Genomic DNA, 112,828 nt, shown 5'->3' with positions numbered 1-112,828 from the left:
AAACTCATATTTTACTGCAGAATTTGTTAGTGTTTTTAAATTTTTATTCAGCAGTGTAAATCCCTAAGTCTTTAGCATTTCCCAGACTCATTTGACCACAAAACATGTTTATCATTAGACTAGCTGGGAAATATAAGCCCAAAGGCATTTTATAAGGAGTCCAGCTAGACTTTTTTTTCTTTACCATTTGATATTTAAGTTCATGATTAGAGCTACTAGTAATTTTCTACCACTCCTAGGAGAAAATTTTAAATGTCACTTTTTGCCCTTGAAGAGAGGGTCTCAGGGTATGGAAACTTGTCGGTTTTCACTGCTTCTGAGGATTACTTGCCCTGGGAAAGGTCACCTTCCAACAAGAAGCTGCCAAACCTCTACTTACCAGCCATAAAATGGTCAACTCCGTTTGCATAATCACCCTTGAAGGGTGATTATGGCAAACCTATGTCTGAAAAAGAAAGGACCTGATTTTCCACATTCACTATTCTTTTTGCATTTTAGGAGTGATCTGAGCAACAACATTGTCAGGATAATAGAAAAAGACTTAGCGGCCCTAAGCAGCAGTGATGTTTAATGCTCTTATTCATATAAAGTTAAATATAGATACATATTTCAGCCTTACCTCATCTTCCAACTTGTTTTCTTTGTACTTTAGTTCCTAATAGCTATAAAGTTCCTGGTCAGAGGAAGAAGTTAGTCTTTACAGAAATGTAGCCCAGTGGAAATCCATGGACCTACCTTGCAAAGGAGAACGCTCTTCGAGTAGGCAAGCGTGTCCTAGACAAAACTGGTTGCAATGGATGAAGTTGGGCTTTTCATAAGGGAAAGTCAGTTTTTCAAGAAATAACAAGCAATGAGGGCTACAGAGGTGGACAGAAACTTGGGAGGCCAACATTCAGAGCTGTGGATTTCAAAGATGTTACAGGTTGTGGGTTCAGACCTTTCGCAAACCTTGGAGCAAGATCTTTTCATCTTCAAGGCTTCTGTTATCCATCTGTAGAACATTCTCTTCCATTTTGAGAGCTAGTTATTTTTGTTCGTGTGTGTGTGTATCTGTCTGTCCCCCAGTTCTGTTATGAACTTACCTCCCACTTCTTTTAGTCCATGACTCCTAATATACTGCTTATGCATAGTACATATTTGTTGTTGGGGACTGACTATGTGTGTCCTACTTAGGAGAAAGGCTACATCAATTCAAGATGGTCTCATAACTGTGAAAGCCAATGAGTCCTTGAAGTGTGATTGTGGGAAACCTATGTCTGAAAAAGAAAGGATCTGATTTTCCACAGTCACTAATCTTTTTGCATTTTAGGAGTGATCTGAGCAACAACATTGCCAGGATAATAGAAAAAGACTTAACGGCCCTAAGCAGCGGTGATGTTTAATTCTCCTATTCATATAAGGTTAAATACAGGTTCATATTTGACCCTCACCTCATTTTTCAACTTGTTTTCTTTGTACTGTAATTCCTAATAGTTATAAAGTTTTGCCCTGTGCTAATGTACTTTTGTCTTTCCAGAAACAGTGATACTTGTAATAAAGGGATGTTTTTTATTTGAATGGAGAAATACAATTATATAACCTGATAGATTTATTCTATAAAAGTGCTATTCTGCTTTTTGAAGTAGGACAGTGCTGTGGACTAAATGTTTGTGTGCCCCCAAAATTCGTATGTTGAAGCCTAATCCCCAATGTGATGGCATTTGGAGGTGGGGCCTTTGGAAGGTAATTAGGTCATGAGGGTGGAAACCACCTGAGTGGGATTAGTGCCCTTATAAAAAGAGACAGAAGAGATGATCTGTCTTCCTCTTGGCCACGTGAAGATACAATGAGAAGTCATCCATCTGCAAACTAGGAGGAAGGCCCTGTCCAGACACTGGATCCACTGGCACCTTGATCTTGGATGTCCCAGCCTCCAGAACTGTGGGAAATACATGTTTGTTACTGAAGCCACCTAGTCTATGGTATTTTTTTTTTTTTTTTTGGCATCACGAACTGACTAAGGTAAGCAGCATATCTGATTCTTGTTTGTAATGGAATTTGTTCTAATATCTTTACTTAAATATTTCACTAAAAACAAAGCACTTCGAAGCAGCTTTATGACACTTTTCTGTGGGGACACATTAGGGGACACACTAGACTTCTAAGTATGACATTTGTCAAGCTACCTGAATACAGGTCTGACTCTTGCTTTCTAGCTGGATGACCTTGGGCAATTTATTTAAATTTTCCAAACTCATTTCCTTTTTTTGTCAAACCAATATAAAATGTAAGTCTCCTTATTTGTTTCTCTTGTGGGAGTAAATGAGATAGTGCACTCAGGGCCTAGTTATAAGTGTTCAATAAACATTTGTCATTGTTATTGTTGGAGTAATAATGTATTGCTTGGTACTGTTGAAGGTGGCAATTTTGTCTGATCTCAGGTCCTCCAAGCCTACCCTTCTGTGCTCAGTCGCAATAAGTGTTTATTAATGAAATAAAAGAATAAGATAAATGTACTCACTAGGTTTTTCTTCTAATATTAGAAGCTTTCAGCCACCTAGTTGACTGAAGATTTTTTTTTCAATTTATAGACTTTATTTTATAACAGCAATTTTAGATTGACAGAAAAATTGAGCAGAAAGTAGACAGTTCTTATAGATTCTTTCTCCCCACCCCAATACCACCCCTTCCTTTAGTTTCCCCCTATTATTAACATCTTGCATTTGTTTCAATTGATGAGCCAATATTGACGCATTATTATTAACTGAAGCCCATGGTTTTCATTAGGGTTCACTGTTGGCATTTTATATACTGTGAGTTTTGACAAATGCATAATGTCATGTATCCACCATTACAGTATCATACACAACAGTTTCACTGCCCTAACAGTCCCCTGCACTTCCCCTATTCATCCCTTCCTCCCCTCAGCCCCTGGAACCATTCATCCTTTTAGTTTCTGTAATTTTGCTTTTTTCCTAGAAAGACATGCAGTTGGAATCACACAGTATGGAGCCTTTTCTGATTGGTTTCTTTCACTTACACAATATATATTTTATATGTGTAAGTTCCTCCATGTTTATTCAAACAAAGCTATGTTTTTACTTAGGAATAGGGACGTTTTTATGGGAATTATCCATTTGGCTAAAGTATCTCTTCTTAGTAAATGCTCACTTAAAGACTAGTTCCTTGTTGAAACCCCTATTCTTAGTCTAATTTATTAATTTAACTGAAAACAGGTACACTCAAAGGGGAATTTTGCATCTTAAGGAGAGGTTAAAAACAATGATTAAAGATGATTAGTAATTAAGTGCTAATTGGTAATGAACTGCTAATTAAAAGTAAAATTCAAGAGCATATGTATACCTTTTTCCCTTCATGATTAGTAAGTCCATCACTTCCTGGTAGGAGCCTCGATTATACCACAGGCTGTTAGGGACCTGTCAGATTCTCCTAAGGTAACACGAATTATTACTCATAGCAAACTGGCTGGAAATTATTATTTTTTTAATTACAATTATCTATAACTTAGTTGCTTCTGGATATTTCAATGTAGGTTCTTTCTATTTTCCATAAGTGTCAGCTGGCTGAGAAATAAAGAGGAAGAGTACAAAGAGGTGAATTTTACAGCTGGGCCGCCAGGGGTGACATCATATATTGGTAGGACTGTGATACCTGCCTGAGGCTCAAACCAGCAAGTTTTTTATTAAGGGTTTCGAAAGGGGAGAGGGTGTAAAACAGGGAGTATGCACAAAGATCACATGCTTCAAAGGGCAAAAAGCAAAACAAAGATCACATGCTTCCGAGGGAACAGGACAAAGGCAAAGCAGAACTACTGATAAGGGTCTATGTTCAGCTATGCACTTATTGTCTTGATAAACACCTTAAACAACAGAAAACAGGGTTAGAGAGCAGAGAACCAGTCTGATCACAAATTTACCAGGGCAGAGATTTTCCCCACCCTAATAAGCCTGAGGGTACTGCAGGAGACCAGGATGTGTCTCAGTCCTTATCTCAACAGCATAAGATAGACACTCCCAGAGCAGGCATTTATAGATCTCCCCTAAGGAATGCATTCCTTTCCCAGGGTATTAATATTAATATTCCTTGCTAGGAAAAGAATTTAGCAATATCTCTCCTACTTGCACATCCATGTATAGGCTCTCTGCAAGAAGAAAACTATGGCTCTTTTTGTCCAACCCCGCAGGCAGTCAGACCTTATGGTTGTCTTCCCTTGTTCCCTAAAAGTCGCTGTTATTCTGTTCTTTTTCAAGGTGCACTGATTTCATATTGTTCAAACACACATGTTTTACAATCAATCTGTACAGTTAACACAATTATCACAGTGGTCCTGAGACGACATACATCCTTAGCTTACGAAGATAGCAGGATTATGAGATTAAAGTAAAGACAGGCGTAAGAAATTATAAAAGTATTATTTGAGAACTGATAAATGTCCATGAAGTCTTCACAATTTATGTTCCTCTGCTGTGGCTCCAGCTGGTCCCTCCGTTCAGGGTCCCTGACTTCCTGCAACAAGGAGATGGGGACAGCACAGATACAGCTGTCTTCATGCCTTCCCAGGAGGCCAGCCCCAGATGAGCAGGCCTCTTCCAGACTTAATTTCCTTGATAATTTTGTGTTCATCTTGTTCCACTAGATACTCTAAGACACAGTTTCTTCTGCAGCCCTTCAGCCTTCCCTCTCAGCTTTTTAAAGTTTACACCCTTCAAGCACTTACAAACAGTGTGTCACTCCACTGGTCTTAATTTACAAAATGCACAAATATATTTACTTGGCTTTTGGAGTGCTTTTTAAAAAGCCACCTTCCTGGGCCCTTGAACTTTCCATAGATGGGGGAAAGAGACGGTTCTTCACCAAACTGCCTGAGGCTGGGTGGTCTGGATTTCTTTAAAAGAGCTGTTGTTTCCTTCCTGCTGTCATTTCTGCATCTAATCATGGGGGCAGCTCCTGATCAAAGAGCATTGTACTGGTGAGGCACCCATTGTCCCACATACAGGCCAACCCCTGTTACAGAGCGAGGTGAACCTGGTCAGAATGGGGTTGGGAGCACCAAGAAAGAGATGGCTCAATGCAGGGCCCTTGTGTCCATGCAAGTTTCATTCACATCCCCAAAGCAATGTCGAGCCCTTGAAGCCACATCAACTCTCCAATACTAAGCCCCTAGCTTCTTTGAGCAAAGTAGTAGACTAAGAACCAAGAAGAAGATGAAGAATAAACATTAACAATGGCTGAAAATTGGGGTTTTAGGTTTTTTATGAAATACAAAAATGCCAATCACATTTGTATCTGCTGAGGTTTTATCACAAATCTTCTAGGGGAACTGTGATGGTTAATATTGAGTGTCAACTTGATTGGATTGAAGGATGCAAAGTATTGTTCCTGAGTGTGTTTGCGAGGGTGTTGCCAAAGGAGGTAACATTTGAGTCAGTGGACTGGGAGAGGCTGACCCACCCTCAATCTGGTTGGACACCATCTAATCAGCTGCCAGTGTGGCTAGAATAAAAGCAGGCTGAAGTTGGAAGATAAGAACACTTGTTGAGTCTGCTGGCCTTCGCTTTTCCCCTGTGCTGGATGCCTTCTGCCCTTGAATATCAGACTCCAAGTTCTTCAGCTTTTGGACTCTTGGACTTACACTAGTGTTTTGCTAGGGGCTCTTAGATCTTCAGCCACAGATTGAAGGCTGCACTGTCGGCTTCCCTACTTTTGAGGTTTTGGGACTCAGACTGGCTTCCTTGCTGCTCAGCTTGCAGACGGCCTATTGTGGAACTTAACCTTGTGATCATGTGAGTCAATACTCCTTAATAAACTCCCCTTCATGTATACATCTATCCTATTAGTTCTGTGCCTCTAGAGAACCCTGACCAATACAGGAACTAAAAGGGGCTAAGCAGTTCTCAGAACTAACCACTGAGACTTTTCCTTTGGGAACTTCGGGGCACTACAGCTCCTTCTCTTTTGGTCAAAAAAAGTGCAATCATGGCTTCTCTTGTTTATGATCCTTCTAGAAGTTTTATGTGTTTTCTTTCTTTTTTTTTTTTTCTCTCATCCTCTCTCCTGGAACTCTGCTAGGAAGTAGAAGTGATTATCCACATTCCATAGAGGAAGAAGCGGAGCTCAGAATGGGTAAGTAACTTGGCTGATGTCTCCCAGTTGATATGTGGAGGGGTGTTGGGGTTCCCAAAGAGCCCCTCCTTTCCCTTTCTCTCCTCCTTTTCAGTCTGGGGAGGGGTGGGACAGCATCACATGGTTTTGAAGGGAGAACCCCATATGTATGCCATGCTACCAGCTTGCCTCTTCCCTCAGCACTGACTACAAGGTGTGACATGAGGAATACTCACTGTTTATGCTCATGTTGTTCAAGAGAAGACTAAACCAGCAGGCTCAGCCAGAGCATCCCTGGAAACTTACCTGAGCATTATCCATAGTAATTCTTCTGTTTGCTGCTGGGTTTCCTTCATCAATTTTAATCCTTACACCTCTTCTGTAAAAACCATGCTCAACATCCATTCTGTCCACCCTTAGTGCGGCCATTCCCAGGAGCAGTGGTTACAACCTACTAACAAATGTGCTTATGCAGATCCTCAAAATAGAGCCAAACCTCCCCACATCTTAGGGCCTGGGAAAGATTTGCACTTTCTCATTCTATAATGGATATTATAAGTTGATGTTGATGCCTCACATCAGTTTCCAAATTAATATTTGCTATATGGAGGCTTGCTAATTAATATGAATCTGCTGAAGTTTCAGACCAGCTATTTGAAATGGGAGGAAGGTAGAAAGCAACTTGCAAATTCTATGCATAATGAGGTGAGGAACAGGCTCACATAATGAAGTAAACAATTAGGCAACATTTGCATGATTCCTTTTTCTTCCAACACAAGACAAGACACAGGGAGCTGATTAGCATTCTGCCTTTGCTGTGAGTCTTGCTTCTTATTTCTCCACCATTTGGGAGGATTCTCAAAGCCAAGCACAGGTAACACTGTTTTGCCAAAATTTTCTTACATTATCCAAGGGACTGCCAGGCAGCAAAGGTTACCCTGCCAAAGTCAACCTGACACAGGTGACTTCTGTTTCTGTAACTTTTCCCTCAGCTGATACACTTGTATCCAGAGAAAGGCCCCAATTTAGTTCTGACCTCTGAATGCCAACCAGCCAGAGAGTACTGAAAACAGTTATTACTCAACCCCAACATTGTCTACTATGCCCTAGAGCCTGTGCTAGAGGTGAAGATAAAAATGAACAGGTGAATGTCCTGCTGCCTTTGGGGTATCCTCTGCCCACTGGAGGAAGATACATTAAAGACAACATTTACGGTGAGCACTCTGCAGGTACAGAGGAGGGAATCTACCTCTGGTGGGGGAAGGAGGAAGGGTTCGAGAAGAGCTCCCAGAGGAGGCAATGCCTGCCATGAGACTGGAAAGAGGATCAGGAGCTGGTCAACGAGCAGCAGAAGGGGGCTCATTCTAGACAGAGTGCTCTCAACATAAGCAAAGCTGTGAGGAAGTTCCCAGTGTTCCAGAAACTACAAGTGGTTTCCTAGAGTGTATGAAGTTGTGCACCCAGGAAAGCTCTCACAGGTAAAGCTAGACAAGTCAGCAAAGCTCTGCTCCTGAACCTGAGATGTGGTTCTTGGTGGACAGAGTCAATGAGGGCTTTTAACAGGGAAAATACATGGGAGGATGCATATTTTAGAAAACACACTCAAGCTTGTTGGGCTAGATGGACATGTTAAATAAAGATGATAATGAGCATATTGGGTGTCCACTGTGTGCCAGGTACAATGCTGGGATGGCAAGGACACAGACACCAGTCAGAAATCTTCAAACTGAGTTGGTCCACTGGGAGCAGCCCAAGGTGCCAAAGAAGCTGTCAAACAGCATGGTTAACAGACCCATGCCTTCCCAGATCCAGGTCCCAGCTCTGTGGGTTATTAGTTATGTGGCTACGTAGCTCAGGGAACTTCTCTGTGTCTCAGTTTCTTCATTTGTGAAATGAGGAAAACAGGACCTAGCTCATAGAGGTATTGCTGTGAGGATTAAATGCACAGATGTATGTGATGTCCTCACTTTGGCTTCTGAAAGAGTTAAGTGATTTCTAAGTGTAGTTCACATTATCTGAACAATGATAAGGACTGAGGACAGAGCAAGGACTTCAAGGCATGTTAAGAACAAGAGGTATCAGGGGAACCTGCCCCCAGTATTTCAACATAGGTTCTCTCTATTTTCCGTAAGTGTCAGTTGGCTGAGAAATAAAGAGAAAGAGTACAAAGAGAGGGATTTTACAGCTGGGCCGCCAGGGGTGACATCACATATCAGTAGGACCGTGATGCCCGCCTGAGTCTCAGAGAAGCAAGTTTTTATTAAGCGTTTCAAAAGGGGAGGGGGTGTAAGAACAGGGAGTAGGCACAAAGATCACATGCTTCAAAGGGCAAAAAGCAGAGCTACTAGTAAGTGTCTAACAAAGATCACAGGGCAAAGAGCAAAAGCAGAATCACTGATAAGGGTCTATGTTCAGCAGTGCATGTATTGCCTTGATAAACATCTTAAACAATAGAAAACAGGGTTCGAGAGCAGAGAACCAGTCTGACCACAAATTTACCAGGGTGGAATTTTTCCCCACCCTAATAAGCCTGAGGGTACTGCAGGAGACCAGGGCGTATCTCAGTCCTTATCTCAACTGCGTAAGACAGACATACTGCAGACTATACTACAGACATACTACAGACTATACTGAAGGAGACAGGATGGTGGAATCCAGTGCTTCCGGAAGAGTTAAGCACTTTGTAACTACAATTGTCATTATCTGACCTAAGGTAAGGGCTGGAGGCAGAGCCAGAGCTTCAAGAAGGAATTGGCTAACACAGAAGCAAGAACATGGATTCTTCTGAGAAGTAAAGAAAGATGTTTCCCGAAAGCACGCGCTTTGTAGGTGGCGATGTGTTGATGTGCTGGGTCTGATACAAAGTGATCCCAACTGAAAGTTCCTCTCATCTCCAGCCTAGGAAATCTTTAGGCCTTCACTCAGATCTTCACTCAGGCCTTCCCGGACCACTATCTCAAAAATTTTCAACCGCTTTCTCCTGCACACTTGAACTCTCCCTTTCTGCTTGTTCTCCTTGGCACTCACAATCTATCTCACTGAATTATCTGATTTCTTGTTATCTTCCACCCCAGGATGTAAGCCTCATTAAAGGCAGGGATTTTTGTCTGTTTTGTTCACTGTTGTAACTGGAGTTAAATGCTGCTTGTCACAAAGCAGACATTCAATAACTATTTGTTGAATGCCTGATGAATGAAATCCTCATGTAAGTACTATTGGAACAGAGAATAGGGTATGTCTATTGGTCAACTAGCATTCAGAAACTATCTGCTGGGCCTTATGGGCGATATTGAAAAAGAAAACAGAAATTCTATCATCAAATTTTTAATATTTGAAGAAACAAAACAAATGAGCCCATGTGGTAAGAAGATGACTGAACTCCACTCTCCTTCTAAAGCTGTGCTTTTTCTCCCTTGCAGTCTCATCTCCAGGAAGCTGTCCCTCTTCTGGATCTCTGGCGACTCCAGTTCACAGCACCCTTTCTCCTACTAGCCTGGGATCTAGTGCCTTTAGCAGCCCAATCATGCCACTCTCTCACACCAGCCTGGCACCTGGGTGTCTCCCGAAAGCCTCCTCAGAGCTGTCTTTGATGGGCAGCACCTGCTGCCTGTCAGTCCAACTGTGGTGGAGGTGGTTGGGGTCAAATCCCCATTGTCAAGGTGATAGGAAAGACCTCAGAGTGCTCTGTGGATGCAGAAGATAAAAATCAGCAAAACTGAATGAGATGTGTGCTGTTCTTAGAGGAAGCACTAGGTGGACTATTCCAGTACAATTCTGTTTATTCTTTTCTGTGCAAACCCAAATTTAGTGTACCCAATACACATGCATATGAATACATACCACATAGAAATGCACAGACATCACACACACCCACAACACTCAAGATACTGGGATGTGAGTGTATGCATGAACACACACTCACACTCACACACCATTGTAAGGCTTGTCCTCATCCTAAGAGTTTAAGGTAATAGCTTTTTAAAAAAAAAATTGAATAAATGAATGAATGAAATCATTATTTTACCTGTAATCATTTAACAGAGGATGGAGAATAAGAGCCACCCACTCTCAACCATCCCAGTTTTAAACATTTATTAATATTGGAGTTTATTTTTAAAAGAAATTCAAAAACTTAGGGTAAAATGTTCCCCCAAAACTTTTACTGTTGCCTGGGTTTATTAATTCAATAAATTTTTCGGAGTTGTTTTTCCTTTAAAGAGTGGAAACTTCTGAAGAAAATAGCCATGTTACCAATGTCGTCACACTGAAGCCACAGAGTCAAGTTAGTGGCAATGGCCCTGGACTGGGTGCCAATTGAACTGAGTTTCAATCTCGCCTTTTTTTACTATTTTTAAATGCAGCCGTATGCAAATTGCTTCTTCTCCCTGAGTCTCCATTTTCTCATTTATAATTTGGGGAGTGGGGTAGAGAGTCTTTACTTAAATATAGAGCATTACCCCTCCATACATCCATATTTATGTGCCCTCTTAACATCCTTCTAAGATATTTTTAAAAACAAAGGCTAAGCTCTTTAACTATAAGAACCCACTGTGGCTGCTGGACATCAATACATTTCCAGAGGGGAAGACATTGTGTCATTGGGTAGGTGGTGACTGATCAAACAAGGTGGAGGAAGCCACAGGGAGACAGTAACAAAGAAATAAATACAGCCATGCACCTTACTGAACCTTGGAGAGACTTGGGATTCTGGAACACCAGTTGTAATTAAGCATCGGAGCAAGCCACAGATTGATTCTGGACTGGCATGATTTTGCCTCACCCTCAGGGGACATTTGTCAATGTTTGGAGACATCTTTGAGTATCATGATTGGGAGGTGCTCCTGACGCCTGGGGATTAGAAGCCAGAGATGCTGCTAAACATCCTACCATGCACAGGACAGCCCCCTTGGCAAAGAGTTATACAGCTCAAGATGTCAAAAATCTCAAAGTTAAGAAACTCCACTCAACACCCAAGAGTTGATCTCCCACTCTGAAACCTTCTCCATATTTGAAGACTAACAGATATCCATCTACCTCACTGTTATGGGCTGAATTTTTCTCCTCAAAATTTATATGTTGAAGACCTAATCCCCAGTACCTCAGAATGTGACTGCATTTAGAGATGGGGCCATTAAAGAAGTAACTAAGTTAAAATGAGACTTTTAGAGTAAGCCCTTATCTGATCTGACTCGTGTCCTTATAAGAAGAGATTAGGACACACAGAGAGACATCAGCGATGCACATGCACAGAGAAAAGGTTGCATAAGGACACAGAGAGAAGGCAGCCGTCCGCAAACCATGGAGGAAGGCCTCAAAAGAAATCAACACTGCCAACACCTCGATCTTAGACTTCTAGCCTCCAGAACTGTGAGAAAATGAATTTCTGTTGTTTAAGCCATCCAGTCTGTAATACTTTATTATAACAGCCCAAGAAAACTAATACACCAACTATGCAAGTAATGAGAGGGTTCTTCTCCAAAGAAATGGGATGAACACAGAGAAGAGACCTCCAATCTGGTAATTATGGGTCCCCAGAATTATTGCCCACTCCCCTACATCACATTAAAGGGAACTGCCAGCCTACAATCACTGTTCCCCACCCTCCCACCCCCGCCTCACACACACACACAACACACAGCTCAAGATCAGCTTATTGTCTGGCTCCTAAATGTGACGTAACGCCCAAAGATCTCTGAGGAACATCTACAACACAAAAGAGAGAAACCAAGATTAACAAGCAGCATATGCAACACTGGAAAGAACAGAAATAATTTGGAAACACAATTTAACCTTTAAAAACTCTTTAATAAATATTCTTAGAAAGAGTAGTAAAAAAAATTATTGCATCAACAAAGTACAACTAGCTAACAAGGAGAAACTACTGAAAAATAAATATATGAGCCTGAAATTCAATGTTAGGTAAAATATAATAAAACCAATGTTGTAGAACAAAGGCAAGAAGATGTAAGAAAATGAGAAAGGTAAGATGTGTCGAGGATCAGTCCAAGAGGCCCCACATCTGATCAACAGGAGTGACAAAAAGAGAAAAACAGAAAGAAATCAAAGAATTATCGCAAAGGATCATCCCGGAGTCAAAGGACATGAGTATCCAAATTAAGAAGCCAATCAAGTACCCAAGTGCTCAAGTTGACAACTCACATATGTGCATACACATGCAGACATGCACACACACATCTAGACCCATCACTATAAAACTTCTATACATCCATAATAGAAGATACTGAGGAGGTTTAGCAGGAAAGATAGAAATTTAAAAGATACCTGTGAAAACCAAGAACTTCAACCAGCATCAGACCTCTCATCATCAGCCACACTAAGTCAGAGAAGATATATTCTGCACATGAAGTTGCCAGATGCCCCCAGGAGTTCTGGGATTCATGCCTTGGATGGTTGGCTTGAAGTCCTTGGCCAAGCCCTGATTCCAAGAGGGATTCCTGACAAGTGGATTGCTTCTGCTGCCCAGTGCTATATTTATTTCACAGAATCCTGTGAGATTGGGTGGCCAAAATGGCAGCAATATGATGATTTTAAGTGACCCTCAAATACATCACACCCAGGACAAGTTCAGTGCTCTGAGTACTGATGATGGTCCGTCACTGAACCTTGGCCTGAACTATATGTGTGAGCCCCTAGGTCAGCTCTCATCTGGATTTGCTCTGTAGTTTCCCTTCTGATCTTCAGCACCCAAGTGCAGCTGGGGTGGCAACAGACATCCTTTACTCCATTTGACTTTACCACTGATACCCAGGGTGGTCATCCCACTGCCCCATTCATCTGACAGGCAGTCTTTTGACAATGGCTACATCTTTCTCTGCCTGGTGCTTTCAAGATCTTTGCTCTGCAACAGCAAGGGGCTTTTCCAATTGATGTCCTCTCCTGCCTCCACAGATGTGGGGATGTCAAGCACTCCTGGGTCAGCTGAAGCCATTCCTGATGAGAGACGTTCCTTGTGCCAGTGAGGCTGCTCTTCTCATTCATTTAGTCCTCTCCACTGGTGGCAGTGAGTGGAAGGCAGGAGTGCAGTTAACATTAAAAGAGTCACTGTCTAGGAATGTAGTAATTACAGCATAGAGTTTAAGAGAAGATAGAGTTGGAAGACATGCTCTATGTTTAGATTATAAAGAGTAAATTCAACATAATCAGAAAACAAATTATTGTTCACATTTTCTTGCATACTCTGGATAAGACTTGCATTTTTGGTCATCAACAATGAAGCACAGCAACAACTTTTGAGAAAGTCATTGAAAGCCAGTATTCATGGTGCAGCATCATCTATAACAATATAACCAGACTTCAATAAATTGTATAGCAAAAGTAGTACAGATCTGTATTGTTCATTGTAAACAAGTTTCCAAGAACTTGGCATTGTGAGTAATGGCAGTATTGCTACTTTTTTTCATGACTGGAGATATGGAATTAGCCAAGAACACAGAGATAGTGCCTGGACATTATGAAGAAAGAATTTTCACATGCACTGATTAAGTAATGAATATGTAAGTACCTTATCTCTATCCATTATTCTGAATGATTTTCAATAGAACACTATATCCCACATGGGCCCATGAATTTTATAATATTTTCTTAGTCAAATTATTTATTTAGAAAAAGGTCCCACAAAAAAATATTTATCTGAGGCCCCACACATCTAGAAGCAACCCTGTTGTCAGGGAACTACTTGAGGGTGTGCCTCAGCCCAGCAAGTAAATCAAGAAAACAGAAGTCTTGGGATCCAGGAAACAGGAGATTCAACCCAGAAAAGCAAAAAAGCAAATCTCAAGATAAAAAATATAAACCCCAGTCTAGAAGTCAACCAGTGTTGATCAGAAGGAAAGAACAGAGTTTCTGGGGGGGACAGTAGAGAGTCCCTGGGGAATGGAGAGTTCCTGATCTTGACAGTTTCAAAGTCAAGCTCTTAGACCACACATGTACCCTAAAACTTAAAGTATAATAATAATAAAATAAAAAAAGAATAGCTAATATAATTTTAACATTTTGACATAAGTAAATGATAAGGCAAAATTGCTATGAAGAAAAATAAAGGCAATTGGAAACTCTTGGAAAAACAAAATATTGTATAAAACAGGAAACTAATCAATGTATTCCACTTGATTCTACAGTAAACCACATTTACTTAGCTAAACGCTGTTAATGGATTTTAAGCTTTTATACACAACCTATAAACAAGGCATGAGGCACAATTGTGCTCATAAATAAAATGTAAATGTCATCAACTTTTAACAACAGAGAGATAAAAATTCAAATGATAAAAACATGGGAAGTAGTGCAGAGGGGTGAAGGAAAAGTTGGATGGCCTCATCTTTCAAAGTTGTGAAAATCAAGGATTCATCAAAATGTGGAATCAAGGATTACAGCCCAATGACAAATGTAGAAATAAAATTGTATACACTTTACAGTTACAAAGTTATCCCATGGAGAAACTAAATGTAGTGATAAGACTATATTGGGAGGATGGGTAGAGAAATGGTGAGTGTAATAAACTAAATATTCATATATTAGAGCAGTACATACTAGATAACGTATAACATTGAATTCATTGAATTTATCAGGATATTAGCTTCTAGGGAATGGGATTTGAGACACAGTGGGGTAGGAAATTGTTACTTTTCATTATAAATATTTGATTTTAAAAGTATATACAGACATTTCTTTCATAAAATTAAATTCTAAATATAATTTTTTAAAAGGTGGCTATACAAGATTATTTCTAAGATTTCTTTTATATCTAAAATTCATAAAGTGCTCCCAAAGTTTAGTCTACTCAGGAGGAACCCTGGAACTTTTCCCTTCAGAAAGTCTGGTATATATTCAAGCTGACTGTCTGATCAGGAGCCAGTTCATGCCACTAGGAACCTCACAAACATTTTGATAAATGTCAAATTTTCACTCCTGACCTTATTTTATCTTCTCAACAGCCCTCTGAAGCAATTATTATGATCATCTGCATTTCAAAGATGGGATTAAATGAGACTAAATTAATTGTCCTGAATGACATAAGTTTTAAATTGTTAGAATGAGATTAAATTCATTGCCTCACCACACTAAGTCATTTTCTCTCCCACCACATTACGCTTTTTGTTGAGCAGAAAGATAAAGTAAGAAAAATTATCTGCCTAGGAGCCAATCCTTCAGTAAGATGTCTATATAAATGCACTGCCCTGAGGTTATAGGGTAGCTCCTTTTGGGAATCTGATGGAGCAGGCTGGCAAACTATAGCCTCCTTCTCCACTTGGGGTCATGAATATCAGCCATCTGACAACACACTTCACCAAGGCTGTGAGGCTCATAAGGACCTGGAAAGACTCATCCTAAGTGATTGGTACCAACACAGTGTGCAGCATCCAAAGGGCACTGGATGAGACCATTTAGACCCCAACTGAGCACTGTTCCTTATCTTTGACTCACTCTGATTCTTAACATCTTTTGCAAGTCTCAAGTCATGATGAGACACTTCTGCATTTCTCTCTCATGGTGCAGTGAGAATGCTTTCGGCACAGGCAGCCATTCAGAGTGGGAACTCCAGGAACACTCTGAGATGCCACTCACACCTGCCAAAGAGAACTCCCAATACCTGTTTTCCCAGAATATGTTGTCCACTCAAGTTACCTGCATCAAACTCATGCTTGGTACTGTTGGGCTGCAGAGTTTCTGAAGAAGTTGTTTACTGGAAATATTATCACACAGTCCTTTACCTGCAGAAACTCCATGAAACACTGGACAGAGCTTACATAAATTTCCACTGAAAATATTACTTACTCCGAGTGGATCTGCCACATGGGTAATTGCAGCCTCGTAGCAACCTTGTGAAGTCAGTCTGGTCTTCCTGGCTCCCACATGGTCCCTCTGACTTCCTTTTCCCTCCTGGGATGCTGGCTGCTCAGAGATGGACTTCATGGTTCTCCCCCAGGTGGGCCAGAACAACATTGCCTCCTCAGATATCTTCCTTCTTTCCCTTTGTCTCAGAGCTATGCTTAGGAGACAGGCCAGTGACTTGATAACTAACAACACCAGATGGTACGTATTATTGTATTGCCCCTCCCGATAACATGCTTGCATTTTGCAGGTGATCTCTGGTGCCTAAATTTAAAGGCTTGGCAGGTGGAGGAATGTGTGGGCCGTATGTGACATAGGCCTCTTAGAAGTCCTACGGTTAATTGCCCTGCTGTAGAAATATGCAACATTTTCCTTTAGGCACCTATATGTTTCTCAGTATTATATTTTGGTATTATTTTAGATTTATAGTCAAGTCTTATTGGTCATAGTATGATCCACTTTCTCAAAAATATACTGTTCAGTAAAATAAACTCAGAGTAATGATAGAAATCACCCCCTAACTCCAAAGAAATATATATACAAAGTTTCCTTGATATGTAGACTTCTATTTTTAATTCATGTTGTTTTTAATATTCAAAAGAGACATAAAGGAAATACTTTTAAAGGCTCAAAGTCATACTTAAGAAAACACATGAAATAAAAAGGTAGCAAAATAAGTATGAAGAAAAGAGCAACTTACATATAAATCATCTAGAATCAATTTTTATATTAGACTCATATATTCTAAATGAGAAAAAAACTACAATGCTTTAAATAAACACATAGGCTTTCTCCTTTCAGAAGGTAAAATATATAAACTTAGCCTAAATTTCTTGAATGGATATGCAATAAACTATTTATAACATCTTGCCTGTCCTACTTAACTTATGACTAATCCTAAACAATTGGAGAGTCAGATGGCTGAGTATTTAAAGAAGCAAACATCTCAAATAAACAAAGGGTCATTTCTACCTGAAATCCAGAACCCCACATCCCATATAGCTATGGGTCCGCTTAGCAATAGCTACAAATGGAAGCTGCAGAAGTAATTCTGCAGAATGCTGCAGCCTAGAAGTTAGGAAAGATGAGGGTCCCTTAAGATCTGGATAGTGCAGTCAGCCTGTGGGGGCAAGAAGGACTCCCCAGGTACCTGTAATAGCTTCAAAAGCAATTTTCAGATTTTTGTAAATTTCATGAAATTCTTCCCATGTGGACCCTCCTCTGGAAAATTGGAAAACAAAAACTTACACCCACTCACCACTGATTCTTTATGACGCTCACATCACTAAAATCTCTCAATCCCCCCAAGATAAAGCTTTTTCTAAAGCGAGGCTGGGTCTGCCCCCAAAGCCTATCATTTCACTAACATTTAAAAATATTTTCTCAACATTCTCAGGCAGTGTTCAAAATTGGCCTGATATATATAGAGCCTCCTTTGTGGAATAACAAGATTATTTTTATCATTTTCTGATTCTCAAAAATCTGACCTGTCACCAAAGAACTTCTAAAAATATCAGGATGATAATGATATCCTTCGTCATATCCTCCTGGCTTACGGCTACATTTGTAGAGCTGAGTTTTTATTTATTTTCTGAGGGTCCTCTCTGATCACAGCACTCATCATTTTATTGCTTCAAGAAGATGTGAGACAGAACAGCTATCTTGGGAAGGTGGTGGATTTTGTTTCCACCTTTAAAGACAAGGAGTTTTTGTGCAATATTCAGTTCAATTCACTCTCTGCCTATCTTTTAAATCTCATATTTTTGTTGGAAATGTATTGGAATAGATCCTAGAAAACAAATGCTGACTGAGGAGAAGCATTTTGTTTTTTTCCCACAGCCAATTCAATTCAGCAGCAGCATTACTGAGTGCCTACCATGTGCCAGGAATATAAAGATGAATAGAATATTCTTTGCCCTCAAATAGCTCATAGCCTACAGGATAGACAGTCCCATTAAGAAATAACAAAGTATCCTGTGAGAAGAACTATAGTCTTATTGCTGTTTATATAAACTTACAAGAATAGGAACACCAAAAAGGGAACTACAAATACTGTCTAGAGAAATCAGAAATGTAATGGGAAACCAAAGGTATTTTCAAGATAGCTGCCAACAATTTCTTCCTCAGCGATTGTGTCCCATTCTTGATATATCTGGGGTTGAAAAAAAAAAAGACCTTGTTTTAGAGAATTGTGAGCAGCATCTGCTCCCTGGGTAGAATTTAGAATGTATCCTTAGGGATATATTGGTTTTGGTAAGTCTTTTTCAGTCATGTGTAGATAGAAGTACCTACTCACCAGCCTTGCAGGAGCCCTGGACAGAAGGAAGCTTCCAACGGCAGATGGTTCACCTGGAGAAGGTTCACTACTCTAGCCGTGACAAATTCTCTCTTCACATTGGGCACGCTGTATCAATTATCTTGTCAACTGTTATATTGTCTATCTTGTCATCAATGGGTGTTTCCTTCTTTTGGCTGTAGATTTGTGGGGGATAAGATGAAGACTTCCATGCATTAAGAACCCTGGACCCTTGCTCCAGTGGCAGCAGGCTGGGGCCACAGGAGAGACGGAACCCATAGAGCACTGCCTTTTAAGGGACATGATGACAGAATTCAGGAATAGTGATACATGATATCTTGTTTTAGGTTATCCTTTCCTCCATAGCAAAATTTGTTAAATAGTATTACCTCTTCTTGTTGCGTTGGTAAGCACTGGAGAGTAAGGGGCAAGTGCTGTATTCTTGCTTTGGAGTAAAAAGGACAAAAAAAGGCTAGCAAATGATCACAAGTGATCATGAAGAAGCTGGGAGCAGCAGACTAGAGCAGGAAGGCACACAGGATAACCAGAATGGACTTAGGGAACATGTGGGCCCTCTCTGAGCATTCTCAGGGATATTTAGGGCAGGAGGCAGGATGACCCATTGGCCTCAATCAATTGGATGTTAAAAGAAAGAGGTGCTGTTCCCCAACTCCTCCCAACCCTGACACATGCCTTCACATTGCAAAGGCTAAAAGAACTTTGGAATAATCTCCATTTTTCAAGAAACAACAACAGTTCTGGGTTTTGAAGAATGAGTAGATGTTCACTGGGCGGAAGAGAGAAAACAAATGAGTAAAGACTTTTAGGGAAAAACAAGCATACGCTGGAATGGCTAAAGCAGAAATCTCAACCACAGTGTCATGACTCATGGATCTGTTTCCTATTCTAAGCCTGTCCGAGGTTCCACATCCAAATTGCCTTGCTTTTCTCTCTTGGCAGCATGTGCCTTATGCAGACATGCAGCTTTCTACTGTCCCTAATTGGCTAACCAGCCTTCCATTTTTTTTCCAACTTTCAAAATTTTGGTTTCTCTTTCATCATATCTCCCCTCTCTTGTTCTTATAGGTTCATGTATTTTAAATTATTTTACTGTGAGGTTTTGGACAAGAGTGGAGATAAATGCATGTGTTCAATCTGTGGTCTCCTTTCCCAGTTATATTTTATTTATCTATTCATTATTGTTCCACCTAATGGAGAATAACATGACACCAGGATCTTGCTTAGAAGTAGCACTCAAACCCTAAAAGGGCTTATAAAATCACAGACCCTCACTCAGGGTTAGAATGAGCTGTAAAAGTCAACCTGTCTAAGCTCCCATCAGATGCTTAATTCTGGAAACTCCTTTGCTTGCCTATTATAAATTTAACTTATTGAGTGAAAATGTTGAAAAGCTGTGCTATTATTTTGCTTATCATCATTCATCATATTTAGTAATTATCAAAATAGCTGCCACTTATGATGCACATTCCATACACACCACCCTGTGCTGAGGGTCATTTATGCCTCCCAACAATTCTATGAGGGAGGTGTTATTCCATTCTCCCCACTCCCTGTTTTGCAGAGAAGGAAACTGGGATTTAGCTCAGGTTTAACTCACTTCCCAGTCTCTTGTAGTTTGTCCATGGCAGGCAGAGCCTAGTTTTAGACCACTGTCGGGTTCCAAAGCTTATCCTCTCAGCTGTGATGGTTTCCAGATTTAGGACTATGTGACTCTGATAGAACTGTATTGTTCTGCAGGGTGGCTGGCGTGTGCTTTCTTCTTTTCTCCACTGACAGCTTTAGTCGCTGATGTTGTTGCCATTGCCTACATTTGAATCCTCAGGGTTATGACCCACTGTAGTCCCAGGCTGACTTCTGTCTGCTACCCAGATGACTGTTTTTTTTCAACTGATATAAAATTTAGGAAACAAAAAATAATTTTAAAATTCATTTTGCCCAAACAATGAAGGTAAATATGTTGTCAAAATGATGTACAATGCACTTTTAGGTAGTCTGTAAATGGCACTGCATTGATTGTCAATTACATCCATCATATCAAATCACCATTGTTAATACATTGAGTACAGTTGAATTAAAATGTTGACCAAACCAAAAATTTCAGGTTCGGTGGGTTTGGTTTTTTGTTTGTTTGTTTGGTAAAATAACGACATACTTTTTCCTGTCAATTTCAGTGGTTGAGGGTCTACTGTTAAAATAGGCAGATAAAGATAAACTACCCATAATCTCAAAGCAGATAAGACAGGACCAAGTCACAGCTCTGTACTTGCTGTGTCTTTTGAGCAATTCACCTAACTTCTCCAAGCCACTATTTCAAAATCTGTAAGAAAGAACCCTAACACGCAATAGTATTTTGAGTGCAACTGAGACAATATATGCATAAGTGGTCAGCACAGAGTTGGAGCTTAATAAAAGCACTTTTACCAGCTTTATCCAAGAGTCTCCAGCAAGTGTTGAAGAAATGCTTTTGGAATAGATTCAATAATGGGAGATAGACATTGAGAATACATGTAAGCAAATAGAAGAGCTTGAATGCCTGAAATCTCATATATTCATAAAGCATCTCCGAGATTCCCAGGGTTGGCCCCTCTAGTTCTGACAGCTAGTCTAGTTCTGACTAGTCATGGGACTGGACTCGGAAACTCAGAATTGCCAGCCCGTTTAACTGTGTCTTTATCCACAATGTTGTGTGTGGCATGCAGTGTTGCCTATGACCTATACCTCCATCGCTGCTAGATGCAAACCCTGCTCAGCAAAACTATGAGCATGCACAGTTCAGAATATACAAGAATTGTCTCCTGGAGTCACTATGGGGGTCTTCTGAGGATAACAAACACCATGGGAAAGGCAACTTATTAAGATAAATATTACAGTCTCTTAATGTCTAAAGTCAGCTAGACATACATTTAAATCCCAGCAGAAATTCTCTGAAAGATTTGCCTCCACCCTAGATCTTCCAACATTAGAAGAACTTCAGAGAGGAAGTAGGACATTTTGTCTCTCTTGGGTATTTGGGAATCAACGTGCAGAATTGGGGTAGCATTGGGGGTCCCATGAAGAATTGAATACCTAGGCTTATATCAGAGCAGCCCCTATCTATACATGCTCCCCAGTGCCCCCTATGGCCCAATATTCCAAGAATGGCTCGGGGCATGGCCAGCTCCCCCACAGTCATTTCAGATTGGAGCAGGCTCCTTAGAAGTCCTTGGTGTCCGAGTCTTAGTCCCACAGTGGATGCTGGATATGGTTCAACATCCTGGATTCATGGAAAGAGGAGGGCAGGTGGCAAAATATATTTAACTTATATTATTTCTTTCCTCATTCTCCCCTCAATTGTCCTTATCCTAGAGACATGTACCTCTCAGTCAAGAAGTCATTCTGACTCTCAAAGACTCCTACAGTAAGTGGGTTGCTATTATGGCACCATGAACAGGGTTCTTAGTGGGCTGAGAGCTGAGATGGAGCTCCAATCCCAGGTCTGTCACTGATGGAATACATCAGTCAAATTACTTCGTCTCTCTGGGCCTCAATTTGTTTGCTTGTTGTTTAATTTTTTTTAAGACTTCTTCAGTGAGAGCAGGGGTCTTGATTTTCTCTATATGGGATTGGATCGTCTCTCTTGGCCCTTCCAATTCCAATTATCTCTAATGTTTCTATAAATCTAACAGGAATGAGTTGAGCTAATAGAATCATATGGCTAATAGGGGACATTTCATAGTTAATACTACAATCAAATACTTCTGTTTTCTCTGCTGAGTATTTGATGGAACCATGAGTTATAGGCTGGGATTTCTGGATCCTGTCTCTGTCGTCCATGCAGAAAAAAATGTTGAGAGCTGTGGCCTTTAAGCTGTTGTAAAGACATATTTCTCATAATCTAGGTAGCTTTGACACTATGCACCACAGCCTGACAATTAAATTTCTCTTTCTCTCTCTCGCTAATTTCAACCAGTTGATATGCCACATTGAAAGTTAAACTGTTCTGATGCGAAGACATCTCTTTTCTTTAATCAGAACCCAAAAAGCTGTCAGTGCCAGTTTCCTCATTCCTCTGCTTGCCCAGACTGTGCCTCACAGTTTGTATCCAGTGAAAATGCTGCTCCCTGAGAACAGAGGAACAAACACAGCTGAGGAATGGAGTAGAGGTTTGCAGACGGCCCCAGGAGCTGAAATTAAATGTGCTGCTCGCCTCATCAAGACAGGGGAAGTGAGTGCTGTTGAAGCTTAAGAGAAGTGCTACTGATCAGTGATATGTGCATAGTGCCTAAAGAACATTATCCATGGCTGATTCAAAGAATCACTCAGCTCAAGTCTTGGCTTATAACTGCTTTTTCCCTGCATTAGGTGCTCTTTTGAATCAGTACAAGCAGTGCAGTCTTCTCCAAGGTAGCTGCTTCCACCTTAAAGTAACTAATGAACCCCATCCCTTTTCTGCCATTACGTGGGAAACACATAGTATACACTGGGCATCTTAATCTTCCACTTTAGCTTACCGCAGGGCACAAGAGGCTGTCTAGAAACTTACTCTGTACTACTCCAAAAAGCTTTAAGGTCCTTGAGCAAATGGACCTCAAGGAAATCTGCTGAGGGTGGTTTGTCACAAAAGACAAAGGACCCCCAAGTCAGATGGCCGTTAGTCCCAATAGAGGAAGTAAAACAAAGAGGGCACCAAAAGAAAAAAAAATGGTTTGCACAGAATTCCATGTGAATATCTTAGTAATGGTAATAGAAGTGAGCAATGGAAGGTGGAACAAAAATTCTGGAATTCTGGAAGGTCCTACCAGAGAGAGCTCTGGATCTGAAGGGAAGGGAGGTGACTGGAGATCCTGCAGAGCCCACTTTTTTGCAGGCATCATAATGTTCTCTTCATCCCCCTCTGCCCCAGCTGATGTAGCCAGTGGTTCTTCTGCTCTGCAGTCTGAGGTCCCTTCAAAGAGATGAGTGAGCAATATTCTGCCTTCAAAGGCTCCTTTATTCCTTTTTTTCTCTCTTTAAACAGGGATCAGAGTGGAATGACCTTTTTGGAGATTTAGATGATAGTACCCCACTATACTGTAAAAGAAAAAAGAAGAAAGCAAGAAAATAATTTGTTGCATTAAAACATATAACCAGGAAGGCCAAGAGAGTGGGTCATTTGAGGGTATGAGCACTGTAAGTCTCAACAAGAAGAATGCTTACTGCATGTCCTCTGAATACCTGAATACGGTCTTCTGTCACAGCCTGGTGGTTATTTTAATGCAAATACTTTATTTTTAATTTTTTACTGAAGAAGATATGCATAGGGAAAAGTGTGCATATAAGTACATAGCCTCACATAATGAGCACACTCAGGCAACTGGCACCCAGAAACAGAAAGATACGGGAAGCCCCTTCCCCTAACCTTCTCCAGGCACTCTGCCCCTGAAGAATAACTGTTATCTGGCCTTAAAATAGCATAGATTAATTTTGCTGTGTTTGTACCTGATATAGCTGAAATGATGAGTGTGATCTCTTGTGTCTGTATTATTTCCCTCATCATTGTTTGTGGGATTCATCCATATTGTTGTGTGTAGCTTATATCAGTCCCCTCACCACATGTACCACAGTGAATATGCCACAGTGTATCCATTCTGCAGCTGAATGGCATCTCCTTAGCTTCCAGCTGTGGGCTACTTCAAATAATGCTGCTACCGATGTCTTGATACATGTTTTTGGTACACATAAGTAGAAAGTCATAATTTTTAGTAACACTTGGTGTATTAGTTCATGCTCATGCTGCTAATAAAGATATACCTGAGACTGGGTAATTTATAAAGGAAAGAGGTTTAATTGACTCATAGTTGAGCATGGCTTGGGAGGCCTCAGGAAACTTAATCATGGCAGAAGAGTAAGCAAACACGTCCTTCTTCACATAGTGGCAGCAAGGAGAGGTGCTGAGCAAAAGGGGGACAAGACCCTTATAAAACCGTCAGATCTTGTGAGAACTCACTCACTATCACAAGAACAGCATGAGAGTAACCACCCCCGTGATTAAATTACCTCCCACCTGCTCCCTCCTACGACACATGGGGATTATGGGAACTATAATTCAAGATGAGATTTGGGTGGGGACACAGCCAAACCATATCACTTGGCCTGAAAGAGGATGCTTAAATATTTTTCTGTTTTCCAAGTCCCATTTTAGAAATCTCAGTAGGAAAGTGTGTGTTTAATGTATTTCAGAATCTATTAGAAAAAAATAGGAAAATAAGATGATTTGATACTCACATCATCTCTCCACAATATTTTGGCAGTTTGTTCTCCAAAATCAAGCAGCAACGACTAAGATTACATGGCAGCTTTGATTTTCATAGCTGTGGGACCGCCGCATTCTCACCTGACAGCCTCTTTCAGCCTCCCAGCAACAACTTGTAATCACTTCAGTCATGTTGTCTATTTTTAGCTCACATAAAATTCGTTCTCTTTTTTTCAAAAATACTTTTTCCAAGTCTAATTTTGTCCTCCTAAAAATTCTCTGGTGATTTGAAAATTAAAATATAAAGATACACTAGTTCAGGCTAGTATCCTGTTTTCAAAATGACACTGAAAAATGTTTTATGGGAATGAGGAAGAGAATAACCTTTCTATTTCCTCAGAAGAGATCCTGTATTCTGTATTTTAATATGGAAATCAAAATGAGCTATTTGAAAAACAAAAAAAGAAAAAGCTGTTCCCAGGCTGTGTGAGGGAAAGAGCTGGAGGTGAGGAGTGGGGTAAAACATGGCCCCCAAATTCTTTACCGCTCCTTACACCAAGAGGTGGAATCTGGGTGGTGTGTGACAGCTTGACCAACTGAGAAGCAAAGACAAGGCACTGTGTGGCTGCAAGCCTGGGTCTGAGAGGGCCATGCAGCTCCCTCTCGGAATCCAGTCACCATGCTGTGAGATGCCCGAGTCACGTGGAGAGGCTGCATGGAGAGGCTAGGTGTAGGCTTTCGTCAATTGTCCCCGCTGAGACTGGCCTTTGAGTCATCCCAGCTATTATGGGTTGAATTGTGTCCCCAAAGATGATATGGTGAAATCTAACCTTCAGTCCCTACCAGATTAGGTAATTTGGAAATAAAGTCATTGCAGATATAATTACTTAAGATGAGGTCACATTGCAGTAGGGTGGGCCCTTAATGTGTCCTTACATAAGAGACACATTAAGTGTAAGACAGAGACACATGGAGAAGACAGCCTTGTGAAAATGGAGGCAGAGACTGAATGATGCTGCCTCAAGCCAAGGGACACCCGTGGTTACCAGAAGCTGGAAGAGGCAAGGAAGGATCCTCCCACAGAGGCTTTGGTGGGGCATGGAACTGCTGATGTGTTGATTTTGAGCTGTGAGAGAACGCATTTCTGTTGATCCAAGCCATTCAGTTTATCACATGTTGTTATAGCAGCCTTGGAAAACAAATACCCCAGTCCAGATGCCAAATGTGAGAGTAATGCCAGCCCCAGCTGACCGAGTCTTCCCAGATGAGGACCCAGCACTGGCGAACACACAAGCCATCCTCACTTGGTCCTGTCTCAATTACTGCCCCACAGAATGAGTGAGCATGATGCAGTGTTATGCTTCTAAGTTTAAGGTGGTTTGACGTGCCCTGATAGGAAGTGGAGAAGAAGCCATCACAGTTTCAGACCCAGGTGCCTCGGTCTACACTACACAAGGGGCAGACTGGTCATCTCTGCTCTGAAAGTGTGCTGAGCCCCAGTGTCCTTTGACAAAGAAGAATAGCTCAGTTGATCATCCCGCAAGAAGCATGAGCATTGAACCAGGAATAAGACGCAATGTATATTGAGGATTTACTAAAAGCCAGGTAATCCTCTAAGGCAAGCTTGTCCAAACCACAGCCCATGGGCTGCATGTGGCCCAGGACAGCTTTGAATGTGGTGCAAGACAAATTCATAAACTTTCCTAAAACATTATGAGATTGTGTTTTTTTTAGCTCTTCAGCTATCGTTAGTGTTTGTGTATTTTATGTGTGGCTCAAGACAATTCTTTTACCTCCAATGTGGCCCAGGGAAGCCAAAAGATTGGACACCCCTGCTCTAAGGATTTCACATGGATTATCTCATTTTGTCTTCCCAACAGCCCAAAAAAGTAAGTCCTATTATGAAGGTCATTCTTATAAGTGAGGACACTGAGGCGCTAAGAGGTTTAAAAAACCTGCCCAGAGTCACAGAGTTAGTACATGGTAATACATAGGCTTCACACATAGGGAGATGGCACCAAGAATCGAGAAGCTTACCACAGTCATTGGAAAGAACGGATGTGATGGGGCTAGTTTCCAGAGGAGGACAGTGGCCTGAGTGTTTACCGACTTAATGGACATTTCTTGAGCTCTGCTGTGTCACTGAACCATGCTCTTATGGAAGGCACAATCTAATGGGGGATTCAGACATGTATGTAAACTCACAGATATCTTTTCTTTTTAGTTCAGGCCAAGGCTAAATTATTTCAAAAGAAACTGTTGTAATTAGGAAAATGAGAGAAAATAATGCAAACAAGAAAAAGGGAGCAGTGGGGTTCCCTTGCTGATAGAAGCAAAGAGAAAGTTGAGATCAAAGACAGTTATAGTTCTTAACTACAAACAGAAAGTTTGGGACAAGTCAAGCAGTGGAATAAGAAATTCAGCAGCGGCCTGGTTCTGTGAATCTCAGCAGTGCACTATAGACTCTCAGGGCCCAAGGTGTCCGCTTAGATCGGACCCAGCCCAGCTGGGACAAAAACACTCACAACCACATCTAGATGAGCTCACTTTTGGACTGCATTTTTCCCTCAATCAAAATACATCTTTTGGGGTCTCAAAGGAAAGGAAAAGGAGGAAACAGCAAAGATAATACCTCCAGTAGGAAAGGGCATTCTCTGGCTCTCCCAGTGCTCAGGACAGCCTGAGCTGTCTTCCCCAGAATGGTTACCGGCACTGATGGGAAAACACTTTCCAGGCTTAGGGCATGCCTGTCATGGTGGCCCTGGCTGTCATCCAGCCACTCTAAGGAGTTGCCCTCTTTTGCAAAATTGGCAGATATAGGTCAATGAAGCCCCTGACCTCAGATCACTCCCCTGGACTTTTGTCCCGCCAGCCTATCACAACTGCGTTCATCATTTCTTCAAGTGGAATGTCCCTTCAACAACTTAAAATAGTTTCAAAAACTGTTTCACAGAAAAGAGAAAAGGTCAAGGTTACAGGGAGCTGGCTCACCTTTTTTTTTTTTCTTTTTGACCACTGTCAGAAAATGATTTTGTGAGCTAAGATAAGGACTTTGATTTTTATTTCTGAAATATTTTATTACTGTTTTAAAAAGAGACTGTGAAAAGCACTTCAAGATGTTCAGTTAGGAAAGAAGTGACCTGGCCCCAGTCCATGGTTTCCTCACACCCTCCATCACCTCCAGTGCCTGCTACTCATCTGTAGGAACTGAGGAGACTGGAACCCCTAAAAGCCAAACAGCTTTCTGGCTTCTGTTCACAGGGCAGCAATCCATTACCTACTGATTTCAGAATAAGGGAAACGTATTTCCAGTAAAACATACAGTATCTTCCTTTGAGGATCTTTTTTTAACCCCCATTATCTTTATTGCAGCCAATGGACATAGAGATAGGGAGACAACCACAGCATAGGTGGAAAGAGTTCCAAATTCTCCTAGTTCCCACTGTGATGTGTTCTAAAGCTCTTAATGACGTTTGCCCTTTCAGCATAAAAGTCAATCATATGAAATGGAAGGATGGAAAGTCAATAGATGGTCCACTGGCAGGAAGACTGGCTTTGCTCTCATGTCACATGCAGACGAGGGACATTTCCCTCATCTAGTCACCTTTGCTGCCCGAAGCAGTGTACTTCGTGACTGGGGAAAACTATGGGCCAGATCTTGTTTGAAATTCAGGCTCTGCAGTTTACTAACTGTGTGATTTTGAGTGACTGCTTAATCTCTCTGGGCCCCTTTTCTTCATCTGTAAAGTGGGGGTAATAATGGCATCCACTTCTTAGGGTAGTTGTAACCAATAAATGAGTTAATACAGGAAAGGCCCTTTAATAACTACGCCTTAATGTTTTTGCTATTATTTTTATTCCTGTAAGAAAAGGAGCCGGAGTGGAATAAGATGAGTTTATATTGAGATCCTAAAAGACAGAAAGCTAGTCCCTGTTTCTCAATCCTCTGTCTAAAGTCACTTTAACCATCAGCTCCCATCTGTGCAGACAGCAAACTCAGCAACAAGAAAGAGCCCTTAATACTTCATCTCAAGTCACCAGAAACTCATAGGAAGGCACAGAAGACCAAGTTACAAACTACTCCTTTCATTCCTGCATAATTCTCCATACCTGTTGACAAGCTGCCCTGTGATGTATCATCTGTAGGGCCAATTAATCAAGGATTATTTGAAAAACATTTTGGAAAAAAAAAAATCAAGCAATGAATAAGGTTGAGCGGATTTGCCTTGCTGTCAAATTGCATAATGCCAAAAAGTAGAGTGAGAGGAAAGTGGGTAAGAAGAGCTAAACCATAAGGGTTCCCTTCTTTCCACTTTTGTACCAGGCCTGCCCTTATTTCATAATCAGTTTTCTTTCTGGCATGGTGGTTCACACCTGTAATGCCAGCACTTTTGGAGGCTGAGGCATGAGGATTGTTTGAGCCCAGGAGTTTGAGACCAGCCTGGGCAACATAGTGTGACCCCATCTTTACAAAACAATTTAAAATTAACTGGGCATGGTGGTGTGGGCCTATAGTCCCAGCTACTCAGAAGGCTGAGGTGGGAGGATCACCTGAGCCCAGGAGGTCAAGGCTGTAGTCAGCAGTGATCACGCCACTGCACACCAGCCTGGGTGACAGAGCAAGGCCCTGTCTCAAAAAAAAAAAAAAAGTGCTCTTTCCTGGTGATGTGTCTTAGACCCCCTCCATTACGTGTCTGTATTCCCTAAAGTCTATATCCTTCCTCCTAGCACAATGTCATACACATATCTGTCTTATTTTTCTTTTCTTTTTTTTTTTTTTTTGAGACAGAGTCTTGCTCTGTCGCCCAGGCTGGAGTGCAGTGGCGCTATCTCGGCTCACTGCAAGCTCTGCCTCCCAGGTTCACACCATTCTCCTGCCTCAGCCTCTCTGAGTAGCTGGGACTACAGGTGCCAGCCACCACGCCCAGCTAATTTTTTGTATTTTTAGTAGAGATGGGGTTTCACCATGTTAGCCAGGATGATCTCGATCTCCTGACCTCATGATCCGCCTGCCTCAGCCTCCCTAAGTACTGGGATTACAGGCTTGAGCCACCGAGCCCGGCCATATCTCTCTTATTTTTCCAAAAAAGAATGACTGGATGGATGGATAGATGAAAGAAACATATATACATGTGTGACAGGTAGATATACAGATGATTGAGAGAGAGAAAGAGAGAGAGATGTGCATTTCTTCCTATACTTAATCCATTTGAAAGATAAGTATCCAGTTTTTCACAAATATTCACAATCTCAGTTATGGAAATCTCTGGGTTTCACCCAAATCGGTTTTCTGTGCAGGCATAGGCTTCTTGTGTATTTCATTATAACACAAATTTTCTTTTCAATTTCCACTAAAATTTTATCTCTCATTTGATGAGCAATTTTCATACGAGCTGAGACACCAGCTGAAACTGTTTTACAAAGTGTTTTTCTTTATTTATTTCTTTCTTTGGAGAGTATATGGCGAATTGTTCATATTCATAGAATCGGGTCACTGCTGAATTTTACATTCTATTGTTTCATTTACCCCAGACTTCGGTTTTCTAGTTAAGAACTAGAACTGTCTTTGATCTCAACTTTCTGTTTACTTCTGTCAACAATACTTGGTCATCTTTCCTTTCAAATCTTTTTTTTTTTTTAACCGCAGAAAAATCAGTTTTCTTTTACTTCATGAATACCACCATGAGATGTGGAGGCCTGGGCAGTCAGCTAGATGAACTCACTAAGCATCTTGACCTCAGACCAGTCTGGAAATATGACACATCATGGCACTTGGTCCCTACTTGAGCCCCCATGACATAATGTTTCAACTTGCAAGTCACCTTCACACATATTTGTGTTACTTGTCTCAGCATAAATGAAATGCTTCAGTAACAACCAAATCTCTTATGTATAACCATCTAAAGAGAGGCATCAATATTTCAAAACATTTTCTATAAAGTAAGATAGTGAGCAGATTTGGGTGTTTTGTTCTCCAACATTTTTTTTCCAGTGTCTATTGGAGATAACACCATTCACTTTAAGCTTTAGAGATGAAGGAATATTTTTAATAAGGAGTGATGTCAAATAGTGTATGCTATAAAGTAGTATGTGTAACCCAAATACAGTATCCTTGCTTTTCAGTTTCTATTCAAGAGTTCAAAAACGAGCCTGTTGGATTTCTGAACTTGATTTTGAGGCTTGAGCATATAGAGTACTACTTGCTTTTCTGGAATTACTTGGCTTGAGTTACACCCTGTGAAATATTCCAGAGATTGCTGTCTATTCATTTTGAATCTATCTAAGATAAATCAGATAACACTAAAGATACTTCCTTTATTGCCCAGAAATAGATTGAGCTTAAATTTCAAGCCTGTTATTAAAACCGCAAATGCTTCCCCTAGGAAATCTCCTTCAAGATTGTCCTTGAAGAATGGAAGCTGCTCCTGGGCTGAGTATTCTTTTTTCTTCCTCGTTGGTCCTTGATCTTTCTGCTTTCATCTTGATCTCAGCCCAGCTTTTGCCTCATTAAAACCACCTCACTGTGGACTGATGAATGAAAAGGAAATCCATGCCATGTAAAAGAAACCCCTTCCTGACAACCCAGCACCATAAAAGACAAAATCTCTTCATTGATAACAGTGCTAAAGTTGGGGCAACACTTGAGTGGATTTTCAAAGCCCTCAGTTCCATGGGCATTCTCTCCTTAGAGCTCTGAGGTTGGCAATTCTTGCTGTGAAGTGATGGTAATTATCCGTCCAGACCTCTTGACTGTTGTGAGACAATCCTGGGACCTCCATTCAGGGCATTAGATGTAACTAAGCTTCTAATTATCACCTTATGCAGCTTTGAAATAAATTGAAATCTGAGGTTTCATTCAATTAAGAAAAGGCGCCCGGAGTCCACTTAGCGATGCAGTGCCGACTAGAGCTGCTCATGGCTCAGACCCAGCTGTACCTAAATGGCGATGTGGCTTCTCCACCATGCTCACACTTTACGGTGATTGCTTTGCCCAAATCAATTGGGCAGCAGTGTGTCCATTATTAAGAGACCTGTATAAGTCCACTCTTTTCACAAAACGGACACTCTCACATAATCATTGAGGGGTGTAAGCATCATTTGAATTTACTTTACAGCGGTTTTCCCAATGTCAGATGTCAGAATGCCCTAAGGTGCATATTAAAATATCCTACTCCAGACCCACCAAAGCAAATTTTCCGGGAGATTCTTATGCTCAGGAATGTATGGGAAACACCAGTTTCATAGCAATCTTTATCTTTAAAGTGTGTGCAAAAACACAATTCACTTTTATCCCAAACATTTATGAAGTGAATAATGTGTCCTTCCTGCAATATTCTCTCACAGATACAAAGAGAAATTAAATAATAAATTAATAACAAAATATGTCTGTCTTATGTACCAGGTGCTTTGTGTAGTCATCTCCAGATTTTCACAACAAATATATGAGGTAAATTGTAGTTTCCCATCTTATGGATAAGAAACTGAGGCTAAGAAAGAATAAGCCACTTGCTTAGTTGCATAGCTAGTTAATGGTGGAATCCCATTCATTCCAGCTCCTCATCCCATGTGCCAATCATTACTTTCCCTGGCTTCCCTTTCTCCTCAAGCAAGATAAGATGTGTGCTTGGAGCACAATACAAGACAAAATGTGTGTGGGCCCCGTGAGGCTGGAAACGCCGAGTTCTAACAGCGCTAAGCGAAGAACTATTGATGTAGTCTCCATCGAGTCAGAAAGACTTCGAGGAAGCAAGTAAGATGAGGTAAGTGGGAAGAAGGGAGTGTTATAGGGAGGAGGAAGGGCAATAGGGAAAAGAGGATATTGTTTTTTAAAAACAATAACAAAAAGCATTTATTAAGCACTGAAATGCCAGGCAGTTTCTCTGTGCTTTAAATGTGTTCTCACGTTTAGTTTAATGCTCACATCAGCCCAGTGAGAGCAGGGACTCGAAGCCCCCTTTCGACTTGTTTAAGTCCCTTGTCACAGAAAACAACTAAAGTTCTGTCCACTTTTTTCCTTCCCTCCCCTTGTCCCTTGTGAGGAAATTCACACTCCAGCAAGGAAATTCACACAGAGTGAACCTTCTGCAGACGGGCCAGCTGGTGCTGGGAGAGGGCCCAGTCCAAACGTTGGGAACCCCAGAGAAAGCTTTATTTCATGTTGCTAAGCAAATGCTGAAGTATGTGGAGCTTATGTAAACCACTTGAAGTGGACTAAATTGTTCATCATCATTAAATGTTCCGGGCTCTTCAGAAAGTTCCATGGCCATTAGTCATGTTCTTTGATCCATTAACTTGCTCTCCTCAGAATGTGAATCAGAGGTGAGGCCCCTTTGTGTGTGACAATGAAGGGCCCTGAGACAGGGGTGGGTGCAGGTGATGGGGGTGGTGGGTTAAGCATGGCCAGCGCTGCTCAGAGCGACAGGACCATTTCTCGGCTTTGTAACTGTCTTTAATGTTCTTTTTAAAAACTTTACACTAAGAATTGCACAGAACTGGGGACTGGATTTAAAATGATTGAATTTGGTCTCCCTCCAGTGCCCTATCCTTCCCTTCCCTGGCACCCAGCATCTTTATGCCCCAGGCACCAAAGCTGTCAGGGGAACCTGACCCAGGAGGCAGACTTGCCATGTGCCGCAGCTGGTATTCTTCCTCTCTCACTTCCTTACAATCTCTTATCAAAACTCAGCAGCATAGAGTCCCATTCCATCACTGCTAAAGGATAATGACGAGAAAGGAACAAACTATCCCTGTTCTAGGAGGCACATCACAGGTGCTCTTCCAAAATTACCTCTTCCAATATTCACCATAACTTTAGGAGTAAGAAATGTTTTAATTGATGAGGAAAATAAGGAGGGGTTGAGTGATGGAAGTTTATGTTGTTAGTAAGCGGCAGAGACAAGATATGAATCCAGGACCAAGTCAAAAGTCAATCATTTTCTACTGTATGTGAGTTAGTTTGGGTCCTTGGAGAAGCAGATGCAGAGTCAGGATTAAACATGTAAACGATTTACTGGGGAGCCCATGTTAAGGAAAGGGGAGGGAGCAGAAGCAGGCAAAGAGATCCTGCAGGTGGAAGTGCAGGTCTGGCCCCTGTGAAGGAGAGGGAGAAGGGCAGGGTTGGGCTGAGAGAGCCTTAGCCACAGCACAGTTCCTAGAAAGGTTAGGCCAGCTGATGGGGAGCCCTGAGCCAAAGTGGCCTGTTGGAAGAGTCCTACATCTCTAGGGAGATCTAGAGGTCTTTAAGAGCATTAGGACCGTGCCATGCTCAGCCCTGGTCTGGGAGCAGCCTGGGGGACATTGGCCTCACTGTGAACAGGTGGTAGATCCAGACAGGAGCTGCTGGGCTGTCAGTCAATGTTCTCTGCAGCAGGAGATCCGAGGTCCGAGTTGTGCCTCTTCATGGCCAGTGCAGTCGCAGTCACCCTATTACATGGCAAGATCTACTTTACACAGATTAGGGAAACAGCTCCTCCATGGATCCCATAGGTCACTCTTCCTGGGGAGAGATTTGGATGAGAGAGGTTAGGAATAGGAACTACACTGCTCCTTGTTAGTCCTGGGACCACATCCATCTCGTTCTCATCCTCTGCCTCCTCCGCTGTCCGTTCAAAGGTCCCTCATCCTCAGCTATCATCTAGGCAGGGCTCAGAGGATGGGGCTGTGGCATGTGTCCATTCACAGTCGAAATGGGGCACAGGAGTGTTAATAGGTATCCAAGTGGATGCCCTGGGTTCTAGGTTATGCAAATTCTTCCCTGTCCCCATTGTATAGAAGCACCCTATCTCCTCCTGCTGACAGGGGCAGTGACGCCCCCCCAGATGGTGAACCCTCTTCCCACCAGCTGGTCCTTGGACACAAGGAGTCCAAAGTGCCTTTGTGGCAATCTTAGCTTACAGTGCAATGGGACCCTTGTTGTGCCCTCTTGCAAGAGTACACCCCCCATGGGAACTCCCAATTGTGAGGAAAGGAATCACAAAATCCCTGTGTACCATTAGGAGTGATAAGTAGAGCCACTCCTGCTTTCACCTCTTGGTTCCAGACCCATGCATTCTTCCATAAGGAACACAGTGGCATATATAGGCCTCTGATTTAACGTATGCGTGGCTACAGCCTGGAGGATGTCACCCACCCTCTGAATGCTGCCTCCAAGCTGGCTTTTGAGCTATGCCTTTAGGAGGCCATTCCAGTCCTCCACAAGGCTGGCTGCTTCTGGATTTGATGTGTGATACATGGTCATGGGACCACTCCTGTGCCCACAGCTAGTTCCCTGGTCAGGTGTTATATTGTGTGCAAGCCCATCCCTGTGACTAGGATATTCTATAAGTCCAGTGATGGTGCTGGCTGAGGGGCTGACATGGAAAGGCAAACCATGTCCAGAACAGGTGTCTATTCCTGTGAAAATAAGTTGCCAACCCTTCAGGATAGAAGGGGCTCAATGTAGTTGGCTTGCCACAAGAGGCTATCTGTCCCCTCAAGGAATATTGTCATAACAGGGGCTCAGTGTATTGTCTGTGGCTGACAGGCTGCACACTCAGGCAGCAGTAACTCCCATGCTAATTGGGACTCCCTGCTTCTGGGCCCAAACTCAACTTCCATCTCCTTCCCTCCGTGCATTTGCCCTTTCTGCCAGTTATGGTGGCTGACGGCAAAGGCTGCTAACCGCATCTGGCTGAGCCACTTTGTCTACTTGATTATTCAAGTAACCAAGTAACCAGGTGAATGCTTTCTGGTGCATGCTAATATGTGACACAAATGTGTTCCCACATCAGTACATCCATTCCCATGCCTGTAGCCCAGACCTCCTTGTCTCCAGTCTCTCAGTTCTCCCCTTACCAGATGTCCAGGCCATTGGCCACTGCCCAAAAATCTACTTCTGTGATTTATATTATCATCCCCGACCTCAGAAGAGCACCATCAACAAGCCCTGTAGACTCAGATTTCCCAACAGCCATGGTGACCGCCGTGTCATCTGGGCCCTCCCCGGGAACATAATCCTCTGATTGGTCTCCTGGTCTTGCATAATACACCCACTCTAGCATGCCTACTTGCCTGCACTTTTTTATGCCTTCCTCTACTGTCTGCCAAGGAAACTCTTGCATTTTCACTTTTCTCAGCAAGGGCCATCACTCTTTCCAGGTTTCTATGAGCCAGTCTAACAATGAATTTGCCTCATCCCCCAGGGTCGTCACTAGTGTTCAATCCCGTGTCTCAACAAAGGGTGCCCAAGAAAATGAGTTTTGTTAATCTAATCATAGACTCCAGCCCCTTTGATCCAGCACCCTCAAAATCTATTTCCAGGAGTACTCCTCTGATAGCAGCTACATTCTAGCAAGTCCTGAAGCCTCTTCAGTGTATAATCTCTTTCCTCCTTCTCAAGCCCAGCAAGTCCTCAGCCAGATAATGCTGGGATTTAACCTGATGTTCACCTGGCAGCCAGGTGAGGACATGGGAGCAGCTCCTGTGGACCCGTGGAGGAGAGGTCTCTGCAGCCTCTCCCACAGAGGGGAAGCACTGGCTTGTTCTAAGAAAGGGTGGGTTGCCTTGGCAAACTCAGAGGATTTGGGGCAGTCTTCAGAGACCTCCACTTAGATGTCTCCCTTCCATGTTCCAGGGCCCCAGGTTTTCTCATCCAGGGCCCTGACCTTAGCATAACAGACCTGCTCTGCAATTCTAAGTAACTGTCTAACTGATAGACACTGCTCAGCTGTGTCCAGTGTCAACTGCAGGAGATGGGGGTCTCTTTGTTCACTGCCAAAGAGAACCTCTGGCTCTCACATTTAGCCTTTAACTGCCTGTCAAGGCCTCAGCTTCTCACTAGAAAGGCTCCCATCTCATCCCCTGCAGGGCATCAGTGCAAATGAGTAGTAACCAGCCAACCCCACTGTCCTTGCAGACATCTCCCCCTGCCCCTACAATTTTCAAACTCCTGACTCATTACTCCTGCAAGGTGGCTCCCATCACTGGGGAGTTTTCCAGGTTACCATGGGTAAAAAGTTTAGTATTTGGGTCTTCACTCTGTGCCAGAGATCACTCATTTTCTATCTATCACTCAGGATGGTGCCCTCTTTGCCTTCCAGGCTGTGAGTAAGCCCATCTCACAACCTCATTTTACCACCTGTCTTTTCACCCAACTCCTGACATCACTTGTGTTAGTTTGGGTCCTCCGGGGGTTAAGTATGCAAGAGGCTTGTTGGAGGAAATGCCTGTGAAGGATAAAGGGGAGGGAGCAGGAAGAGGCAGGCAGAGCCTTCAGGCCACAATGCAGGTTGAAAGCCTGCGAAGGAGACCCGGAGGGAGGGGACTGGATAGGAAGAGTCTGGGACTGCAGCACAGTTCCTAGAAAAGTTCAGCCAGCTGATGGGGAGCCCTTGAATCAGAGTCGTGTGTCGGAGGAGTCTCGCATCTCTCAGGAATGGACCTGTAGTAGTATCACCACCATGGTCAGTCACTAGCTGGGAGCAGTCCACAGGAAATGTGGCATAGGGGCAAACACAGTGGACGATCCAGAGTGTTAACTGCTGGGGGCATCAGCCAATGATGCTCCCTACAGCAGAACTCGGCAGCGCATTTTCATGAGCACCTCAATAACACACTAATGCCCAGACTAAGTCTGGCCATGATGTTAAAGATAGATAATGGCTTAAGATGTTAGTCACCCTAGATAACATTCACATTTTGATAGCTATATATAAAAAAATTACAACAATAGAGAATAGAGGGATTTTAAGATGTATAGCAGGACCAATGGGAAAAAAATAATTTGGTGCAACTCAATCTCCCTTTGCCCTCCTCAAATCAGATCACATAGGAAGCTACTCTGTATGGTGCCACTTTTGAAGAAATACATGCCCTTGATAACCTTATAAAATGGAAATGATACCATTTTAGAATTCAAAGGAAGATGGTTCAATTAGGGAGTTGGGAATGAAATGCTCAAAATAAAGTCATTTCTGCCTTCCTATCTTGGGCAGAGAGGTGAATAGCGTTACAGTTGAATGAAGCAATTTTTCCACCTGCATTTTTAATAGCCAGGGAAAGAGACTGGTGATGCCAGTCTGCAGAGACTCTTAAAATTGGAAGGGACCCAATAAATCATGTTCATTGTACATTAACCTCCTATTTAGCAGTAAAACCTGTGCAAGATTCTCACCCTCAATTCCTAAGAGGTTAATTGTCCTAGACTTGCATGCCTCCAGTAACAGGGACCTCACTGCTTCCTGAGATAGCCAATTTTGTGGTTAGACTGCTCTAGTTTTATAATGCTGTTTTCAAAAGTAATTGAATCAGCGCTCGTTGCCACACTTGGCCATGTATTATCAAATATTATCTCACTGACTCCCTAAAATTATCAGGGAGGGAAAATTTTTCTTTCTGTTTCATAAAAGGGGAGCCTGAGATTCAGAGTGACTAAGTGGTTTGCTCAATGTCACACAACTGGAATTCAATTCCAAGCCCAATTCTCTTCCTTCATCTCCCCGCAAACACCTTAGAGTGTGCTGGAATCTGTCTCTAATTTTCACTTCTACTGATTCTAGTTCACACTCAGAAATCTCACGGTACAAGCCTACTCTTATCATACACATGATGCTCCTTCCAGTGTCTGGGCCAGTCCTTGCATTATACTGTATGTCATTTTAGTTTCCAGGTTAAATGCCCAATTTCAACTGTTTCTCAAATGCATCATTCCCAGATATCCTCAGACAGTCTCACCCAGATGCATTTCAGGTTTCTAATATCCCTTTTAATGTGACACATCTTGAACTGAGCACATCCTCCAGGCATGTTATGACTTGTGCGACGTGGAAACAAGCTATCACCTCTCTTTCCCCACACACTGTACTTCTGTTGATGCAATGACATTGTGCTACTGACTCAAAAAACATATAAGCAATTAATGCCACTAAATCCTTTTTCACACAGGCAGCTATTAAATTGTATCTTCCTCATTCTGTACAGGTACAATGAGTTTTTTGAATCATATTCATTCTGCTTAACTTAAAAATGTTCCAAAAATATTGTTCCAGATTGTTAAAATTGATAGTCTTGTTTTTTATTTGTTTGTTGTTGTTGTTGCTGTTTTTGAGACAGAGTTTTGCTGTTGCTGCCCAGGCTGGAGTGCAATGGCGCAATCTCGGCTCACTGCAACCTCCGCCTCCTGGGTTCAAGTGATTCTCCTACCTCAGCCTCCCGAGTAGCTGGGGTTACAGGCATGTGCCACAATGCCCGGAAAATTTTGTATTTTTGGTAGAGATGGGGTTTCTCCATGTTGGTCAGGCTGGTCTCGAACTCTCGACCTCAGGTGATCCACCTGCCTCGGCCTCCCAAACTGCTGGGATTACAAGTGTGAGCCACTGCGCCTGACCAAAATTGTTAGTCCTGTTAACATGATTTCAATGCCATTTTCAATTTCAATTGAAGATGACCTGATTTCAGATGCTACCAAATCATGTCATCATCAATAAATTAGTATTTTTTGAGAGAGCCTGTCCCACTACCACATATTGCAGGGCCTATTAAAATGTGATATTTTTTAGGCCAGATGCAGTGACTCATGCGTGTAATCACAGCACTTTGGGAGGCTGAGGCAGGTGGATCCCTTGAGGTCAGGAGTTCAAGACCAGCCTGGCCAACATAGCGAAACCCCGTCTCTACTAAAAATGCAAAAATTAGCTGGGCGTGGTGGCATGTGCCAGTAATCTCAGCTACTTGGGAGGCTGAGGCATGGGAATCACTTGAGCCTGGGAGGCGGAGGTTACAGTGAGCCAAGATCACGCCCACTGCACTTAAGCCTGGGCGACGCAGTGAAACTCCATCTCAAACAAAATGTAGTATCTTAGTCTATTTTATGCTATTATATTAGAATAACACAGACTAGGTAATTTATAATGAACAGAAATTTATTTGGCTTCAGTTCTGGAGGCTAGGAAGTCCAAGATCAAGGCATGACATCTGGTAAGGGCCTTCTCGTCATGTCGTAACATGGCAAAAGGCATCAAATGGCAAGAGAGCACAAAAGAGGGCCAACCTTAATTTTATAACAAACCTACTCCCACAACAACATCAATCTATTCGTGAGGACAGAGCCCTCATGACCTAGTCACCCCTTAAAGGTCCTACCTCTTAATACTATCACAATTAGACATTAACTTTCAACACCTAAATTATGGAGGAGACACATTCAAACCACAGCATTCTACCGCCTCCCCCTTATGTGCTTCTCACATGCAAAATATACTCATTCCATCTTCATAACCCCCAAATCTTAACTTTTTCCAACATCAAAAGTCCAAAGTCCAGTGTCTCATCTGAATCAGATATGGATGAGACTCAAGGCATGATTAATTCCAAGGCAAATTTCTCTTTAGCTGTCAGTCTGTGAAATTAACAAGTTACACGCTTCCAAAATATAATAGTGGGACAGGCCTAGACACATGCACACGTATATTTATTGTGGCACTATCCACAATAGCAAAAACTTGGAACCAACCCAAATGTCCATCAATGATAGACCAGATAAAGCAAATGTGGCAAATACACACAATGGAATACTATGCAGCCATAAAAAAGGATGAGTTCATGTCCTTTGCAGGGGCATGGATGGAGCTGGAAACCATCATTCTCGGCAAACTATTACAAGAACAGAAAACCAAACACCACATGTTCTCACTCATAAGTTGCAGCTGAATAATGATAACATATGGACACAGGGAGGGGAACATCACACACTGAGGCCTGTTGGGAGGTGGGGGGCTAGGAGAGGGATAGCATTAGGAGAAATACCTAATGTAGGTGATGGGTTGATGGGTGCAGCAAACCACCATGGCACATGTATACCTATGTAACAAAACTGCACATGTACCCCAGAACTTAAAGTATAATAATAATAGTAATAATTTCTCTCTTCTCTCTTTTCACTGTAAGCAGCCAAAAGAAGCCTTGCAGTGCCTTGAACACTTTGCTGCTTAGATATTTCTTCTGCCAGATATAATAGCTCATCACTCTTAAATTCTGTCTTCCATAAAACTCTAGGGCATTGACACAATTGCACCAATTCTTTGCAACTGTATAGCAAAAATGGCCTTTAATCCAGTTGGTTTTTTTGTTTTGTTTTGAGACAGTCTTGCTCTGTCACCCAGGCTGGAGTGAAGTGGCACAATCTCAGCTCACTGTAGCCTCTGCTCCCAGATTCAAGTGATTCTTGTGCCTCAACATCTTGAGCAACTAAGACTACAGGTGTGGGCCACCATACCCAGCTAATTTTTTTGTATTTTTAGTAGAGACAGGGTTTCACCATATTGCCCAGGCTGGTCTTGAACTTCTGAGCTCAGGCAATCTGCCCCCCCGGCCTTGAAAATTGTTATCATTATAGGATCCTTTGGGGGTGGTTTTTCTGGTGAGAAATCCCTGTGGCCAGTGGTGCCTTTGCCTAAGTTTTGCTTGGGCCTACTGGGCTCATTCTGCCCACCTGACCTGGCAGGCTGAGCTTGGCTCATGCTACCAGTCTGGATCCCGTGCCTGTCAAACTCAAGCCAGGTGCGGAGCAGCAAGGGGTGTGTGAGCAAGCGAGTGTGGGGTCTGGCCACTGTGCACAGTCAGGTGTGCTGGCTGCTGCAGTGAGGCAGGCAGCACCAGGTGCTGGCACAGGCACTGGCTCTCTGTGAGGCTATGGCCAGACCAGGCATGCTACAAGCAGCTTCCATGGCTGTCACCAGGGAACATAGTGGCACCCAGAAGCTTGGAGACTCCAGGAACCACAGGGCCCCAAAGACTGAGTCACAGCCCTGGCTCAAGGAGCTCCCAGGTCTGGGCTCCCTAAAAGGCTACAGTTCATCTCTCCTTCTCTTCAGCTGCAACATGGTGAGCAAGGGGCATGTTTCAGCCCTGTTTCTGTTATAGCTCTTTCAGCCCTACCACTTGGCAGGTCCCAAGTTTGTGTCCTGTGTCCAGGAAGAATGAAGTACAAAGACAAGTAGAGAATGAGCAAAGTCAAGAGGAGCTTTATTGAGTGACAGAATAGCTCCAAGGAGGCACTGGGGTGGATAGCTCCTCTCCTCAGGTAGATCATCTTGTCATCTCTACAGCTCTCAGCAGAGAGGAGGCCCTGGAGTGGGGAGCTCCTTTCTGCAGCTGGTCATCCTGAGGTCTGCAGTGGGTAGCTCCTCTCTGCAGCCAGTCTTCCCAATGTCTGCAGCTCTCAGCAGAGACAAGACCCTAGAGTGGGTAGCTCCCCTCTGCAACTGGTCATCTGGACATCTGCTCAGCTCTGGCTGAGCCCGGGGCAATTATGGGCCTCAGAGGGTAGGAAGTGCATGCTGGTTGGTCCATAAGCAGGCCCAGAAAAGGCACCACAAGTTCTCATTCCAGTCAGTGGTGGGACTGGCAGCCTGGCCCCCAGCCTTCAGGCCCTCCCTGGGCTGAAGTGCCAAGCTGCCTTCAGCACCCCCATTGGCTTCCCTCCTATGCTCGTCAGTGCCCAAAGTACAGAGGGGGTCAAGACGGCAGGGGCTTAGTGCGTCAGCACTGCCGCAAGTGTGTGCACACCTGGCCAGGCTGTGACAGCATCTGGGTCTGGCCCTGACTTTGCTCTAAGATCAGAATGGGGGCCAACATCAGGGAGAAGCCATGCAGCAGGAGCAGGCACTTCCAAGCCTGCAAGGGCAGGAAGTGCCTTCCTGGACCCCCAAGAGTGCAGGGATGCCTGGGTCCACAGCCACAGTTTGGGCAACTGCACCCAGGGATTGGGGCTCTTACCTGCTCCATGCAGCGGGAGCCCAGGTCCATGGTGACAACTTGGGCAGCTGTGGCTGAACCCAGGGAGCTCCTGTCCCACCAACTTGAAAGGGATGGGGATCCCACTTGTCCCTGGCTTCTGCCAGCTCTGTGGAATGTGCAGCCCTGGCCATGCCTCTCCACTGCAGCTGGCAAAATGGCAGTAGCTGCTCCAGACTAGCTGCCATTGCCATCACTAGGATTACAGGTGTGAGTCAGTATGCCCAGCCTTTACTCCAATTTTTAATATCTTGTTCCTCATTTCCACCTAAGACCTCATCAGAATGGCCTTTACATCCCATATTTCTACCAATCTTGTGATTACAACCACTTAAGAAATTTCAAAGAAGTTTCAAACTTTTCCTGTAGCTCTTCTCTTCTAAACCTTCACCAGAATCACCCTTAGTGCTTTGTTTACAGCAATACAGCCTTTTTCTATTATTGCTTGATCCTCCTAATTCTTCTAGCCTCTACCCATTCCCCAGTTCCAAAGCCACTTCTATATTTTCAAGTATTTGTTACAGCAACAGCCCCACTTCACACTACCAATTTTCTGTCTTAGTCCTTTTTATGCTGCTATAACATAATACCACAGACTGAGTAATTTGTAATAAATAGAAATTTATTTGGCTCACGGTTCTGAAGGCTGGGAAGTCCAAGATCGAGGGACTGCATCTGCTGAGGGCCTTCTTGCTGCCTCATAATATGGTAGAAGGCATCAGATGGTGAGAGAGTGAAAAGGAGGGCCAAACTCACTTTCATAACAAACCCACTGTCATGATAATGGCTTTAATCCATTCATGAGAGCAGAGCCTTTGTGCCCTAATCACCTTTTAAAGGTCCCACCTCTCAACAGTGTTGCATTGAGGATTAAGTTTCCAACACATGAACTTGGGGGATACATTCAAACCATAGCACCTTGTTCCATCCCTCCCCTTCTACTATCCTACCTGTCATAATGCTTCACTCTCTCTCCCCACTCTGTGCAGCCACTGGACCAACAGCAGTTGGAGAGCTTCATAGAAATGCAGATTTCTGGGCCCCCTCTCAGTCCTATATAATCAGAATCTGCACTTGAACAAAATTAAATTGATTTTATTTGCTCATTAAATTTTAGATGCTCCAGTCTAACATACTTTCAGCAGGTGATATAATTCCCTGCCTCCAGTTTCTTCATCAGTCAAGTGAAGGAGAAGGAGAAGAAGCTCTCTAAGAGTCCTACAGTTCCTAAGTTCTCTAATGCTCTGCCTTCTCTCCTTCACAGTTGCCTTGGATTTTCCCCAGAGTTCTCCTGTAGTTCTACCATGAAGGCAGGGGAAAATTGATGGCAGATATAAAGATACATTTTATCCCTTTCAATATTAATAACCATAAATGAGACTTTTTAACTCAGGAGAGGCAAGGCACTGGTTTTGCAGCCGAGTCATTTGATCTCTGTCCTAATTGAGCACCTGACTTTTAGTCGAGTTCCAGAAATATGACACTTGCACTGAGATCTGTGCCACAAAAAGGCTCAGAGATGTGTTTTGTCTTGTCTACCTGGGATGAAAAAATGAAAAAGACACCTCCCCATGGGAGAAAAAAGCACAGACTTCTTTGGAATCAATTGATCTAAGTTCAAGTTCTAGCCCAGCCCTTTATTTTATGCATTTTTCAGTATGCTTATTTTAAACTGGGAGTAATAAAAGGCCCTGTGCCATGGGTTGCTGTGAGGCTTACATGAGATAATCTCTGCTATGGTTTGAATGTTTCTGTTTCTGTCCCCTTAGAATTAATGAGTTGGAAGCTTAATCTCCAGCGCAACAGTATTGGGCAGTGGAGCTTAATGGGAGATGTTTAGGTCATGAGGGCCCCATCCTTATGCATGGGTGAATGCCATTATAGAAAGGGCTGTGGGAATGGGTTCACTCTCTCCTGCCCTTCTGCCTTGTAAAGACACAACGTGCCTCCACTCCTGAGGAAACAGTGCTCAAGGTGCCATCTTGAAAGCAAAGAGACCAAGCCTTAACTTTCAGTGCCTTCATCTTGGATTTCCCAGCCTCCAGACTGTGAGAAAATAAATTTCTATTCTGTATGAGTTACCTAATCTGTGGTATCCTGTTAAAACAGCACAAAACAGACTATGACAAACTTTGTGATATGCTTAGCCCAGAATGAGCTCAATAAATTATCTGTGTTTTTGTTATTGTTACCCTTTCATTTCTAAAACAGGGAAGCATTTAATTATCCCAAAGGGTTGGTGTAAGTATTAAATAATATATACAGATACATTTTATAAATAGTTACAAATTACCCAATATTTCCTTTTTTTTTTTTTTTTTTTTTTTACTTTTATTGATCACCCATAAGGGCAAATAGTGAGCAAAGGTCTTAAGTGTCTACCCCCTAAAAACTTGAAGATAAAAATGAAGGTAAAAAGAAGATAAGCCAAAAGAAGGCATGGCTCCATCCAAACTTGATGACCCTACATAAATTTGAAGGGTCACCACCAATCAATATTTAGCTTTACCAATAATGTTTATTAATATTTATCAATCTCATTAATCAAAGTTCTCCAGAGAAACAGAACCAATAGGATGGGGGAGCTCAGTGAGAGAGAGAGGGAAGTATTTATTTTAAGAACTTGGCACACGCATATTGGGGGCAAGTTCCAAATCTGCAGCCAAGGCCAGCAGGCTGCAGACTCAGGGAGCTCAGGGAAGAGTTGATGTTGCAGCTCGAATACAAAGGCAAAATCCCCTCTTCTTTGGGGAGGTCTTCAACTAATTGAATGAGGCCCATCCACATTATGGAGAGTGATATGGTTTGGATCTGTGTCCCCCCCAAGTCTTACGTCGAATTGCAATTCCCCAGTGTGGGAGGTGTGGCCTGGTGGCAGGTGATTGGATCATGGGGGCAGAGTTATAATACCCCCTTAGTGCCACATGAGTAAGTTCTCATGAGATCTGGTTGTTAAAAGTGTGCGGCACCTCTCCCTCTCGTGCTTGTGGTCCTGTTCATAGCATGTAAGACACCTGTTCCCACTTTGCCTTCCACCACGAGTAAAAGCTCCGAGTCCTCCCCAGAAGCAAATGCTGCCATGCTTCTTGTAAAGCCTGTGGAACCACAGCCAATTAAATCTTTTTTCTTTATAAATTACCAGTTTCAGGTATTTCTTTATAGCAGTGTGAGAATAGACTAATGCAGAGGGTAATCAGCTTTACTCAAAATTCCACTGATTTAATGTTAATCTCTTCCAAAAAGTATATTCGTGGTAATATCCAGACTGGTGTTTAACCAAGTATCTGGATGCTGTGGCGTAGCCAAGCTGATACATAAAACTAACCCTCACACTATGCTATATATAAATAGGTGCGCCATACAATTTTTATTATATTATTGTCTTCTCAGCTCCATAGGCCTCTTATTCTTTCAGATAAACCAGTGGATTGCTTGGTTCTGTTTGTTCATGCAACTACAGTAAGGCACTGATAGGTCCCTTTTATTTATTTATTTATTTTTAATTTAATTTAAATTTTTTTTTTTTGAGATGGAGTTTTGCTCTTGTCACCCAGGCTGGAGTGCAATGGTGCAATCTCAGCTCACTCCCACTTCGCTTCCTGCCTCAGCCTCCCAAAGTAGCGGGGATTACAGGCACCCACCACCACGCCCAGCTAATTTTTTTGTATTTTTAGTAGAGACGGGGTTTCTCCATGTTGGCCAGGCTACTCTTGAACTCCTGACCTCAGGTGATCCACCTGCCTCGGCCTCCCAAAGTGCTGGGATTACAGTTGTGAGCCACCACGCCCAGCCTTATTTATTTTTTAACAAGGAAGAAGCCCTCCAAGTTATGAATAATAACATAACTAACATTGTTACATGAGTACAATATACCAGATACCATACTAGGCTCTTTGCACACATTTTCCATGCTAACAGCAACAACCCCGCAAGCTTGCAATTATCCCCACTTCACTGATAAGAAAACTAAGACTTCTAACAGTTGCAATGCCTCACCCAATATCATACAGCGAGTTGCAGCAGAACCAGGATTTGAATCGAGTTTTTTCTCCAGTCTTTGCTCATTCCACTATGCTATATTGCTGATAGCAATGACATCTTAGGGTGATAATTTTCTTTTTTTCTTTTTTCTTTCTTTTTGAGAGGGAGTCTTGCATTGTCGCCCAGGCTGGAGTGCAATGGTGCTATCTCTGCTCACTGGAACCTCTGCCTCCCAGGTTCAAGCGATTCTCCTGCCTCAGCCTCCCTAGTAGCTGGGATTACAGGCACCCACCACCATGCCTGGCTAATTTTTTGCATTTTTAGTGGAGACTGGGTTTCACTATGTTGGCTAGTCTGGTCTCAAACACTTGACCTTGTTATCCACCCACGTCGGCCTCCCAAAGTGCTGGGATTACAGGCGTGAGCCACCACGCCTGGCCAATAATTTTCTTTATGATAGAAAAATTTTAAAAGTTGGAACAAATGGCTCTGACAGCTTTTCTATTTTTTCTCCCCTGTCGCTCCTTATTCTGTTAGTATTTAATATCATTTTAGGTAACCGAGAGAACAGATAACTACCATTCCCTGTAGGTGATGATTTATTCTAACAATATATTTTCCTAATTTCAAACTAATTTTCCTTCTCCCATTAGCTATGGTAGATCTGTCAAGAGACTGTTATTGCATTAAATGATAGACGTGCCATGGCCAGTTGCAAAGGCACCTTCTCATGCTCAGGGGTCATTTAATGGAATCCATCTTCAAGAGGTCAGCTCAGCCCCTCAGTGCTCTGCTGTACCCAAAGACAGTCAATCTAAAACAAATGGGGTTAGTTGTCCTATGAAGACTTCATTAGGCACTTTAAAGTCTAGACAGAAAATGAGTTGTCAAGGAAACTGGTTAAACTCATAAAAAAAAGACGATCCAAGTATAGTGGACTGACAAAAAAAGGGGAATTTTTTTTTGAAGATGCTTGCTTTTAGTTACATAATGATCTTATAACCATTACTACTGCCCCCCAGTAATGTTTGTTGTGTAAATGCTGTTAACGCAGATGTCCCTGCAGCATGGAACCACAGACTACATGTGCTGTCCCTTTAGGAGAGATTCTCATAAACCTTTAAGTGACAAAATTCTTCTCTTACAATATTAAGGGGATTAAATAACACATACAAAGTGGCTTGAAACTGTAAACAACTATTCTAAAATAAAAAGTTTATTTAATTTTTTAAAAAAACTGGCTTGGAAGCCCTTGGGAATCCAATCTTAACCTGACGCAGATAAATAACCAAGCATAAAGAACATCTAGTAACTGTCTGTGCTGGATTCAGACAACGTCCTCTGATGCTCATACCCACACCTTGAAAGGCTCCCCCATCTCATGCATATCTCACTTCCTTAAACCAATCAAAGAAATCCTTGGGTTTACAGTGCAGGGCACAAAGCTGTACCACAAAGAAAAGGCACATCTGTTATAGCTTCTAGAGAGATGATTTGGCAATAATGAATTGTGAAGCTGAAAGAAACTTTTCTAAACCATCAGTAATAACAATAATACATTATGATCAACCATGAGGAAAAAAAAAACTAAATTGTCTTTCTATTCTTGCTATAGAAAATATTACAAAATTGTCATAGGAAGAGATAGTAAAGAATTTACAGCCAAAAATGTAAGGGAAAATACTATAGCAAGCGTCAGGTATTTAATTTTGTGATGTTTATTGCTTCTACCAGCTTTTTAAAACCTGTATTTTGCTGCGATTTGTTGGTATTTACAATTCTGTATCTTGTTTTGTATCTTTCACTTTATATTCTTTGTCTTTAATAAATATCAAAATTTTACCAGCTTTTGCCCTTTCAAAATTGAGTTCTGGCTAGGTGTAGTGGCTCACGCCTGTAATCCCAGCACTTTGGGAGGCCAAGGCAGGCGGATCACTTGAGGTCAGGAGTTCGAGACCAGCCTGGCCAACATGGCGAAACCACATCTCTACAGAAATACAAAAATTAGCCAGGCGTGGTGGCGGGCGCCCGTAATCCCAGCTACTCGGGAGGCTGTGGCAGGAGAATTGCTTGAACCCAAGAGGCGGAGGTTGCAGTGAGCAGTGATAGTACCACTGTACTCCAGCCTGGGTGACGGAGTGAGATTCCGTCTCAAAAAAAAAAAAACTTGAGTTCTACACTGATTGTAGATTCTCCCATAGGAGATAATGTGATGAAAGTGGTGATATTGGGAGGCAAACAGGAGATTCAGGTTTAAATCCTATCCAAGTTTCTATCTCATAGTGATTATTCCTTTTATTCCCACAAGAATATAAATTTATCTTAGTTTGAGAAGTACATAATAATCTTTATACAAGAAATGTCACAAAACAGGAGTGTCTGTCACACAGTAATTTCAATATAATAGTTACTAAATGTTAATTAGGAAAATGCTTATAATACATGCTGTGGCAGATTCTATTTCCTCCTTTTCTATAAATAATAATGAGAGCATATACTTTATTTGAGCTAATGTGACTGCATCATGAATTCTTAAGTGGAAGGCAATACAATATAAATATTAGCAAAATGAAAACTGAAAATATAGCACCCAAGTAATGATAATTAACAAGATGTGTTCACCTAAATAAACCTCTCATGCTATTAATTAAGCCCTCATAATTAAAAAAAGAAAGGAAAAGAAAGGAAGGGAGGGAAAAGAAAACTACCTTTCATCAGCTCATTAGAGACTGATTTTACGAGAGAGTAAAGAGAAAAATAAAGAGGCAATTTTTTAAGCATAATGCTTTGCATCTTTAAACCAGAAAATTTTTTAACAAATTAAAAATTTGGTTCCTTGAAGATGATGCAATCTAGGTGGAGATGAAAAACAAAAAACACACATTATCGTATTCACAAGGTGAAATGCCAAACTATAGGTAGCATTATTAATATGACACTATTGTGATTTATTAAATCTAAAGATTGTCATGATTTTATAAAATCATTTCTAGATAAAATAGCAATGTTTGTGGATTTATTAAGAAATACCTCACCAATAGAGTTTTAATAGCATCTGGCTAATAGATTCTATCACAACTTTTGCCAACTTTTCACTAAAATGTCTACATAAATACTTGGAAAACAAAAAATGCATAGCAAAATTACAATAATTGTCTTAGTCTGTTTTGTGCTGTTATAACAGAACACCTAATACTGGATAATTTATAATAAACAAAAATTTATTTGACTCTTGGTTCTGGAGGCTGGGAAATCCAAGATCAAGGGCCACATCTAGCAAGAGCCTTCTTGCTGCATCATCCCATGGTGGAAGGGCAAGAAAGCACATGTAAGAGAGCAAGAGATTGCTCAACTTCACTAATCATTAGGGAAATGAAAATTAAAACCACAATGCAATACTATCTCACACCTGTCAGAATGGCTATGATTAAAAAGTCAAAACGAGTTAATGGGTGCAGGAAATCAACATGGCACATGGACACATATGTAACAAACCTGCACATTGTGCACATGTACCCTAAAACCTAAAGTATAATAAAAAAAAAAAAAAGTCAAAATAACAGACACTGGTGAAGTTGTGGAGAAAAGGGAACATTTGTACACTGCTGGTGGGAATGTAAATTAGTTCAGCCACTGTGGAAAGTAGTCTGGAGATTTCTAAAAGAACTTAAAGTAGAACTACCATTTGACTCAGCAACCTCATTACTGGGTAAAAACCCAAAGGAATAGAAATCATTCCACTATAAAGATACATGCATGCATATGTTCATTACAGCACTATTCACAATAGCAACAACATGGAATCAACCTTGATGTCCATCAACAGTGGACTGGATAAGGAAAATGTGGTACATATACACCAGGGAATACTACACAGCCATAAAAAAGAACAAGATCCTGTCATTTGCAGCAACATGGATGGAGCTGTAGGCCAATATCTTTAGTGAATTAACACAGGAACAGAAGACCAAATACTGCATGTTCTCACTTATAAGTGGCAGTTAAACATTGAGTACACATGGACACAAGAAGGAAAGAACAGACCCTGGGGCCTACTTGAGGGAGAATGATGAGGATCAAAATACTACCTATCAGGTAGTATGCTGATTACGTGGGTAACAAAATTACCTGTAAACCAAACCCCTGAGACACACAATTTACCCATGTAACAAACCTACACACATACCCTTTGAACCTAAAACAAAAGGAAGAAAAAAAAGAGATGGAACTCACACAGCCCCAAGTGCTTTTAGAATCAGCATTAATCTATTCATAATGATGGAGCCCTCATGACCTAAACACCTCCTCTTAGGTCCCACCTCCCACACTGTTGCACTGGGGCCTAAGTTCCAACACATGCTTTTTGGGGAACACATTCAAATTATAGCAATACTAGTTGGAGAACAAAATCTATCTCTCTCAGAGGTTGGCAAACCATGCAGACTGAACAACATTTGAAAAACACAATTAACAGATTTATATATGAGATAAAAAGTCACTGTGTGCACCACAAAAAAGAATGCATATTTTTCTGAACTCCTATGTGTTATAAAATAAATCAACTAAGCATGAAATTAATGAGCCAGAAAGAGAACAACAAAATAAATATCAACAGAAGGAGAATGAAGGAAAAAAGAAGCATAACGTAGGAAAAAATTAATGGAATAGAACATACAGAAGAGTAGATAAGATCAAGAAAATCAAAAGCTAGTTCTTTCAGAAAACAAATGAAACAGATAAACCTTTGGCAGTTGCAATGACAAAAAAGAGAAAAGACATAAATTAAAATATAAAAATAAAAAACAGAATGTAATAGCAAATAGAGATATACAAGAAGATGTTAGAATTATAAGAAAATGCTATGTAAAATTTTATAGAAATAAATTCGAAAATTTAAATGAAATGAATAATTTTTAAGGAAAAGATAATTATTAAAATAAACTCAAGAAGGTCTTAGTCTGTTGTCTGCTATTATAACAGAAAATTGCATAGAAAAGTAACTGTGGCAAAAAATGAAAAAGCAGCCACAGATCTAATCCTAATATGAAGGCATTTAGGCTACTAAGTTTGGAGTGAGTTTTATAAATTGTTTGAGAAACAGATCGAATGTATGATATTCACATCCTTTCAGAGTATAAATAGGAAACTTCTCAACTTATTCTGCTAATCTATCTGTGTAGATAAAATTGATTTCATCTTGGATACGAATCTGCTAGGTTGACTTCTGATTAGCCCCAGTTGTTGTGGGAACTCAGGGACCCCGAACGGAGGGACCAGCTGGAGCTGCAGCAAAGGAACATAAATTGTGAAGATTTCATTCTAATATGGACATTTATCAGTTCCCAAATAATACTTTTATAATTTCTTAAGCCTGTCTTAATCTCTCAATCCTGTTATCTTCGTAAGCTGAGGATGTACGTTACCTCAGGACCACTGTGATAATTGTGTTAACTGTACAAATTGATTGTGAAACATGTGTATTTGAACAATATGAAATCAGTGCACCTTGAAAAAGAACAGATAAGGACTGAGATACGCCCTGGTCTCCTGCAGTACCCTCAGGCTTACTAGGGTGGGGAAAAACCTAGCCCTGGTAAATTTGTGGTCAGACTGGTTCTCTGCTCCCGAACCCTGTTTTCTGTTGTTGAAGATGTTTATCAAGACAATACGTGCACTGCTGAACATAGACCCTTATCAGTAGTTCTCCTTTTTGCCCTTTGAAGCATCTGATCTACTCCCTGTTCTTGCACCCCCTCCCCTTTTGAAACGCTTAATAAAAAACTTGCTGGTTTGAGGCTCAGGTGGGCATAATGGTCCTACCAATAGGTGATGTCACCCCCGGCGGCCCAGCTGTGAAATTCCTCTTTGTACTCATTCTCTTTATTTCTCAGCTGGCCAACACTTATGGAAAATAGAAAGAACCTACATTGAAATATTGGGGGTGGGTTCCCCTGATATTTTTGAAGCCTCTGAAGCTCATTTATCCATTGTGCCTGGAGCTGAGGCGTTAGATCAGGTGGCAGAAAGTCTTTCTGGACTAAACCCCACGACTTGGATTAAGTCTGTTGGGTGCTCCACTGTAGTACATTTTGGAATCATGTTTCTCTGTTTAATCGGCTTGTTTTTAGTGTTCCGGACCAGCCAAAGAATCCTGCGTCAAAACCGAGAGAATGAACGAGTCTTCATCACCATGGCACATTTACACAAAAAGAAAGGGAGAGATGTTGCGGGAAGTCAGAGACACCGAATCAAGGGACCGGCTGGAGCCGCGGCAGAGGAATATAAATTGTGAAGATTTCATTTTAATATGGACATTTATCAGTTCCTACATAATACTTTTATAATTTCTTAAGCCTGTCTTACTTTAATCTCTTAATCTTGTTATCTTTGTAAGCTGAGGATGTACGTCACCTCAGGACCACTGTGATAATTGTGTTAACTGTACAAATTGATTGTGAAACGTGTGTTTGAACAATATGAAATCAGTGCACCTTGAAAAAGAACAGATAAGGACTGAGATACACCCTGGTCTCCTGCAGTACCCTCAGGCTTACTAGGGTGGGGAAAAACCCAGCCCTAGTAAATTTGTGGTCAGGCAGGTTCTGTGCTCTCGAACCTTGTTTTCTGTTGTTGAAGATGTTTATCAAGACAATACGTGCACTGCTGAACATAGATCCTTATCAGTAGTTCTCCTTTTTGCCCTTTGAAGCATCTGATCTACTCCCTGTTCTTACAGTCCCTCCCCTTTTGAAACCCTTAATAAAAAAACTTGCTGGTTTGAAGCTCAGGTAGGCATCACCGTCCTACCGATATGTGATGCCACCCCCGGCAGCCCAGCTGTAAAATTCCTATCTTTTTACTCTTTCTTTTTATTTCTCAGCTGGCCAACACTTATGGAAAATAGAAAGAACCTACATTGAAATATTGGGGGTGGGTTCCCCTGATATTTTTGAAGCCTCTGAAGCTCATTTATCCATTGTGCCTGGAGCTGAGGCGTTAGATCAGGTGGCAGAAAGTCTTTCTGGACTAAACCCCACGACTTGGATTAAGTCTGTTGGGTGCTCCACTGTAGTACATTTTGGAATCATGTTTCTCTGTTTAATCGGCTTGTTTTCAGTGTGCCAGACCCGTCAAAGAATCCTGCGTCAAAACCGAGAGAATGAACAAGGCTTCATCGCCATGGCACATTTACACAAAAAGAAATGTAGAGATGTTGTGGGAAGTCAGGAACCCTCAACGGAGCGACCGGCTGGAGCCGCGGCAGAGGAACATAAATTATGAAGATTTCATTTTAATATGGACACTTATCCGTTCCCAAATAATACTTTTATAATTTCTTATACCTGTCTTACTTTAATCTCTCAATCCTGTTATCTTCGTAAGCTGAGGATGTACATCACCTCAGGACCACTGTGATAATTGCGTTAACTGTACAAATTGATTGTAAAACATGTGTGTTTGAACAATATGAAATCAGTGCACCTTGAAAAAGAACAGATAAGGACTGAGATACACCCTGGTCTCCTGCAGTACCCTCAGGCTTACTAGGGTGGAGAAAAACCTAGCCCTGGTAAATTTGTGGTCAGACTGGTTCTCTGCACTTGAACTCTGTTTTCTGTTGTTGAAGATGTTTATCAAGGCAATATGTGCACTGCTGAACATAGACCCTTATCCGTAGTTCTCCTTTTTGCCCTTTGAAGCATGTGATCTACACCCTGTTCTTACACCCCCTCCCCTTTTGAATCCTTTAATAAAAAAACTTGCTAGTTTGAGGCTCAGGTGGGCATCACAGTCCTACCCACATGTGATGCCACCCCCGGCGGCCCAGCTGTAAAATTCCTCTCTTTGTACTTTTTCTCTTTATTTCTCAGCCAGCCGACACTCATGGAAAATAGAAAGAACCTACGTTGAAATATTGGGGGCGGGTTCCCCAGATACCCATTCTCATGAATGCCTCCTGATTTCTTCTTTACTGTCCTTAGTGTAAGAACATGTCGACCTCAATGTTATCACACAAGTTACAGGCTATGATGCATACAGAATTCATGCCTGTTCTGGAAGGTCACCTTAAATAGTGTGGCTGGAGCATGTATGCCATTTCCCTATGGCATATAAATCCTGGGTCTTGGGGGAACAGTGTGGAGATCTACCTGTCTTATGGCTGCCCAAGACCATGCTTCTGTTTGTAAGTTCCCTCAATAAAGCACCCTTTACCAATAAACTGGATTTGTTTGCCCCCTTCAGTTTCTTGGTTCCTTTGGCATCTGGGTGTTGCTTTGCACATATGGCCCTTTCATAGAATCCTATCCTAACTCTAACACCATATTTGGGTAAAAATAGCAGAGACACACACACACACACACACACACACAAAACTATAGGTCATTCTCATTAATGAGAATAACTATAAACATTTCTATGTGAAATATTAGAAAATGGAGTCAGCACTATAGTTATTAAATATGCATTACGAAAAAACAGACTTTATTTCAGAATTATGAGGATTATTAGAATCTCGGTAGCTGTAATTCACAAGATTAACAGATCATGTGCAAAAAATTGTGATCATCTCCAATTACTCTAAAAAAATTTGATGAAATTTTAAACCTCTCTGAATAAAATAAAACACATTATGAACAGGAATAAAACTTTCCTAAGGTAAAATATATCTACCAGAAACATAGAACAAATATCTGTAAAGTTTTTGTTAAAATAACTCTTATTAAATTCAGAAAACAAGGGTGCAGGTAGCTAAGCAGTATTTACTGAAATTCTCATTGAATGCATGAAGATGACAAAAAGAAGTATGAGAGCAAATTGTCTTTATTTGTACAAAATAATATTGTATAATCCAACAGAATCAACTGAAAACCATTAGAATTAATAAAAGAGCAGTAAATTTGCAGAATATAAAAAGACCAAAAATATCCTTCTAAAATTGATTATTGCTTATATATAAATACATATAATATAAATATGAATATATAAATATATAAGCAATATATATAAGAAATAATGTATTTATATATTAGCAATAATCAATTTTATATATTGTATTATAAATAATAAATATATAAACAATAATCAATTTTAAAGGGATATTTTTATATATTAGCAATAATCTATTTTAAAAGGTCATGAAAAAAAGATACTATTCAAACTAATAACCTATAAAAATTGATGGAGCAACATAATAGAAGATTGGAAAAAATAAGAAAGAAAGCCATTTTTTAAAGTTGTCCATTATCCCCCAAATCATCTATAAATTTAATTAATCTCAACACAAATTCCAATAGAATGTATATACTATACATGTACATATAGAGAGACAGAGAGACAATAGGTTTTTGAAACAAAAGAACAAAAACTTTCCCTGTAAGATTTTAAAATATACTGTAAGGCTATTAGTATTAAAGTAATAAAGTATAATGAAAGGAAATAATAACCCCCATGGGTTTATAGTGGGAAAGAACTTCTGTAACAAAAGACAGATTCACAAGAGAAAAACAAGCAAAGGTTTATTAACATGTATATTTCATATATACATGAGAGACACACAGGGAATGAGTAGTTCTCAAAAAGGTGGCTTTTAATTTCAGCTGTAAACCAAACAGTATCTGAGACAGGTCTCAATCAGTTTAGACGTTTATTTTGCCACAGTTAAGAATCATGACCCATGACAGCCTCAGGAGGTCCTGAGAACATATGCCCAAGGCAGTTGGGTTACAGCTTGGTTTTATGTTTTAGGGAGGCATAGGACATCAATCAATATATGTGATGTATACATTGGTTTCATCTGGAAAGGTGAGACAACTCAAAGTGGGGTGGTGGGGCTTATGGGCCATAGGTGAATTTAAAGATTTTCTGATTGGCAATTGGTTGAAAGAGTTAAGCTCTGCCTAAAGAGTTGAAATCAGCTTAAGCTAAGGTAAGGGGTTGGGGGTTGTGGGAGGCAGGGCTTTTGTCATGTATATGAAACCTCCAGGTAGCCTGTAGCCCACTTCAAAGAGAATAGATGTGACTGTCTCTTATCAAAGGTACCAGACTCTCTGGCGAGACCTAATAAAGGAAAGAGATTCTCTACAAAATGTAAAATTACCCCAGCAAGAGATATCTTTGCAGGGCCATTTAAAACATATACATTTCTTTCAGGCCACTGCTATCTGTCATGTGATGCTATACTGGAGCCAGGTTGGAATTTGGTATCTTATGGCTACAAAGAGTCTGTTCTGTCAGTCTTAGGATCTCTATTTTAATGTTAATGCTGATCAGCTGTGTGCCTGGACTCCAAAGGGAGGAAAGGATCACGAGGCATGTCCAAACCCCCCTCCTGTCACGATCTGACCTAGATTTTCAGGGGTCATTGGGTCCTCTTGGCCCAGAGGACGGTCCACTCAGTCAGTTTTGAGGGGATTATAATTTCATTTTAGGTTTACATAGCTTATATAGCATCTTCAACAAAAACGAGTGAATTTCAAGAGAAGCAATATGAAAAAGAAGAAGGACTTTGAATCTCTAAGAGCAGCAACTTGTGGAAATGCAAATAAATGGCAGATAAAGGCTAGTTGGTAAAGCTCTGGTACAAGCTCTAGGTCAATAAGAATTCAAAGTTGTTTTTTGTGGATGATCTTTGCTCTCCCTGGTAGAAAGGTGGGCAGGATGGCTTCTGTCTTTGTAAATCTATATCCTGGACCTATGGGAGGCAAATAGGAGGCTGGCAGGGAGCTTTCTTGCATTTGCTTCTTCTGAATTGCCTTCAGCTCAACACTCCTTCATATTTTGAGGGGCTTATTCTGCTCTCCCTCAATAGGTTCATAAATAGACAAATCAAACAATAGAAAATAATCAAAAATCCAGAAATAGTACTGTGTGTCTCTTAAGGTCTCTCTGTGTTCCTCTCCTACCCCCTCCACCACACCCACAAATACATGTGTGTAAGCACATACCCTGGGATTTAGTTTATATTAGATGTGACATTTTATATCAGAGGCAGGGAAACACAATGGAATATTCAAAAACAGTTTGAGAATTATTCAGGATTCATTTGAGCAAAAACATCACATTTTTATTCCTACCTTACACCACAGAAAACTAAATTCTGGAGTAAGAGCTAATATTTAAAGCAAAACATTTTTTTAACAAGTTTGAAGAAAACATGGAATAAACTTTTACACTCTTGTAATGGGGCAGTGTCTAAACAGGGTACAAAACCAAAATAGCATCAAGGAAAAGATCAATTAATATAATGAAAAAAAACCCTGAGTTTAAGGATGTATGACAAAAGACTTTAATGAACTAAGTTAAAAATAAGAGTTTGGGAGAAAAAAAACCTGCAACCTACATAACAAACAAAGGATTGATACCCAAAATATGCAAAGAGCTTCTACTGCAATCTGCTGTTGCAAAATTATAACTGAGAAAATTATGACAGTGAGAGATATCTGACCTAACAAACTCTATCTTGCTTCTAACCTCCAAGCTGTCCTTGGTCATTCCTGGGCATAGGCCAAACTAACTTTGGGAGGAACTTAGTTTATAGTTTAACTTTGAAACAAAGACTGTAACAGCCCTTTCCCAAAACAAACCACCTTCCTCTCTGGGGACAAGACTGCCTTTGTAGGATGAACAAATTAGCCACAAGATTAGAAATTATGGATTAGGAATCATGCAGCTAGAGGCTGCAAGATTCTGACCCTCCCCAGATTGCTCCCGGACATAACATCATTATTGTAAAGCCTAAGATCAGTGCTTGAGATATTTTGCAGACCCTGCAGTTAATGGATCAGTTGGCACCACCCAATCAATAAACTGGCTCATCTTACGGTCTTGTGGATTTGAGGTCGTGTAGCCCCTACCCATGAACTGACTCAAATTATCCTCAAAAAACCTGAGCCTCAAGTTTTCAGGGAGACGGATATGAATAATAATAAAAGTCCGGTCTCCTGTACAGCCAACTTTGCATGAATTAAACTCTTTCTCTGTTGCAATTCCTCTGTCTTGATAAATTGGCTTAGTCTAAGCAGCAGGCAAGGAGAACCTGTTGGGTGGTTACAGTATAATTAACAAGAAAAAATAGCCCATAAAAATAAGAATAAGGGATATGAACCAGTATTTAAAGAGAAAATACAGTGTCCAATAACTGTATGAAAGATGCTCAACTTCACTAATAGTTATGGAGATGCAAATTAAGTAAGCTTTTTTTACCATAAGATTGACCCCAAAGTTTTAAATAATCACAATATTTTATACATTTTTGTGGGGGTGTAGTGGGGATGTAAATATAGGAGACCAGAATATGCCACCTCAAAATATGACTATAGGAGACCAGAATACGCCATTCCAAAATATGCCTTGTTGGCATAAGGATTATTTTGAGCTGATTATTTTGAGAAATTGCAGACACAGAAGAAGCTCGGAAAATAAGAGTAGAAGTTATGCTTTTGTATGGGAAATTTACATCTCTGAAGGAAATCTCCATTTGCAAGGGTGTCTCCCTCTCTGTACCAGGAAGAGAAGTATTATTCTAAATCAATAGAGACTCTTATCGATGGAGAAGGCACCTACTTAAATCTGCATAACAAGCCTTACTCTTGTCTATTGTCTTGCTTTTCCTGGTCATCTACCTATAACTGGCCTTCCCTAAACCCTCCTTTCTTTGTTTCAGCAGACATGGTATTTAAATATGAATTCAAAGCCAACTCTTTGAGATTTAAAAGAATCCTTTCTATGGGTATCTCCTATGTATATATGAGGTATACAGGTTAATATACTTCTGTTTGTTTCTCTCTTTTTAATCTGTCTTTGGCTACACAGGTCCATCCTAAGAACTATAAGAGTAGAGGAAAACATTTATTCCTCCCTACAGAAATATGGTACATTTAACCATACTAAATCTGGCTTTCCTAAGGTCATTCTCTCAGCTCTAGCCTTTAAATCTGAGAAAAGAAAATGGCATAATGTGAAATTTCCATTACTAAAGACCAGGTCCTTCTCCAGAGGAAGAAAAAATAATGTTTAAGATAGGAAATAATTTCGTTTGAAATCTTTAAGAGAACATGTTCTCAGTTCTTTAATACATAAAGACAAAAGTAAAAAGAATGTTATTTAAGATGAACAGATATTTTCATGCAAAGTTGCCTGAACAATTCATCCCGAACCCTGGATCATTACTACTTCGGCAGTGAATACTAGATGAAGGACAGAATATGTATAGAGAGTTCTTCTTTCACAAGCTATCCAGTCACTTAGAATCCAAATACAAATTTATATCCTAATTCTGGAGGCTGTTCTTCAGTGCATTTTATTTTAAAATAAACTTATGAATCACATAACATCCCATAACAGTGGAAAAATGAAGCAGTCTTGGGTAAATACCACCTCTATTTCAAGTAGACAGCATATTTGGGCCCTTTACCTTACCACCATCTATAAGAAATCTACACTATACAAAACTCTTTCTTCCATATCAACTCAGTGACTTGCAACATAGGCACCGATGTAAATGTAAGAGGAAAAGATACGAAAGGAAATACTCCCCAGGGACACACACACACACACACACACACACACACACACACGCAGGTGTCATCAGAAAGGGAAGGAACACGTTTCCAATGTGAACAGAAAAGTAAAAATAAGTCCATCTATTAAATGGTGCCTTCCATTTCTTCATATACTCATTCAATGGGCATTTGGCGGAAGGGCGCTAAGCACAGTTTTGAGAATACAAAGATGAGTAAGGCACAGCCCTTCAAATACATGGTCTAGTGGGAGAGGCAGACAAATAATTACAAGGCAATATTTTCACTGCTGTAAGCAGGGATATGTGAAGAAGTATGAGGGGGCATAGATACAGGAAACTGTAACTACATTTGAGAAATCAGAAAATAAATGCACAAACATTTGAGCTCAGTTTTAAAATTCCACATTATGTGATAGCATTAGTTAAAGCTCCAGAATTATGCAGTAGAATTTCTATTATGTCTGACATAGGAATATTAGTCATAAAAGCAATAGCTGAAAGCACCAACCTAAAGATATGAATAGAAAGTAAGAAAGGTCTTGTAAGGTAGACACATTTGAGGAAATGAGAAGAGCTAACAAGCTCAGAACAAAGCAAGAATATCCACTCTTGCCAATTCTGTTCAACATTACAATAAGAACAATGAAATAAAAAGGCAAAAATTGGAAAGGAAGAAATAAAACTATCTTTGTTCACAGATGACATAATTGTGTACGTAGAAAATCTTAAGGAAACTACCAAAAATACTAGATGCCAGCCAGGCACAGTGGCTCATGCCTGTAATCCCAACACTTTGGGAGGCTGAGGTGGGGGGATTGCTTGAACTTAGAAGTCTAAGACCAACCTAGACAACATAGCAGGACCCTGGCCCTACAAAAAAATTTAAAAATTAGCCCAGTGTGGTGGTGTGTGCCTGTAGTCCCAGCTATCAGGAGGCAGAGGTGGGAGGATTGCACAAGTGCAGGAACTCTAAGTTGCAGTGGCCATGAGCACGCCACTGCACTCCAGCCTGGGCAACAGAGTGAAACGCTGTCTCAAAAATATAGATATACATATATACTAGAGTAGGTGAATTTAGGTCAATGTACATAAATTAACTGTACTTTTATATAGCTACAACAAACAATGGAAAAATTAAGCAAAAAAATTTACAATAGCATCAAAAATTTAAAATAATTATGAATAAATTTGACAAAGGTTGTCTAAGACTTCATGCTGAAACTACAAAATATTGCTGAGAGATATTAAAGACTTCCCAAATCAATGAAAACATATACCATGTTCATGGATCAGAAGACTTGACATTGTTAAGATGTCAGTTCTCCCCGAATTGATCTATAGATTTACTGCAATCCCAATTAAAATCCAAAAATGCTTTTTTTGTAGAAATCAACAATTTGATTCTATGAGAATATGAATGACAGAAAATAATATAACATTGAAAAGGAAGAATGATGTTGGAGGATTTGCACTACTTGGTTTTAAGATTTCCTACAAAGCTACAATAATCAAAACACTGTGGTATTTATGTGGTATTGATTGCCTCTGGATTGACTGGAAAGACACTTAAGGGAAATTTCTGGGACAAAGTAAATGTTCTATATCTTAATCGATGTGGTGACTTCACAGGTGTATAGTTTGTCAGTATAAACATTTGAATACCCATAATGTACCAGTTTGTCTTAACCACTTAAGATGCATCAGTAAAAAACAACAAAAAAGGAAAAGACACAGATGCTGTCATGGAACATACATCTTAGCAGGAGTTAGGGAAGAAAGAGAGACATATAATAAAGAAAACATGTAATATAGAAATTATATGGTTTTTTAGAGGGTAACAGTACTGTGGAAAAAGAAAAAGTCCGGTAGGTTAAAGGGCTGGGAGAATGCAATTTTATACTATGTTGTCAGAAAAGGCCTCACTGGGAAGGTAACAGTAAAGCCAAGACTTGACAGAATAGAATGAGTTAGACATGCTATTACTCGTTAGGGGAAGGAGTGTTCCTAGGAACTGCAAAGAGGCCAGTGTACCTGCAGAAGAGCTTTCTTAGTGTAGCACCACTCAAACAGAACTGTTCTCTAAAGGTACGGCAAGCACCTCCCTGAGTGGTTCCACTTGAGCTTATCACAGTGAGATTTACACTCATCAAATCTCATTCCATGTGCTTTTGACTTACTATTTTGATGTTGCATGCATGAAGCGGGAGGTAAATTCCCTCACTGTTGAGGTCTGGTCAGCAACCTAGGATGGAAGGACATTGGTACATCCTCAATATGTCTGATTTTGTTTCTGAAAGGTAAAAACCAAAACCAAAACAAAACAAAAAACAAACAGTGCTCATTTCCCAGTGGCTCTTGGGTCCTGCATTGGAGGCAGAGAGAGAGCAATTGGGGATAAATAAGAATGCTCTAAATTCTTGAGAACTCTCCAGGGAGAAGTAGGCTGCTTCTGAAAGAAAACAGTAGGACAGGACCATAGCCGGGATCTACACAATTTTGAAAAGAGTTGACACTTACTGAGGTCCCAGAATATTAGTGCTTTGTGGTCAAGTGAAGTGGGAATTTATTTTGTTGTTCTTCAGGGTATTCTGGAAGACAGTCTATTTATCTTGTTTTGTCCAAAAGGGGCAGCAGTGTTATGACTACACATATCATTTGTCTACCCAGTTTGAACAGCTTCCCTTAGGACATAATTCAGATGGCAGAGTGGGTGATACTAGCCTTTATCCCCCTGACACAAGACAAAATATATAGATAGCTATCCACAACCAGAAGAGACCTGAAAGAGCTCAAAGGCCCATTAAAAATCTTTTATGTGTGAATATTCTTTTTGTTTTGTTTCACTGTGTTCCATCTACAGGAAGACAGAGGAGCAAAAACAAAAAGAATATTCACACAGAAAAGATCCCTGCTGAAACTGGCATACCTGAGAATTCAGGAGACTGCTAGGAACAAAGAAGAAAGGCTGAGGCTATCAGCCACATGGGGGGGAATTACTGTGGTCCCCAGTGACCTGCTCTACAGAGGACACTAGCATCATTTGCCACTGAGGTAACCAACAGCCATTTCCTCCAGGGAACCCCAGAGAGAAAGACACAGCTGCATACCCCTCCTGCCCTAAGAAGCAGCCACTGTTGAGCTGCTTTAGGAAAGTAGCTAAGGGAGGAGACCACCCCTCATACTGTCTTATGCCCAATTTCTGCCTCCAAAGAAAGAAAAAATAAAAACTAAAAGGCAGAAATGAAATCCACAAGCAGACAGCCCAGCGCCACACCCTGGGCCTGGTAGTTAAAGATCAACCCCTGACCTAATTGGTTATGTTATCTATAGATTACAGACATTGTATAGAAAAGCACTGTGAAAATCCGTATCCTGTTTTGTTCCGATCTAATTACTGGTGCATGCAGCCCCCAGTCACGTACCCCTTGCTTGCTCAATCGATCACAACCCTCTCACTTGCACCCCCTTAGAGCTGTGAGCCCTTAAAAGGGACAGGAATTGCTCACTTGGGGAGCTCGGCTCTTGAGACAGGAGTCTCGCTGATGCCCCCGGCCAAATAAACCCCTTCCTTCTTTAACTCGGTGTCTGAGGAGTTTTCTCTGTGGCTCGTCCTGCTACAGAGCCACCATCTCTCCCAACCCTGCACTTGTCCTGGCCCCCAAGCTGGGACTGACCTGCATGTGCCCACACTGCAGACTTGGTCTCTGTGGCGGCACTCCTCTCACCCACATCTCAGACACCACAGCCATCACCATGGTGAGCTAGTTCACACTCTGGACCCTGGAGCCAAGCTCTTACTGCATACACCCAAACTCTGGACTTCAGGCTCAGCCACCACAGAAAGGTAGGCTCCATGGAGCCACTGTAACTCCGTCTCAGCCTGTGCTCCTATTCTGGTTCCCTGGCTACTTCACAAGCATCCACACCTTACATGTTGTTGGCAATGTGGCAGCAGGAGTGCTTGAACTCTAAGGACAGTGCCATAGCTGCCCCACATCCCAGAGCTACAGTCTCTTCACACATACCCAGGCTTCAGGCGTCAGCCCTGTAACTACTCCATAGGCAACACACTTAAGACACTGGTGCCACTGCCACTTCAGGTGGGCCTGCAAACCAGACCCAGTGCCAACAGGAATCCCTTTAGCCAAAACTTCCACAGTGGAAAAAAAATAGATCAGGAGAACCTTAGTAATCATCATGATGATAGACCCCAACAATCTTCACCACCACCACAGACATCCACAACACTGAGTGTTGAGGATCTCTGCAATCATTGTCAACACTAACCTTAGCTGACAGAGCTGCACAATGACTACACAACTGCATCCTCACTGGTGCCAGAACCACTGCACCCCACTCAGCAAGCACCCTCACACCCTTCCCCCGGAAGAAAGTATTTTCATAGCAAAATTAGCCTTTAAAGTCTACAATAGGTTACTGCTCCACCAAACAGGCAGACATCAACATAAGGCAAGAAGAAACATGACAAGTCAAAAAGACATAGCAAAACCAAAAGAACACAATAATTTCCCAGTAGCAAGCCTCAGATAAATGGAGATATACAAACTGCATGACAAAGAATTAAAAAAAAAATTGTTTTAAGGAAGCTCAGTGAACTTCAAGAAAATACAGAGTAATAATTCAGTGAAAGCAGGAAAACAATAAATGACCAAAAATAGAAATTTGGCAAAAAGATTAACATTATTTTTAAAATTAAATAGAAATTCTGGAGCTGAAAAAATACAATGAATAACATAAAAAAATGAATGTGATAGTGTCAACAGCAGAATTGATCAAGCAGAAGAAACAATCTGTGAACTCAAAAATAAGTTATTTGAAAAGATACAATCAGAGCCAGGAAAAGAAAAAAATGAAAAGGAATGAAGAACGCATACAGGATTTAGGAGACAGCATCAAAGAGCGAATATTCAAGTTACAGGTGTTAAAAGGAGGAGAAGAGAGGAAAAATGTAGAAAGTATACTTAAAGAAATAATAGCAAAAAACTTTCCAAATCTGGGGGGAGATAGAAATAGCCAGGGATAAGGAGGTCAAAGGTCTCCAATCAGATTCAATAAGACTACACCAAGACATATTATAACCAAACTGTAAAAATCAAAGACAAAGGAGGAACTCTGAAAGCAGCAAAAGAAAAGAAGCAAATCACATATAAGGGAGTCCAAATAAGGCTAGCAGCAGAATTCTCAGCAGAAATGTTACAAGCCAGGAGAGAGTGGGATGATATATTCAAAGTGCTGAAGAAAAAAAAATTAAGAATAAGTAAACCAAGAATACTTTATCCACCAAATCTGTCTTTCAGAAATGAAGGAAAGGTAAAGATTGTCCCAGACAAGCAAAAGCTGAGGGAGTTCATTACCACCTGAACTATCTACAGGGAATTATTCAAAATAAAAAAAGATGCTAATTAGTAACATAAAAACACAGAAAAGTATGAAACTCACTTGTAAAAATATGTACACACTCAAATTCAGAATATGCTAATACTGTAATGATGGTATGTAAATCCCTTATATCCTTAGTATGACAGGTTAAAAGACAAAACTGTTAAAACTAGTAATAGCTACAATAATTTTGTTAAGGAATATACAATATAAAAAGATGTACATTGTGACAACAAAAACATAAAGTGTGGGTGACAAGAGTAAAAGTGTAGAGTTATTTTATGCAATCAAAGTTAAGTGTCATCAGCTTAAAATAGCTTGTTATAACTACAAGATGTTTTATGTTAGCCTTATAAGGCTAACCACAAAATAAAAACCTATAGTAAGTGCATAAAATGTAAAAAGTAAGGAATCAAACACACTAATAGAGAAAAATCCTCTAATAACAGAGGAGGAAGACAGGAAGAAAGAAACAAAAAGAGAGGGAAAAAAGAAACAAATGATCTACCAAACAACCAGAAAACAATGAACAAAATGGCAGTAGTAAGTCCTTACCTATGAATAATTATCTTGACTATAAATGGATTAAATTCCCCAATTAAATACAAGGATTAGATGAATGGATAAAGAAAAAAAAAGACAACTATTTGTTACCTGCAAGAGAACCACATCACCTTTAAAGACACATATAGATTGATAGTGACAGGATGGGAAAAGATATTCCATGGGAACACAAAACAAAAAGAGCAGGGGTACCTATGCTTGTATCAAATCAAATAGATGTAAGCCAGAATATGTAAAACAAGACAAAGGAGGTCATTATATAATGACAAAGGGATCGATTTATCAAGAGGATATAACAGTTATAAATATATATGCATCCAACATCAGAGCACCTAAATGCATAAAACATTATTAATAGATCTGAAGAGAGAGATACTGCAATACAATAATAGTAGGGGAATTCAGTACCCCACTTTCAGCAATGGACAGATAATCCAGATAGGAAATCAATGAGGAAACGTTGGACTTAAACTACATATTAGACTAAATGTACCTAATAGACATGTATAGAACATTCTGTCCAACAGCAGCAGAATACACATTCTTCTCAAGCACATCCAAGATAGTCTCCAGGATAGATCATATGTTAGACAGAGACCAGTCTCAATACATTTGAGAAGACTGAAATCACATCAAGCATCTCTACCAATCACGATGGCATAAAACTAGAAACCAATAATAGGAGAGATTTCAGAAAATTTACAAATATGTCAATATTATAACAACATTATCCTAAATAACATGATCCTTAGTAACATAAAAACATAGAAAAGGATGAAACTCACTTGTAAAAGTATGTACACACTCAAATTCAGAATGTGCTAATACTGTAATGATGATGTGTAAATCACTTATATCTTTAATATGATGGTTAAAGGACAAAACTGTTAAAAATAGTAATAGCTACCATAGATGAAAGAGGAAATTCAATGGAAATGTTAAAATATCTTGAGACAAATTGAAATGGAAACACAAAGAGCCAGGCACAGTGGTTCAGGCCTGTACTCCTGGCACTTTGGGAGGCTGAGGTGGGCTCATCACCTGAGGTCAGGAGTTCAAGATCAGCCTGACCAACATGGTAAATCCCCATCTCTACTAAAAACACAAAATTAGCTGGGCCTTGTGGTGCATGCCTGTTATCCCAGCTACTTAGGAGGCTGAGGCAGAAGAATCCCTTGAACCTGGGAAGCAGGGGTTGCAGTGAGCCGAGATCACGCCATTGCACTCCAGCCTAGGCAACAAGAGTGAAACTCCATCTCAAAAAAAATAAATAAATAAATAAAATAAAATGGAAATACAAAGGAATACAGCAAGAGCAGTTCTAAGAGGAAAGTTTGTATTAATAAAATGCCTACATCAAAAAGAAAGACCCAAAATAACCAACTAATGTTACACCTCAAAGAACTAGAAAGAGAAAAACAGACTAAGCCCAATGTTAGTAAAAGGAAGGACATAATAAAGATTAGAGCAGGCCAGCGTAGGGCTCACGCCTATAATCCCAACACTTTGGGATGCTGAGGCAGGATTGCTTGAGCCCAGAAGTATGAGACCAGCCTCGGCAGCATAAGGACACCCTGTCTCTACAAAATAAAAATAAATCAGCCAGGCTTGGTAGCATGCACTTATGGTCCCACTACTAGGGAGGCTGAAGTTGAAGGATCAGTTGAGCCCAGGAGTTCGAGGCTGCAGTGAGCCATGATCATACCACTGCACTCCAGTCTGGGTGACAGAGTGAGACCCTAGCTCAAAAAAAAAAAAAAAAAAAAAGATCAGAACAGAAATAAATGAAATAGAGAGTAGAAAAGCAATAGAAAAATAGAAAATATAAACATAATTAAGAGTTGGTTTTTTGAAATAATAAAATAGTAAATTCAGATAGATTAAGAAAAAGAGAGGAGACAAATAAAATCAGAAATGAAATAAGAGATATAACTGATGCCACAGAAATACAAAGGATCATAAGAAACTACTAAGAAAAATTATACACCAACAAATTGGAAAACCTAGAGAAATGAATAAATTCCTAGAAATAGAAAATCTGAACAGACCAATAACAAGTAAGGAAGTTGAATCAATAATTTAAAATCTCCCATTGAAGAAAAGCCCAGGACCATCAGCCTTCACTGTTGAATTCTACCAAACATTTAGAGAACTAATGCTAATTCTTCTCAAATTCTTCCAAAAAATTGAGGAGGAGGGACTACTTCCAAACTCATTTTTTGAGGCTGGTATTACCCTGATAACACCCAGACAAAGACTGTACAAGAAAATAAAATTACAGGCCAACATCCTACATGAACATAGATGCAAAAATCCTCAACAAAATACTAAAAACCCAAATTCAACATTGCATTAAAGAATCATTCACCATGCAAGCTTGTCCAACTCACCTTATTTTGTTGTTATTCTTCTGTTTTGTTTCATGTTAGGTTTTTAGCAGCCTGAAGCCATGGTTTTCATTTTCTGTCTCTAGTGATAAGCAAAAAAGAGAAATGAGAAAGGGGCTTTACCAGCCCTGCCAGAAGCAGAAGCTAAGAACCCATGACAGGGACACCTTTGGACATCCCTGTAAGGGATTTAATCCTGGGGTACAAGGATACTTCAATGGATGAAAATCAATAAAATGTAACACATCACATTAAAAAAAGAAGGACAAAAACCATGTGATCATTTCAATACATGTAGAAAAGGCATTCAAAAAATTCAACATTTTTTATGATAAAAACTCTCAAGAAATTATGTATAGAAAAAAATGTACCTCAATCCAATAAAAGCCATATAAGACAAACTCATAGCTAACATTATACTCAATGGTGAAAGATTGAAAGCTTTTCCTCTAAGATTAAGACAAGGGAGCTGGGCATGGTGGCATGTGCCAGTAATCCCAGCTACTCAGGATGCTGAAGCAGGAGGATTGCTTGAGCCCAGGAGTACAAGACCAGCCTGGGCAACATAGTGACATCCTGACTCTGAAAAAAAAAAAAAGAGCAAAACAAGGATGCCCATTCTCAACACTTCTATTCACATAGTACTGGAAGTTCCTAACCAGAGCAATTAGGCAGGAGAAAGAAATAAATGTCATCCAGATCAAAAAGGAAGAAGTTAAATTGTCTCTTTGCAGATAACATGATCTTATATACAGAAAAACCCTAAAAATCTCACCAAAAATTTGTTAAGACTAATAAATGAATTGAGTAAAGTTGAAGGATATAAAATCCACATTAAAAAATCAGTAGCATTTCTATACATCAATAATGAGCTAGCTGAAAAGGAAATCAAAACAATCACATTTATGATAACTACCAAAAAAAAATACTTCAGAATAAGTTTAACCAAGGAAGTAAAAAACCTGTACACTGAAAACTATAAAACATCGATGAAAGAAATTGAAGACACAAATTAATGAAAATATTGTTTTGTTCATCCATCAGAAGAATCAATATTGTTATAATGTCCATATTCCCCAAAACTACAGATTCAATGCAATCTCTATCAAAATTCCAATGACATTTTTCACAGAAATAGAAAAGATAGTCCTTAAATTCATATGGAACTACAAATGACCTAAATAACCAAAGCAATCTTGAGCAAAAAGAACAAAGCTGAGGGCATTATACTATCTGATTTCAAAATATACTATAAAGCTATAGTAATCAATACAGTATGGTACTGGCATAAAAACAGACACATAGACCAATGGAATAGAATAAAGAGCCCAAAAATAAATCCATGCATTTATCATCAACTGATTTTTGACCAACATGCCAAGAATATACAATGAGTAAAGAACAGTCTTTTCAATAAATGGTGCTATGAAAACTGGATATCCACATGCAGAAAAATGAAATTGGACCCATATCTCACCTCATACAAAAAGTAACTCAAAATAGATTACAGACAGAAACACAAGACCTGAAACTATCAAACTACTAGAAGAAAATGTGGGAAAAAGTTTCTTGACATTGTATGGGCAAAGATTTTTTGGCTATGACCCCAAAAGCACAGGCAACAAAAGCAAAAACTGACAAATAGATTACACCAAACTAAAAAGCTTCTGAACGGCAAAGGAAAACAATCAACAGAGTGAAGAGGCAACCAAGGAATGGGAAAATAAATTTGCAAACCATACAACTATATGAGCTAGCTGAAATATGAGCTAACTGAAAAAGAAATTAAGTAAGGGGTTAATATCCAAAATGTATAAAGAATTCATATACTCAATAGCAAAAAACAATCTGATTAAAAATGGGCAAAAGATCTGAAGAGACTTTTCTCAAAAGAAGACATACAGATGGCAAATAGGTATATAAAAAAATGCTCAACATCATCTTCAGGGAAATGCAAATTAAAACCACAAGGTATCACCTTACCCCTACTAGAAAAGGTATTATCAAAAAGATGTAAGGTATAAGTGTTAGCAAGGATGTGGAGAAAAGGAAATCCTTGTACACTGTTGGTGGGAATGTAAATTAGTACAACCATTATGAAAAATAGTATGGAGTTTCCTCAAAATATTAAAAATGGAACTACCATAGGACCCAGCAATATCACTACTGGGTATAGACCCCATGGATATGAAGTTGGTATGTTGAAGAGATATCCACACACTTATGTTCATTACAGCATTATTCACAATAGCTAAGATATGGAATCAAACCATGTGTCCAACAACAGATGAATGGATAGAGAAAATGTGGTATATATACACAATAGAATATTATTCAGCCTTAAAAAAGAAGGAAATCCTGTCATTTGAGACAACATGGTTAACCTATAAGACATTATGTTAAATGGAATAAGCCAGGCACAGAAAGACAAATACCACATGAGGTCACTTATATGTGGAATGTAAGAAAGTTAAATTCATAGAAGCAGAGTAAAATAGTGGTTACTCTAGGCTGGGGCCGGGAGGAGGCAGATAGGGAGATGTCGGCCAAAGGATACAAAATTTCAGCTGGATGGAAGGAATAAGCTCAAGAGAGCTATTGTACATTATAGTGACTACAGTTAATAATACATTGTATACTTGAAAACTGCTCAGAGCAGATTTTTAAATGTCCTCACCACACACACCAAAATGATACGTGAGGTAATGCATAAGTTAAATAGTTTGATTCAGCCATTCTAAAATGTATACATACATCAAAACATCACACTATACACCATAAATATACACAATGTTTATTTGTCAATTAAAAAAATTTTTTTAACAGTTTCCCTAAACAATGCCTTTCCTTTCTTTTTTTAAGCTTGGGCCTTCTTAAAGGCAGCCAAAGAGTAGTTGGAAAAAACTGAACTGACACTATGAAGTATCCCACAGATCCCTAAATAGTTCAACATCAATGCCAAAAGCAAAAAAAAAGTACAAATATTAGACACCAACTCCTATTCTCAGAGACACAGCCCTGCCTAAGAGAGACATGTCCAGAAATCACAGCAGTAGTGGAGCCTGTGTGTGGAGGTAGGAAGTGAGAAGAAGGAAATTTGGCTACTATTTTATAGTTCAGCCCTGTTATTCATAACACGCTTGAGTCTAGTTTTAGCCAATTCCTGTCAAACTCACCTGGCCTGCCATTGCAAATTTAGTATCAAGTCACTGATGGAGTTTAATGACTTGGTAAGAAATACAGATCCATCTATTTCATGGCAGCTGAGCTGCAGTTCTATTGCTTTAAGGAAACATTTGGTATTGACTTAACATGATACTTATTAAACCTAAAGCAAATGTGAATTAATCAACCTGAAAGTATTGTCTAATTTTCTTATTGGTATTAATGCTGATATCCCATAACAAATGCTTTGGAGTGAAAACACTTAACCTACATATATCACCCCAAGTTTCCTGTATTCAGTTTTAATTTAACTGTATTCAGTTTTAATTTGTGTGGCAAGTTTCACCTCACAAGGTTCTTCCTCCCGTTTAACTATTTCTAAGTGCACACAGAGGTCTACTTATGTATTAATTTCTGCTAGAATTACAGACATATCCACCTTCATTTCTCCTCCCCAAAGAACCGAAAAGGCCTCTTGAGTGGCTATAAATGTCTCATTATAAACACTTAATTTAAAACTGCGTTACAGTTAGAGTCAATCTGGCCTGCACTCTCAAGCCAAAAAGCAAAACCTTTCAAGCTATGCATTTTTACTATTAACTTTCCACTGTGACTTTAGAATCTCAATCAATTCTTCAAGAAATGCAAATGCTCTTTTTTCTTTGGCTCAGCAGTAGCCACTGGGAAATACATTTCTATAATTCCTTCCTGGCCATGCATGGGCTGTAACAATAATCAAAGCTACCAGGCCAGAGAAGATATTCCAGAACATACTCAACTTTTCCCAACTTACTGTCAGAGGCCATTGAACTTTCAGCCTTCTACTTGGCCCAGCCAGGAAGATAGTGAAAATGCCTGTAACCAAATCCAAATGCAGGCTGTCTACAGGATTAATATATATATACATTTTTTTGAGATGGAGTTTCACACTTGTTGCCCAGGCTGGAGTGCAATGACATAATCTCGGCTCATTGCAACCTCCACCTCCCAAGTTCAAGTGATTCTCCTGCCCCAGCCTCCCAAGTAGCTGGGATTACAGGCATGCACCACCATGCCCGACTAGTTTTGTATTTTCAGTAGAGATGGGGTTTCACCATGTTGGCAAGCTAGTCTCGAACTCCTGACTTCAGGTGATCTGCCCACCTCGGCCTCCCAAAGTGCTGGGATTACAGGCGTGAGCCACCGCACCTGGCCCAGGGTTAATCTTAATCTGTTTTTCCAATTATATTTCCACCAATGCTACTGAACCCTTGCCCTCCAATCCTCCCTCCGCTCTCTTGCTAGGGTGCTTTAGAGCCCTTCATGCGCTGACCCAGACAGCCCCTCCAGGCTCCCCATCTTCACTCCCCCCACATACCTATGCTCATAACCCCAGTAACACACCTGTGCTCTACTCATGGTATCACAAGCAGTTCCCAAACTCACCATGGTGTTGTTGCCTCCCCACCTTTTACACATGTTCCTTCTGCCAGCAATATCCTTGTGCCCCTGGCCATCTCCCACCCAGCCTTCCAAACTCAGTTCAAAAACCCTCCCCTCTGTGAATTCTTCACTGATCGCACTCTCCAGCCCTACCAAAGTCGAGCATTTTCTCCTCCGGTTCCTGTAGCACTGTGGGACCTTCTCTATCCTAACATGTATCATATCATATTTGATTATGTATTTACATGGCTGTCTCCCACAAGGCTGTGAGCCCATTAAAAGTGGGATTGGCTTTTATCCTTGTATCCCCAGCTGCTTGTACCATGCCTGGCATCTGGCAAATAATCAAGAAATCTTTATGGAATAAACAGAAGAAGGTGATATAAATGTAAAAGGAACAAATTTCTCAGCACTCCCATGCATGTAGAGGAGGCAGGTGAATTCTGCATTTATGGCAATGGATGACCTGTGCTTAGAGTGGACCTAAATCCCTGACCAAGAAAAGAAGTTTGGAAATGACACCATTATTTGCAGAGCCCCTCTCACCAGTTGTTATGTCTGTGCCTCCTGGGATGTGGGCAAGGATCATGGAAGAATTTACATATATATATGTAAATTAGCTGTGTGGTTTCCTGGTGGCTGGATCTCAGGATAAGGGGATAGAAAACTAAAAACACTAAAACAAATATGGAAAATAACAGAACCAAAAAAATGACTGAATGGGAAAAAAATGCCCTCGACCTTACCACAGTTCTTGATTCTCTGTGGTTATTGGATTGGCAGAGCTTAGATAAACTAAATCAGTGGAAAATCCCCATATCTTATTTCCATTTCCAGCCTCCTACCAAAAAGACTTTTTCCTAGCTAATAGCACTGACCTTCCCTGTCAACCTTCATGTAAAGATGCTAACGAGCAATAATAATGTGAAAGAGGATGCAACAAAAGGGAGTAAGAGAATCAAAAGAAACAGAGCTTTCCATAGCTGGGCCATTTCCTCCCATGAAAATGCCTCATTGTCTGATTTCTGCTCCTAAGCCACAGCGACCATGATGCTGGTCCAGACCAGTTGTTTCAAAGTGGGTTTTCTCAAGTCTGTGAGGTGATTCCCAGTAGCACTGGGGGTGACAAAGGCTCTCCACCCCTCACCTCCAACCAGAAAGTGCCAGCTTTTTTTTCCGTTTCAAAGTTGGGCTTATATGGAAGTTTCTGTGTGAAGGCAGAGTTCTATAGCTAAAACAAACAAAAACAAAAACACCAGTCCAGAAAATGAGGCCGTTTGCTCTGATAAGATTCCATCTGGGTTTTATATAGTTAAAAGGGCCTCAGACTGCAGTCCAGCAGGCTGGGAGGTAACCTGTAGCTCCCCCTCTGCATAGTATAAGAGAAGGAACCCCAAAACTAGACAAGAGACCAGGACCTGAACCCTAGGTGTGATTCACTCACTAGATGTGAACATTTCCCCTGCAAGAGTTCCAGGCTCCATGAGGGCAAGAAGCCTGTTTTGGACCTCACGGGACCCTCAGGGCCCAGCGCAGTACGTGGGAGATGTTACCTACTCGATAGCTAGTTTTGAGCTATTGAGAACTAGCTGAAATTCCTATGCTTGTTTCTGAAATTCTAGATTCTCAACTTACTATAGTAACCTTTCTAAGCTTTAGTGTCTTCACTGAGAAAGCAGCCACAATAATAATACTTATGCCAGAGAGTTGTTTTAAGGATTAAGATAATTCATGTAAAATGTATAAGCCCAATGCCTAACATAAAATTGTTTATTATTGTTGACAAAAAGAATAAAACTCTGTAAAATATTTGAAGAGATTTATTCTGAGCCAAATATGAATGACCAACGGCCCATGACATAACCCTAAGGAGATCCTGAGAACACGTGGCCAGGGCAGTCGGCATACAGCTTAGTTTTATACATTTTAGGGAGACATGAGACATCAATCAAATACACGTAAAAGGTACCTTTGTTTGGTCTGGAAAGGCAGGACAATGCAAGCTTCCAGGTCATAGGTAGATTCAAAGATTTTCTGTTATGTTGAGTTACGTTATTGTCTAAACAGTTAGGAATGACTGGGTTAAGATAAGGGGTTGTGGAGACCAAGGTTTTATCATGCAGGTGAAGCCTCCAGGTAGCAGGCTTTGGAGAGAATAGATTGTAAATCTTTCTTATGAGACTCTTAAATAGTCTGTTCTATCAGTAATTCTAAAAGGGAAGAGGGTATAATGAGACATGTCCGATCCCCGCTTCCCATCATGGCCTGAATTAGTTTTTCAGGTTAGCTTTGAAATGCCCTTGTCAAGAAGAGGTGTCCATTCAGATAATCTAGGGACTTAGAATTTTATTTTTGGTTTACATTCTTTTTACAATGAATATTACTATTAGTACCCCCTAAGCAGGATTGAAGTTCCTCCTTAAAGCACTTTCTTTTTAACCTCTTAAAAGTGAGGCAGATGGAGGCTGGGAATCCTAAGCAAATTCCTCAACTTCTCTGAACCTATAGTTCCTTACCTTAAACAGCATGGTACTGGCACAAAAACAGAAACTTAGACCAATGGAACAAAATAGAGTGCCCAAGAACAAATACACACACCTACAACCATCTGATCTTCAACAAAGCTGACAAAAACAAGCAATGAGAAAAGGAGTCCCTATGCAATAAATGATGCTGGGATAACTGGATAGCCATATGCAGAAGACTGAAACTGGATGCCTTCCTTACACTGTATACAAAAATAAACTCAAGATAGATTAAAGACTTAAATGTAAAACCCAAAACTATAAAAACCCTGGAGGACAACCAAGACAATACCATCCTAGATGTAGGAATGGGCAAAGATTTCTTTTTTTTTTTGAGACAGCGTCTGGCTCTGTCTCCCAGGCTGGAGTGCAGTGGCGCGATCTCGGCTCACTGCAAGCTCCGCCTCCTGAGTTCACGCCATTCTCCTGCCTCAGCCTCTCAAGTAGCTGGAACTACAGGTGCCCGCCACCATGCCCAGCTAATTTTTTGTATTTTTAGTAGAGACGGGGTTTCACTGTGTTAGCCGGGATGGTCTCGATCTCCTGACCTCATGATCCACCTGCCTCCACCTCCCAAAGTGCTGGGATTACAGGCGTGAGCCACCACGCCTGGCCAGGAATGGGCAAAGATTTCCCGACAATGACAGAAAAGCAACCGCAACAAAAGCAAAAATTGACAAATCGGATCTAATTAAACTTAAGAGCTTCTTCACAACAAAATAAACTATTAACAGAGTAAACAGACAAATTACAGAATGGGAGAAAATTTTTGCAAACTATGCATCTGACAAACGTTTAATATCCAGCATCTATAAGGAACTTAAACAAATTTACAGGAAAAAACCAAACAACCCCATCAAAAAGTGGACAAAGAACATGAACAGACACTTTTCAAATGAAGATATACATGCAGCCAACAAGCATACGATTAAAAGCTGAACATCACTGATCATTAGAGAAATGCACATCAAAACCACAATGGGATGCCATCTCACACCAGTCAGAATGGCTATTATTAAAAAGTCAAAAAATAACAGATGCTGGTGAGGTTGTGGAGAAAAGGGAACACTTATACATTGTTGGTGGGTGTGTAAATTAGTTCAGCCATTGTGGAAAGCAGTGTGGCAATTCCTCAAAGAGCTAAAGACAGAACTACAACTCAATCCAACAGTCCCATTACTGGGTATATATCCAAAGGAACATAAATCATTCTGCCATGAAGATACATGAACACAAATGTTCACTGTAGCACTAGTCACAAAAGCAAAGACGTGGAATCAACCTAAATGCCCATCAATGATAGACTGGATAAAGAGAATGTGGTACATATACACACATTTTATGGAATATTGTGCAGCCATAAAAAACAGCAAGATCATGTCTTTTGTGGGAACACGAAGGGAGCTGGAGGCTATGATCCTTAGCAAATTAATGGAGGAACAGAAAACCAAATACCACATGTTCTCACTTTTAAGGAGCTAAATGATGAGAACCCGTGAACACATAGAAGGGAATAACAGATGCTAAGGCCTACTTGAGGCTGAAGGCTGGGAGAAGGGAGAGGAACAGGAAAAGTAACATTGGGTACTAGGCTTAGTGCCTGGGTGATGAAATAATCTGTAAAACAAACCACTGCGATGTGAGTTTACCTACATAACGAACCTGCACGTGAACCCCCCAAACCTAAGATAAAAGTTAAAAACAAACAAGCAAAAAGGGCAATAATGCCGTCCTTTCAAGGTTGTTGTAGGAATAAACAAGTTAGCGTGGTGCAATGGTTAATTTTATGTGTCAACCTGACTGGGGTAGGGGACACCAAGATAGTTGGAGAAACTATTTCTTGGTGTGTCTACGAGGTGTTTCAAAAGAGATTAGCATTTGAATCAGTAGACTCAGTAAAGATGATCCCTCACCACAGTGGGTGGGCATCATCCAAACACCACAGTGGGTGGGCATCATCCAAACTGTTGAAGGCCTGAATAGAACAAAAAGGCAGAGGAAGGACACATTCTTTCTCTGCTTGAGCTGGGACATCCATCTTCTTCTGCCCTTAAGAAGCTCCTGCTTCTTAAGCCTTCAGACTCCAGGACTATACCAGCACCCTATCCTTACCCTCACCCCTCATTCTTAGGCCTTCAGACTCAAACCCAATTATACCACTGGCTTTCCTGGTTCTTCAACTTGCAGACAGCATATGGTGGGAATTCTCAGCTTCTATAATCACATGAGTCAATTCCCATAATAGATCTCCTCATCTATATCTAGATCTGTATCCATATTCATATCTTTATCTATATCTATATATCTATGTATATCCTATTGGTTCTGTTTCTCTGGGGAACTCTGAAAAATACACAGATATTCATATAGTTGGCTTTCAAGAACGATTAGCCAATTGTCAATCAACAAACTTATCTCAATGGTGACAATGCTGAAAGCTGCACTCTTGAAGTCTAGTCTGAGTCAACATAGATCATTCCATTCTCACCAGCTAAGCATGATTGGCCTCATTTTATGATGAAGAAGCTAAGGCTCAGAAAGGTTAAGAACCTTGCTTGACATCAGCAGCTACTAAGCAGAGTGGTGGGATCAACACTGAACTGCGCCTCACCCCAGGCACACACAGCCTCTTCCCTACTTCAGCCTTAGCACTCCTGGAAGCCCGGCCCCACCTACACCTGCCCAGCCCCATCTGTACTGTCCCCAGGAGGGATGTGTATGTGAACAAGAACCTTACCCAGCACCCTGAGGTTGGGACCCAGAGCACCTGTGCCCTTCATGAATCCCTCAGTGGTGAAGACTGACACTGACACGAATGCCACAGCAGGCAGGGGGAGGAACGCCCCTTAGGTTGCCTGTGAGAGAGGCGTATGTGTCATCCACCCATAAGCAAGCATGAAGATCATACCATCTGCATTTTAAATTGGCCTCATTTCTACACTCTTTTGTTTCCACTTTTACTTTTCCTCTTTCTCAACTTTTTCCAATCCATATTTTATGCATGTTTGTTAGATACTTTAAATCATATTAGGAATAAGTTAGGAGTGACATAAACAAGCTGGCAAACAAGCTCTGCAGAAGGTCCACTTGAATGCCCCAGGAAAACCAAAACAGACGAGGGTAGAAGCTGCCCTCCCTTCAGACAGATCCCAGTGCAGCCCTGCTAGTGCCGGGTGAGTCACCCAGGAGAGCCCCACATCCCACCTGCCTCACAGAGCCTGGAGAAACTGAACAAGCTGCCAGCTGTCCTGGATGTGGGGCCTCCAGGCAAACAGAAGACAAGGGAACCGAGGCTTGGCCACCTAACCATGTAAAACAGAACAATTCAAGTAGAAGACGGAATCCAGGAGGCAGGGCTGGGAGGAGCTAGGAAGAAGGTCCTGGGGGCTTGTCCACAAAGCCCTCCCCTGCCTGACAGCCACCGGCACCCTCCAGATGGCAGAGGGGTGGGAACACAGGAGGCTTGTACCTAGTGCCCTGTCCCAGGGAACAGGACTTAGGCATTGTTTTCAGAATAGGCGGAGGAAGCGTCTACCTCAAATCTTGCTAACTGTTCAAGGGCCAGTGTCATCAGTGCATGGCCAAATTTGAAATTTTGTCTGAAACCAACCTAAGCTTCAGGTTTGGGTGGGTGCTGGTGATATTTTAATTGCACAAGGTGGGAGGGGGTGTATTTTTAACATGTAAATTAAATCATATATCTCCCTTGCCTAAAAGTCTCCAACAGCTTGCTATGCCACTTAAAACAAAACCCCAAGACCCACAGCTTGGTCTTGCCATGCCTGCCTCTGGGAGCCACGCTGTCAGCCTCACCCCTTTCTCACTGCACTCAAGTGAGCGCCCTGCTTGTCTCTCATCCTGGGACACCCCCCACCATCTTGATCTTTTCCAGGATGGCTGCCAGGACTCAGCTGACCCAGAACCTCCTCCATGGGGTCACCCTGAAGGAGTTCAGGACACATCACTCCAAAATATGCTGCTTTAGTATATTGGTTACTTTAAGCTGAAGACATTTGAAAACCGGCAAATGCTGGGAGAGGCTTTCTCTGAACTCCTCTATCTGCCTAAAGACATATCCTCCTAAAGGAATTCCATTGTCTTCAATCCCCTCCCCAGGAGTTTTCATCAACCAGAGAAACTGGAGTCTTACCACCGGACAGGATGCTAGAAGTCCACACCACGCCCATACAAAACTGGCCCAAGCTGTCATTTCTCCCACCTACTCTTCCAAGGTCTCATCTGTCTTTCTTAAAAACTGTTTAATCTGCCCTAAGTGGCCTACCTCCCCTTCCCCTTCCCCTTCCCCTAGGGAAACAAGCTCTCACATTTTGCTGCTTTTTGGGATATTCAGTTTTTATCCTGGGATGCTCTTGTGCACGTAATATTTAAAATTAATAAATTTGTTGATTTTTTCTCCTGTTAATCTGCCTGTTGTTTGTTTGTTTCATAGGCCCAGCTACAGAACCCAGGAGAGGAGAGGGGAAGTCTTTGCTTCCCCTAACACCCTCCCCTAGCCCCGGGAGTCACTGTCCTGTCATCTCCCGGGTTATTTTTTCATGGCAGCCTCAGCATCCGAACTTACTCTGTCTTCACTGGGCTCTTCCCTCCAGAATATGAGCTCTGTGAGAGCGGGGCCTTGCCCCTTCACCTCTTCAAGCTGTCACAGTGTCCAGCCCAGAGTCCACTCGCACTTCGTAGGTCCTGCTCATGCCACCCTCTCCCCTTGGGGAAGCCTCATCCAGCAGAGGAACTCGCCCAGCACCACACTGCCCACAGGGGGCGCTTGACCTGAGCAACCCAGCCCCACAGCAGGCACTTGGTCTCCATAAAGTGCTGCCTCCGCAAATATTTGTCTCAGAAAGGCAAAAAAAGCAAGAAATCCGGAAGTGTCAGGGGTTTTTTGTTGTTGTTGTTTTTCGTTTGTTTGTTTTTGTTTTTGAGACAGGGTCTCACTCTCACTCAGGCTGGAGTGCAGTGGTGCGATCTCCGCTAACTGCAACCTCCACCTCCAAGGGTCAAGCAATTATCCTGCCTCAACCTCCCGAGTAGCTGGGACTACAGGCACCCACCACCACGCCTAGCTAATTTTTGTATTTTCAGTAAAGACAGGGTTTTGCCATGTAGGCCAGGCTGGTCTCAAACTCCTGACCGCAGGTGATCTGGACGCCTCGGCCTCCCAAAGTGCTGGAATTACAGGCGTGAGCTATTACACCCGGCCTGTCTCCTCTTATTTCTACAGCTGTCCACACTTCTAGCCACACAGACTCTATCCCCCACCTGCAGGGCTCCCAGCCTTCCCTGATTCAGCTGAGGAGCCTTGGCAAGGTGCCCACGGAGGATGCTGGGTCTCTGGGAGCTTGGACCATGTTCTTCCTGCTCATCTGCACGTCGACCAGCGTGCATCAAGCACATGGCACAGCATCTGGCCTGCAGCCAGCCCTCAGTAAAATTCTTGTTGAATGAATGAATAAGAGTGAGCCTGGAGGAAGATGGGTAAGCATGATCGAATGCCTCTGATCCCTGATAGGACAGTACATCATGGCACCACTCAGGACCACTTCAGCAGTCCCCAAACTTAAACATGCTCCCAAGTCTCCCCAGGGAGCTTCTTAAAAATGCAGATTCCTGGACCTCACCCTCCAGATTGTGGAGCTGAGACACAGCCAGGTTTGGGAATCATGGCATCCAATACTAGGAGCTGATAGATGATTGGACACTATATGCTTGGCCCAGTGCAGGCAGGAGGATCACTTGTGTCCAGGAGTTTGAGACCAGCCTGGGCAATATAGTGAGACCTCATAAGAGGAAGGAGAGAAAGAAAAGAAAGAAAGAAAGAAAGAGAGAAAGAGAGAGAGAAAAGAAGGAGGAGGAGGAGGAGAAAGAGAGAGAGAGAGAGGGAGAAAGAGAGAGAGAGAGAGGGAGAAAGAGAGAGAGAGAGAGGGAGAAAGAGAGAGAGAGAAAAAAATTATACACTTATTCTCCCCCTTAGTTGGTCAGTGGCTCTGAATTTCTGGATCATGATGAGGCTGTGCCACTTTCTGTGCTGTACAGAGCCACTGCCCTCTTGGGCACTTGGTGAATTGTGAATGTATATTAATAGTCATAAACCTTTTCCCTTTATCCTTCCAAGCTTCTTCTAAGGGAGAATCCAGTTCTTCCCTCTCACTGTGAATGGTGGGCTTACAGGTCTTGAAAAGAGCATAAAGGAATTAACCTGGTGATGACAGGAAAGTGAGTGCATCCTTCCTGAATGCAGCCAGCTGCTGGGAGAGAATCCAGGAGACCAGCTCAGGCTCAGAGGAAAGTGAGTGTGTTCTTCAATCAAACCATATTAAGTGCTACAAGAGTCACTTTAAAAGGAGGTGACAGAAAAACACCAACGGAAAACTGGTCCTAAGGTAATGTGGGCCTGAAATCGAGTCTTAAAAAAGAGCCAGTTTGGGAAAAGGTGAGGTATGAATGGAGAGAAATCAAATACTGAGCATGACCTCCCAGCAGAGAGTTGAAAACAATGCAGCAGGCTTTCCAGCAGGGAGGAGTTTATTAATAACACTAATAATATAATGAAATGTATAGTTGTGAGGCGCTTCTCCTTCAGAGAGGTCAAAGCATTTTCCTGTGTGGCCAAATCCCTCTGCAATCTGATTCAATGGTTTCTGTGGCTGGGACAGAAGGGAGGAAACTGAGGCATGGGGAGGCAGGGTGAAATTAAGCCACCTGCACCATTCACAGCAGATCAGACCCATGTGAGATCAGACATCCTTGAGCCCAGGCTGGGTCACGTGGTAGTCTGTGCAGAACATCGGTGCCTCCCTCCCTGAGCTCCTCCCCTTACAGCAGTCTCTGCTAGGCTGCCAAGGGGGTAAGTGGGCTGTGTTGATGTTCCTTTGCACTCGCATTGCTCTTAGGATAAAACCCACACTCCTTAGTATGGCATCAGGCCGAGGTCTTCATGATTAAGCAACACCCTCCTTTCCAGCCTTTGTTACAGCAGCAACTAGGAAACTAATACCTGACTCAGGGGTCATCCAGGGGTAGAGAAAGAGTGTCCTAGTCATTTCCTGCAGCAATAACAAAATACCTGAGATTGGGTAACTTATAAAGAACATAAAGTTTTTATTTCTCACAGTTCTGGAGGCTGGAAAGCCCAGGACCTGGGCACTGGCAGATTCCATGTGTGTCTGGGGAGGGCTGCTCTCTGCTTCCAAGTTGGTGTCTTTTTGCTGCATCCTCCAGAGGGGAGGAGCACTGTGTCCTCACATAGCAGATGAGACAGGAGGGATGAAGTTGCCCCTTCAAGCCCTTTTATAAGGCACTAATCCATTCATAAGGGCCAAGCCCCCATGGCCTACTCACCTCCTAAAGGCATCACTTTGCAACACTATTGCATTGGGAATTAAGTTTCAACAGGAATTTTGGAGAAGACACAAACATTTAAACCATAGCAGAAGGAAAGGGGCCCCCTCCCCCTCCAGCCCATTCAGCCTCAACCACTACGGTGGCCCCACCTGCCTGTTCCTGTTTCTCAGTTATGCCAACAAGTGCGCCAGGGTCCCCATCTCCACACCAGGGCTGGGAGTGTCCAGCCCTCTTTCTCTACCTGGATAGTCCCTGAGTCCTTGTATTCGTTTCCTAGTTCCTTCCTAACAACATACCTCAAATTGGGTGTATTAAGGCAACAGAAACGTATAGTCTCAGTTCTGGAGACCAGAAGTCTGAAATCAAGATGCTCACCAGGGCTATGCTCCCTTCGAAGGTGTGAGGGCATCTCTCCTAGACTCTGGTGGGTCCCTGGCGTGTGGCGGCATAACTCCAATCATCACCTGGCACTCCCCCTGTGTACGCGGCTGTTCCTGTGCCCAAACCTTCCCCCCCCCTTTTTTTTTTTTTGAGACAGAGTCTCGCCCTGTCTCCCAGGCTGGAGTGCAGTGGCGCGATCTCGGCTCACTGCAAGCTCCGCCTCCCGGGTTTCCGCCATTCTCCTGCCTCAACCTCCCAAGTTGCTGGGACTACAGGCGCCTGCCATCGCGCCCGGCTAATGTTTTTGTATTTTTTTAGTAAAGATGGGGTTTCACCGTGTTAGCCAAGATGGTCTCAATCTCCTGACCTCGTGATCCGGCCGCCTTGGCCTCCCAAAGTGCTGGAATTACAGGCGTGACCCACCGCGCCCGGCCCAAACTTTCCCTTTTTTATAAGGACACCAGTCATATTGGGTTGGAGCCCATTCTAATGACCTCATTTTTACTTGATTACCCCTGTAAAGGACCTAATTCCAAATAATGCCACATTCTGAGGTACTGGGGCTCAGGATTCCCACCTATCTTTCTTGCAGGGAACACTGTTCCACTCATAATGGTCCTAAAAGCCGTAATTTGAGCATATCCCTAGGCCGGGCTGGGCTGAGTGCACCTTTCTGGTGTCCAGCACCTCTCTGGTGTTCTGCCTGGTCCTCATCACACCACACTATGAAGCCCACTTCTCTGTGCTCCGCACTTGCCTGTGACTCTGAGAGAAGAAATGGAGGCTTCTCTCAGATCCTACTCAGCTGGGTACATTGTGGGCATCAAACATGTTCCAATGAATGAATGCAGATGGTGATGGATCTTGCCAACGGTGGTGCTGGCTCCATTACCCGCCATCACCACAGGAGTACAGGTGAACACATGGTCAGCAGGCTTGAGTGACCTCTGTCCGGACTCCGGCCTCAAGGACAACTAGGTGAGCTGGCAAATTTAGTCCCATGCCAGCCTGGTCCCGACAGCTGGAAACTTCAGCAAAGATGGGGGCCCACAGGATGGCATTTCAGGAGCTCCAAACCATTGTCCTGAATGTCATCTTTCAAGCTGTGGTCATGAATGGCTGCCAAGTTGAAGAGAATTTTTTTTTTCTAGTTGTTTTTCTCCCGGATCTTTCTCAGCACCCCGCAGACCCATTCTTCTAGATGAGAGCCCTTGAAGGGGAACAATAGCAGAAACTCAAAGCTGTTGCTAAAATGTGCAGCTTGCTTCTGTTCCAACATCCAGAGCAGTTGCAGGGCCACCACTCACCCATTACTTTCTCATATTCACTCTGCTGCAAGTCAAAGGCCCACTTGGGGCTGGCTCACGTCCCTGTTGTGGCTGGAGCAGTCAGGACATTGCTCAGTGCTGGGTTTCCGACTGTAGCATCTGGCCTGTTCAAAGCAAGTTTTGAAATTAAAACCACTATCTTTCTACCCAGCTGTGGTAAAAATGCTGACGATTAATTTGGAAGTGTAGGTCACAGCTGTTCTTCAACAACTGGCACATCTGTGTGGACGCTCTTATTTCTGTCTTAGTTCTTTCCTGCTGCTCTAACAACATATCTTAGACTGAGTAATGTATAAATCATAGAAATTTATTGCTCACAGATCTAGGCATTTGGCAGTTCAAGATCAAGGAGCTGGAAGGTTTGGTGTCTGGTGATGGCCCATTTCTAATGATAGTCCCTTCTAGCTGTGTCTTCTCATGGTGGAAGGAGCATGCAAGCTTTCTCAAGCGTCTCTTATACGGACTCTAATGCCATCTACTGGGGCTTTACCCTCATGACTTAATCACGTCCTAAAGGCCCTGGCTCTTAACACTATTACATTGGAGATTAGGCTTCAACATATGAATTTAGGGAGGACACAAACATTCAAACCATAGTAAACTCCAATTTAATGAGCTATAAGATAAAGCTGTTTTCTCCAAGCTGGGTTGCTCACTCAGCGGTAGAACATCAATGAGCGTTGTATTTGCATTTACCCCTTTGTTCCCAACAGTGCTCTGGTGGGTTTGCGCGGCATAACTCCAAGTTGTCTTATCTATGTCTTTTTGATGTGCTAAGATCCTTCCCAGGGAATGCAAAACATGAGCAGGGTGTGGCTGGAAGTGCCAACACAGGTGGGAAGGATCCAGCCACTTCCCTTCTCCAGGGGTTCCTTCGTGTTCTCAGGGATGTGAGTTCCCCATCCTTAGAGTACAGCCTTTGCTTTCCATCACTGGTTGTTACACTAATAATTAACAATAATAGCAATCATTTACTGAGCAACTTCACAGCACCCTCCAAACTAGGCCCCCTTGTCCACACTCTATTAGAGAAGAAGCCAAGGGGTTATTTGCCAAACACTGACATGGTCAGTAAGTGGTAGATTTAGGAGTCTGGCCCCGGGTGGTTCAATTCCAGGGCCTATTTTGTTGGCTGAGTCACCATCAACTCCTATGGGTCTTGAGAAATCAGAGTCAAAAAACAAACTTTGAATTGAATGAGATGTAGCCCTGTCCTCTGCACATCCAGCACAACGCACATGAGCTGATCTTACCGACATAACTGGACTGAATCTTCCTCAATTGTTTTCCCCATTCCTGTCCTCCAATCATTGACGCAGATGGTGGGATGAGGCAAGAAAGCCAACTGAGTGGAAGCACAGACTGAAGCAGCACCAAAGAGAAGAAAATAACCTCCTTGTACCCAAGTAAGCCTCCAGCAGATTGGGCCCTGTGGGGATCCTTGCACAGCCTCATTGTAACAGCTGTGCCCTGGGTTCTTGTCTCTGCACTATCTATAGACTGTGCACAAATGACACTGGTTCCTGCACGCCTCACAGGAAAAGTAACTCAGCTCCTACCAGGCGAGCAGAGACGAAAATATGTCATAGGCTTCTATAGAAGTCATTCCTGTGCCAAGGCCAAAGGACAGGCTGGATAGGAGACCAGACTTTGTAGGAACTCTATATATGGAGAGAGGAAGTGAGAAATGGCCTCAACTGACTCCAGAGACCAAACATGTGAATGTTCTTCATTTTAATTGACTTCTAATTCACACACATGGACCCAGGAATGTTTATAAAACCCCACTTCTGACGTGGACTTCAAGCCTCAGTGACCCTGCAGGAGGAGCTGGAGGTGCTAAGGGAGGGTGAACCCCCTCCACTGCCTAAAGCCTTCCAGTGGCTCCCATTGCCTTTGGGAGGAAGTCCAAGCTCTTTGACCAGTCATGAGGTCTGCACAGTGTGGCTTCTACACCAGCCCAGGTCACTGCCACACCTGTGCTCCTGGGCTTCTGTAGAGTCCCTAACACGTCTTTCTCCTCTCTCCAAAGTAGCCATTCCCTATACCAAGCACACTCCTTGCCTGCTGACACCTGCTTATCCTTTGCATTTCTCCTGCTGAGGTTGTCTGAGCTCCCCAGAAACCCAGGTCAGTACATTTTCTAGGTTCTCTCCTAGCCCCTCTGCTCCCCTATTGAAGCACTCATCAGGATGGTGGAAACTGCTTGTTATTCAACAGAAAGCTCCCTGGAGGCAGGGTCCAGATCACTGTACCGTTACTGTCCACAGAGTGGACAATAGCATGGAGAAAACATTAACTGAAAAATAGATGGAGTAAGTGAGCACAGGGGTAAAGCTTGATTTTTTCCTTCTGCTCCTGAGAGGCCTTTTCCACTCACTGTTTTCATGTTCACAGGGTCCATCCAAGAAGGGAATGCCAAGGATCCACCCAAGTTCTCTGGGTTTTGACTGTATCACATCAAAAAATATAATCTGGCCACTATAAAAAAGACAAAAGATAACAATTGTTAGTGAGGGTGTGGAGAAAAGGGTACACTGTTGGTGGGAATGCAGATTGGTAGAGCAATTATGGAAAACAGCATGGAGGTTTCTAAAGAAATTAAAAATAGAACTACCATATGGCCTAGCAATTCCTCTTCTGAGTATATACCCAATGGAGATGAAATACCTTGTAAAGATATCTGCACTACCATGCTCATTTTAACATTATTTTTAGTAGCCAAGACATGGAGTCAACCTAAATGTCTGTCGATGGATGACTGGATAAGGAAAATGTGGGCCTGGGGCCAGTGGCTCATGCCTGTAATTCCAGCACTTTGGAAGGCCAAGGCAGGAGGACTGCTTGAGCCCAGGAATTCAAGACCAGCCTGGGCAACATAGTGAGACCTCATCTCTACTAAAAATACCAAAAAATCGGCTGAATGTGATGGTGCATGCCAGTAATCCCAGCAACTCAGGAGAAGCTGCAGTGATTGCACCACTGCACTCCAGCTGGACAACAGAGCAAGACCATGTCTCAAAAAAGAAAAGAAAAAAAAGTGACATATATATACATATATGTGTGTGTATATATATGTGTGTGTATATACATATACACATATGTGTGTGTATATACATATACACATATGTGTGTGTATATATATGTGTGTGTGTATATACATATACACATATGTGTGTGTGTGTATATATGTGTATATATATATATATATATATATATGATGGAATATCATTCAGCCTTAAAACAAAAAGAGATCTTGTCATTTGCCACAACATAGATGGACCTGGAGGACATTATCCTAAGTAAAATAAGCCAAACACAGAAAGAAAAATACGATCTCACTTGAAAGAGCTCAAAAACACTGAGATAGAGAATTCAACAGTGGTTACCACAGTTGGTGGAGAAGAAATGGTGGAGATATAGGTCAAAGGATACAAAATAGCAGATGTGTAGGATGAACAAGTCTAGAGATCTAATGTACAGCATCCTCATGTTAATAAAATTGTAGTGCATTAGGGATGTTTGTTAAGTAAATAGATCTAAGCTACTCTTGTCACAAAAGAGTAACTATGTGAGATGACAGATCCCTTCATTTGCTTCACTATAGAAACCCATATGTCTATATGTATCCCACAACATCAAGTTGTAAACCTCAAATATACACAATAATGTTTACTTTCAAAACAAAACATTGTTAGCAAATTAAAAAAAAAAATAAAAGAAAATCCATAAATCTGGGCTCAGGCTCCATCCATCAGACACAAAAAGCCACACCTGCCATCATCCATCATGGGGCTAATCCTGCTGTCAGCACCAGGAAGTGAGGACAGGGATGCAGGCCCAGCAACTCAGGGACACAAGATTTGGCAGCTTGCCTTTGGATACTCAAATAGAGTGTCTAAGAAACAAAGAGGGCTGGGCGTGGTGGCTCACACCTGTAATCACAGCACTTTAGGAGTCCGAGGCTGGAGGATGAGTTGAGCCCGGGAGTTTGAGACCAGCCTGTGCAACATAGGGAGACCTCATCTTTACGAAAATAAAAATAAAATAGCTGGGGGTGGCGGTGTGCACCTGTAGTCCCAGCTACTCAGAGGCTAAGGGGAGAGGATCATTTGAGCCTGGGAGGTCGAAGCTGCAGTGAGCTATGATTGTGCCACTGCACTCCAAACTGGGCAACAGAGCAAGACCTTCTCTCAAGAAAAAAAAAGAAAAGAAAAGAAACAAAGCAGACTTCTGTATACAGTGGGTGGAGAGATCATAATAAAATGTTACTTTGTCATTTAGACATATATGAATTTTTCACCTGGATTAAAGATATACTAAATTTTCTTTATGAATAAAAACATGCTGCCAATTAACATTGACCTGCTGAAAAGAAGGAAAGCCAACTCTGATTCTTTTTAATGTTTGAGTAAGGTGGCAAATAGGTCTCTTTATTAGTATAGTTAACGTGATTAGGCCAGAGGCTATTTCAGCATTTTCCTGCCTTTGGAATTGTCTGATTAGGACTTTAGGGGAATAGCAGCAACGTGCCTGTGAGTCCTAACTGCAGCGTCTGCCCTCATAATAACTACATGGGAGGACTCACACCCTCAACATCCTCCAGAAGACAGCCCAGGGAACACAGCTTTTAGGCTGTCCACGCATTTCTAAACAATCTCTCTTCTCTGGAAAGCTAAGCGTCCCAGACATGTTCGCACTCTGTGACCACCCCTCCTGGTACTGGGCAACTAGATTGGGCTAGAGCTGGAAATTTGGAATCAGGTCTATGAGCATCCAGTCACAATCTGGGCTGGTCCTGTGAACACAGAAGATTAAACACACACACACACACACACACACACACACACACACACACACACACACACGAAGAAGAACAGGGGCTCTGAGGACAGCCAGCTTCTCCTGAGTGGACTGAGCAGCAGAGAAAGTCCACGTGGAGAAATGGAACAGGAGGCAGCTGTGAGGTAAGCAACGAGGAAGGAGAGGGAGGAGGACTTCCTGGGTTCCCCTACTGCTCCCTCCCTGCCAACGTTTTCCCCTCTTATCCCTGGAGCCCTGTCCATGGCAAACCAATCACTTCACACCCTCAAACTCCATAGAGTTCTGCCTCCCCATGACTGACATATCTTGAGGTGATTGACAGTGGCTCACAAAGCCACCGACCTTGGTACTGCACCATGTTTATCTCCCAGATCATAACTGCACGGAAACATTGCTTTCCCAGCACCCAGCCCAGGATTTAGTGCAGCAGATGTGCTCAATAAATATTTATTGAGTGAGTATCAAAATAACTTTCCTTGAAGGCTTCTCGAGTGGAGGTTGTTCATTCACTCCCCTCCCACACACCATGAAGACAGATGGACATTCTTCCTGCTTCTAGACATCACTCCTCCTCTTTTATTAAAAAAAAAAAAAAAGTATCAACAAAAAACTAACAACTACTCCTCTCTGAAGTTTTCTGACATCATGGTCATCCACCCATCTCAACTTTATTCCACAAATCAAGTTCTCTCCATCCCGCCAGGCACCTCACAGCCTGTGGTTTGATTCCATCCCCAACAATTCCTCCTCAAGGTTTCACAGAACCCATTTCAGAAAAACACTTGGGAATGGCCTGGTGAGAAACTATGTGCCGAGTCTCAGGGTTACTCCGCGACTGGGACTAAGTATGCCAAAGAGGAGAGGTGAGTCCATCGCGTGAGTGTGGCTCATGCAAGCAGCTAAAGTGGAAAATCAGCTTTAAAAAAGGCTCTTTCTTTTAATAATAAGTAGAGTTCTTAGTTCTCTATTAAAATTGAACTGGGTAAACATTACAGCTGTTAGCACTTCTCTATAACAAGTACTCATTTAGCACTGTGGATAATAACCTGGATTTTTTTTTTTTTTTTTGACAGAGTCTTGCTCTGTTGCCAGGTTGGAGTGTAGTGGCATGATCTTGGCTCACTGCAACCTCCCCCTCCTAGATTCAAGAGATTTCGTGCCTCAGCCACTGGAGTAGCCAAATACCCTGAATTTTTATATTCCATCAAGCACTGAGACAGAACAACAACATCTATTTATCTCCCTTTTCACACTACACAAAACAAAGATAAGGAAGATGCCTCTGGAATGATAGGTGTGTTGATACATTGATCTAGTCTCCTTTTATAAGGCTCTGATTAGTTCTGTGTGGCTCAATTAGTGCAATTACATCCAAGGGGAGAAGTCCTACACAGAAAACTAAAATTAAACACAGTACACCTACCTTTGCCTCTCTTTGAACCCCTTGCGTTTTTTGGCTTCTGCATAACTGAGAGCTGTGCATATGGAGAACTTAGCACAGAGAGCAATGTTGGCAATTGCTAACTAACATTGCTAAGGAGGACTTAGCAGTGTAAGTGCCAGAGAGCTTCTTCTTGTAGAATCAGAGAGCAGGTCAGCTGTGTGATCCCCTGCCTGCAGCAGAGGCTGTGAAGGAAGAAGCCTCACAAACCCAGCCTGGCAAGCAGGGTGCAACTGCCCCCTCTCCCAACAAGAGATACCTGGCTATCACCAAATCGCAACATCCCTGATGCCAACCAACTAGATAATTCAGACCTAGGTTATTTCTAGGAAGCTTGAGGTAAATTTATCAGACTGTTGCCAAAGTCTATGCTTTACTTATAGACAGGAACATATGGGCTGATTGAACCATTCCAGAAAGACAGTCTGGTCATTGGGAAATCTGACTGATGAGGGCTGGGAGGGAGAAGTGACATCGCTGACAGGAAAAAGGAGAAACTTAAAGGAGCAACAAGACTCTCCTTCTCATAGAGAAGAGCAATGGACCAGACAGAGGCATCCCAAGAGTGACTGGAAAGTTTCAGGAATGTCAGTGCCTTTAGAGTCATGGGTTTGTTTGTTTTTTTAATTTTTAATTGCAAATTATAATTGCAATATATTTATGGGGTACAAGGTGATGTTTTGATATACGTATACAATGTGGAATGACTAAATCAAGCTAATTAATATCTGCATCACATCACATCCTTATTTTTAATGGTGAGAACATTTGAAATTTAGTGTCTTAGCAATTTTGAAACATGTAATACATTATTATTAACTTTAGCACCATGCTGTGCAATAGATCTCAAAAACTTATTCCTCCTGTCTACCTAAAACTTTGTACTCTTTGACCATCTCCCCATGGATATAGATGCAAAAATCCTCAACAAAATACTAGCAAACCAAATTCAACAGCCATTAAAAGAATCATCTACCATGATCAAGTGGAATTTATTCTTAGGATGCAAGGATGGTGTTTTAAAGCCCTAGGCCTTGTTGAAGAGTACTTGAATTTGTTTCGATAGAAATCGTATCTTGTTAGTTTTAGATTAAAATAATCCGCACAGTGATATTCATCTTATCCTGTTTATAACAGTGAAAAGCTGGCATTCTATGTATGAGAGAACATAATTAAATAAAATGAGGTTAACTCCACTCAATGGAATATTATGATGTAATCAAGCCAAGGATTCGAAAAAGAACATTATACAGTGGAAAATGCTTCAGATGCAATGCTAAGTCAAAATGTGAAGGGAATCAAAGTGTGCATAATGTTTATTATGATTTCACGTTTTTTAAATAAAATTTACGCCAAAAAATACATGGCCTGGCACAGTTCACCAAAGTACAAATGGTGGATACATTTAGGTGGTAGGATTATAGACTTTTTTCTTCCTCCTGCATACCAGTATGTTTCAAGTTTAATGAGCATGCACAGTTTTTAATGGATATATTTTATAAAAAATAATTACTTGAAAATATAAGTAAACTATCTCAATGGTCACACTATAAAAATCACAGGGAATCAAAATATGAAGGTAAGGAAACCACTCTATGAAACTAAACTATTCGCCTGTTGGAAGGTGAAGGAAAGCTGAAAAGACTTAAAAGTTAGCAGGGCAATTGCTCTCTGGAAGAAAAGAAAAACATGAGACTGATGCTTCAGACAGTACCCCTCTTATGCTTTACCACAAGGAAAAGAAGGAGCAAACAATGCTTTTCTTCTGAGAACTAGAATCAGGTGAGAAGGCTGTCCTTCACCTGGTGCATTTTTTATTTTGATTCTCCTGGACTTACAAGGGTTTTCATACCCTTCCTGTTCTCAAACTCCCAGGAACTAGAGTCGGAACCCAGGTACCACATATATCCTGAAACAACTGCAATTTCAAAAGAGGTTTGCAGTCCATTGGGAGAGTGTGTTCCTGCAGATGTGAGCTCTCTGTGAGCAAGGATCAACTTTGTCTTATTCACTATCGCAAACCTGATGCCTAGCACGGTGCTTGATTCCAAAGGATGTCTCAAAGCACGTTTGTTGAATGAATGTTTTTTTCAATATTTTCTCAGAATCAGGGTTTGCCTAAGCAGAGACTGGAGTTCAAGGTTAGTCGAAAATTGTATTTTATCCTATTTAGGTGGTTTTTTTTTTTTTTTTTTTTTTGAGAAGGAGTCTCGCTCTTTCGCCTAGGCCGGAGTGCAGTGGCGCTACCTCGGCTCACTACAAGCTCCGCCTCCCAGGTTCACGCCATTCTCCTGCCTCAGCCTCCTAAGTAGCTGGGATTACAGGCGCCCGCCACCGTGCCCGGCTAATGTTTTTTGTATTTTTAGTAGAGACGGGGTCTCACCGTGTTAGCCAAGATGGTCTCGATCTCCTGACCTTGTGATCCGCCCGCCTCGGCCTCCCAAAGTGCTGGGATTACAGGCGTAAGCCACCGCGCCCGGCCGGTTTTTTTTTTTAATATGCTATGGCAACACGTTATTTAGACAAATAATTTTACTATTTTAATTAGTTTAAAAATGGCTCCAATTAACGTGTGGTATTACCTTTAACATAGTTATTCACCCGTAGGAGAAAGAAGTTGAAGCCAGTCAGCACTATCCACTTAGTGCAATTTATCTGGATTATAGACAGGCTGCAAAGAAGGACATCAACAGCCTCTGGGAGACCACACTTGTAAACCCCAGCCTACCTCGTGATAACAATCGTTCCATTAACCCTAACCATTTCTGGGAATGATGCCTGTGGGACTGCCGTTTGGCACCAGAGCTGAGAGGAAAACAGGAGCCGCCATGTTTAAACCTCAGAGCCGATAGGTGGACCAGGAGAACTGGTGCCAGACAGCGTCTCCCATGATGCCCTGCTCTGAGACTTCCCACAGGCACCACTGGAAGCCCAATTGAGTCAAAATTGCTTTTGTGCAGAATTGCTTTTCCTGTCACCAGTTTACAACATGTCACTGGTTCTTGTGGTGCACAGACAAATTCAAAGATTTCACTGGCTTTTTCCTGTCCTATCAGCTATCCAGCTGTCTGCCATCTCCACAGTGAAGGGCTCTGCAGCTCCTCCAAATGAATATAATAGTAAAAATGCTTTAAGTAAATGAGGTCCTGGCAGGGTTCAAGGGCTTCCTCATTCAGTATCAGACCTTCACGTTAACCTTCACAGGGTCAGAATTGAGAAATGAAATTAGAAACACCTTTAAGGAAATGGATTGTTGAGTTTAGCAAGAAGAGCCACGTTAACAAAGTCTTTCAGGTGTGGGAAGGGCTTCTACACTGTGAAGAGCTAATTCTCATCTCCTCTAAACCAAGAACAAGAAAAGCCTCGTTCAAGAGCAGGGCATCGTGGGAGACACTGGCTGGCACCAGTTCTCCTGGTCCAGCCACCAGCCCTGACTGAAACAAGAAGAGTTTCAGTTGAAACTTGAGGGATTTCATGGAGGTTTCACTTACCTTTGGTTCTGTGACATTCTTTCCCTAGGATTCTCATCTTTCTGAGAAGTTTTTAAACAATTCAGTCTGAATGCAGAAGACGGAGCAGATGGCCTTTAAGGACCTTCATCTTTAAGATGATGGACAATTTAAGAGCTTCAAGAGGAAACTGTACCTTGTCCTTTGACAGTCATTTCAATTCTAACAAACATTTTTAAAACACCAGGCACATATTCTCATACAGATGATGGCCTGGCAGCATTCTCATCCATTTCAACCTACTGATTGATTTCTTCTCTTCCTTATTGAGTACTGTCCACTTCTCCTCCAACTGGGGCTCTGGCCCTTCCATCCTCTTCAGGTCCCTGTGCACTCACACTATTTCCTCTGCAGTAAAGGAAGGTCTATTCCCCTTAAATTATACAGTGCCCTTAAAAAGGGAGATTATTAACCACTATGTCTTGATCAACTTCCAACATGGGAAATTATTTTGCCTCCCTACAATTTCCCCTGTCATTCTAATTAGAAATTCTATTTAATATCCCACTCAAAATAAAACCTGTTGCAGAGGGGGCTGCCTCAGAGGGACCTGCCTTTTCCAGCACAGGGGAGGCAACATTTCCGAGATGCATGACTAATACTCCTCGGGCAGAGGCTGAGTACATTGGGTTCCTTTGGGAGCAAAGGTACCTCCAAAAGATCAAATTAGTTTTCATTTTATGCCTGAGGGAGGCAATCCCACAAGACAGATTTTTTTTCCCTCCAGCATTTTGCAGCATATTCTCAGATTAAGAATCAAGACAAGAACTGCTTGGTAATATTGTGTGGATGACGCATTACATGGGGCTGATTCTGTGAGATCATGTCATCCTGTTCTGTTAGAGCAACTCGATGTGCCTTCCCTGTGCACCCCAGCTCTGTGAGTCACCGCGTGATATATGTCCAGGAAATGCAAAACGGTGCTGAAGACTAAAACAGTGCTAAAAACTCAGGATTAAAAAATTGAGGCTTCCGGCCTGGGAATGGAGAGTGAAAAAAGTAAACTCTGAGGTGCGGAGCAGGTCTTCATTTCTGTTTTTCTTTTCCTTTGCCTCTATCCTTGTTTTTGGTGTTATTTAAGTATAGGATCCTCAAGGGATCATAGTTTATAAGTAGGCACTGTAGATAGTAACTGTTTTTGAAGTTTTATTTGCCTCAAAAATGAAGTTTATTTTCACCCCACATCCTAAGAAGATTTTGTTATCAAAAAATGACTAAATATCTATGTGTAGAATATACAGGATGAATGCTAAGTACCATTGGCTAAATAAGCTCCACTCATGCCTGGAGAGTCCTATAATACAAAACAGTCTCCATATATACAAATTTACAGCATATTCGAATGACAATAGAATGAACAAACTATCAAAAATAATCTAACAAAGACCAAATATAAATTTAGTCCTATGCAAATACCTTCAATAGAAAAAAAATTATGTGCTGAACCACAAACAGTGAGAATCCAAAGTTTAAAATCTTAGGCCGAGCCAGGAGGATCACTTGAGCTCAGGAGTTTGAGACCAGCCTAGGCGACATCATGAGACCTTGTCTCTATTTAAAAAAAAAAAAAAGAGTTTAAAGTCTTTTCTTCTTCTGCCTCTATCTTCTAAATTTCAGTAAATAAAAGAATTGGTGAACCTAAGTTTGGTGAGGCAAACTTGCAGAAAAAGATAGAAACAGCAGAGATTAATCAAGCCAAGATGTTAACAAGGATAGAATCTCTTTCTGTCACAGTTGACCTTTCCAACCTAGTGCATAATACTTCTCACTCCAGGATCTTAAGGCACTAGGACAGCCACACAAATTAACAGGAGTCCAGACCCCCAGGGTTGAAAAGCAATCAGACAGAGTACATGATAAATACCACCCATTCCTCAAAACCACCATCCTTCTCCTGTTCAAAATATACTTTAATGAGCAGGGCAGCATCTTTCTGGGCTTTGAGTGCTACAGGCCTGATTTCGACCAAAGTGTGGTTAAATCCAAAGAGGTTTGCCCCATTAAGCTGCCACTGTGTTCCATATAGGGTGAATCACTCAGGGTAGTCACTTCAACAGGCAAAATACACTGGAACCATTATTGGGTTTGGAAGTCAGCAGACCAGGCAGAACCTGAAGGATCCTCTGTACCCAAACACTCACACCCCAGAGGAACTTCCATTCTCTCTGCCCCACACTCCATTTATTTGACAACATGGAGCAATGAGGGTCACTCAGGTACCCTGTACTGGGCTGGGGCTGAGGACCCAGTGGGGCTGCCAAAGAAATGTCATATTATGGATGCACATGTGCCTTTACAATGAATTTTCTTTGGCCTGGCAGCTGAAGCATGGTATGCACAGGTGGCAGATGGTGGGTGGTAGCTGGGAAACTAAGAACCAACTTTGATTTTTCCCAATTTTCAGGGCCAGCCATGGGAAACATCACTAGTGGTCCCAAATGAGTTCAAAGTGAGTGCCCTAGAGGAAATAGTAACTATTACAACTATAAAATATGCTCTCAACATTTGGGAGTTATAATGATGTTCATCCAAGAGCTTAGACATCATGGCAATGGCATGGCCTAAAATCAACGTACAAGACTAAATGATATGTGAACAAGTATGAGACAAGATGACTCCCAGGCCTGCAGGTTTAATTATAGCTTGATTGAAAGTAATTATTGTCTTAAAAAGCCATGTCGATCACAAAGATTGGTCAGTCATGGAAGGTATTGATATTTATAAAAGATAATTTCATCATTGCATAGATAGACATCACAGATACCTGGAAATGGAACACCGTAAACCCATGTTTTCTAAATTACCCTTGGCTAGAAAAGGCAACTGAAACCAGAGGCAACGATTCTTTCTTAGCTAATTTTTTCTTAATTTTGAGATAACTATAGATTCACATGAAGCAATAAGAAACAATAGAGAATAATCCCATGTACCCTCTACCCAGTGTGCCCCAATAGTAACACCATGCAAAACCTTGGTGCAATATCATAACCAGAATATTGACACTGACAGAGTCAAGATAACATCTTCACTACAAGGATCTCTGATGTTGCCCTCTTACAATCACATCCACTTCCTTCTCCCTTGACCTCTCCCTTAGCCCCTCCCACCTCTGCCTCATTTACCCCTGGCAACCACCAATCAGCTCTCCAGTTCTATAATTCTGTCATTTCAAAAATGTTATATAAATAGAATCACACAGTATGTAATCCTTTGGATTTTTTTTCCACTCACAATAATTCACTGGACATTTATCCAAGTTGCTGCCTATACCAATAATTTGTTCCTTTTTACTGTGTAATAGTATGGATATACCACAGTTTGTTTAACTGCTCACCCATTGAAAGACATTTTTTATTATTTCCAATTTGGGGATATTATGAGTAAAGCTGCTATGCACAAACATTAAGAAGTTTTCATTTCTCTGGGGTAAATGCCCAAGTGTACAATTGCTGGATCATAAGGTAATTGCATGTTTAAGAAACTGCCAAACTTTTCCATAGGTTCTGTACCAGCTTATATTTTCACCAGCAATATAATCCAGTTCTTTTCATCTTCTCCAGCATCTGATACTGTCACTGTTTTTTATTTTAGCCATTGTGATAGGTGTGTAGCAATATCTCATCATGGCTTTAATTTGCATTTCCCTAATTCCTAATGATGTTGAACACATTTTTCATGTGTTTATTTTCCATCTATATATCACTTCCAGGGAAATGTCTTTTTGTGTCTTTTGACCACTTTCTAGTAAGATTATTTGTTCCTTTATTATGCTATTGAGTTTTGACAGTTGTTTATTTATTCTAATACTAGTGTTTTGTTGGATATATGGCTTGCAGATATATTCTCTCAGTCTGTTGCTTTTCTGTTATTGGCCTAACAGGGTCTTTCACAGAGCAAAAGTTTTACATTTTAATCAAGTCCAGTATATCAGTTTTCATTTTATGAACCATGTTTTGGTGTCCAGCCTAAGAACACTTTGCCTACCCCTAGATCCTGAAAATCTTATCCTATGTTTTTTCTGTAAGTTTTATAGTTTTGCATTTTACATTTACGTTCACAATCCATTTTGAGTTAAATTTTGTGTAAGCTATGAGGTTTAGATGGGGTTAATTTTACTGCATCTGGATGTCAAACTGTTCCAGGACCTTTTGTCATAAAGTTTATTCTCCCTGCATTGAATTGCTGTGGTCCCTTTGTCAAAATCCATTGGGCATATTTGAATGGGTCCTTTTCTGGGTCTTCTATTCTGTTCCATTGACCTATGGGTCTACTCCTCCCCTTCTGTTCCTCCATGAATACCAAGCAATCTTGATTACTGTTGTTACATAATTAGTCTTGAAATTGGATAGCGATTTCTTTCACCTTATTCTTCTTTTTCAAAATTGTTTCAGCTATTCTAGTTCCTTTGCCAGAATAATCTTGTCTATATATTTTATTAAAAAATCTTGTAAGGATTTTGATAGGAACTGCATTAAACATGCACAGCAAATTGGAGAGGATTGACATACTTTCCATCCTGAATTTTCTAATTCATGAACATGATATGTCCATTTATTTTGAGCTTTGATTTTTTTGTCAGTTTTTTGTTTGTAGTTTTTGGAATAAAGTCCTGTTTGTATTTTCTTATATTTATGCTATTTTTTATTTGAGCAGTTGTAAATGTCATTTTTCTTTTAATTTCAGCACATTTTTAGTTGTAAATGTCATTTTTCTTTTAATTTCAGCACACTTTTAGTGTTCATTACTAATACATAGAAACATAATTAACTTTTCTATGTTGATCTTGTATCCTGTGACCTTGCTGAATTCAATTAATAGTTCTGTTCTATGAGTTGAGGTCTTCTTCTCCTTCTCTTTCTCCTTCTCCTTCTTCTTCTTCTCCTTCTTCTTCTTCTTCTTCTTCTTCTCCTCCTCCTCCTCCTGCTGCTGCTTCTTATGTAGGTTCATTGGGATTTTCTACATAAACATTCATGTCGTCTGCAAATAGGGACAGACATATTTCCTCATTTCCAATATGTGTGTCTATTATTTCCTTTTCATGCTTTGTTGCACCAGCTAGAACTTCCAACACTATGCTAAATAAGTGGTAAGAGCAAACATTTTTGCGTTGTTCCCATTTTTAAAGAGAGGCATGTAGTCTTTCACCATTAAGCATGATATTAACATTAGGATTTTGGTCAATTCACTTTATCAAGTTGAAGTTCTTTATTCTTATTTTTCTGAGAGATTTTTTGAACAAAAACTGGGTGCTGAACTTTTTGGAAAAAACTTTTTGCATTGATTGATTTGATTATGTGATTTTTCTTCTTTAGCCTGATACTATGGTGGATTACATTGTTTGACTTTCAAATGGCATGCATTCCTGAAATAGACCTTATTTGGTCATAGAGTATGTTAATTCTTTTTATAGCATTCCAAATTCTGTTTGCCAATACTTTGTTAAGATTTTTGTGTCTATATTCACAAGGGATGTTGTATTCATCTGCAGTTTTCTTTTTCTTTTTTGTACTGTCTTTGTCTGGTTTTGGTATCAAAGCAATACTGGTTTTTCATAAAATGTTAGAAGTGTTCCCTTCTCTTCTATTTTCTTGAAAAGATGTGTAGAATGGTGTTAGTTCTTCTTTAAACACTTGTTAATAGTCTCTGATGAAAATTTCTAAGTCTGGAGGTTTACTTAGGACTTTTTTAATGAATTTGAATTCCTGGATAATTACAGGGATGCTCAAATTGTCCATTTAATTTGGGTGAGTTATGGTAGTTTATGTTTTTCAAGGAATCGATCCATTTAATCTAAATTGTCAAATCATGCAGAGTTGCTCACAATATTCCCTTATTATCTATTTGATCCCTGCAGGGTCTTTAGTGATATCCCGTTTCATTCCTTATGTTGGTAATTTGCATATTATCTGTTTTCTTCTTCATCACACTAGAAATTTGTCAATTTTGTTGATCTTTTCAAAGAGCTTTCTTTTTGTTCCATTGGTTTTCTCTATTTTTATTTTTAATTTCATCGATTTTTGCTCTTTCTTATTTATTCTATTTGTTTTGGATTTATTTTGCTCTTCATTTTCTAGATCCTTGAGGTGATAGCTTAGATTATTGATTTCAGACTTTTTCTCTTTTCTAATGAAAGCATTTAGTGCTATAAATTTCAATCTCGACACTAATTTAGCTGTGTCCCACAAATTTTGATATATTATACATTAATTTTCATGCAGTTCAATTTTTTTACTTCAATATAATATTTGACCCATGAATTATTTAGAAGTGTGTTATTTAGTTTCCAAGTGTTTAGAGATTTTGCTGTTGTCTTTCTTTTGGTGATTTCTGGTTTAATTTTATTGTGGTCAGAGAACACATACTATAGGAGTTCTATTCTTTTAAATTTGTAAGTTTGTTTTATAACCTAGCATATGGTCTATCTTGGTATATGTTTCAGATGCATTTTAAAAAAATGTGTGTACTCCTGTTGTTAGGTGGAGCTTTCTATAAATATAAACTAGATTTTGTTGGCCAGTGATACTGTTGAGTTCTTCTGTGTCCTTGCTAATTTTCTGTCTAGTTGTTCTATCAATGTTAATAGAGAAATATTGAAATCTTCAACTATACCTATGAATTTGTCTGTTTCTCTTTACAGTTCTATCAGTTTTCACTTCACATATTTTGCAGTTCTGTTGCTTGGTGTGTACACCTTCAGGATTACTATCTTTTCTTGGTAGATTGACCTTTTGTTATTATATAATGTTCCTTCTCTGTAATTTTCTTTGCTCTGAAATCTACTTTATATGCTATTAGTATAGCCACTCCTGACTTATTTTAGTTAATATTTGCATGATATATCTTTTTCCATCTTTTCACTTTCAACCTTTCTATATTATATCTGAGGTGTATTTCTTATAGGCAGCATATAGTTGTGTTGTTTCTTAATATACTCTGCCAATCTCTGTCTTTTAGTTGGTATATTTAAATGATTTACATTTAATGCAATTATTGATACATTATGGTTTATGTCCTTTTATTTTTTGTTTTCTGTTTGTTCTCTCAGTTTTTCATTTCTCTTTCTTTTTCCTATTTTCCTATGGGTTACTTGAACATTTTTTAGAATTCCATTCAGCTTTATCTATATATATTATCTATAAATATATATTTAAATGTATCTTTTTGTATAGTTTTTTTAATGGTTGATTAGGTTTTACATTATATATTCATAATATATACCTCTACTGACACCATGGGGTTCAGAGATGTGGTCTCATTACCACTGAGTGGTGATGAAAGTTCTGACTCTCTTCTAGGTTTCTTCTGACACCTGCCCAGGTGAGGTTCTCCTTGTTACAATCTGTGAGGATGAGAGTCTTTGTCATAGATTTTCTGTGGTGTTTAACTGGAATAGAGTAGTTTCCTAAAAGTTTTTTGTCTTGCTAAGCTGCCCTGTACCTGGTCCTTTGGCTAAAGAAAGCAGTTTTGTGTGTTAGGGCGTGTGTGTGTGTGTGTGTGCGCACGCACGCATGCACGCACGTGCACGTGGTGTTTCCAGATTGCCAGCTTATTACACTTTAAGTCTGAGACTTAGACCAAAAAAAAAATCCAAAGAACCTACCACTATGTTGTTCCTTGGGTTCTGAGGTCTCTAGCTGCTCTTCCTTTTTCCACCTTTCAGAATCTTCTTACGTTAATTTTATAAACACTGTCTAGGGTTTTTTAGTTGTACTTAGCAGAAAGAATAGGGAAAAGTATGTCTACTCCATCTTCCCAGAAGAAGAAATGCTTCCTCTTTAGCTACTTCATGAAGAACATTTAAAGAAATAGAAAGACAATTGGCACAGGTGTTTTAAAAAGACAAAGCACCACCTAGTCATTACATTGTCAAGTAAATAGTATACTAATTATCATAAAATTCAAGTTTAATCTGTATTTATTCTGATATGTAGCATCAGAAAATTGGGTTTCTTTTTAAGGCAAAGACGAGCTTTCTTGTTGAATAGTTTGTTTTAATATTTAAAAACTTGAATTCTAATCTTGACATCATAAATATTGTTATATGAAAGTATATTTGTACCAACTTGCTAGTAAATGCTTATATTTGTGGCAAGTTACAGATAAAACAAGTCTCTGATTAAATTTTGCCACAAATATAAGCATTTATTAGCAGCTAGCACAAAGCAACTGTTTTTTAGCTGGAAGAAGTCCTAGGCTCTGTCTTCTTAAGTGTTTCGACTATACCTTGCATTTTTTAAAATATCAAGAAAAACATTAATTCCAGAAGCAAAATTCGGTTAACTTCTCAGTCAGTATCAAGTGACCAGAATCTTCTAAATTGTGGGAATTTAAGAGCATATCATATTCAAATCTCAAGCACCAACCCCATATGTAAAGGGAGATGGGCTTCCTAGCTTCTTACCCTCTTGTGTGCAGAGTGGGAAAGCATCTTTAAAATATTTTGGTCAGTCCATATATCTTACACACCAATAATTTTAAGGAAAAATAAACAATTTCTAAAAGCCATTGTAAAAATAGCAAACCATTAATTATTACCCCATTTACAATGTTAACAAAATGTCTGGTCCCAGAAGTCAGTTCAAGAGATCTGTTGTACATTATGATGACTATAGTTAACAACATGAATATTGTTTACATGGCAATTTCTAAAAGTAGATTTCAAGTGTTCTGACTACATAAAGTGTTATGTAAGGTAATGTATATGTTAATTAGCATAGTTTAGCCATTCTACAATATCTACATATATCAAAATATCATGTTATACATCGTAAACATACACAATTTTTCTTTTCAATGAAAAAAATTAAAAATAATAACAAACTAAAATAAAAATGTCTGTAGAGTATGTTGTCTGGTTAAATATAAACTAACCATCCCTGGAAACACACATTTTACTTGGGACAAATGACTGCCCAAATTTAAGTGGAGTCCAAACAATTCGAATGCATGTACATATATCACATGTGTATGTCGAAGTATTTAAAATATAATTATCGACCCCCTAGTTCAACATTGTTTTAAATAACTTATTATTCTTGTTTTCAACAACCCACTTGGAAGAAGCAACACATTCACATGAGGAATGATCCATATGACTCCTCCACACCAAAAATTGTGAAGCACATTACTCTTATATTTGTATGCTATTGAAAATCTTTCTGCCCTTTCTCTCTCTCTCTCTCTCTCTCTCTCTCTCTCCCCCCCCCAACCCCATGATTTTGTTTTGTTTTGAGACACAGTCTCACTCTGTTGCCCAGGTGGCACAATCATAGCTCAAGGTAATTTCAAATTCCTGGGCTCAAGTGATGAGCCTGCCTCAGTAGCTGGGACTACAAGTAGCTAGGACTACTGGTGCATGCCACCACACATGGCTAATTTTTGTATATTTTGTAGTGAGGGGGTTTCACCATGTTGCCCAGGCTGGTCTCAAACTCCTGGCCTCCAGCAATCCTCCTGTCTCAGTCTCCCAAAGCACTGGGATTACAGGCGTGAGCCACTGCACCCTGCACCCAGCCCCTTTTCTCATTTTTTCATGAAAACATCCACTAATGTCACTCTAAGCATCATAGACTGCAGAGTCAATCTCAGAGGTGGGAAAGGACAGGAGGAAGGTAGTAGTGGACAAAGCATTTTACCTTTTCCAGCAACGCAGTAGCTGGTGGCCACCTTGTGTTATAGAGTCACCTCTTATAAGCCCCTGGTTCTCTGTAAGCTTCTGAAAGTCAGTGCTTTTCTGAAGCTTATATTAGGGTGGAATACATACAGCATTCTTTAGAACACATTCAGACTTAAAAAAATTATATTCTAGTAGAATAGGGAAAGGGGTTGTTAAAGCCCGCCCATAGCCTACCACTACCCAGGGCCCTCCCATGTGCTATAGGCTAAACAGTTGTATTTCCCCCAAATTCATAAATTGAAACCTAATCACACAATGTGACATTATTTGGAGGTGGGGCTTTCAGGGAGTGAGTAGGCCGTGAGGGTAGAACCCTCATCAATGGGATTAGTGCCCTTATGATAAAGAGACCCCAGAGAGCTCTCTCACCTCTTCCGCCACGTGAAGTTAAAGCGAGATGACAGCCATCTATGAACCAGAGCAGGCCCTCGCCAGACACTGAAAATGCACCTTGATCATGGATGTCCCAGCTTCCAGAACTGTGAAAAATAAATTTCTGCTTTTTATAAGCCACTCAGTTTATGGTATTCTGTTATAGGAGCCCAAATGCACTAAGACACCAGGAAAGTGGTCCTCAAAATGTGGGTGCTGTCGCACATTTACCAAGTCAAAATCTCTAGATTTAAGTTCTACAGCCAGCATATTTGTCAACCTTCCAGGTCACTTGAGAGACCTCCACCTTCAGGTCTGTGGATCATGGTTTGAAAATCACTGTTACAGAGTTAAATAATTAATACAACACAGAGAAAAAAAATCAGATATTTATGGGAAATATTAAATAGAAGCAGAACAACCAAAAGCTCCAGTCACAGTGAACGATTAAAGGGCAGCCACCACAGACAGCATCCTCGGAGCCCAGAGCAGTCCCAAGCCCAGCCCCGGGTACCTTCCTGTCACTTCTGCTTCACTGAGTTAAGAAGTGAATGGTAATACAGGAAATGGTAGGAGTATCCTTTCAAATTCCTTTCTTTATGAAATAACCTTTTTTAAAAAATAGTAACTAACAAAGTCTTATTGAAACATTTTATTATGGATACTTGGCATTTAAAGGGAAATCTATTAGTCAAGCAATGGCATTAATAAAAGGCATTTCTTCTGAAGTTGACAACAATTATTCAATTGATCAGCACCATCAGCTACATCGATCACTGCTGAGACATGGGTAGCATTCCAATTAGAGCACAGAAAGGAGGGTGTTTGGAGGAGTGTACTGTGTAAACCAAATACAAGTAAACAATTACCTATGTTCTCACACCTGTAATCCCAGCACTTTGGGAGGCCGAGGTGGGCAGATCATGAGGTCAGGAGATCGAGACCATCCTGGCCAAGAGGCTGAAACCCTGTCTCTACTAAAAATACAAAAATTAGCTGGGTGTGGTGGTGCACACCTGTAATCTCAGCTACTCGGAAGGCTGAAGCAGGAGAATCGCTTGAACTCAGGAGGCGGAGGTTGCAGTGAGCCGAGATGGCGCCACTGCACTCCAGCCTGGCGACAGAGTGAGAATCCATCTAAAAAAAAAAAAAAAAAAAAAAAACAGTGTGTCACCTCTGTCTTACAGATGAGTAAAGCACCGTACAAGGAGGTTAATGCTAAAGCATTGTCAACAGGTAATGTTAATGTTGAGTCAGTTTTACATAAACTAGCTATGTCTTCAATAAGTTTTCCTCCTTTTTGCATCACTTTGCTTGTATGCAGGGATTTCACAATTTGGCATATAAAAACATGGGAATATTTAATCATACTCTTAATTCTAAAAACAAACCAGAATGTCCCAAGAAAGGAATACATTTAAAAATATACATTTTCAAAGAAAATTTAGTGGAATGAGGAAATTTCTTGATACAATCATAAGTAACAAAAAAACAAAGAATATAAAACTATATTTTCAATTTCAGCATAATTCATTTGATCCCAATTTTGTAAACATGAGCACATGTTTATGTAGCAACATGTTGAAAAAAGACTGGAAGGAAATATACCAAAAATGTTAACAGTACTTGATTTGGGGTATTAAGAGTAGGATTTTTTTCTTTACACATTTTTTGTTTCAAAATTATCTATAATAAATGAAAATTGATTGTATAATTAGAAAAAATGTAATGTGTTTTAAATGACAAAGCTTCTATTCTTTGAAATAATTCTAGTATCCTTTCCACTTATTTATGCATGATTCATGTCCTGTGCAGTAATAAAACTACCCCCAACCCATTTCAAAATTTACTCCAAGCACAAGGACATTAACCCCAAAATTAAACAAATTGAAGCTTTAAAATTCTATAGTCCTAGGTCCCTATATGTATTGCCACATTTACTTCATACATAGTGAAGATACAGAAAAATAAGGAGTTTTACCACGGACTGGTGTGTCTGCAGTTTTGCCATTCACATTCTGTTGTATTAACGTTAGGCTTTATAAAGGAATATTTCAAATATTGACTATTGAGACTTCATCTGCTAGAGAGGCATTGCTTGGGGATATAAATCATACATACATCCTGTTCCTAATTAAGGAGGAAGACTGTCCCATGTCATTGGAGACAACAGAACGAACAGCTGCTTCTGCAATGTCAGCTCTTGCATCAGTCAAAATGTTGCTTAGAAACGCTTGTGAGGATTAAGATGAAGTTATATATACTGTTATATATACTTCAGTCCCTGGGGCTGAGGACAACCACCAGACATACCTGTACAGGACAAGGAAGTTTGCGACATTAAATCTTTATTTCAATGGCACACTGTCCATGGAGGACAGACATATGCAAACCTACCCCCAAAGTCCAAGGAAGCTGAGGGCTGAAGAGAGAAACTGACAAGTCCAGTTTCTCCAAAAGAAACTTTTAATAAGGACTTACAAACAGAAGCCTTGTCTGTGTCTTCAGCAGCCACAAGACAAGAGGGTGGGTTTTTTTTTTTTTTTTTTTTGAGACTGAGTTTCGCTCTTGTTGCCCAGGCTGGAGTGCAATGTCATGATATTAGCTCACTGCAACCTCCCTCTCCTGGGTTCAAGCGATTCTCCTGCCTCAGTCTCCCAAGTAGCTGGGATTACAGGCATGTGCCACTACGCCCAGCTAATTTTGTATTTTTAGCAGAGACGGGGTTTCACCATATTGATCAGGCTGATCTGGAACTCCTGACCTCAGGTGATCCCCCTGCCTCAGCCTCCCAAAGTGTTAAGATTACAGTCATGAGCCACTGCGCCCGGCAAGAGGATGGATTCCAGTGCCATTATACCTCCCAGACACAGAGCTTATATACCACAGGAAAAGGGTGTACATGATTCAGAAGGGATGTGTCAGACAACTGAAGTGTGATAATCTCAAGGTTGTTTAGACTTAAGGACAGGATTCGTGGCAAGTGCATGCTCTTACACAAGGGACAATAGATAAACTGGAAATCTTAGAGGGCTTCCCAGAACAGGGTCAATCAGGAGTCAACATGGTGGGTTAACATCCAAGATGGAATTGTTTTAGCATCCACACATATATAGCAAAGAGAGGGCTTGGACTTCACGAAGGGAAATGAAAAAGGAATTCAGGTTCCAGAATTGCTGTATAGGAGAGGTTTATGGGTGGGAATCTCATCAGGACCAAAAGCACCTTGTCCTGAAGCTACAGTCAAACAGTCCTGGTTCAAGTCCCAATTATCCCACTAGTTACCTTTTTAACTATTGATGAACCATGCAACTTCTTTGATCCTTATTTTCTTCATTTGTGGAAGGAGAATCAAAATATCCAAATAAATAGGATGATTATGGATTAATGTCATTATTGCAGGAGTGGGTTTGTTTAAAAAGTGAGTTTGGCCCCCTTTTGTCCGCTCACACACTGTCTCACCACGTGATGTCTTCTGCCATGTTACGACACAGTATAAAGGCCCTCGCCAGATGTAGCCCCTCGATCTTGGCCTTCCCAGCCTCCAGAACCATAAGCCATGTATTTTTTTTTCCTGTGGAATACCGCAGCATACCAGTCAGTGATACTCCATTACAGCAGCATAAAATGGATCAAGACAAATGATTAGTGGGATACATATCAATTTAGTGTGTTGTGATTAGCATTTTTAAAGTGAAATGTAATGGACTAATTCGAGTTCATCAAATGCAGTAAAGGTAAATTTCATGAAATTCTTGTTTCAATTTTATACATAGGCATACATTGGTAAATGTATACTGGATTATGATGTAAAATGTGTTTCTTCCTGAGTCAAGGTCAAAAAACTATGAAAACTACTTCTTTAGATAAAACTAGATTTCAAAGTCCCCATCCAAAGGCTCACATCACAATGATTCAGAGTTTGAAGGGAATAGAATAAGAACTCATTAGAAATAGTAAGGACAGGATCCCAAGCGATTGCTCGGCCAGCCTTGAGTGTGTCCACACCCCACTGGACCTGTTGATAATGTGTAGTGAGCCAGGTTGGCTTATCACCGGCAAAACAAACCCTCACATTGAATTTGGCTCCCAGGAAGCTGGGTGATAGCAGATTCCTTCATATTTTCCAGGAAAACCACTAGCCCCCTCAACTGGGGTGCCCCATATTTTGTTCACCTCTTGCTCTGTGGCACTGTTCACCTGGGACCTGCTTTCTTACCTCCTTCCCTCCTGCCATAACATACCTGCTGCTGGGCCTTGTTCTCACTCTTCTCTGCCTGAGCTCACTCAGTTCTGTGGACTTGGCTGCTCTGCCTCCAGCTTCCCCATTGTTTCTACTCTGTGCCTCCAAGTCCCCAACCCCATTACATTCTCTGGCCCAGGCCCAACACTTCACCACCCCCTCACATCCCATAATCTGCCCCAAAATGAAATTGATTTCCCCAGCTCAACTCATGGAATGAGAACAGATGAAACTCCTCTCCAACATGGAAACCTTTCAATAGTTTCCTTGTCTTTACATTTAACTTAACTTGTGTGTCTTCATCTATCACCAGAACAGACCAGCAAGATGGAGCATTACCAGAAACCCCCTTCTCGTGGCACTGGCCTCCTAATATTGCCACCAGCTGCAGGCCAGGAGTTCCACTCTTTGTAGTACCTCCCAGCTTATATGTGCCCACCAGGATCTCAGGCATGATTGGGCAGGGCCTTGCTTAGGTCACAGCAGCCTATATCTACCACTGTCATGTGGGAAATTATCTGGATGTCACTATAGGCTCTAAATATACTACCACGATATCATGGGATTGTTTATGAAAATTAATTTATAACACACAGTAAGAAAGAAGGGGAAAGAGACTACAATAAGTTAACACACTCAGGGATGGGTATTAGAGAGGATAGGATGACCTTACTGCTTGAATCCTGGAGGTTAGCAATGTTCATTTGTCTTCTCTGTCTCTCTGTCTCTCTGTCTCTCTCTCTCTCTCTCTCACACACACACACACACACACACACACACCACATATACATCATTAGTCTTTCCTACTGATGGTATGGTTACAAGGACTAGAATGAAGATTTGACTTGGAGGACTCATGGATGGAAGATTCCCTGGGCCAATGACACACAATTGACTGCATTAAAGAGAGATTCAGCTGCTGCTCACCATTTAGCTGATGAACCAACCTAGGTTTATTTGTGTTTCTTGGGCAAATGGCACATGGGCAGAATGGGTGCTAAGAATTAGGACCTCATGAGTATTATGTGTTCATCAAATGTAACCTGAATACATGTGCCTTTTCTATATTTAGAATCTCATACGTCACACATATGTAGTGTGTAATGAATATTTAGAGTCTGTAGCCTCATGAATATCAGGGATCTTTTGGTCTTTTTAGCACTTCCTATCTCTGTTTAGCCCACACATGCTCTACTGACTGACTGCTAAGCTATATCTAACATACCCTAAAATGTGTCACCTATGGTTTATAAACATATTCATCTTTTACAATAGAATTGAATATTCTCAAAAGCAAATACACATTACAACCACATTGTCCCTAATTGCCACCTAGTAATTCTAATCAAAAAAGGAAATGAGTTTAAGCCAACAGAATTTATCTGCATAGACACAGCGAATTGGCCTGGCATCCAGAGCAAGCCAGCTGGGTTTAAATCTCTATGAGCTGTGTGACATAAGTCAAGTCACTTAACTTCTCTATGTTTCAGTTTCCTCAGTCATAAAATGAAGATGATAATGCTATCTACCACCTAGGGCTGTTGTGAAAATTAAATGAAATAATCTCAGTGAAGTACTTAAAATAGTGCCCACAACATAGTAAATGTCATTTAAAGGATACTATTATTGTTTTCCATAGATCCCTCACATAGTCACCTAAGAATATCTATTCACCTAAGCCATCATCTCGACTTGATGTCATCTCTAGGTCTGGAATCTACTTCCATCCGCTTTAAGAAGTTAGGATGGTGCTTGTCTTCTCTCAGGTTGTGTTTATAAGTCAAGATAAATGTAAATACGACACAATTGTAGTACAATGAGGTCAGTCAATGAAAGGACAATGCATGGAGTGTTATAATTTCCAGATTCCTCCCCTATTGTTTCTCCTGTGACACACTACAAATTTCCACAACTTTACCCTTCTCTATAGAACTCGCAATTTCCATTTTCTATAGAACTGATTTCACTGATTTCTCTGATTGTAGTTTTCTGTTCTTTTCCTTTCCCTATTCGGTTTAAAGCTGTTAACTAGCTTCTGAGCAAATGAATTTCACCCCTCCATCCACTCTCTACTCTCAGCCAAAAATGTATCATCCTGGTGTCTTAAACTAGGGTTCACACATCCAAACCCCACTTGTCAACACTGCCTGCATAGCCATTCACTTCCCTATGAGATCTTCCTCTATCATCCAAGTCCCATCCAAAGGTAAAAAGGATGACTAATTATAATAGTCACTATCTTAGTCCATTTTGTGCTGCTATAACAGAATACCATAGACTGGGTAATTTACAAGCAATAGAAATGTATTTCTTATTATTCTAGAGGCTGGGAAGTCCAATAACATGGTGCTGACATCTGGCAAGGCTCTTCTTGCTGCATCATAACATGGCAGGAGGCATCACACAGTGGAAGGGCAAAGAGAGCAAGAGAGAGCAAGAAATAGAACTTGCAGCCTCATGCCCCTTTATAATTGCTATTAATCCACTAATGAGGATGGAGCCATCACGACCTAATTGCCTCTTAATGGTCTCACATCTTAATACTGTTACAATGATAATTAAATTTCAACATGAGTTTTGGAGGGGATATTTAAACCATAGCAGTAACTATTTGCTGAATGCTTGCTATGTAACACGGAATATGCTCAGGGCTTTCCAATCTTGATCTCTGATCCTGGCACCACAGGCATTATTGTTATCCCCTATGGGCTTTCTGAATAAGTGTCCCTCATAAACTCAGAGATAGGAAAAATTAAAATGTATTCAGAGTTAAACTGTAAAATCAATACATAATAAATCAGAGATATGCTGTCACCTTCAAAACCCAGAAAGTGAGGAGTCTTGCATTAATTGACTAAAATCAGATAGAATGTGCAAAGTTATCTAATGAAAGAATGTAGCACAAAAGTTGTAGTAAAAAGAAGTCAGCCTCTGTTGGTTTTCTCAACTCCCTACTCCCTTGTCACTTTCCACTATATGGGATAGAAACACCAAACACTTGCCTTTCCAGCCTTCCTTGCAGCTGGTGGAGGGGATATAAGGAGCCATGTAGGAGGGTCACCTAAGGGGTCCTTGTAACACAATTCTGGTTGGTGGGAAACAAGTGGAAGTCTGCTGGGGTTGTCCAAGGTCATTTTTTATTTTCTCATAAAAGGGACAGATAAGTATGGTGCTACTCCCATCTTTTACTGCCTTGAATGAAGGATGTAAAGGTTGCAGCCAAAAGAATATGACATTCAGATTCAAACTAATCTGAGTTCAAATCTCAGTTCCCCCAGTTACTGGATATATGATATTGGGCAAATTCCCTAACATGCTTCATCTGTCAAATGGGTTTAAAAATGCCTATAGGTGTTCCAGTGAGTAGGGAATGGTGCATCACATGTTCATATGCTTGAGTCTTCAGCTGACACAATAACTTCGGGTGGCACTTCTTTTCCCTTTGTGTCTGCTGTTGACCTATAATTTACCAAGAAAGTGCCCTAGTCTCCCTCTGGAACATCATCTGCCTGCCTCAGGGATAGGCAATCCCACCTGTACCACCCCCATCCATCCCAACCTAAAAAAGAAAAGGAGGGAGCATCCAGGCAGGGTTGATAGCTGCATTAAACTGTCAAAGGAGTAAGGAAAAAGCAGAAAAAGCCTGAAACAAGTTAAATTCCATCTAGTGTCATGTTATATGCCTAAAGCCTAGGACAATGCAGTCATTGGGCTCAATAAACATTTGTTCAATAAATCAATCATACATAGAAAGGACTTCTTCTGTCCACATTTTCATACCAGCCCAGGAGAAGAGGAAAATCAGAAGTGAAGAAGAAACTTATCCCTTAAAAGTGTGCTGGAGAGAAGGATTGGCCAACAATTATTAGGTAATCCTAATATTCTGGAATAATCTTCTGTTACACGTCAGCGTGCATGCCCTTCACTAATTTTTATCAGCTCACCAAAATCTTGAATTTCTTTTTGGTATTACTCCCCTTATTTCATCTTGTATTTCTTCAGAATTCTGACACACTGAGGTACTGAGAAGCAACTTTCCTCAAGCTTGGAGGCATCCATTCCTCTTTTAGCAAGAAGATTAATGCAGAAGAATCCCAGTTTCTGTTGGAATCGCGCTGTCTGTTTCCATGTCTCTTAGTGGCCTTGGGTTTCCAAGTGAGCTTTTCCTTCTGGGCTCCCCTTGCTAAGTGGCTTATTAGGCTGCCTTGGCAATCTGGGCTTCTCATCCAGGCATTCCAGCACCACTTAAGCTTTCTATCCCTGCTTCTGCTATCTTGGGATATGCCATTGCTGCTGCCAGGACAGCCAGTTGCTATTGCCAGCAATTTACCAGCAATCAGCAGCAATTAGCAGCAGCCTAAGTTAGCACTTACATTACAAACCATTCCACAAACTCAGAGAGAATTCTGAGATTTAGAGAATGGCTTACCTCTTCCCATCCTCCAGTAGCAGAGAAAAAACCTCACACTTACCTCCCC

At 41.0% G+C, this 112,828-nt stretch overlaps 2 long non-coding RNA genes across 2 annotated transcripts; one reads left to right on the top strand and one right to left on the bottom strand.

The window, feature by feature from the left end:
• The first annotated feature begins 23,070 nt into the window (after positions 1-23,070).
• Positions 23,071-24,722, top strand: LOC129485728 (uncharacterized). The gene is made up of 2 exons (XR_008658777.1): positions 23,071-23,209; positions 24,541-24,722. It is a non-coding gene; the product is annotated as an uncharacterized lncRNA (long non-coding RNA).
• An 8,187-nt stretch (positions 24,723-32,909) lies between these two features.
• On the bottom strand, positions 32,910-93,416 carry LOC129485727 (uncharacterized). Its single transcript, XR_008658776.1, has 5 exons — positions 93,279-93,416; positions 86,666-86,766; positions 68,109-68,187; positions 61,932-61,996; positions 32,910-33,978 (listed from the first exon to the last, which is right to left on the bottom strand). It is a non-coding gene; the product is annotated as an uncharacterized lncRNA (long non-coding RNA).
• Between the last annotated feature and the right edge of the window lie 19,412 nt (positions 93,417-112,828).

The sequence above is a fragment of the Symphalangus syndactylus genome, chromosome 7, assembly GCF_028878055.3.
Source record: "Symphalangus syndactylus isolate Jambi chromosome 7, NHGRI_mSymSyn1-v2.1_pri, whole genome shotgun sequence".
Lineage (NCBI taxonomy): Eukaryota > Metazoa > Chordata > Mammalia > Primates > Hylobatidae > Symphalangus > Symphalangus syndactylus.
The sequence above is the reverse complement of the archived record's forward strand: the minus strand, read 5'-3'. Positions and strand labels throughout refer to the sequence as shown.